The following is a 144,179-nucleotide window of genomic DNA, read 5'->3' as shown; positions in this document are numbered from 1 at the left end:
AAGCTCCTCCTCCGACCCCGCCCCCTGCCGCCCAGGGTTCTGCTTCTCCTGAGGTACAAGAGTTAAGAGATATGTGCTTACAACCTAAACGCCCTAAGTGATTTGCAGTCAGCACCCAAACTTCTGTCCCTGCAGACACGTGTTCAGTTCCTTCTGTGGCAGACACGTGTTCAGTTCCTTCTGCTTCTCTGGCCCCACCCCCTGCTGATATGTCATCATTAAGAGACCTAGTGGCTGAGGTATGGGAGTTAAAGGCAGCATTTAAGGACTTTAAACCATGTGCAGTATAACCCAAGAGCTCCGTCCCCATAGATATGTGTGCAGTTTCCCCTGAGGCCACTACAGCAGTTTCCACGGCACCTTCCACTTCTGTAGCTCCGTCTCCCGTGCCATCGGACCAAATACACACCTTCCCAGTAAACGTAGCCCCTTCTAAACAAAACCCTCAGCCATGGCAGCCATACTCCTCTACAGATTTTGGAGCACTGAGGTAAGTGGTCAGAGAGGACGATTTGAACGTTCCATGGACCAAGTCCGTTTTAAGGAGTTTTTACCACCATCTTAACATGCCCCAAGATTGGAAAGATCTGGCTCGTGCTGCAGTCCCAGACCCCCTCTACCTACAGTGCAAGGCATGCTTCCGCCATGAGTGCTCTAGATAGTCGCAGGAAAATAGTAGCAAACAGGTAGAATGGGATTCTGATGCTTTGTTTGGAGAAGGAGCTTATGAATCTGGAGCTCAGCAGGCAGAAGCCAGGTTTCCAACTGGTTATTTTGAACAGGTACGCATCTGTGCAACACAAGCATGGGAAAGGGTGACCCCACCCGATGTAGATTCGTCAGTTCCCATTAACTCTCTTCACCAAGGCACTGATGAATCATTAACGAGCTTCATCTCAAGGGTGAAGACAAGTTTAGAGAGAAAGGTTTATAATCCTGACGTCCGCTCACTACTCCTGCGCTCTATTGTCTGGGAAGGCATGATACCACAATTCCATCAGGCATGCCTTAATCTTAAATACCTACACCCAGATAATTGGATTTTAGAGACACAGGAACTTACATCAGGCAATTATGGGGCATCCGCTATGACACAGGTTTATGCAGTTACCCTATGTAATCAAAACAGGGCCTGCTTTCAATGTGGTCGCCAAGGACATTGGCATAACCAATGTCCGGATAAGCTGCGACCATGCCTCCAGTCAGGGAAACCCCGCCTCCAGTTAGAGCGACCACGCCTCCAGTCAGAGCAACCCCGCTTTCAGTCAGGGAGCCAGAGGCCACGTACTGTTTGTCCAAGATGTCGTAAAAGGTTTCACTGGAAGAGAGATTGTTGGTCCCAAATTCATAAAGATGGCACACCCCTGAATGGTACAAATTTGGGGCCTGAGATTTTGTGGACCACTCCTGTTTTAGAACGAGGTCACCCTTCTATGACAGTAAAGATTGGCAATATTCCTTTTAAATTTTTTATTGACACGGGGGCAGAAAAGACGATTTTAAGGCAAGAAGAGGTTCCCCAATATTGGGAACTCATCCCTGGACCCAGATTACATAGAGTAGGAGGGGTGACCCAATCATTTTGCACACGAGATTTGCTCATGTGGGAAGACCCAGAAGGTTCTACTGGACACTTCTGCCCTTTGGTAGCTAATATTAGCACCAACCTATTGGGCAGGGATATTCTGGAATGTCTTGATGTTAGGATATCCACAGATGCCTCTGCAGAGCTTAACACTCGTTCCCACGAGACCAAGTCTAATCAGCACCCCCAATACTAAATGCCACTGTTCGTAGCCAAACACCCCACTTAAGCTTGCTTTCTAATGAGCCTGTCTGGGTGGAACAGTGGCCTTTACCTAGGGATAAGCTAGAAATTTTAAAAGAGCTCATCTGAGAGCAGTTGTCCTTGGGACACATTCGTCATTCTTGAAGCCCATGGAATACTCCTGTCTTTGTGATTAAAAAGCACTCGGGAAAATGGTGCCTCCTCCAAGATCTCCATGCAGTTAATAAAACCATGCAGGTCTGGGGCTCCCCCCAAAGGGGTTTGCCTCTTGCTTCTGCAATTCCCACAGGAATTCCAATCATATCTATTGATATACAATATTGTTTTTCCTCTATTCCCTTGCATCCGCAAGATTGTAAACGTTTTGCCTTCTCTGTTCCTTCTATTAATAACGCCAGCCCTGCTGACAGATTTGAATGGGTGGTGCTGCCCCAGGGTATGGCCAATAGTCCTACAATTTGTCAAGAGGCTGTTAAATCTGCCCTTGTCCCATATATTCATAAGGACCTTAATGTTTTTCATTATACAGATGATATTTTAATATGGGGAAAATCAAATACAGATCTCTATGCCTTACGTGATTTTCTCATTCCTGCATTAAAGAAAAGCGACCTTAATGTAGCCCCTGAGAAGATACAGCTAATCCCTCCAATATCTTTCTTAGGTTCAGAGATTTCGTTAACGCAAATCCGTCCCTTAAAACCTAATGTCACCTTTCCTTCTAACCTTACTCTTGCTTCTTTAAAAAGTTTTCTAGGAAATTTAAATTGGCTTAGGCAGTATCTTTATCTGCCTACAAGCTGCCTCCAACCACTGTTTGACCTGTTAAAAGGAAACAAACAGAATTCCTCAAAACGTAAGTTAACTCCCAAGGCCTCCTCGGCACTGGAAAGGGTTAACCAGGCCCTCCAGGACATGCACCTTGTTTGATTCTCCCCCTCCTCTCTGGTAAACCTTCTAATCTTCAACTCCACCCCCACAGTAGTAGGGGCATTGTGGCAAGACCATGGGGTTCTTGAGTGGCTTCACACGCCAGTAGGAGGAATTCCAAGACTCCTCAATGAGATAGACGCGTTAGCATTCATGGTTTGCCAAGGAAGAAACAGGTCTGTGCAGGTCTTAGGGAAAGAACCGGATTTAATTATTCTGCCCTTTTCTCTCACAGATACAGAGTGGCTCATACGCCATCATTCCCGCTTTGCCATAAGCTTCATGGGATTTCCAGGACAAATAGATAACCATTTTCCTTCTAATAAATTGATAGCTTCTTTACCTCTTCTGCCTTTACTAGCACCTAAACTTTCTCTTGAGATCCAATTCCTTCTGCTCCTACAGTCTTCACTGATGGTGGAAAAAAGGGAACTGCTGCTCTTATATATTACCCAGACAAACAATCTCCTAAACCTCTCTTTACTGAGCTTCCTGAGAATTCCCCTCAGTACAAAGAACTTTATGCTGTTTTCCTTGCATTAAAAGCTGTACCAGAATCCTTCAACCTTTTTTCTGACAGTGTGTATACTGTCAACTTACTCCCATGGCTTGCTCGTTCTTATGTGCAAATTGATGGCAACCCACTTTCCCCTCTCTTGATTCAAATCACCTCTATGCTCTCTTCTCGAACCTAGCCACTATATATTCAGCACCTTCGTTCCCACAGCCCTCTTCCTGGTTCCCTGTCCGAAGGGAATGCTGCAGCTGACCGCCTTGCCTCCACAGGAGCTCTCCTAGTCTCTGTCTCTGATCCTGTTGACTTTCATTCCCTAACCTATGTTAATCTTAAAGGCCTTCGAGCTCGATTTCCTGATGTTCCGTTACCACAATTAAAACATATCCTAGCTACATGCTCTTCATGTGCAAGTCTCATAAAAACACCTGCTATTCAGACTCTTGGTGTTAACCTCCGAGGCTTAAAAGCTAATGCTATTTGGCAAATTGATGTCACCCACATACCAAACTTTGGCAAACAAAAATATGTGTTTGTCTCAATTGATACTTTTTCTAAATTTATGTGGGCTACAGCTCAGACAGGAGAAAGCGCTAAAAAGCTTATAAGCCATATGCTCTCCTGTTTTGCTGTGATGGGCTTACCTCTTCAACTGAAAACTGACCGTGGACCAGCGTTTACCAGCAAACAATTTAAAGATTTTTGTTCTCTCTGGAACATTACTCATACCACAGGCATTCCCTATAATCCACAGGGACAAGGCATTGTCGAGAGGGTCCATCAAACCCTTAAGGCTCAATTAAATAAAGATAAAGGAGGAATGTACCCCCCCCAACATCCAGCTAGCAAAAGCCTTAACTACGTTAAATCTCTTTAATATTTACAATAACTCGGACTTACCTCCTATTATTCTTCACTGGCAAACACCGTCTACTCTCCCATCTATTAAGGTCAAATGGAGAGACCCACTCGATAAAATTTGGAAAGGGCCTGACCCTCTATTGACCATGGGAAGAGGTTTTGCATGCATTTTCCCTCATAATTACTCTAAACCTGTCTGGGTTCCTGCCCGCCATGTCTGACAATACCCTCATGATGGCACTGTTATCCCTGAAGAACAAGAAATACAAGAGGACTAGACGCAGCATACATCCCAGGATCCATAATATGACATAATATGACATGGCAGAACCTACAAAAGTTGGCTCACAGAGACAGAGCCCTCTCTCCTACCCCTTCCCTGAATGTCTTATATTATGACTGGCCAGTTGTGTTTTGTGAGTGAGTGTGTTGAATGACCAAAAATTTTTGTATGGCCCATCTGCTCAGAGTACTCTAAATGTTAAAACCATTGTCACTAACATGCGTTAACTCTCTAAGTAACCTGAGTCTGTTCTGTTTATAGTCCAAAGTCAATTATAGTAAACCTCTAACTTGTTACAAGTGTTATTTTTTTTTCACAAGTGATTACAGCTATCAAGCCTTCATATGAGGAATCATCTGTTCATATGGTAAGGCAGTAAACTGTAAGAAGTTCCTCCATATCCAACCTATGTGAATTAACAACATTCACATATTGTCTTAAACTTAACTGGGGTATCTTGTCTTGCCACCATAATCCATACCTTTGTCAGCCAACAATTTAAAGATGTTTCCCTTTATAACATCACCCATGCCACAGACATCCTTTACTACCCCCAAAGACAAATGGCTGTTCCCCTAGACATCACATACACTGACTGCTTCCCTTAGACTTAAGATGTGATCCTACCTTTTCATACCAATAGATACATTCCCCCTTCCTTACCTGTCTACCTTTAGTTGTAGGACCCTAGTTTGTTTTACTTCTTCTGCTCACAATAGGTCCTATAATTTTTTTTAACATTCTAATTTATTAATGAGAAAGAGAGGAGGAGAAAGAAAGAACCAGATATCTTTCTGGTACACATGCAGCCAGGGATCGAACTTGGGATCTCTCTCTTTCTGGGACACATGCAGCCAGGGATCTCACACTTGAGAGTCTAACACCTTATCCACTGTGACACCTCCCAGACCACGGTCCTATAATTCTTAACAAGCTCATGTCCTTTTTGTGGCAACAAATTGATGCCATAAAGATGCAACCTATACAAACTCACTATCATAGGCTGGACATGGCAGAATATTGAGTTGCTGTGGAGGATTTGCCCCCCTCCATCAGAACGTCCACCATGTAGAGGGCTGGCTAGCCAATGACGGGTAAGAGGAAACTAGTGCTATCTAGTCAACCTAAGACAGGGCACCTGGTACTACTGGGCAAAAATGACCAGGTGTTCCAATGACGGGTAAGATGGAAGGCTGATCCCCAACCTATGACAGGCACAGTCCACCCTGCCACAAAACAAAGTCCGCCAAACACCAAAACATGATATAAGACAGGGGGACATGTGGGGAGCCACATGTGCCCTCAAGGTTGCTATTGGCATGGCCATAGAGTTTATGTTAAAAGATAATTCCTGGGAATTGGGCAGTGGCGCAGCGGGTTTAGCGCAGGTGGTGCTAAGTGCAAGAACTGGCTTGAGGATCCCAGTTTGAGCCCCCGGCTCCTCACCTGCAGGGGAATCACTTCACGGGCGGTGAATCAGGTCTACAGGTGTCTTTCTCTCCCCCGTCTTCCCCTCCTCTCTCTCTGTTCTATCCAATGACCACAATATCAGTAATAACAACAATATAATTACATACAATAAAACAACTAGGGCAACAAAAGGCAAGATACGAAAAAAAAGGGGGGGATAGGATAGTTCCCGCTTCCCTACACCTTAGAGTCTTTGTTAAAAGATAAGTTCTTTTTCCCCATGAATCACCCAGGACCTTCCAGATAACAGCTGACTACCATGACAAATAATATAAAATATAATCATAAATGAATAGGAAAGATACACCCCCCAAAACTCAGTTGGTCAAGGCACCAAACCTCTTTTTCTATAAAGCATTCAAATCAGATGCCCTGCTAACCATGAGAAGCAGATTGTGTTTCTTCCACAGGAATCCCAGAAAAAAACATCTGGACCCCTGCACACCCTGACATCACCCACTAGATGGCACGACTACAGTGGCACACACCCCCGAAACCCTAGATGTCACCTGACGCGATCTGAAGAACCTGATTCACAGACTCCAAGGGCAGAACTTTTTTTACGGCCTGTCTGCCTTTCCTGCTTCTGCTTTGACCTGTCATGTTTTGGCAGTTCCAGCTCACTCTCTACAGAAAATCAGAATTCCAGAGGCTGACCTTCCTCATGCAGCATTTCATCCCCTGCCATTTCTATCCCTAGTCGCCTACTTTGGACTGACACTTTTATCGGACTTGCTGTTATACCCTTTGGACACTTTAGACAATTTTACAGCAGCTTTCTTCCCTTCCCGTTGCTGGTTTTTCATAGACTGACCCTGAGTAGTTCACAGACTTTACACACTGTTGCCCTGGGCATTAGATAAAAGGAAAGGTGGAGATGCTGGGAAATTATGCTGATGCAGTCACATCTGCCATGTTGTCTCCTCAGGCTGCTGCTAGTTCCCGTGAGAGTTGGGACATTCTCGGAGTGCCTGTTCTGCCATGTTATGCCCTCAGGGCATTGTCTATATCCCCGCAATATCCGGAGTGCTTTGGTCACTCCTCCCCCCTCCCATTCTCACGAGAGTTATTATCCTATCCTGGAGTGCTATGGTTACTCCTCCCCCTTCCCATTCTCGAGAAAGCTACTCCTATAAAAGCCTTTCTTCTTCCGCACCTCTCTTGCCAGCGCTTCACTCTGGTGTTCAGACGCAGGAAAGGTTACTGCATGAGGCGGCCATTTTCGCTACCTCCACGTGGCCCAACCTGCTTCTCTAGCACCCAACTCTGAGGTGCCACTGCAAATAAATATTTGTGTTTCCTCTTCGCTCCAGACCTCCTCTGTTCATCTCCGTGGCCAGCGCACAACAACATCTGGCTCAACAACAGCCATCTAAAATTCTTTTCTGGGAAACTAGAAAAATAAAGACATATAAAATACTAAGTAAACAAAAATAAAACAATAATAAAAACTAGAGCAAAAGTCAAATAATTTTTAAAGAAAAGATTCCAAGACTTTATTTTTACTACTTAGGCCTTGATAACCTCCTTTCATATATATATCTTACCTCCCTAAAACACTGTATCAACTCAACTAACTACACAAAAGGAAGTAAGTAAATTATATCTCCTAATCTCTTCTGACAGTGTCAACATTGTTGTTAGCCCTTGATAATCCTTTGAAGAAAAAAATATATACAGTTGTCCAAGAGATGTACTGGCAAAACTATACAAATCAACTGAAGGACGGAAATTGTCCCTGTGACAACTTTTATTATAATTATTAAACAAGTAGGGAGTCGGGTGGTAGCATAGAGGGTTAAGCACATGTGGTGAAAGCACAAGGACCAATGTAAGGATCCTGGTTGGAGCCCCCGGTTCCCCACCTGCAGGCAGTGAAACAGATCTGCAGGTGTCTATCTCTCCCATTCTCTGTCTTCCCCTCCTCTCTTCATTTATCTCTGTCCTATCTAACAACAACAGCATCAGTAGCAACAACAATAATGACTACAACAACAATAAAAAACAAGGACAACAAAAGGGAAAATAAGTAAATATTTTAAAAAAATCATTAAACAAGTAAATGCAGTAAAACTTAGGTTAACTTAGACCACACTAAGACCCTAGGCCTATTTCCTCCCTAACTTGAGGCCAGACCCCATCTCATAAACCATTTAATACCAATTTGGATATAACTTACACTCAATAATTTAACAACTGGGAGAAAGTCTAAGCTCGTCAGATAGAGAAAAGACTAAAAAAAAACTGGGTATGGGCAGGAGACTGGCTCACCTAGTGATGACCTTTTTGGTCAGTACCAGATGACTTCATCTGCACCCTAGTAAGGGAATCCTTGTATTCCCTGCATAGACAATATGGGCCAAGGCCTCTAATATAGCCATCTCTTTTTATTAAATTTCTATTAGTGATTCAGTATTGATTTACAAAATTACATGTCAATAGGGGTATAATCCCACACCATTCCCACCACCCGAGTTCTGAATCCCAATGTCAGTAACTCTGTCAGATAGCAGTGAAACTGGAGGTGATATGGGTGAAGGTGAAAGGAGCTTTATTAAGCACAGACCCTGAGTTCAGTTTGTACCAAGTACTCAAGGCCCCATTTTAAGGCATAGCCACAGCTTTTATACTCTTTTGCAAACAGGCAAGCTCAGGTATAGAAGCAGATGTGCATTAGCATTAGCAGTATGGTACTCTAGCTTTTCTCCATCCAGATGTAGCCATCCTGATTTGAGGGGCAGCAGGGCTGTTCTCAGGGTCACTTTAAACCAGAGTAACCACCCAAGTGTGTTAGTCTAGATAGTAGAGGAGTAGACTTGGTGCCTCTCCTGATAACCTGGGTTACGAGGCCATTTCCTTATCTATGGGGCTCACACATCTTAACATATTTCACAGACCACACTTAAAACTTCTTAGCAACACACATATTAGAACTATATTATTAATAAACATATTTTCTTAGGGCTCTATAACCAACTCAACCTTGCTCTAAGTATAAACACTGTAATACTGTAATAGTTACTCTTATAGCCACACATTACAATTTCAGCAAACCCACACTGAAACAGAACACTCTCTAGGCAAGACATACTCTAACACTTTATATGATCACACAAACACACTTTTTATTTCTAATTTAATTAATCAGGAACCTAAAGGCAAGAATATAACAGATGAGATTTGGCATCTCCATTTTTGGAAAAAAGCGAGTAGGTCTACTTTAGGTATATTCCAAGGGGCCCGTGACTTTATTAATTTCAGCTTGAGCCCTGCAGCTAACATGCAGGTAGACCAAAGGTTTTGTCTGGAGAAATGGTGACAGGGTTTGAAACGGGAATAGAAAGCTGAATCAGAGAAGAAATTAGCTCCCAAATATAGGAAAAACATATAAATATTATAAACTGTAAACCGCATTGATTTGATATGGGGCTTATATTCAGTGCAGGAACCTGTGTAACCTTTGCATCATTGTAGGTCTGAGCTGGCATTCTGTGGTCATAGCCAAGAACATTCTAGTTTGCAATTATCGCAGGACCTGTTTTCCTGTGGTGGTAGTCCCTACCAGTGTTGACCCACATTGAGGGAAAGGCCCTGTAGAGACCCACAAGAGGGTCCACTGTGTTGTTCCTGATGGAGATAACTACTGACAGTGGAAAGAGGGATCTGTTAGATATCTAGGCCCAACATGTCTGTGGGAATCCCAGGGTTCCCTGAGTAGGGCCCTAGGTGATGGGGTGGCCTGGTAGTGACCAAAAGAGCCATCATAGAAGTATGCCGGTCTCTTGCATGTATCCAACATTTGTTGTCCTTACTTTATCTGACAAGATTAGATTTAAAGTCATTGAGGGAAGTGAAATAGGAAGTAGGTGAGGAAGGTATCTAGGTCTAAGTTTAAACTATTGGATTAAGTACTTTATGGTGCCTTTTTTAGGTCTTTCTACTTGCTTGCTGCATTTATTGAGTCACTGAAAACTATTGTGCACTTTCACTTTAAGGTATGTATTTTCTCGTAACTTATGTATGCATGTGCCCATGTGCTCTATCTCATAGGCTTTGGTCTATAACTAGGTTCTGTCAATTTGTTAGGAAGTGCACCACCCAGAATGGAATTAAGGAGTCTTATGAGCTAGGATAGGTCTCACTAGAGTAATGGAGCTGAAGGGTTGAAATCCCACACCTGGTATATCTGGAAACAATCCAAAGTGAAACATGTTGAGGTAGTACTGGTTGCACTGATTTGGTTGAGATCAGCAGATGTAGTATCAAATGGTATAGATCTAGAGAAGCATGAAGGAAAAGGAGCTATACCCTAGAGGTTCTAGGACTGGAAGAAATATGGGATTTTTAAATTAAATTAATTTATTTATAAAATGCAAACACTGACAAGACCATAGGATAAGAGAAATACAATTCCTACCACCAAAGATCGGTATCCCCTCCCCTCCCCTGATAGCTTTCCTATTCTATAACTCCCTGGGAGTATGGACCCAGGGTCATTATGGAGTGCAGAAGGTGGAAGGTCTGGCTTCTGTAATTGCTTCCCCACTGAACATGGGCATTGACAGATGGATCCATATTCCCAGCCTGTCTCTCTCTTTCCCTAGTGGGGCTTTATAGAGAATGAGGAAGGCTTCTGCTGTCTTGGAGTTTAAGAAGGCAATAGATAGTTATTGTTATAACCAGGTTACTAAGGAATCTGGGTTACTTTGAAAATAAATAAAATATTTAAAAAGTAAAATTGAAAGCTTATCTATCCCTCTACACCTTATCCTGAAATTTACATATTCTAGCATTACATAATTAGTATATACTTTGATTCTGTTGGTCTAAAATATTGAAATATTGCAAGTTCTCTGAATTCCAATTAGAATTATTATATGTTGTTGCTTTCCTCTACATCCTCTATGTCTTGTTTGTGGACATACATCTTCAGAAAACTAAATATGAATAGATATTATTTTTTTCAAAACAAACATAGATGAAACTAAACATTTAAGTACAATGCAGTGCCTTTCTTGTCATTCCTTAATCATATTTATAGTTTCATCTACTGAAATTCTGCACCAGTCTTAAATGAGATTTAGAATCTATCCTGAGTCCTATATTCAAACTATTTCACATGAAAGATAGAACACCAATACTAGGTTGTTGTAAGGATTGAGTTTTGAAGTGTGAAGACATGTTCAGCAGTAATGCACAGGAGTTGCACACTTGAGGCCCCAGATGTCCCATATTCAATTCCTGGCTACACTATTTGCCAGAGTTGAATAGTGCTCTAGTTTCACTTTCTCTTCTCATAATATGTACATAGATATGTTTTTTAAATAACTGATTTCCAAAAACTATTTTAAAGTTTCTCATTTGCCAATGAGAGTATTTATACTTGAGTTATTATCCAACATGGTGCCAAACATATTCCCTGCGTGTTTCACCTCTTACTTCTCACCTCTCTGTGGGCTAAAGAAGGCAACATGAGGGAGAAACTCCTTAGTGTTACTCTGAAAACCATCAAGACCTATATTTTTCAAGAAGCTGTTCTTTTTTCTTTTTTCTTTTGATCTGGGGTGCATAGTCAGCACAGGAGCCTGTAAAACCTTTGCATCCCTGTAGGTTTGAGCTCACATTCTGTGGTCATGGCTAGGAACACTCCAGGTTGCACTAATTTCAGGACCCATCTTCCTTGGGTAATAGGTAGAGTATGTTGTCCATCCTCCCTTCAGAGGATGGAACATTTTCTACCATTGTTGATCTACATTGAGGGCAAGGTCCTATGGGGGCCTACAAAAGGGTACACTATGTTGTTCCTAATGGAGATGACCAGTGACAGTGGAGAGCAGGATCTGTTAGAGGTCTAAGCCCACCATGTCTGTGTGGGAATCATAGGACTGCCTGACTAGGACCCCAGGTGATGTGGTGGCCTGGTAGTGACTAAGTAGTCATCATGAAAGTATGCCAATCTCTTGCCCTTATTCAGCTTTTGTAGTCCTTACTTTGACAAGGTTGGCTTTGGAGTGATTGAGGGAAATGTAATAGGAAGTAGGGTAAGAAGGTATCTAGGTCTAAGTAGAAACAATTTGATTAGGTACTTTATGATTTCTTTTTAGGTCTTTCTACTTGCTTGCTGCATTTATTGTGTCACTGCAAACTACTGTGCACTTTTGCTTTCAGGTATATATTTTGCCCTAATTTATAGATACAGTGCACATATGTCCTATCTCATGGGCCCCAGCCTATATCTAGGTTTTTCTTGAGACGTTGTTAGGAAGTGCACCAGTCAAAATGGAATTAAGGAGTTATGTACTAGGGAAGGTCTCACCAGAGTAATGAATCTGAAAGTTTAACATCCCATGCCTTATCTCTCTGGCTGGACACAGTCTGAAGTGAAACATGCCAAGGTGGTATTGGTTGCATTGATAAGGTTGTGATCAGCAGATGCAGTATCAGTTGATATGAATTGAGAGAGGCATGCAGGAAAGTAAGTTCCACCCTAGAGGTTCCAGGACCGGGAGAAATATGGGCTTTTAGAGAAAGGGAAATGTTCCTGATGTCTTAGGGTTTAAGAAGGCAAGAGAAGGGGCCTGGGCAGTAGTGCAGAAGGGGCCTGGGCAGTAGTGCAGTGGTCTACTTTTTTTTTCTTGGGTTATCTTTGCTTCTTCTGTAGATCTGTACTAATTCTATATGACTGTCTGATATCAGCCATTTGTCTGATGTGTGATGTGCTAGTGTCTTCTCCCATTTACTGTGATGCCTGACTATCTCTGTGTAGTTTCCTTTTATCGAAGCTCTTTAATTTCATGTAATCACATTTATTTACTCTTATTTTCATTTCTCATGCTCAAAAGTTGACTCTTCAAATACATCTTAGATGTGAAGGTCCTGCAAGGTTTCACCAACATTTTATTCCCTAAATTTTAGAGTTTCTGGTCTTTAGACTAGATCTTTAACCCATTTTGATTTGGCTTTGGTGTATTGTGTTAGGTAGTGGTTTAATTTCACTTTTCCACAAGTGGCTACCCAATTTTTTCAGAAACATTTGTTGAGGAGAACTTCTTTACTCCACTGAATGGTTTTGGACACTTTGTCATCTATTAGGTGGTTGTATATGTGTAGGATCACTTATGCACTTTCAATTCTGTTCCATTGATCCAAGTGTCCATTTTTATTCTAGTACTATGCTGTTTGATTACTATGACTTTGCAGTATAAACAAAAGTTGGGGAGTGTAATACCTCCATATTTATCATTTTTTCTCAGAAGTGCTTTGGTGATTCATAGCATTTTATGGTTAAAAAAATCCAATCTTATGTTACTTTTTTATCAATATCATTTTTCCATGTGTAAACTATGACTTGACACAGTAAAGCTCTTTTGATAAACAACTTTTGTAATTGGTTTCTAGAGGATACTTTTTATGAATATTGAATTTTCTAATTAAAGGTTATTATGAGGCCAGGCAGTGATGCACTTGGTTTAGTATATAAACATTACCATGCAGACCTGTTTTGAGCTCCAACTCGCTACCAGCAGAGGGGAGCAGGGCTTTACAAAATGTAAAATAGATTTGCAGGTATCTCTCTATTTCTGTTCTTATATTCTCCTTCCCTCTCAATTTCTCCCTGCCTTATCTAATAAAAAAGAAGTTATGTGAAAAATGTCTGCTGAGAGTGGTGACTGTCCTGCGGGCACTAAGCCCCAGCAAGAATTTTTGTAGCAATAAAAACAAACCAGAAACAAAAAAGAAAATAAAGATATTCTTATTTTCTGTTTATAGAAGAGAGCTTTATAAAGTGATTTTATATAGTTATATCACAGAAACTATTAATGTATGGCTAATACAATCAACCTAATTTAAACAGTAATAAAATACATTTATTTCACTTTGAATCAAACTTGAACAAATAAAGTTTTTTTTTTTAGGGTTACAAATCATGATCCAGTGCGACAGCTATTCCACTAGTAGTGTCTAGGAAATCTTTATTTTTCATTTTTCTCATTATTTTCATTATTTTCATTAGTATATCAGGTTTTGGTATGGATGGTGCAGGTGTACCTGTACCATTTACATGACTGGCTAAAAAAAAGGATAAAATCTACCAGATATATTTTTCCATTTGAGAAGTCATTATTCTTCTACATTTTCCCATTAAGAAGAGGTTAAAATTTTTGTTTGACATCATTAGTGATACAATTTGCTTTTGAACCTTCTGTGCATGTTTTCAACAACATTGTATTTTCTATCTTGATTAAAATGAAATAGTCCTTTAGTAAAAGTAATATATGGGAGAAGGTAAATCTTGACAAATATGACTTACACACAAAGTTATTAGGAGATCTTTATTACAGTTAATTACAATTAGCTATATCTCAAATTCATGGTTCAGTCAATCACTTTGGCCATTTATAATAGACAAAATTGATAAATATAGTTTAACAAAAAATTTCTACTGATATTTTGTTTTCTTCATTTTTTTTCAGTATATTCTGCTCTAGAGTATCCTAAGGAAATAGTTTCATCTCCAAAGGTGAGGATAATTTATTACTATTATTGTCATGCCAGGGAAAGGAGATGAATTTATTTAGCAGTATCTGAAAATAGAATTGCCTCAGCTTTGACTCCTGCTGCTGATGCTAAATGTTGAACACTAAGCACCTGGCACACACTTCACACTTCTTCATTTATCTCTTCTTCATATTTTATTATGTTAAGATTCATGGAGCACATTTTCACTGTGTTCTACTCTTGGTTGGAAGTCAGGTAGTAGATGTCATTGATTGTTTATTGAACATCCATACCATATGGGGGAACTGCACAAAGCAGTTTGGATTTTTTTCCCTTTTTTTGCCTCCAGGTTTATTGCTGGGTGCCTACACTATGAATCCACTGCTCCTGGAAGCCCTTTTACCCATTTTGTTGCCCTTGTTGTTATTGTTGCATTTGCTATTGTTGTTGCTGGACAGGACAGAGAGAAATTAAGAGAGAAGAGGAAGACAGAGAGAGGGAGAGAAAGATAGAAACCTGCAGACCTGCTTTAGGTGACTCCCCTGCAGGTGGGGAGGTGGGGGCTCGAACCAGGATCCTTATGCTGGTCCTTGCGCTTTGTGCCATGTGCGCTTAACTCGCTGCTACCACCCAGCCACCTAGCCTGGATTTTTGTATGGAAAACGAATGTGAATAATATAGCCTAAGATGATGAATTTAATGTTGGCTCTGCAAATTTCCCAGATTTGTGACCTTAGAAAATTGCTCACCTTTCCTGAGACTCACTACATTTTACCCTATAAAATGGTTATAATATTAGCTATCTTATATGACCGAAAGTACTGATATGCACCCCAATGTACTATTGATTGGGCCAGAATTCTGAAAGCTGGAATGGATAGTGAGTAATATTCTCCTTGTTTCACAAAAATTCTACCCACAAAAACTTTAAGGTCTATATATCTGCATATGAAATGTGACCACCCCTTGAATCAGAATCTGTGGTTCTTGTGATAAAATGCATTATCTTCATCTAAGTAAAAAAGTATGTGTTTGAACTTTGGAATCAGATCTATTTAAATCCTATGTGATCTTAAAAATCTCATAACTTTTTGGAGAACCGATTCCCTCAATTGTAGAGTAGCCTAATGTTTTTTTTTTTAATTTCATATATTTGTTAGAAAGTTTGGATGAAATGATGTATGTGAATTACTCAGCAGAGTAGACTTCTGCTAAATAATGGTTCCTTTGAAAAGAGGGGGTTGATGTCATTGTTCACAATGCTCTCTCATTTATATGTTTTAATCTACTAAGATTGGCAGGAATTTCCTGAACTTCTGGGAATAGGGAAAACAGTTGTCTGTTTTAGCAATAATGAGGAAATATCTTGGAGAAGGATAAAAATATAACATCTATCTTTTCAAAATTTCTGCTATCTCATCAGTGATTATTTTATAGTTTAGTACACTCAGGTAAATAGTGGGGGCAGTCCCTTGTTTATGACAAATTTATTAGTAAGTAGTAGCACTGAGATTAAACTCCAGAAGTTTAACCCTCAAGCTTGTGTGATTTCCAATATGTCCAAACAGCCTAGAGTTTGAGCTTATATGAGGCCTTTGATTAATGTCAAGTAAGGGGGTTAATGACGTAAAAATTTTAAATGTACATATAGCTATAATATAAAGCTTCTATATATGGAGATAAAACTAGAAAACATCCATGAATATGGAATCTCTAGATAGAAAACATCCAAATATAATGAGATCTTCAAAGTTAAGGGTCAATGGTGCTTTCAAATTTGCATATTTTTATTAATAATTTAATAATAATTAACAAGAGTTTTAAATATTATTTTATTAGTAATTTAATAAAGATCAACAAGATTGTGGAATGTGAGGGGTACAGTTCTGCAACAACAAATACTGGAGAGGATGTAGAGACAAATGATTCCTCCTGCACTGCTGGTGGCAATTTAAATTGGTCCAATGCCTGTGGAGAGAAGTCTGAAGAACCCTCACAAGGCTAGAAATGGACCTAGATTATGACACAATAATTTCTATCCTAGGAATATAGTCTTTTTTTAGATCCTCTTATTTTTAAATATTTTTTTATAAAATGGAGATATTGACAAGACCATAGTATAAGAGGGGTATAATTCCACATAATTTCTTCCAATAGAACTCCCTATCTCATCCACCTCCATCCTTGAAAGCTCTCCTATTCATTATCCCTCTGGGAGTTTGGAGTATGGCACCAAAGTAAGGAATTTCTGGGGAGAGGGTGAAGGCACATGTTAAACTTCACTGTGGGGGGCAGGGGGAGGGACACAGACATTTGGTGGTGGAATTGATATTACTATACACTCCTATTAATTCATAATCTCACAAATAACTATTTAATTAATATGAGGGGGGAAATGGATTAAATGCCTCAAAATTTCTGATGTATAGACCATAGCTCTAAGCATGTAAGACTTCAAATGGGTAATCAGATTGTATTTTAATGGTGGGCTCAAATTGTTAATACATTTCTAATAATGACTTGTTCTTTGAAATATTAAATATCCTAAAAGCTTAGAGCAGGGAGAACAGAAGCAACTAGTAGTGTTACTTTATAAGATACAGCTATACATAAATAACATGAAAGGGCATAAATTTTGGTGAGGTCTTGTATGCTTTAGTCTTGCTTTTATTGATGTGGTGGATCACATTGATTGATTTACATATATTAAACCAACCTTGCATTCCTGGGATAAACCCATCTTGGTCATGATGAATGATCTTTTTAATATACTGCTGTATCCGACTGGATATAATTTTTTTCAATATTTTAGCATCTATGTTCATCAGAAATATCAGTCTGTAGTTTTCTTTTTTGATTGCATCCTAGTCTGCTTTTGCTATCAGAGTAATGTTGGCTTGGCTTCACAGAATCTGAAAGGGAGTATTCTTATGTCTTCAATCTTTTGGAAGAGTTTTAAAAGTAGAGTTATCAATTCTTCCTTGAAGGTTTTGTTGAATTTATTTATAAAACCATCTGGTCCAGGACTTTTATTCTTGGCAAGGTTTTTTTTTTTTTTTATAACTGCTTCAATTTCTTTAGCTATGATTGTTCTGTCTATATTTGCTAGTTCCTCTTTATTTAATTTTGGAAGTTTGTAGGTATCCACTTCTTTCAGGTTCTCTAGTTTGGTGACATAGAGTTGTTCATAGAAGCCTCTCACGATATGTTGAATATCTGTGGCGTATGTTGTGATATCTCCTCTTTCATTTCCAATCATATTTATTTTAATCTTCTCCTCTTTTTGTTTTGTGAGTCTGGCTAAGGGCTTGTCAATATTGTTTACTCTTTCAAAGAACCAAAATTAAGCTTCATTGATTTTTTGAATGGTTTTCTTATTCTCAATGTTATTTATTTCTGCCATAACTTTAGTTATTTCTGTTCTTCTAGTTGCTTTAGGGTTCCTTTGTCCTTCTTCTAATTCTTTAAGGTGTGAAATCAGGTTGTTTATTTACTTATTATTGGTTAGAGACAGAGAGACTGAGAGGGGAGGCAAAGGTAGAGAAGGAGAGAAATAGGGAGACACCTGAAGCCCTGCTTCACCACTTGTAATGTTTTCCCCTGCAGGTGGGGACCAAGGCCTTGAATTCTTGTCCTTTTGCACTGTAGTGTGTACACCTAGCCAGGTGTGCCACTGCCTGGCCCCACAATCAGGTTGTTTATTTGAGCTTTTTCTCATTTCTGAATGTATGCTTGTATGGCTATGAACTTCTCTCTTGATACTGCCTTAGCTGTTTCCCAAATATTTTGACAGCTCATGTCATAGTTTTCACTGAATTCATCAAAATATTTTGATTTCCTCCTTAATTTTATCTTTGGCCCAGTAGTTGTTAAGTAGTGTACTGTTGAGTTTTCATATTTTGGGGCTTTTACTAATTTTTGGTTTATTGTTAAGTGTTAATTTAATTCCACGGTGGTATGAGAAGATGCTTGGGATGATTTTAATGCTCTTGAATTTGTTGACACTATCTTTGTAGCCTAACATATGGTCTATCCTTGAGAATGATCCATGTAGACTTGAAAAGAGAAACTTTTGACAGAATGCAACATGCCTTCATGATCAAAACACTACAAAAATGGGAGTAGATGGGAAATTCCTTAACCTAATGGAGTCCATATACAGCTAACCTACAGCCAACATAGGAATCAGTGGTGAGAACTTAAAGCATTATGACCTAGATTATGTAATAGACAGTGCCTTTACTCTCACTATTACTATTTTACTATCACCATTACTATTTAACATAGTGTTGGAGGTTCTTATCATATCAATCAGGAAAGATAAATGAATTAAAGGGATACAGATTGAAATAGAAGAAGTCAAACTGTCACTATTTGCAAATTATATGTATCAGCCACCACAGTAAGCTGAAGTAAGTTTCAAGGAGGTTAGAACCCCCCCCCCCACTGAAGGAAATCAAACGAATATGACATTGGTGGAGCAGGCAAGAGTAGTTTATTGTTTCAGCAGTCTTTTATCATGTCAGTTCATTCTGTCAGCTTAGCCATATCCAGTGATCAGCAGTTTGCTGCACCAGCATATTTACATAAGATATGTAGTCTCAGCAGCATATTATATATTAGGGTTGCATTCAGAGTTTGGCATCAGAATTTAGTTCTTGGCACATAATTTGCTGAGTGAAGCCCCTGGGTTCAGAATCAAGGCTAAACTTCTGTGCTTTGAGCAAGCAAAACATGGGCCAAGAGTCAAGGTAAACCTCTAGGCTCTAAGCCATAGTAAGGTCCAGTCTACACTTGGCAGTTCAGCCCACAATATGATAGTATTCATAGAAAAGCATATAGAATACAGCAGGAAGCTCTTGGAAATTATCAAACGATATCATAAGGTGTCAAGTTACAAAATTAACAAACAAAAGTCAGTGGCATTGTTTTCTGCAAACACTAGATCAGAAGAAAACATCCAGAAATCAGTCCCATTGACTATAGAAGCAAAAAGTAAATAATTATACAAAATAATAAAATAAATTTTAAAAGTCTACAGGAGTTTGGGACTATTAGCATATGAATGACGTCAGTCTGAGGCAGGACACACAGAGAAGGAAATGTATAAAGCCCGGACTTGGAGCAGGTCACTCTCTCTGGCTGTTGCTATTTCTCCTGGTCAGAAGCATCTTGGCAGATGCCAGGAACCATTTCTCTGCTTGATAAGCTTTGAAACAATGGAAGCCCTCGAGACAAGTTTTCTTTTCCCCCTGGGCAGACCATTTCCCCTCAGGTAGACCATTTATCAGAAATCAAGTGACACAACACATAGTTGTGGTAACAAACATGATTTCGGCCATTGTATGTTGCAAGGAACATTCCACTTTGATGATTGCTCTCCCCCTCCTCCAGCACTTCTCTCCCTTCCCCAAAACATCTAATGCCTGTGAACACAATAAAATTTTGCAGCTTGATCAGAATCCTGTCTTGCTGTTGTTCTTTTGCGTCTCTTATCCCTGTCATTCCAGGTCCCTAGGTTCCTATCCCCTGTTCACCGCCCCACTGGCCGGGGCATCTGGCGCCCGAACGTGGGGCGAAGAAGCCTTCTGGACCTAGGAACACCGCTGATCGAGAGGATAGGCCTATCCGAATTCACTGAGCCACCACCGCCGAAGGGGTAATGCAAAGGCTCGCATAGATCGCCACGGAACTGCCTGGCCGTGAGTCGCATCTGGACGAGTGTCACAGCGGCGAGGTAAGCACTACCCTGGGACATGAATTTGGTAAACAAGACTTGTTTATTAAAGGACTCAAGGAGTCCCTCAAGACACTAGGAGAAAGGGTTAAGAAAAAGGATTTCAAGACTTTTTTTTTATTTTGTGAGTGATATGTTTGTCCGTGTTTTCCCTTAGAGGGGACTATTGATGAAAAAAGATAGGCTAGAGTAGGAAACTGTTTAAGAGATTTTTATGAGACCTTTGGTCCAGAAAAGATTCCAGTCCAGGCTTTTTCTTATTGGAATTTAGTAAATGATATACTCAAAGTCTATAAACATTGTCCTGATGTACAGTGAGTCATGAGAGAGGGATAAAAAGTCTTACAGGCACACTCCTGGCCACCTTCTGTTTGTGAGTCTGTCTCTATTCCCATGCCTGATTCAGGAGGTCCCGCCCCTGAGGCGCCTGCTAAGTGCCCTCTGGTTAAGATTTAGCCCTCTTTGACAACCACAGCTTCCCTTAGAAAATTAGTAGAAAAAAAAAACGAGAGCATTTACAGTTAGTTAAAGAACTGTGGGCTCTTGATTTGGCATTATCTTAAAATTAGCCAGCCAAAAAGATCCAGCTTTTTTCCCTCTACTCTTAGAAAGCGTTAAACCAGTTCTGAGTGAGATCTTATCTGTCTAGCAAATTATTCTTTAGAAAAAGAATGAAATCAATCAAACAAGACGTTCTCTTTAACTTAAAAGCTATTAATCAGAGAACCAGTACACACTTTTGATAGAAATTTAATGATTTGTTTCTTTAAAACTGTAAAATGTACCTTCTTTTTCTTAGAAAAAGAACTTTCAAAGATTTTTCTCTGAGCTTCTCCACGCATGGCAGTAAACTAAGCCCGCCTGTTCCATCCGCACAGCCAATCACAGCACAGAGCTCCTGCTCCACAGATTGGCAAACACTTCAGTCAATCATTCTTAGCCACAAATTCCCCTCCTGGGAGGCTGTGAGTTAGAAATCCAAAAGCTGCTTTTCAAAGGGAAAATTTTTCTTTTCACCAAGAATGTCTGTTTTAAGTCTGTACCTTGTTTTCATTAATGTGTGTTAACCCCTAAGTAACTAAAGTTTGTTTTAAGTTTCAAATAAGATTTAGTTAAGCTAAATGTGGTTTTAAAGATCCCGACTCATAGAGTTGGCACACCTTTACCAGAGTAAAATATAGGACAGTTTCGTCCTTCTGATAGCTAATATCAACATCAATTCATTAGTTAAAAGATTTTCTGAGATATCTAGGCTTGGTAAAATGCCTCTACAGTCTCTCTCACTCTTGTGAGAATTGTAAATCTTACCAGCACCCCAATACCAACTGCCACTGTTTGTAACAAATTCCATGTTTGACTGGTTTTCTAATAACCCAGTCTGGGTAAAGCAGTGGCCTTGCCAAGAAAAAAGGGTTAAATGTGGTATTCCTGGCCTGATAAAAAATTTTATTCAGCAGATATGATTCAAAAAAATTATTTAGTGTAAAATGGTCATCTAAAAGAAATGTTAACATTAAAAATTTATTTTAAACATTTCAGCTATAAGGTTTATTTTAGCTTTTTAAGTTACCTATCCAAATCAAAGTGAAAGATCAATTAAGTTGTGTACCCACCCTTGTTCATAGCTGCCCTAAGGGTGTGATAGCTTTGTGATAAACAAAGATCCTAACAAACAAGGTTTAACATTTTACTTAAAATTGTTTAAGACTGGCTTGCGTTAGTGAAAGATAACACAATGGTTATGCTAATTATTCATATGCCAGAGGCTTTTGCTCTGGTTTTCCTCTTTATATCTTTCTGCTTTTAAAAATTATCTGGTTTGTTTTAAGACACTGCCAGAGGTTTATTCTTGATAAATTAAGCTAATACATGGTGCTTCTGGTCTGATAGATTTGTTTTGACAAATCCTGATTTAACAAAATTAATATTTTGAACATTTAAGCTATGAGGTTTTATTTTAGCCTTTTAAGTTGCCATATTAGAGTTCCAAGGAGCAAAATCTATTAAGAGTTTTATATCTATGCTTACTCATGATAGCCTTGTGATGAGTAAAGATCTTAGTAAACTAAAGTTATAATAGTGTGCTTAAACTGTCTAATCAGTTTAAAATAATGCTAAAAATGGTAAACATTTTATCATGTCAACACATTAGGTATTGAATTTCTATAACATATTGGTATATTTTAATAAAGAGCCTTCTAAAATCATAAAACTCAAGCCAATTCTAATCATTAGATCATCAATTAAGTTGGTACAAGTTCTCTCCCTAAGTAAATAATTATAGGTACATCTGCACATGAAGAACTGACTGCTCATATGGTAAGATATAAAACTAAACATTTTTCATTTTTTATTTATGGGTGTATGATGACTCCTAAAGTCACTCATACCCTAAAATTTTTCTCTCATTTTTTTACAAACCTCTTAAAATTTTAACGCTTGACCTGCCATAATGATAGCACTTTACTGGCTCCTGCATTGTTTAATTAAGATCTTGCTATTCAGACTTTTAAGATTAATCTCCATTGATAAAAGCCAATGCTCTCTGGCAGATTGATGTAATTCACCTGCCCATGTTTAGTAAACAAAAACATTTTTTTCTCAGTTGATATTTTTTCCAAATTTATGTGTGTTACAGCTCAAACAAGAAAAACTAAAACCCTTAAGGTCAATTAATAAAAAAAGAAGAGGAATGCACCCCCGCAGTATTCAGTTGGATAAAGTGTCAATGAAGTAACTATACTAAACCTTTTTAATATTTACAAAAATTCAAATTGTCCATTTATTGTATCTCATTGACAAAGCCACCCACCTTTCCAGCCATAGAGACATATTCTTTTTCCTTTTTCAACACTGGATGTCCATGTTTGTTTTCCTTTTATTATGGTGGATGACATTATTGCTCTTGCAAAATCCACAGTCCCTGTTGGCAAGTCCTTACCACAGAGGACGCCATGGCAGTATATACTCCAGCTAACCACACCAGCCTATCCAAGTCTTCTCTTTCTGCTGACCTACCACTGCTGACTTCATCTTTTCATGTTTATTGACTGCTCACTTTTCTCAAAATATTCTTCATGTTCAAAGACCCTCACCTAATGTGTATGTACCTCCTCTGTGTTTTGGTACGACACCATCCTATATTTTCATGTCAATTCTTCTCTACCTGGTCCTTGCCTCCTAGTTTTGCTTGTTCCACAGCTGACCCTCTATGAAGAAGAAACTATTTCATCAGTTGGCGCTGACAACCACCAGAGGACCAGACGTGCTATGTTTCTTCCCCTGGACATCACATCCACTGATTTATTCCCTTAGACTTGCTGGTGGCACGCTAGGACACTCTATATATTCCTCCCATGAATTTTCTGACAAATTACAACAGGTTATAGACTCCACCACAAATAGTCTTGAGTCACTACAGAGCCCCTTATGGGACCCTTGATTAGTCTTTTGTTAATGATTACCTTAGGACCTTTTATTTTCAATAAGATTACTGATTTTATAAAATGACAGATTGACTCCTTGGCATCAAAACCCTTACAAATACATTATCATAGACTTGATTTGGCTCACAGAGGTTTGGCTGAACCTGAGGGTGACAGACCTCCCTTTCGGATGGCATAAAACTCAGAATTATGCATTGAGACATCCAACCTTGGCAGGGAAAGGACACCAGTAAGGGGTGCGAGGCAAAGCACTGCAGGGGGAGGACCCTATAGTCTGCCTCTGAGTCCCCCGTGAAGCAAATCTGATTTGCATGGAGGTTGGTGTCAGCAACAAAATTGTTTCCCTGGAAACTGTGGCTCTGCCTCCCCTCCCCCAAAAGACACCAAGAGCCTTATAAGATGCGGGAAGATTGGTTTTACATTCACCCCGCAGGAGGAATCGGGTCAATACTTCTCCCCTCTGGTTAATGCCCACCAAAACTGCTGTTAAGGTCTCTACCCCTCACCCCTGATTTCCTTCCTCAGTTAAATTATAATGAAAGGAGGAGATGCCAGGAGCCATTTCTCTGCTTGATAAGCTTTGAAACAATGGAAGCCCTCGAGATAAGTTTTCATTTCCCCCTGGGCAGACCATTTCCCCTCAGGTAGACCATTTATCAGAAATCAAGTGACACAACACATAGTTGTGGTGACAAACATGGTTTCGGCCATTGTATGTTGCAAGGAACATTCCACTTTGATGATTGCTCCCCCCCCCTCCTCCTCCAACACTTCCCCCCTTCCCCAAAGCCTTATAATGCCTGTGAACACAATAAAATTTTGCAGCTTGATCAGAATCCTGTTTTGCTGTTGTTCTTTCACATCTCTTGTCCCTGTCATTCCAGGTCCCTAGGTTCCTAGCCCCTGTTCACCAACCCACTGGCTGGGGCAGGCAGAGGTGCTCCAGGTGTCCGCCATGGTACTTGTCCTGGAACTGAACATGTGTGACTCTACTGGCTGGTAAACTTTTATACCCCTCTATAGCCATGATCAAACTTTAACAAAGCTGATAATTGTTTATATTATGGGACTAAACTTTTGATAACTATGGACCTAGTGTACTCTTTTTAAAATTTTTTAATATTTATTTATTTTCCCTTTTGTTGCCTTGTTCTTTTATTGATGTAGTTAATGATGTCGTTGTTGGATAGGACAGAGATAAATGGAGAGAGACGGGGAAGACAGAGAGGGGGAAAGACAGACACCTGCAGACCTGCTTCACCACCTGTGAAGTGACTCCCCTGCAGGTGGGGAGCTGGGGGCTTGAACCGGGATCCTTAAGCCGGCCCTTGTGCTTTGCACCACCCGCGCTTAACCCGCTGTGCTACCACCCAACTCCCGGACCTAGCGTGCTCTTAACCTTTGATGATAATTGCTTATTTTGCCTTTTACCTGTTTCACCCTAATAAACCTCATGTTGTTTAAACCCGTTCCCAGCTCCCCATTGTGAATCCTTTTACGTGCTCCAGCAGACCTCACAAACTCCTTTTAAGTTAAATAACAACACTATAGCAGCAAAAAAGTCAATAATTATTCAAAATAATAAAATAAATTTTAAAAGTCTACAAACAGTGGTGAGAGGGATCTGTTAGAGGTCTAGACCAATCATGTCTGTGTGGGAACCTCAGGGATCCCTGAATAGTGTCTCTGGTGGCCTGGTTGTGACTAGAAAGTCATAATTATAGTATTCCAATCTCTTGCCCTTATTAAGCTTTTGTAGTCCTTACTTTGTCTGACACTGTTAGCTTTGGAGTGATTGGGGGATGTGTAAAAGGAGATATGTGAGGAGGATATCTAGGTCTAAGTGGAAACTATTTAGGTACTTTAAGGTGTCCTTTTAGTCCATTGTACTTTTTTGCTTCATTTTTTGACTCACTGCAAATTATTGTGCAATTTTCTTTAAGGTATGTATTGTCCCCTAACTTATGGATACATGTACATATACCCTATCTCATGGGCCCTGGTCTATATCTAGGTTTTGTTAAGAAGTGTGCCATTCAAAATGGAGTCAAGGAGTCCTATGAGCTAGGAACATTCTCACCAGAGTGATAAAACTGAAGAGTTGACATTCCATGGCTGGTGTCTCTGGACACAGTATGAAGTTAAGCGTGCTGAGGTGGTACTGGTTGCATTGGTTAGGTTGGGATCAGCAGGTGCAACGTCACTTGGTATGAATTGGGAGATGCGTGTAGGAAAGTGAGCCTCACCCTTGAGGTTTTATGACTGGGAGAAATATGAGCTTTATAGAGAAAGTGGAAGGTTCCTGATGTCTTAGGGTTTAAGAAAGAAATAGATAGTTATACCTATACCCAAATCATTTGGCAAATGGGTTAACTTTGAAAATACCATTGTTAGGATTTGCTGTATCATACAAGACTTCACCATAATTTGTGACCTTTTATGCTATTTATATATAGCTGTATCTTATAAAGTAATGTCACCAGTTGCTTCTGTTCTCCCTGGTCTACGATTTTAGGAGAGTCAACATTTCATTTCTATCAGGAACAAAAAAACGAACCATTTTGTGGGCCCCTATAGTACCTTACCCTTAGTGTGGATCAATAATGGTAGGGAATGTCCCACTCTCCAAAGGGAGATTGGACAACATACTCTACCTACTACTCGAGGAAGATAAGTCCTGAAATTAGTACATCCTGGAATATTCCTAGCCATGACCACAGAATGTGAGCCTAGACCTACAGGGATGCAGAGATTACATAGGCTCCTGTGCTGAATATGGGCCCCAGATCAAACCAGTGGGGTTTATAGTTAACAATATTTATATACTTCCCCCATATGTGGCAGCTACTCTCTTCCCAGATCCAACATTCTAGTCCTTTTTCCAACTATGACACCATCTCCCCAGATAGTAACCTAGGTCCACCTGAATAGTAGATGTCAGGCTCAGGCAAAAACTAATGAAGTCATGGGCCCTATGGAATATATCTAAAACAGACTTACTAGCTTTTTCCAAAACAGAGACCCCAATCTTCATCTGCAATATTCATGCCTTTATGTTCATGGTTAGTCAACAATTTTTTCTGCTTTGTATCTTAACTCATTCATCCACCAAGTTCCAGATGCTATCATGATGTCAACCTGACTTCTCTGGGGAGATGGCCCCATCTTGTGTCTTGGAGCCCTGCCTTTCCAGATGCCTGCCCCACTAGGAAAAGAAAGACAGGCAGGGAGTATGGACTGACTTACCAAAGACCATGTTCAGTGGTTTAGCAGTTACAGAAGCCAGACCTTTTATATTCTGCACCCCATAATGATCCTGGGTCCATACTCCCAGAATGATAAAGAATAGGGAATCTATGAAGGGAGGGGATTGGATATAGAGCTCTGGGAGTAGGCAATGTGTGGAAATGTACCCCTCTTATCCTATGGTATTGCCAATGTTTCCATTTTATAAATAATTATAACAGAATAATAATAATAATAATAATGTCTAGAAACAAACATCATAGAGAAGTGAAAGACTTGTATATTGAAAACAAAGAAGTGGAAAGGTAGTTTATGTTTAGGATAGGAAGAATTAACACCATCAAAATAAATATTCTACCCAGAGCCGTATACAAATTTAATGCAATCTCCACAAAAGTTCCACCAATGTTTTAAGATAATAGAATAAATGATACAAATGCTTGTGTTTAACAAGAAAATACTTAGACTCATCAAACCAATTTTGAGGAAAAAAGAACATCACTGCAGGCATCACACTCCCAGATCTCACACTATATTATAGGACAATTCTAATCAAAATTTCCTTGTACTGGAATAAAAAATAGAAATAGTGACCAGTAGAATAAAATTGGGAACCCATAAATAAGCCCCCATGGACATCCCCCTGTGGGAGTCTATTTTTTTTACAAGGGGCCCCAAAATATTAAATGGAGAAATGAAAGTCTCTTCAACAAATGGTGTTGCAAAAACTGGGTTGAAACATGCAAAAAAAGTGAAACTGAGCCACTACATTTCAAAAAAACTAGACACCAAACAGATCAAGGACTTAGACCTGATACTATTCTATACTTAGATGAAAATATTGGCAGAACTCTTTTCCATTTAAATTTTATAGGCATCATCAATGATATATAGCCAATTTCATAAAAAACTAAATAGGTGGCTGGGTGGTGGCCATAAGGTTAAGCACACAGAGTACGTAGTGCAAGGACTAGTGCAAGTATCCTGGTTCGAGCCCCAGCTCTCCATCTGGAAGGTGAGAATCACTTCACAATTTGTGAAGCAGGTATTAGGTATCGGTCTGTTCCCTCCCTCTATGTATCCCTCTGCCTCTCAATTTCTCTCTGTCCTGTCCAATAAAAAAGAAGACTACTGGGTACTGTACAGCAAACCCTAACAAAAGGACTTTTCAAAGTTAACCCAATTACCAAGTAACGTGATGACAACATTAACTATCCATTGTCTTTTTGTACCCTAAGACAGCAGGAATCTCACAACTCTACTATAGAGCCTCTACTTCCCCCAGTCCTTGAACGTTTGGATAGGGCCCACTTACCCATATGCCTCTCCCAATCCATATCAAATAATATTGCATCTGCCGATCGCAACCTAATCAACACAATGATTGCCACCTCAACATGCTTCAGCTTAGACTGTGTCCAGAGACTTCACGTGTGGAATGACAATCCTTCAGCTTCATTACTCGGGTGAGACCTTTCCTTACATAGTATTCTCTAATTACATCCCAGGTGGTTCACTTTCTAACAAAGACCCAAAACCTAGATATACACCAGTTTCTGTGAGAGAGAGCATATGTTCACGTGTCCATAAACTACTGCAAAATATATACCTGAAAGCAGAAGTATACTAGAGTTTGCAGCAAGTACCCCCCTAACACTTCATCTCCACTATTCCAAGCTTTGGGTTCACGACTGCTCAACAATTTGTTTGGCTTTGTATGTTAACTCTCTTTTCAGCCACCAGGTTCCAGATGCCATCAGGATGCCGGCCAGGCTTCCCTGGACTGAAGACCCCACCAATGTGCCCTGGAGCTCCGCTTCCCCAGAGACCCACCCTACTAGGGAAAGAGAGAGGCAGACTTGGAGTATGGACCGACCAGTCAATGTCCATGTTCAGTGGGGAAGCAATTACAGAAGCCAGACCTTCTACCTTCTGCAACCCACAATGACCCTGGGTCCATGCTCCCAGAGGGATAGAGAATGGGAAAGCTATCAGGGGAGGGGGTGGGATATGGAGATTGGGTGGTGGGAATTGTGTGGAACTGTACCCCTCCTACCCTATGGATTTGTTAATTTATCCTTTCTTAAATAAAAAATAAATAAAAAAGAAGACTAAAACAAAAATATGCCAATGGGACTTCATTAAATTGAAAAGTTTCTGCACTACAAAAGAAACCACCAATAGCAGCAACATATGCTGGAGAGGTTGAGGGGGAAAAGAACCCTCCTACACTGCTGGTGGGAATGTAAATTGGTCCAACCTCTGTGGAGAACAGTCTGGAAAACTCTCACAAGGCTAGACATGGACCTTCCATATGACTCAGTAATTCTTCTCCTAGGGATATACCCCAAGGACTCTATAACACCCAACCAAAAAATATGTATACATCTACATTTATAGCAGCACATTTCATAATAGCTAAAAGCTGGAAGCAAACCAGGTGCCCAACAACAGATGAATGGGTGAGAAAGCTGTGGTATATATACAATTGTATAATACACAACTATTAAGAACAATGAACTCACCTTCTCTGACCCATCTTGGTTGCAGCTAGAAGGAATTATGTTATGTGATCTCAGTCAGAAAAACAAAGATGAGTATGGGTTGATCCCACTCATAAACAGAAGTTGAGAAAGAACAACAGAATGGGAAAGTCAAAGCAGAATCTGAATTTGGAGTATTGCACCAAATTAAAGATCTCTGGGTGGAGAGTGAGGATAAATGTTCAGTTTCACTTGGGGGGTGTGGGTGGGGGAGGGGGGAGGAACAAAGACTTTTGGTGATGGGAATGGTGTTGATGTACAGTTCTATTAACTTATAGTCTCATAAATCATTAATTAATATGAGAGGGAAAAATTGATTGAATGTCTCAAACTTTTTGAGGCAGAGACTATAGCCCTGAGTATATGTTCCTTCAGCCTCAGCATTTAAGACTTTAAAATTGGTAATCAGATTGAGTTTTAACAGTGGGCTCGAATTGTTAACATATTTCTAATAATGACTTGTTCTTTGAAATATTGACTCTCCTAAAAATTTGTCTTCATTTCTGAGATTATTAGGTCTATTATGATTTGCATACTTTTCTTATCTATGGTTACTTCTGACTGAGTTAGAGTTTGTTCTAGGCTCCTGTCCTGATTCATTGTAGTAGCATTTTTATTTGCTCTTGATTTAAACGTTTTTTTAATTGATGTGGTTTGTATTCTTCTGTCCTGTCGTTCTTTAGTTGTTGTTTTTTGAGTACAAGGCATGTGAAACTAAAGTCTTTTCAGAAATGCAGTCACAACCTCAGAAAGTACAATAGCAACTGAAGCAAAGACTGATGAAGTTCAACCAAAACCAGTTAGCCAAACAACACCTCCAGCCCAAGAACAAAAACAAACAAAACCAAAAGAAAAAGAAAAAGAAGAGAAAGGCAAAAAGACAAAGCAAGAATAGACAATTATGCAAATCAACTGTCTGCTATAAATTCTAGTGATAGCAAGAGGAGAAAGGAAAGGAGAAAAGACACAGAGAGAGAGGGAGAGAGAGACCACTTTGAGTCAGACTTCTTCCACAAGATAATTCACAAATTAGTGCCAGTGAATTCAGAAAGAAAAAGAAGATAAAAAAGCAGTGAAGGGAAAGAGATTTTTTTATTAGCTTGGAGAAGAGAAAAAGGAGGGTGGAGAAAAGAGAGAGAGAGAGAGAAGAAAGTTCCTCCCACAATGAATAGCACACCTAGTCACCTATCAATGGAAAAAACAACAACAGTTAATTTTGGTCAACCTGAAGAGGAGGTAAAAAGGACACGTGTATATAATAATAATGATGATGATAATAATAATAATAATAAATCCTAACAGTCAATCTGTAGCTTGGACCACACCAGATTGGCTGCATACAACCTGGTCCCCTTCCTAAACCAATCAAAAACAAACAATTACTAGAAAGTATCAAAGAAACTCCAGAGGTAAATAGTCTTTCCCAGGCAGGGCTGAGTCCCTGATTGGTCAGGTATTCTATCACTCAAAGAGAGCCCCACCCCCTTCAAAAAGAAAAAAAAAGGCTTAGAATGGCCTCTGCTGAGCCAGGAATTTTGGTAAAGAAATTAGCTCCACAGGAAGCCTGCTAGGAGCAGCTGGCCCCAGGTGGGGGCTGGTTTTGGGATTTGGGGTAGGGTGAGTTCAGAAACAGGCAAGCCAAAGATCCTCCTTTCCTTTGTCCTTCACGGCCTCTGTTTGCCAGCCCAAGAGTGGGTTATAGGACTCTTCTTTGGTGTCACCCTGACCACCCCTTGCTCTCCTCCTCCACTGCTAGGCCAAAAATCCTACCCACTCCCAAGAATCCCAGGTTGAAAGCTGCTTCCTTTTGGAGCTCACACCAGGTGTTGTCTCCAAGCTGCTATCTTGACTCCTTCCTTTTTCCATATTTTGGAGCTACCCACTTCCCTTATCTAGCTTTCTATCCCTCTTTCCAGTCTTGACATCATCTCCCCAGACAATAACTTGGGTCCACCTGCATATCAGATGTCAGGTTCAGATGAAAACTGTAAAGTCATGGCCCCTTGCAACATACCTAAAATAGACCTATTAGCTTTTTCCAAAACAGAGACCCCCAAATCTTCATCATTCACCCTTTACGTTCATGATTAGTCAGCAATTTGCTCTGTTTTACATCTTAACTCCTTTTCAGCTACCAGGTTCCAGATGCTACCATGATTCCAATCTGATGTCCCTGGGCAGACAACCCCACCAATTTGTCCTGGAGCCCTGCTTCCGCAGAGCTCTGCCCCATTTGGGAAAGAGAGAGATAGTCTGGGAGTATGAATCGACCTGTCAATGCCCATGTTCAGTGATGAAGCAGTTACAGAAGCCAGACCTTTTATACCCCATAATGACCTTGGGTCCATACTCCCAGTGGCATAAAGAATAGGAAAGTTATCAAGGGAAGGGATTGGATACGAATTTCTGGTGGTGGGAATTGTGTGGAACTGTACCCCTCTTATCCTATGGTTTTGTTGGTATTTCCTTTTTATAAATAAAAATTATATATATATATATATATATATATATATATATATATATATCCCACACAAGTAGGCTTCTTACAGAATGGGAGATCTTTTTATCAGACAAAAACTAATATATTCTTAAACTCAGAAATGAACAAAACAAATGACTCCATCCAAAAATGGGGAGAGGATATAAACAAAATATTCACCAAAGAAGAGATCCTAAATGTTAATATGCATACAAAAAATGCTCCAATCTTTGGTGATCAGCAAAACACAAATAAAGACAACAATAAGAAAGCACTTCAGTTCTGTGATAATGTCATATTGGAAAGGACAGCAATAACAAATTCTGGAGAGGTTCCAGGGGTAAAGAAACCCTCCTGTACTACAAGCTGGAATATAAATTGGCCCAACCCCTTTAGAGAGCAGGCTGCAGAAATCTCAGAAGGCTAGAACTGGACCTACTCTATGACCCTGCAGTTCTTTTTTGGGGATATATCCCGAGGAACCCAATACAACCATCCAAAATATCTGTGTGTACTTAGGTTTATAGAAGCAATATTTGTAATAGCCCAAACTTGGAAGCTATATAAGCATTGAACAACAGATGAGTAGCTAAGAAAATTGCAATATATATATATATATATATATATATATATATATATATATATATATATATATCCCAGCTATTAAGAAAGATGAATTCACATTATTCATGTCACCTTTTATGATACTTGAAATAATGATGTTAACTGAGATAAACCAGAAAGAGACAACAAATGCTAGAAAATGTGGGGGCAGAGGACCTCTCCTTCACTGTTAGTGAGAATGTAAATTTGTCCAAACCCTATGGATAGCAGTCTGGAGAACTCTCACAAGGCTAGAAATGGACCTACCCCATGACCTGGAAGTTTCGCTCCTGAGGTTATATCCTAAGTAACCAAACACTCCCATAAAAAAATCTGTATCCTATGGGGGCCATAGGACAAAGGGGTCCATTATGTTGTTCCTGATGAAGATGACCAGTGATAGTGGAGAGAGAGTTCTAGGCCCGTCATGTCTGTTGGGACTCCCAGGACTCCTCTGGGGTCCATACTCTCAGAGAGCTAGAAAATAGGAAAGCTATAAAGGGAGAGGATTCAATACAGAGTTCTGGTGGTGGGAATTGTGTGGAATTGTACTCCTCTAATCCTATGGATTTGTCAGTGTTCCCATTTTATAAATAATAAAAAAATTAATTAACTAAAAATTTGTTTATATCTATGTTCATAGTAGAACAATTTTCAATACCCAAATCCTGGAAGCAGCCTGTGTAAAACAACTGATGAGTTTCTGAGAAATGTGTGGTATATGTACACAATGAAATATTACTCAGATATTAAAAATGATGAATTCAACTTCCCCACATCTTGGACAAGCTTGAAGGAATCATGTTAAGTGTGATAAGCCAGAAAGAGAAGGATGAATATAGTATGTTCTCACTCATAGGCAGAAGTTTAGAAATAAGAACAGAAAGGGAAATACAAAGCAGAACTTAGACTGGTTTGGTGTATTAACGTAAAGTAAAGGACTCTGGGTGGTGGATGGATACTTCATGTCCTGGTACACAATGGTGAACAAATAGCTAAGCTAGGGTTGAATCAGTTTTACAGAAAATTGAGAAATTTTGCACATGCATCAATAACTGTATTTACTGTAAGATATTTATCCTAAAAATTAAAAAACAACATTTTTATTTTGCTATATAAGTCAAAAAGTCACTTTATCACATTATGCAATGCAGACTAACCAGGACTTCCACTCAGAAAGAGAGTCCTAAACAGTTATTTTTTCCTCTATGGAACTTGTTGAAGGATTGGCCAGCTGATCAGGTTTTCTTAGGCTGTAGCAGTATGTATCTGCTACATGAAATGTGTTATCATGTACTAGGCCCTTAAATAGTAAAAGAACATTACTGGAAATGGTAGTAAAACCCATCAGTATAAGCAATAGGAATGCACTAATATTAATTTATTACTTTTGGCAAATATACCATGATTTATACTAGATGTCAACATTTGGGGAAACTGAATGGTGGATATTTAAGAACCTCTCTATATACAGGCTGGTTGTATGGATCAACCTTTCAATGCCCATGTTCAGTGGGGAAGCAATTGCAGAAGCCAGACCTTCCACCTTCTGCACCCCATGACCCTGAGTTGATACTCCCCAAAGATTAAAGAATAGGAAAGCTATCAGGGGAGGGGTGGAATACAGAGCTCTGGTGGTAGGAATTGTACCACTCTTATCCTATAGTCTTGTCAGTGTTTCCACTTTATAAATAAATTAATTAAATAAAAAAGAACCTCTCGATACTATGAAACTTTTCTACAACTAAACTTTTTCCAAAATAATAGAGCTTTCAGAGAATGTAATGGCTCTCCTCTTTATTTATCCTTACTTAAATTTGATAAAGTTGCACCTACTCTCCTGTACCAACTATTTTGCTAAATAAGTCTATTTAAATAGGTAATATTGATAAACAGAAGATACGTCACCACATTTAGCTTCTTTTATCACAGTCTGTGCTGCCATATAATTGTATTCTGTTTACATGGTACTTAGCTATCTCTGTGTGACATTTCAAAACTAAATCAGATAGTTTGTTTGAAACTTTTAAGTTAACTCACCTGGATAATGCACTTGTGCTTCACTTTTGTATATTTTACTAGAGAAATAATGTTATACAAGACAATTTTTATCGTAGGTATGATTTTTAGCTCTCTGTGATGGCTTCAGTGTACCTCCCACCACCAATTTAAATCCTTTTCTACAATTCCATTGTGTAAAGATAGCTTGAAGTACTGAATCCCTGATACGGAAAAAAAGAAAAGAAAAGCAGATAGTTTGATGGCTAATCTTTTTCTCTCTATCTCTCTCTTAGATTTATTTCAAAATTTCTCTCCCACATTCACTAACCATTTAACTTTGGATAACCTGCTTCTCTCCTTCTTCTGTTAGTCTTAATATGCTAATCTTTAAATTAATTATTGGTTGTAAACTCAGCAATTACTTTCCTGGGGCTTTATCCTAATGAAGCAAACATCCATACAAAAAGACCTGTGTATACCTATGTTCATTTTAGAATGGTTTGTAATTGCCAAAACTTAGAAGCAACCTAAGTTTCCAACAACAGATGAGTGGTGAAAAATGTTGTAGTATATATATTCAGTGGAATTCAGTTCAACTATTTAGAGTGGAGAAGCCAATTTCTTCAGACCATCTTGGATAGAGCTTGAAGGAATTATGTTAAGTGAAATAAGCCAGAAAGAATGAATATGTGACTCACTCATGGGCAGAATTTAAGAAACAAAAACAGAAAGAGTAAACCCAACATAAAATTTCTACTGTTCATGTATTGCACCAAAACAAAGAACTGTGGGGAAAAAGAATAAAAAAGAGGGTTGGGAAATGGAGGCTGTCCATTCCTGGTACATGATGATGGACCTAATTTTGGAGTAAGAGTGTCTTACAGGCATCTGTCTTAGTGAGGTGTTAAAGTGTACACATGTGCTAACAATTGTATTGTAACAATTTCTCAATTAAAATAAGATTTGACTATGAGTTAGGTAGTATGAAATTGTGGTGGATACATAGTTTCCATAAGACTCATTTTAGTATTCATTGCTAAAACTGAAATCAGTGGAAGACATGTGGATGAATGAAAACTAATTAGAGCCTAGTGGGAAAAATGGATTCTATGAAGACCATCTGTGAACTGTAAACCGTCATTTATTATTCCAGTCTTGACTATGTATGTGACCTGCAGGAATACTGGGAAACTTTCATCATATAGATGCATTTGTACATGGTTCGGGATGCAGAAAAGTTTAAAGGAGAAGTCCTGAGGAAACTGGAAGAGCTATTATTTGACGCCTGTTTCATGCCTTTAAAATATTTAAATAGGAGCTGGGCATGGTGCACCTGGTTTAGCACACACATTACTTATTATGTGAAAATGCCTCTGTTCAAGCACCAGGTTCCCACCTATGGTGGGAAAGCTTTGAAAGAAAAGATGAGGTGCTGCAGGTATCTCTCTCCCTCGCTATCTTCCCCTTCCTCTTGATTTCTCTCTGTCACTATCCAATAAATAAAATAGTTCTTAAATTTTTATTAGTGATTTAATAATGATTAAAAAGATTGTAAGATAACAGTGGCACTATTCCATACAGTTCCCACTATCAGAGTTCCGTATCTCATCCCTTCAATTGGGAAGTTCCCTATCTATTCCTTTGAGAGTATAGACCAAAATACTTTATGGATTGTAGAAAGTAGAAGAGAAGGTCTGGTTTCTGTGCTTTGCTTCTATGCTGAACGTGGACATTGGCATATTCCTGTCCTGCTTCTATCTTTCCCTAGTGGGGTAGGGTTCTGGAGAGGTTAGGTTCCAGGACACACTGGTGAGGTTGTCTGCTCAGGGAAGTCAGGATGGTGTCATGGTAGCATTTGCAACTTGGTGGATGAATAGATAAAATATGTTTAAAAGAGAAGTGAATATGTCATCAACTCTTAAGATGAACTCAAGGGAGTCGGGCTGTAGTGCAGTGGGTTAAGCGCAGGTGGCGCAAAGCACAAAGACCGGCATAAGGATCCCGGTTCAAACCCCAGCTCCTCACCTGCAGGGGAGTTGCTTCACAGGCGGTGAAGCAGGTCTGCAGGTGTCTATCTTTCTCTCCTCCTCTCTGTCTTCCCCTCCTCTCTCCATTTCTCTCTGTCCTATCCAACAACGACAATAACAATAATAACTACAACAATAAAACAACAAGGGCAACAAAAGGGAATAAATAAATAAAATAAATATTAAAAAAAAGATGAACTCAACACATTCCTTCACAGTTACCTTCAGAGAGTTAAAAATGTATGCTCCTTGACTTTCATCCTTCAAATATTTTTTAAGTATTTATTTACTTAGTTAGCTGGTTAGTTCATTTTTACCAGAGCCCTGCTCAGTTCTGACTTCAAATTTTGTCTAAATTGATCTTGTGACCAATCTTAATTTAAAATCACACAATAAAAAGAATTCTGGAAAACATTACTTGATAGTACAGCTAATTTACTGTGTTTGGTCCTTACATTCTGCATTCTTTGTGATCCAGGATCTTTCACCATTATGGATATATCAGCTTGGTCACTTCTTACTTTTGACTACTCAGTTGGGTACAACCAGTAGAATACATCAATAGAAAATAGAAGGAAATAGACATAAGAATATTTATTCCCCCAGGAAGATATTGGACATAAATTGTTGTATTTGCTTTTCAAAAGTCACATGCTGTTGAAGTTTTCTAGTATTTTAAAGTCATGATTATAGGTCTGTCTCAGAGTCCTAAAATTTATTTATTAATTATTTAGCAGTGTTTTTGTTTTATGAACTTAAAAGATTCAGGGTTATAATTTCACACCCACTTACGTGTAGGTAACCACAATCAACCAAAGTTCTGTGCCACCTCCCACTCCCAATAGCCATTATAGTTCACACAATGTCCAAAAGACAGTTGGGTTACCAAATTTTTTGCAAGTTAATTTGTTTTAGTCATCTATATTCCACAAATGAACAAAACCACCTGGAAGTTGTCCTTGTGTGCTTATATTATTTTTGGCAAAATATAACCATTACCCATTCCATTGTCTTCTTAACTTAACTCTGCCTATGACTTTTTCTTGATTAAAAGAGAGAAGCTGAATACTTTGAAGCTGTCTTTAGAGTTGCCCTCTACATTTCCCTAGAGGTGATTATAGAATGAATCACCAACTTTGCTCATGGTGTTTATTGATCCATGAAGAGGAAATGCTATATAGCCCTAGCATTGAAACACCATGGCTCTCAGGTTTTAGAGAAACTAATGTTTGGGGAGGATACCCTATCACTATAAATAGAAAATAAACTTATTTTCAAAAAATTTAGATACTTACTATCATGAAATATTCAATTATACCCTGATTACTGTCATATATCCCCTTATTCAAATAATTTCTAAGATAGAGCCCCCATAAAGAAATCAGAATTCAGTCTTGCAGAACAGAAAGGTGGTCACATAGTAATTTGGCCTCATTGTCAGTTGTCGTCTCCTAATTCTTATTGCTACTCATTGTTTATAATTTTTTCACTGGTATATAAGGACTTGAAGATAGTCACTATTCCATATTTTGGCTGTCTGCCTGTGACATGCTTAAAAATATTTGGTATGCAGTGGACTCCCTATTTATGTTTATTCACTGATTTTATGATCTGATTGATCATAGTTGATGTGAGCACTTAACCAGGTGCACCACCATCTGGCCCCTCATAGTTGAAACAAAAAAGGTATCTTTCAGGTTTGGGGTGTTGACTAAAAGTGAACCATCTTTCTCATTTCAACCTCATCTTGACCAATTGGAAAGTTAGTTGAATATTTTCACTTAGTAAAAGGGATATAAAAGACATCCGACTTTCCAAAAGATATTCTAATTCTTAGAAAAAGTCATCAGGGAGACTCCCAGAGGCAGGGCCATGGAGTAACAATTGCCTCACATAGCTCCCCTGATCAACTAGTTAAGCAACAATAACAACAATAAAATCACCTGAAAACAAAATGTATTACAACTGGGATTTCCCTGGAAACATACTTAGCCTCAGATAGATGCAGGTATGCCTGGTCAATGAATGAAAAAGGGACTAGGGAGAGACTCTCAGTACTTAAGAAACCAGACTTAGTGACAGCTGGTGTCATCTTGGTTGTTACACAGCAGAGCACATTGTCAGTAGCAGAGAGGCAGATAATTTCTGGTCATGTGACCTGTAAACTTAGGGGCAACAAGACATTGAATTTCCCCAAAGATTCAGCAGTGACTAAGGAAAAAATGTGACCAAGAACTAAAGCCCTGAGTCTTCTCAGGACCCAGAAGCCACCTAGAAAAAAAAATCCTCACCAACTTCTAGTGATGTGGTCAGAGAGGAATTTGCCACTATCTTTACTGCCTTGCAAGTATTACTGAGAAAAGACTTATGTGGGGAAAAAAAAAAAGATATTTCAACTTTAAATGAGATGATCGGGGGGCCAAGTGGTGGTACACCTGGTTAAGCGCACACATTACAGTGCACAAAGATCCAGTTTCAAACTCTTGTTCCCCACCTGCAGGGAAAAAGCTTTACAAGTGTTGGAGCAGGGCTGCAGGTATCTCTCTGTCTCTTTCCTTCTGTATCTCCCCTCTGCTCTAAATTTCTCACTGCCTCCATCCGATAATAAGTAAATAGATTAAACATTTTAAATATAAAATAAAATAAATAAACGAGATGATCAATAGTAGTATAGAACCAAGAACACAACGGGGAAAAACAGAAACAGGGAAGGGGAGGGCAAAATGGACATAGGAATGCAATCAAATGTCAGTGAGCTAAATCAATGAAGAAAGACTGTTATAGATATATTAAGTTAGGCACAATACTCATTGTAACCATAAAACAAAATATAGTAAAAGGCAAACAGGAAACATACATAGTAAGCAGGAATACCATGAAAACTATTCAGACAAAGGAATAGGCAGAACAAAATAGGAAAATAATAAAAAATATTATAAAATAAGCTCAAAACATAAATCAGAATGGCCATAGTAAACCACATTTATGAATAATAGTCTTAAATGTGAATGGCTTAAATTAAACTATCAATAGATTCAGAGCTGCTGAACAGATTTTTTAAAAAAGTCCATCTTTTCTGTCTCAGGGAACATGCATCTGAAAAAAGACAAAAAAAAATTCAACTGATAGTTTGAAAAGGTTTTTCAAGCTGATAATGCAGACAAAAGAACAGGAATATCTATTCTGCTGTCAGATAAAGTAGACTTTAAGGCAAAAGAAGTAATAAGAGATGGATGAACAGTAAATATTGGTGAGAGAATCAATTCAATAAGAAGACATAATCATTGCCATTGTATATGTTCTGTAGGAGTTCCCCCAAATATATACAATAAGTATTTATTGATCTAAAGGGAGACATTGATAGCAACACAACAGTAGTATGAGATCTTAACATACTATTCACAAGAAGCAACAAATCACCCAGAAAGCAAATCAACATGGCAATAAAGGCCTTACATAATGTTATAGATGAGAGTAATTTAAAAAATATATTCAGAATCTATCATCACAAAAGAAGAATATACGTTTATTTCAAGTGTTTTTGGAGTATTCTCAAGGATTGACCATGTGTTGAGCCACAAAGAAAACCTTGATAAATATTTAAACATTGCATTCATTAAAAGTATCTCTTCAGGGAGTTGGGTGGTAGTGCAGCGGGTTAAGCTCACATGGCGTAAAGCACAAGGACTGGCGTAAGGATCCTGGTTCAAGCCCCCTGCTCCCCACCAGCAGGGGAGTTGCTTCATAGGTGGTAGAGCAGGTCTGCATGTGTCTATCTTTCTCGCTCCCTCTCTGTCTTCCCCTCCTCTCTTCATTTTACTCTCCTACCCAACAACAACAACATCAATAACAACTACAACAATAAAACAACAAGGGCAACAAAAGGGAATAAATAAATATTTTTTCACAGAGGAATATACATACGTTTAGTTATTTTTTAATTTATTTAAAAAAGGAGACATTAACAAAACATAGGATAAGAGGGGTACAGTTCCACACAATTGCCACCACCAGATTTCTGTATCCCATACCCTCCCCTGATAGCTTTCCCATTCTTTATCCCTCTGGGAGCATGGACTCAAGGTCATTGTGTGATACAGAAGGTGGAAGGTCTGGCTTCTGTAATTGCTTCCCCACTGAACATGGGCTTGACTGGTCAATCCATATTCCCAACCTGCCTCTCTCTTTCCCTAGTAGGGTGGGGCTCTGGGGAAGCGGCGCTCCAGGACACATTGGTCCATGGACATCTGGTCTGCATCATGCTGGCATCTGGAACCTGGTGGCTGAAAAGAGAGTTAACATACAAAGCCAAACAAATTGTTGAACAGTCATGGACCTAAAGGCTGGGATCATGCCGATGAAGTGTTAGGGGAAACTCACTACAGACTATTGTGTACTTTTGCTTTCAGGTATATAATTTTGCCCTAGTTTATGGATACGCGTGAACATATGCTCTATCTCATGGGACCTAGTCTATATCTAGGTTTTGGGACTTTGTTAGGAAGTGAACTGTCTGGAATGGAACTAGAGAATACTATTAAAGGAAAGGTCTCACCGGAGTAATGAAGCTGAGGGGTTGTCATTTCACACCTGAAGTCTCTCGACACAGTCTGAAGTGAAGCATGCTGAGGTGGCACTCATTGCGTTGATTAGGTAGGGATCGGTGAATGCAATATTATTTGATATGAATTGAGAGAAGCATGCAGGAAAGTGCACCCCACCCTAAGGTTCCAGTAATGGGGGTAATATAGGCTTTATAGTGGAAGTGTGATGTTCCTGCTATCTTATGGTTCAAGAAGACAATGTATAGTTATTGTTATCATCACATTATTTGGTAACTAGGTTAACTTTGAGAAACCCCTTTGTTAAGATTTGCTGTATAATTTCCAGAATCTTGTATATAGCTGTGTTACCGGTTGCTTCTATTCTCCCTGGTCTAGGCTTTTGAGAGAGTCAACATATCAAAGACTCAGCCTATTTATTAAAAAGAATCAGTCTGTGCTTTAAAAATTAGAGACATACAATTATTTTCCCCTCTCATATTCATTAAATAGTGATTTATATGACTACAAATTAATAGGAGTGTACATAAACACCATTCCCACCACCAAAAGACTGTGCCCCATCCTACCCACCCATGCCTACCTCTCCACCGCCCCAGGAAGCTGAATATCCATTCTCACCATCACCTCAGGGTTTTTACTTTGGTGCCCTACTCCAGATTTAGTCAAATCCTGCTTTTAGTTTCCCTTTCTGTTCCTCTTTCTTAACTTCTGTTGATGAGTGGGATTGTCCCATACTAATCTTTATCTTTCTGACTTAGCTCACTTAACATAATTCCTTCTAGCTCTTTCCAAGATGGGTCAGAGAAGGTGGGTTCATTGTTCTTAATAGCTGTATAGTATTCCAATTCCATTGTGTATCTATACCACAGCTTTCTCAGCCACTCATCTGTTGTTGGGGACCTGGGTTGTTTCCAGGTTTTAGCTATTACGAATTGTGCTGCTATGAACATAAGTATACAAATATCTTTTTGGTTGGGTGTCATGGAGTCCTTGGGCTATATCCCCAGGAGAGGAATTACTGGGTCATATGGAAGGTCCATGTCTAGTCTTGTGAGAGTTCTCCAGACAGCTCTCCACAGAGGCTGAACCAGTTTACATTCCCACCAGCAGTGCAGAAGGGTTCCTTTGTCCCCACAGCCTATCCAGCATTGTTGCTGCTGTCCTTTTGATGTATGCCATTCTCACAGGAGTGAGATAGTATGTCAATGTTGTCTTTATTTGCATTTCTCTGACAATCAGCGACTTTGAGCAATTTTTCATGTGTTTGTTAGCCTTTTAGATATCTTCTGTAGTGAATGTTCTGTTCATATCCTCTGCCCATTTTTGGATGGGGTCATTTGCTTTTTTGGTGCTATTTTTGTTGATCTCTTTATATACTTTGGTTATTAGTCTCTTCTCTGATGTATGGCATGTGAAGATATGATCCCATTTTGTGATGGGTTTCCTTGTTTGTGTGATAGTTTCTGTGGCTGTGTAGAAGCTTTTCATGATGTAGTCCCACTGATTTGTTTCTGCTTTAGTCTTCCTTGCTATTGGGTTTGTATCATCAGTAATGTCCTTGAGGTTTAGGTGGGAAGGTGTTCTACCAATTTTTTCCTCTAAGTATTTTATAGTTTCTGCTCTAATATCCAGGTCGTTGATCCATTTGGAGTTGACTTTTGTTTCTGGTGAGATAAGGTGTTTCAATTTCATTCTTCTGCATGTTTCAACCCAGTTTCCCCAGCATAACTTATTGAAGAGAGCCTCCTTCCTCCATTTAATACTTTGGGCCCCCTTATCAAAGATTAGGTGTTCATAGGTGTGGGGGCTTAGGTCTGGCCTTTCAATTCTGTTCCGCTGGTCTGTGTGCCTATTTTTGTTCCAGTACCAGGCTGTTTTATGATGATGGCCTTATAATATAGTTTGAGATCTGGGAGTGTGATGCCTCCATTTCTGTTTCTTTTCCTCAAGATTGTTTTGGCACTTCTGGGTGTTTTCTGGTTCCAGATAAATGATTGCAGTTTATGTTCTATTCTCTTAAAGAAGCTTGGTGGAACTTTGATGGATATTGCGTTAAATTTGTATATGGCTCTAGGGAGAATATTCATTTGATGATATTTATTCTTCCAATCCATGAGCATGGGATGTCTTTCCATTTCTTGATATCAGTTTCTATTTCCTTGAATAGTGACTCATAGTTTTTAGTATACAAGTCTTTCACTTCTTTGTTCAGCTTTATTCCTAGGTATTTTATTGATTTTTCTGCAACAGTGAATGGGAGTGATTTCTGGATGTCTTCTTCTTCAGCTTTAGTGTTTGCATAAAGAAATGCCACTGATTTTTGTACATTGATTTTATAGCCTGATACCTTGCTATATTGCCTAATAACTTCCAGTAGTTTTCTGCTGGATTCTTTATGTTTTTGTATGTATACTATCATATGATCTGTAACAAAAAGAATGAATAGTCTAGGAGTAAACCTAAAAAAATTCTTAATTATATCTGTGTTATATAATTTTGTTAGGAGGTGTGCCACCTGAAATGGGACTTAGGAGTCCTATGATCTAGGAAGGTTTTCACCAGAGTATTGGAGCTGGAGGGTTAACATCCCAGGCCTGGCATCTCTGGACATAGTTACAAGTGAAACATGTCGAGGTGACACTGGCTGCACTGATTTGGTTGAGATCTGCAGATGCAGTATCAAAAGAAGCATGAAGGAAAAAAGAGAAAAGACCCAGAGGTACCATAGAAGACTTTACCATGATTTGTGTCATTGAATCCTATTTACAAATAACTATATCTTATATACTGCCAAGACTGGTTGCATCTGTTCTCCCTGGTCTAAGATTGTAAGTGATTTAATACATTTTTAAAAGAAGATATTATGAATAATGTGTTAACAACTTAAGCCCAGAGTTGAAATTCACTCAGTTAACTAATTTGAAACCATAACTGCTTAGATTGAAAGAATGTATACTCAGAACTAGAATATATTCATCAAAAAGTTCGAGGCATTCAATCTATTTTCCTTAATCAATATTTTCTCATATTAATTAAGTATTGATTTATAAGACTACGGTTAATAGGAATATTTATTAACACCATTCCCACCACCAAATGTCTGTGTCCCTACCCCCAAGCCCTATAGTGAAGCTGAAAATCTATCCTTCCCCCAAAGTTTTTTTTTACGTTAGAGAATACTCTAAACTGAGTCAAATTCTGCTTTTGGTTTCCCTTTCTGTTCTTTCTCAATTTTTGTATATGAGTGGGATCATTCTATACTTATCATGCCCTTTCTGGCTTATATAAATTAACATAATTTCTTCTAGCCCCATCCAAGATGTGCTGTAGAAGGTGGGTTCATTTTAATAGCTTAGTAGTATTATTTTGTGTATATGTACCACAACTTTCTCAGTCATTAATCTGTTGTTGGGCACCTGGGCCCATGAGATAGGGCACATTTATTTGCACATGCATCCATAAGTTAGGTAAAAATATATACCTTAAAGTAAAAGTGTGCAGTAGTCTACTGTGACTCAATAAGTGCAGCAAGCAAGTAGAAAAAGACACCAGAAAGTACTTAATCAAATATTTTCTACTTAGATCTAGATACCCACCTCACGTACTTCCTATTTCACTTCCTTCAATCACTCTAAGCCTAACCCTGTAAGACAAAGTAAGGGTTACAAAAACTGGACAGGGGCAAGAGATTGGCACACTCTATTATGGCCCTTTTGATCACTACCTGGTCACCCATTATCCAGGGCCCTCATTAGGGAATCCTGGGATTCCCACATAGATATGATTGGCCTACACCTCTAACAGATCCCTCTCACCATTACTGGTCATCTCCTACAGGAACAACATCATAAATCCTCTTGTGGCCCTCTGCAGAACCTTACCTTCAGTTGTAGAACAACAGTGGTAGAAACTTCCTTACTCTCTGAAAGGAGACTGGATCAACATACTCTGCCACTTGAGAAAGACTGGTCTTGAAATGAGTGCAACTTAGAATGTTCCTAGATATGACCATGGAATATCAGACCAACAGGGATGCAGAGGTTACACAGGCTTCTGTGCTAAATATGAAAAGACATGAGCCCTGGGTCAAAAACTGGGGTTTATAGTTAATTATATATATATTTTTTCCACATTTGGGGGCTACTCTCTGCCCTGGTCCTATTTCCAACTCTGAAAAAAAATCTTCCCAAACAATACTTTTAGCCCACATGCATGTTAGCTGTCTGTCTCAGGTAGTAATTAGTAAAGTCACAGGCCCATCAGAATTTAGCTAAAATAGGCTCCCTAGTTTCTTCCAAAATGAAGACCCCAAATCTCATGTACTATATACTTACCTTTAGGTTCCTAATTATTAAACAATTTGTTCTGCTTTATATCTTAAAGCTTTTTCACTCACCAAGTTGAAAATGTTACCATGACACCAACCTGACTTTCCTGGGCAGATGACCTCACCAATGTGTCCTGAAACCTCAACTCCCCGGAATCCTACCCAACTAGGGAAAGATAGACAAAGGCTCGGGGTATGGATCAACTATCAATGTCCATGTCCAGCAGAGAAGCAATTCCTGAATTCAGACCTCCACCTCCACACCCCATAAAGATCTTTTTCCATACTCCCAAAGGGATAAAGAATAGGGAAACTTCCAATGGAGGAGCAGGGATACAGAACTCTGGTGGTGAAAATTGTATGGGATTGTAGCCCTCTTATCCCACAATCTTGTCAATTATTATTAAATCACTAATAAAACAAAGTTAAAAAATACTCTGAAGATTTGTATACTGAAAATGATATGTCACTATCAAGGCAATAGAAGAACATACAAAGAAATGGAAGGATAATCCCATATTTTTTAATTGAAGGAATTAACATAATCAAAATGTCTATTGTATCAGGAACCATAGACAGATCTAATGAAATTCCCACTACACTTAAATCAAATTTCTTTAAGAGAATAGAACAAAATGCTGCTAAAGTTTGAATGCAATCCTGAGAAAAAAAAGAACCAGAATGGAGACATCACACTGCAAGTTACCAAACTATCTTTTTAAAAAATTTATTTATAAAAAGGAAACACTGACAAAACCATAGGATAAGAGGGGTACAACTCCACACAATTCCCACCACCAGAACTCCATATCCCATCCCCTCCCATGATAGCTTTCCTATTCTTTAACCCTCTGCGAGTATGGACCCAAGGTCATTGTGGAATGCAGAAGGTGGAAGGTCCGACTTCTGTAATTGCTTCCCGCGGAACATGGGCATTGACAGGTTGACCCACACTCCCAGCCTGCCTCTCTTTTTCCCTAGTGGGGCAGGGTTCTGGGGAATCAGAGCTCCAGGACACATTGGTGGGGTTGTCTGTTCAGGGAAGTCTGGTTGGCATCATGGTATCATCTGGAACCTGGTGGCTGAAAAGAGAGTTAACATATAAAGCCAAACAAGTTGTTGACTAATAATGAACCTAAAGTCTGGAGTAGTGCAGATGAAGAGTTGGGAGCGAGTATCTGTTTTGTAGATAGATAGTAGGCATATTTCAGTTATATTCCAAAGGGCCTGTGGCTATACTATTTTTTTTCCCTGAGCCTGAAATCTGCTATGCAGGTGGATCCAAGTTATTGTCTGGGAGACGATATCATGGCAGGGAAAAGGACCAGAAAGCTGGATCAAGGAAGAGAGTAGCTCCCAAATATGGGAAAGGCTTACAAATATTGTTGACTCTAAACCCTATCGATTTGATGTGATCTGGGGCCCATATTCAGCTTAGGAGCCTGTGTGACCTCTGTATCTCTGCATTGGAGCTCACATTCTGTGGTCATGAGTAGGAATGTTCCAAGCTGCCCCTATATCAGGACCCATTTTCCTCAGGTGTAGCATGGAGTATGTTGTCCAGCCTCCCTTTGCAGGATGGAACATTCACTACCGTTGTTGATCCAAGTTGAAGGCAAGGTCCTATGAGGACCCACAAATGGGTCTATTTTGTTGTTCCTGATAGAGATGACCAGTAACAGTGGAGAGAGGTATTAAGTCAAGGTCTAGGTATTTATTAATGTGTAATTCCAAACTATCTTATAAAGGTATTGTAATCAAAATGATCTGGTAGTAGATTAAAAATATACACACTGAAGAATGGAATAGAATTGAGAGCCCAGAAATACATACTAACACCTTCGAATATGTAATATTTGATAAAGATAAAGGAGTATTTCTTCAACAAATCATTTTGTGAATATTGAGTTGAAACATGAAGAAGAGTGAAACCGAAGTACTTCATCTCATCACAGACAAAAGTAATCTCTGAAGGTATCATGGATTTGAATGTTAAACAACAAATCATAACATAGAGGAAAACCTAGGCAGAACTTTTATTTATTTATTTATTTTCCCTTTTGTTGCCCTTGTTTCTCATTGTTGTTGTAGTTATTATTGTTGTTATTGATGTTGTTGTTGTTGGATAGGACAGAGAGAAATGGAGAGAGGAGGAGAAGACAGAGAGGGGGAGAGAAAGACAGACACCAGCAGACCTGATTCACCACCTGTGAAGCTACGGAGCTGGGGTTTGAACTGGGATTCTTCCTCCTGTCCTTGCACTTTGCGCCACCTGAGCTTAACCAGCTGCACTACCGCCGGACTCTCAAGGCAGGACTTTTTGCAGTCTAAGTTTTAAAGTTATCTTCAGTGATTCAAATTAATTTTCAAGGAAAACAAAAACAAAAGTATACTAATAGGGGTATATAAAATTGAAAATCTTTGGCACAGTGAAAGAAAACACCACCCAAATAGAGAGATTCCTTATGGACTTGGAGAAGACATTTTTATGCCATATATCACACAAAAGTTTTTTTTTAAGTTTCTTTTTTCCCTTTAGCTGCCCTTGTTTATCATCATTGTTGTAGTTATTATTGTTGTCTGTCTTCGTTGTTGGATAGGACAGAGAGAAATGGAGATAGGATGGGAAGACAGAGAGGAGGAGAGAAAAATAGACACCTGCAGACCTGCTTCTCCTCTTGTGAAGCGACTCCCTTGCAGGTGGGGAGCTGGGGCTCAAACCGGGATCCTTATGCCAGTCCTTGCGCTTTCTGCCATGTTCGCTTAACCCGCTGCACCATCGCCCAGCTCCCACAAAAGTTTTACTTAAGTAATTAATTCCCTTTTCTTGTCCTTGTTGTATTATTGTTGTTGTTATTGATGTTGTTGAATAGGACATAATGAAATGGAGAGAGGAGTGGAGGACAGAAAGGGGGTGAGAAAGATAGATACCCACAGACCTACTTCACCACCTGTGAAGCGACTCCCCTGCAGGTTTGGAGCCTGAGGCTCCAACTGGTATCCTTCTGCTGGTCCTTGAGCTTTGCACCACATGTGCTTATCAGCTGCTACAGCAGACTCCCTGCACAAAAGTTTAATTGCCAAAATAAACAAAAAACTCATGATACTCACCACCACCACTAACAACAACAGACAGACGAGACTATCCAAAAATGGGAAGAGGATATGGACAGAATATTTACAAAAGAAAAGATCCTATGAGGCAATAGAAATATGAATAAATTTTGAAAGTTATTGGGTAAATATCAAATAAATGCAAATTAAACCCAGTGAGATACTATTTTACTCCTGTGAGAATGTTATACACCAGAGAGGACAATAACATCAAATGTTGGAGAGGTTTCTCTGGTAAAGTAACATTTTTACACTGCTATTGGGAGTATAAATTGGTTCAACTCTGGATATCAGTCTGAAGAATAGTTTTTTTTTTAAATTTTTTATTTAAGAAAGGATTAATGAACAAAAACATAAGGTAGGAGGGGTACAAATCCACACAATTCCCACCACCCAATCTCCATAACCCACCCCCTCCCATGATAGCTTTCCCATTCTCTAGCCCTCTGGGAGCATGGACCCAGGGTCGTTGAGGGTTGCAGAAGGTAGAAGGTCTGGCTTCTGTAATTGCTTCCCCGCTGAACATGGGCGTTGACTGGTCAGTCCATACTCCCAGTCTGCCTCTCCCTTTCCCTAGTAAGGTGTGTCTCTGGGGAACCTGAGCTCCAGGACACATTGGAGGGGTCTTCAATCCAGGGAAGCCTGGCCAGCATCCTGGTGGCATCTGGAACCTGGTGATTGAAAAGAGAGTTAACATACGAAGCCAAACAATTTGTTGAGCAATCATGGATCCCAAGCTTGGAATAGTGGAGAGGAAGTGTTAGGGAGGTACTCACTGCAAACTCTAGTGTACTTCTGCTTTCAGGTATATATTTTGCAGTAGTTTATGGGTACGTGTGAACATAAGCTCTCTCTCACAGAAACTGGTGTATATCTAGGTTATGGGACTTTGTTAGAAAGTGAACTGCCTGAGATGAAATTAGAGTGTACTATAAAAGGAAAGGTCTAACCCGAGTAATGAAGCTGAAGGGTTGTCAGACCACACGTGAAGTCTCTGGACACAGTCTGAGGTGAAGCATGTTGAGGTGGCAATCATTGCATTGGTTAGGTTGTGATTGGTGGATGCAATATTATTTGGTTTGGATTGGGAGATGCATACGGGAAAGTGGGCCCTATCCAAGGGTTCCAGGACTAGGGGAAGTAGGGGCTCTATAGTGGAGATGTGAGGCTCCTGCTGTCTTAGGGTTCAAAAAGACAATCGATAGTTAATTTTACCATCACATTATTTGGTAATTGGGTTAACTTTGAAAAGTCCTTTTGTTACGGTTTCCTGTACAGTATCCAGTATCTTGTATATAGCTGTGCTATTGGATGCTTCTATTCTACTTGGTCTAGGCTTTTGAGAGAGTCCGCATAAAAAATACACAGCCTATATATTAAAAGGATTCAGTCTGTGTTTTGAGAAACTTTGAGACATACAATTGATTTTCCCCCTCTCATATTAATTAACTACTGATTTATATGTCTACATTTTGCTAGGAGTGTACATAAACACCATTCCCACCACCAAAGGACTGTGACCCATCCCTCCCACCCACTCCCACCCCCCACTGGCCCAGGAAGCTGCATGTCTAACCCTCACCACTGGGTTTTTACTTTGGTGCCCTACTTAAAATTTGATCAGGTCCTGCTTTTAGTTTCCCTTTCAGATCTTCTTAGTCAACTTCTGTTGATGAGTGGGATCATCCCATACTCATCTTTATCTTTCTGACTTATTTCACTTAACATAATTCCTTCTAGCTCTATCCAAGATGGGTCAGAGAAGGTGGGTTCATTGTTCTTGATAACTGCATAGTATTCCATTGTGTATATATACCACAGCTTTCTCAGCCACTCATCTGTTGTTGGGCACCTGGGTTGCTTCCAGGTTTTAGCTATTATGAATTGTGCTGCTATGAATATAGGAGTACACACCTCTTTTTGGTTGGGTGATATGGAGTCCTTGGGGTATAACCCCAGGAGAGGAATTACTGGATCATATGGAAGGTCGATGTCTAGTCTTCTGAGAGTTTTCCAGACTGCTCTCCACAGAGGCTGTACCAATTTACATTCCCACCAGCAATGCAAAAGGGTTCCTCTGTCCCCACATCCTCTCCAGCATTTGTTGCTGCTGTCCTTTTTGATGTATGCGATTCTTACAGGAGTGAGGTGGTATCTTAGTGTTGTCTTAATTTGCATTTCTCTGACAATCATTGACCTAGAGCAGTTTTTCATATGTTTGTTAGCCTTTTGGATCTCCTCTGAGGTGAATGTTTTCTTCATATCCTCTGCCCATTTTTGGATGGGGTAATTTGCTTTTTTTGGTGCTAAGTTTGCTGAGCTCCTTATATATTTTGGTGATTAGTTTCTTGTCTGATGTATGGCATGTGAAGATCTTCTCCCATTCTGTGAGGGGTCTCTCTGTTTGTTTAATAGTTTCTTTGGATGTGCAGAAGCTTTTCAATTTGATGTAGTCCCATTGGTTTGTTTCTGCTTTAGTCTTCCTTGCAATTGGGTTTGATTCATCAAAGATGTCCTTGAGGTGTATGTGGGAAAGTGTTTTACCAATGTTTTCCTCTAAGTATTTGATTGTTTCTGGTCTGACATCTAGGTCTTTGATCCATTTGGAGTTGATTTTTGTTTCTGGTGAGATAAATTGGTTCAATTTCATTCTTCTGTATGTTACAACCCAGTTTTCCCAGCACCATTTATTGAAGAGAGCCTCCTTCTTCCATTTAATACTTTGGGCCCCCTTATCAAAGATTAGATGCCCATAGGTGTTGGGATTTACTTCTGGGCTTTCAATTCTGTTCCACTGGTCTGTGTGCCTATTTTTGTTCCAGTACCATGCTGTTTTGATGATGATGGCTTTATAATATAGTTTAACGTCTGGGAGTGTGATGCCTCCATTTCTGTTTCTTTTCCTTAAGATGGTTTTGGCAATTCTAGGTGTTTTCATGTTCCAGATAAATGATTGTAATGTTTGTTCTATTCTCTTAAAGAAGCTTGCTGGAACTTTGATGGGTATTGCATTAAATTTGTATATGGCTCTGGGGAGAATATTCATTTTGATGATATTTATTCTTCCAATCCATGAACATGGGATATCTTTCCATTTTTTGCTGTCAGTTTCTATTTCCTTGAGTAGCGACTCATAGTTTTCAGCATACAAGTCTTTCACTTCTTTGGTCAACTTTATTCCTAGGTATTTGATTGATTTTGCTGAAACAGTAAATGGGAATGATTTCTGGATGTCTTCTTCTTCAGATTTAGTGTTTGCATAAAGAAATGCCACTGATTTTTGTACATTGATTTTGTAGCCTGATACCTTGCTATATTGCCTAATAACTTCCAGTAATGAACAATAGTTATAAAGCTAGAAAAGGACCTATCCTATGGCATGGCAATTCTTCTTTTGAGTATTTATTCTAAGAAATCAAACACATCCATCTAAAGAGATTTATGTTTATAGCAGCAGAAACTTGGAAGCAACCTAGGTGTGCAAAAACAAATGAGTGGTTAAGAAAGTTGTGGTATACATGTACAATGCAATACTACTCAGCCTTTAAGAATGATTAAATCACTTCTTTACCTTATCTAGTATGAAGCCTGAAGGAATCATGTTAAGTGAGACAAGCCAGAAAAAGAGGATGGCTATAGGATGATCTAACTCATAAGAAAAATTTGAGGAATAAGAGCAGAAAGAGGAAACATAAAATAAAACATGAATTGGCTTGGTTTATTACACGAAAGCAAAGGGTTCTGGATAAGGAGGACATTGTGAGCATTGGAGGGCGGTGGGGTGGCTTTCAGGTTCTGGTACTTGATGACATAACTAATTGGAGGGTGAGAGTGTTTTGCAGATACCTATCACACTGAGATGAGAAATTTTACCCATGTTCCAACAACTGGTATATAAACTAGTAACCTCCCTGTAAAAAACAAGAATAAATAAATAAAACATATTATAGTAATATAGTGATTCTTATGATCTGGCATAATAACTTACTATATTTCTCTGAGTTTTGACATTTTGTTGTAGTTATTTTTCCTTGACATAATATTTTTGAAGGCTGTCTTTAGGGGTATCATTGTACATCTTTTCAAAATATTTGTTAGTTCACTTCACCCAGATCCAAAATGCCAATCTTCTTCCAATACATATCTCTGGGTCTCATTTCTCCTTTTACATGATAAGATAGTTAAAATCACCTCAGATGTTATATAGTCCCCTTGTCTTTCCAGGTGTTTCTCTGTCTCTCTCCCTATCTTCCCCTTCTTAATTTCTGGCTGTCTCTATCCAGTCAATAAATAAATATAATAAGAATTTTTAAAAAGGTGAAATTTAGAATGGGTAAGATATATTACACCAAATCAAAGGACTCTGGGCAAGTAAGGGAAAGGAGGGAGTAGAGATAGCATTGGGGTCTTGCTGCAGAATTGTGTAAAAAGACCCAAGTTGGGGATGAGTGTGATTTGTAAACACTACAGAGAGATAAGAAATTGTACCCATGGTTTACCAACTAAACTATAAACCACTAAACCCTTCCCGTGACAAAATTTTATTTAAAAAGGAGGGAATAAAAGAATACAGGAAATACTAAATATTAAAATACAATTATCTTATGGTGACAGAATTCTAAACACATGAAAAAATTACTCATATTGTCTAATTGTAGTATTTAGTGTTTAGTGTGATGGATTGTTTCATTTATATGAGGCCAAAGAGACTTCTAATTCAAATTCACATTTGGCTCACCAATCTCCTTTGAAATGCTTCTGAATGGAACTGTTTGTTTGTAAGGTGGCTCACTATGAAGCAGGTGTTTCTAATTCAGTACAGATCAACTCTTATGAAAATCAGATCCTCTGGTCTTAGAATTGCCTTTTATAGTGATAACCTGGAGTTTAAGCCAGTAATACTTTCTCACAAGTCCTTAACATAAAAGAAAACAGTGTTGCTAGACATGAAAATTCCTGACTTTTATGCAGTGACAACTAATTTGAAAGTTTACACTTAAAAATAACCTAAATTTAAATAGATTCAGTACTGAGAAATTGGAGGTCTCATGTCTTACTAGTAGTGATGTAATAGGTTATGGGTTAGGTGTTAAACAGTATGGTAGCTTCTGACAAAAGTAAGCATAAATTTTCCATATGATTAAGTAATTATTCCTCTGAGTGTTTTATTATGCCATCTCCCCAATAATTCAGGGACTCAAACAGATTCTTTTTTTAATTTATTTTATTTTATTTATTCCCTTTTGTTGCCCTTGTTGTTTTATTGTTGTAGTTATTATTGATGTCGTTGTGGGATAGGACAGAGAGAAATGGAGAGAGGAGGGGAAGACAGAGAGGGGGAGAGAAAGACAGACACCTGCAGACCTGCTTCACCGCCTCTGAAGGGACCTGCCTGCAGGTGGGGAGCCGGGGGCTCGAACTGGGATCCTGACGCCGGTCCTTGAGCTTAGCGCCACCTGCGCTTAACCCGCTGTGCTACAGCCCGACTCCCTCAAACAGATTCTTTATACCTTTCTTAGTAGCAGCACTATTCACAATAGCACCAAAGTGGGAAAACACTCCCAAATATCCATCAATAGATGAAAACATTAACAAAATGTAGTGTGTGCATACAATATAATTTTATTTATTTATTTATTTATTCCTTTTTGTTGCCCTTGCTGTTGTATTGTTGTAGTTATTATTGTTGTTATTGATGTCATCATTGTTGGATAGGACAGAGAGAAATGGAGAGAGGAGGGGAAGGCAGAGAGGAGAGAAAGACACCTGCAAACATGCTTCACTGCTAGTGTGGCGACTCTCCTCCAAGTGGGGAGCTGGGGTGCTGGAACCCGGATCCTTACATGGGTCCTTGCACTTCGTGCCACGTGTGCTTAACCCACTGTGCTACCACCTGTCTCTCTACAATAGAATTTTAATCAATCTTTAAAAGGAAGAAAATTTTGACTCCTGGTGAACTTTACATTGTTTTGTTATACAAAATACTGCAGGTGAAAAATGACATTTTATAATCCCATTTATGTTGTACCTAGAGTAATTAAATTGATAGAGACAGGTATTAGAATGATGGTCCCCAGAGGAATTATAGGTTATTATTTAGAGGATGCAAAGTTTCAGTTTGGGAAATCAAGGAAGTTCTGGAAATGGATGATAGTTATGGTTATACAACAATGTGAACATGCTTAATGTTACTTAAATTATATTTTAAATAGTTAAAGTGCTAATATGTTGGTTATGCATATCTTATCACAGTACAGTCAAAATTGGAATAATGTCTGGAACTTTAATTAATGGTAAAATAGAAAAGCAAGGCAGTGCAACAAAACATTGCTGCATGCCAAGAAATGCTGGACTTGATTGTTATCTGATTTGTCAGAACTAATTGCAACAAACTTTGCCACTTCTCTTGATCTGAATCAAAGATTTCAACAATCACAGATTTAATCTCTTACTAAGATAATAATATACTTTGAATGCTTATAATTTGAAAGGCATTACTCCCAAACATCACTCTCAATAATTCATATAATCCTACCTCAATATATGAAGTAAATAATGCTTCCTCATATTTTACTGAGGAAGATATTGAAGCATACCAAAAATATTATATGGTGGTCCACTACAAACCTCCAGAGAGCTCTCTTTCTTTTACAGACACTGCTGCTCAGTCAGTTCTTCCCCCTCATTATTATTTATTTTTATTGACTATGTCTCTCATTTTGAAATAATGGTATAAAAGTGAGCTTATCAGTTGTTTCCATAGGATAGGCACATTTAAAAAAATATGACATACTAGTACATCCACTATAATTTTGTAATGTGCCTAAATAGAATAGTGTGTCCTTTGGGACAAAATATATGGGACTAGAGGTGATTAAACTTAGTGAAGTAAGAAGTGAAGGACAACTACTTCATAATTTCACTCATATGTGGAATGCAGATAAGTGAAACAAGAAAATCAACCCATATATAAAACCTTGGGGGCACTAGGATGTTTATTGTTGGAGGCAGGGGAAGGTAGGAGCACAGAACTTTGGTGGCAGTACTGGTGTGAAACTATATCCCTATTATCTTATAGTCCTGTAAATCATTAAGTCACAGTGTCATGAAAAAATAAAAGAAAATAAATAAAAGGTGCTAAAAAAGAAACATTCTAACATCTAATTCTGCTTCTAAAAAACCCCTTCTGTTTCATTTGGTTTAATACCCCCTGCTTAACACTGCATTCTATTTGCATAACCACTGTATTCTATTTAAATAACCACTGCATGGCATTGGTTTAATCCCCACTGGTTCATGATGTCTTTTTGCTCCACCCCCTCTCCTTGTCACACCCTGATTTTCACCAGTGACTTTTCTCTCCAAGCTCTCTACGTCACATCCTGTTCACACCCTACTTGGGAAGTATATATAAGGACAGCATTGTTCGTTTTAGTTAGTTGTTAGTTTAGTTTAGCTCGGCTTAGACTGTGCTGCGTTCTGCATGAATAAAGAGATACTGCGTACAGCTCAACCATGAATCCTGGGTCGTCTGTCTCGGCCCGCGAAGCCATCCCGACAACCACTAGTTTATAATACAGATTATTTTCATCTGAGAGAGGGTATATTTGCACAACATGTAGGTAGTAAATCCATACTACTCAACTGACACATTTCTCATTCACCCCTATCACCAGTCACTGTTTATTTCTTCTATAATGATTCCAGCACTCTGACACCAAGTTGCAGATGCTACCATGATGCCAACCCGACTTCCCTGGGCAGATGAGCTCACCAATGTACCCTGGAAACCCACCTATCTGGAACCATGCCCCATTAAGGGAAGATAGAAGCAGTTTGGGAGTATGGGTAGTTCTGCCACCACCCATGTCCATCATAGAATCAATTACAAAAGCCAAACCTTCCACCTTCGGCATCCCATAATGATCCTGGGTCCATGCTCCCAGAGGGAAAATGAATAGGAAAGCTTTCAGGGAAGGGATAGGATACAGAACTCTAGTAGTGGGAATTGTGTGAAATTGTACCCCTCTTATCCTATGGACTTGTGGATATTTTTTATTTTATAAATAAATTATTAAAAGTTGCAAAAAACCTTTAGTATTTGTTATATTATTATTTTTGTTGATTCTGCAAATAGACTACAAATTCTAATGACTCAAGAACCCTATATAATTTTGTTCTACATTGTAAACTTCACTGCCAAGTATGTTGCCTATATATTACTTATCATTCAGTAACGACTTCTGGGAGTGAGAGAAGAAGACGAGAGAGTCAGGCAGTAGCTCAGCAGTTTAAGCGCAGGTGTTGCAAAGCTCAAGCACCAGCATAAGGATCCTGGTTCCAGCCTTGGCACCCTACCTGCAGGGGAGTAGCTTCACAGGCTGTGAAACAGGTCTGCAGGTGTCTTTCTCTCTCCCTCTCTGTCTTACCCTCCTCTATCCATTTTTCTCTGTCCATTCCAACAATGACGTCAATAACTACAACAATAACAACAAAAGGGAATAAATAAATAAATTTAAAAAAGAAAGAAGATGAGAGACAATAAAATCAGCTATGTCCATAGTATGTCCTTTTAACCACTAAATCACAGTGCAGAATTGTATTTTATCAAATACCAATTTTGTTATCATTTTGGTTCAATAATTTGCAAGTACAGAATCATATATTTCATCAAAGCAGACAAATCACCAGCAGGCGATTATCTCCTAAGAAAGCCTATTAAATGATACCTTCTTCTATTAGTCATCCCCATGGTCCAACTCTAGACACCAGTTTTGCAACTAGAACACATTGTAACAGACTATCCTACCATGGAGGATTTGTCTGGGTTGTAGTTCACACAATCAGATCCAAAGATTTCTTGCAAAACAAATATGTCAATGTACTTTACTGGCATTCCAGCAATCCTGAAAAAAAAAGCAAACAGATCAATTTCAACTTCTGTCCCTCTGTTTTTTTTTTTTTTAAGTTTTTATTTATAAACTGGAAACACTGACAAGACCATAGCATAGGAGGGGTACAAGTCCACACAATTCCCGCCACCTAAACTCCATATACCATTCCCTCCCCTGATAGCTTTCTTATTCTTTAACCCTCTGGGAATATGGACCCAGCTGTCCCTGTTTTAATTTAATTTCAAATATTGTCAGTGACTGCAATGAGAAACTATTAAAATTAAATGAATGTTTCCTATTACAACTCCCTGCACTTCCAGACCTTCAGCTACTTATGACTGTGAGTTTAATTTTACTAAGTTCTATTTCTAGGCCACTAATATCATCTCCTGCAGAGAAAGATACATTCGGCATTCTATATGGTGTCATATTCTATAGGGGATAAATTTTCATTCTAATGCCTTACTATTCTTTTTTTTGTTCTTTTTTCCTCCAGGTTTATTGCCAGGGCTCGGTGCCTGCACCATGAATCCACTGCTCCTGGAGACCATTTTTCCCCTTTTGCTGCCCTTGCTGTTTTTATCATTATTGTGGTTATTATTATTGTTGTTGTTGCTGCTGTTGTTGGATAGGACAGAGAGAAATCAAGAGAGGAGGGGAGACAGTGAGGGGGAGAGAAAGATAGATACTTGCAATCCTGCTTCACCACTTGTGAAGTGACTCCCCTGCAGGTAGGGAGACGAGGGCTGGAACTCGGATCCCTATGCTGGTCCTTGCGCTTCATGCCATGTGTGCTTACCCTGTTGGGCTACCACCCGAATCCTGCCTTACAATTCTTAATAGAGATTTTAGAACATGTAAACCATATGGTTTTGAAGGAATAGGTGTTTTATGTGTTTGACATTTCTATTAATGGATTTTAATAATGAAGTATGGGTACAATTATTATGACACAGAGGAAACGGTTCTTAAGGAAAGAAAAAAAAGCTCTGCATCACGGAAAATTGATGTTCACTAGGACTTGGTGAAATTCAAACTGAAATGCAAGCAGTTTTCCTCAACAGCTCACAAGAATTGAAAAATCCTACTTCTAAGGCTCTTGTTTTTCTCCTTGGATGTGCTGCCTTCAAGTCTATTAGAAATTTAAATTAAGAGGTTCCCGGAAGATGGTGGACTGAGAAGCTGCTAGTGGCTTGAGCTCTGACCACATCTTCTGGAACAGTACGATTTTCTGCCTTTAGTAGGCCAGTCAATAAGGGGTCCTAGTGGTGACACCAAGGAGGTGACTATAACTTAATTTGGGTTAAAAAATAGAGTAGAAAAAAAGGGAAAAAATTTTTTTCTTTTAAATTATTATTCCCAAAGCACACCTTCTCCCCCTTAACCCCCCCATAACCAGTCCCTGGGGACCAACTCCTAGCAGGCTCCCCTGCTGAGCTGCTTTCCTTACCAAGATTCCTGTCCCACCAGGGAGTATCATTCATTCTAAGTCTATTCCCTTCTGAAACCTCTGGTCTTTTTTCTTTCTAAATAGCCAACCCCCCCACCCCACCCCCGCATAGCTAATTAAATAATAAAAAATAAATACATTAAAAACTCTTTCCTTTCACTGCTCTTTGATTACTGTTCTTTTTCTTATCTTTTTCTTTTTTCTCTCTCTCTCTTTTTTTTCTTTTTCTCGTTCTTGTCATCCTTTCTTCCTTAATCCTACAGCTTCCAAAGCCACAGGCCCCATCCCCTATACCACCAAACAGTGTGCTTTCACTGAATTCACTGATACACGTTTGGGTATTATTTTGGGGAAGAATTCTGACTCAGAGTGGACTCTCACTGCGAGTATCTCTGCTCAACTTCCCTTCCTCCTTTAGCTACCCCTAGAAGATACAGTGGATAGAAGATTTGCATAACTGTCTATTTCAGCTATCCTTGTCTAGTCTTGAGGGTTTTTTTAATTTTTTTTTTCTTTCTTAACAATCAGCTGCTTCTACTCACGAGGTTTGAGGTAATCTGGGACAGGGTATTTTTTTACCCTGCTCTATATTATAATTAGTATTATATAAAGGCATATATCTCCCCCCCTTTAGGTTGATCAGAATTAACTCTCAGGGTATCTTTCATTGCTAGGGTAATGGGCATCTTATCTATTGTGGGAGGAACTTGTCTCATTACTCCTACCTCCTCTACAGACTCTCCCATCCCTCCTACTCCGGGCTAATTAAAATAATTAAATTAAATTGAATTAAATTAAAAATAAAGTAATAAAAAACTTTCCTTTCACTGCTATTTAATTACATCTCTTTTCCTTATCTTTTCTCTTTTCTCTCTCTTGTTTCTTTTTTTATCTTGTCATACACTTCTTCTTTCCTTCTTCTTTGCCTTTCTGAATTTGTGAATTATTTTGGTGAAGAAATATGACTCAGAGTGGACTCTCTATGTGTGTATCTCTGCTCTAGTTCCCTTTCTCCTCTTGTTACCCCTAGAATATACAGTGGATAGTAGATTTGCATAACTGTCTATCCTTCTTTATTTTCTCTTTATTCTTCACTGGGATTTGGTTACTATTCTTTCACGGACTGGAGAAATTGTTTGGCTATCTGGTAGTGATTAAACTGCTTCAATACTTACTTCAGTTGCCATTGCAATTCCTGAGGTTTGTGAGTACAATTGTCATAAAGGTATTTAGTACAGTGTTGCTTGTACTAAAGACACAACAACTGAGGAATAACAAAGCATAAACAAAGAAACACATAAATCAAAAAAATGGGTAGATCAAAAACAAATAAAACTGCTACTCCAATGAATGAAGACAAGAGCCCAGAAGAAACTACAAATCAGCCAGAAGTAACCATAGATAAGAAAAGTATGCAAGCAATAATAAACTTATTAATCACAGAAATGAAAACAACTTTGGAGGCAAGGAATGGCACTATTAGGGAAACAACAGTTGAGACCCCCAAGGAAAATACTGATTATCTTGTGGCAATTAGAGAACTGAAAGCTGAAATAGCTGTAATGAAGAAAGAAGCTGAGGGAAGGGAAAGCAGACTAACAGAGGCAGAAAACAGAATTAGTCAGACAGAGGATGAGTTAGAGAAAACTAAGAAAGAGGTGAAAGAGCTCAAAAAGTGATTTAGAGACACTGAAAACAACAACAGAGACATATGGGATGATATCAAAAGAAGTAACATTCGTATAATTGGCCTGCCAGAGGAAGAAAGAGAAGAAAGGGAAGCAAACATTCTAGAGGAAATAATAGAATAAATCTTCCCAGACCTGAATAACAGAAAGGATATCAAGATTCAAGAGGCTCAGAAAGTTCCAAAAAAAATCAACCCAGACCTGAAGACACCAAGACATATCATAGTCACAATGAGAAGGAGTAAGGATAATGAAAGGATCCTAAAGGCTGCAAGACAGAAACAAAAAGTCACATACAGGGGAAAACCAATAAGATTATCTGCAGACTTCTCCACTCAAACTCTAAAAGCCAGAAGAGAATGGCAAGATATCTATCGAGCCCTGAATGAAAAAGGGTTTCAACCAAGGATAATATATCTTGCTAGACTTTCATACAAACTAGATGGAGAGGTCAAAACCTTCTTAGACAAACAACAGTTAAAGGAGGCAACAATCGCCAAACCTGCCCTGAAAGAGAATCTAAAAGACCTCTTATAAACAAGAACATCAATATAATACTTGCCATATATCAGAGCAAAGAAAAATTTTTTTTGATCAATGGCACTACAATACATTAAATCCATAATATCAATAAATGTCAATGGCTTAAATTCACCCATCAAAAGGCACAGAGGGGGGAATGGATCAGAAAACATAACCCAACCATATTCTGCTTGCCAGAATCCCATCTGTCACAACAAGATAAACACAGACTTAAAGTGAAAGGATGGAAAACTATCATACAGGCTAACAGACCACAAAAAAGGGCAGGAACAGCCATTCTCATCTCAGACACAATAGATTTTTAATTAAATAAAGTAATAAAAGATAGGCAAGGACATTACATAATGATTAGCGGATCAATCAGCCAAGAAGACTTAACAATTGTTAACATCTATGCATCCAATGAGGGACCATCTAAATACATTAAGCACGTACTGAAAGAATTTCAAAAATACATCAATAGTAATACAATAATAGTGGGAGACTTCAATACCCCACTCTCACACTTAGACCAACCAAAACAGAAAACCAACAAAGATATAAGAGAATTGGCAGAAGAGATTGACAGACTAGACCTCTTGGACATTTTCAGAGTCCTCCACCCAAAAAAACTGGAATACAACTTCTTTTCAAATCCACATGACACATACTCAAGGATACACCACATGTTAGGCCACAAAGACAGCATCAATAAATTCAAGAACATTGAAATCATCCCAAGTATCTTCTCAGACCACAATGGAGTAAAACTAACATTTAACAACAAACAAAAAATTATTAAAAGTCACAGAATTTGGAAACTGAACAACATACTCCTTAAGAACAACTGGGTCAGAGATTCACTCAAGCAGGAAATTCAAATATTCCTGGAAACAAATGAAAATAAAGACACAACCTATCAAAATATTTGGGACACAGCTAAAGCAGTACAGAGAGGGAAACTTATAGACATACAATCACATATTAAACACTAAGAAAAAGCTCAAATGAATGAGCTTACTGCACACCTCAAGAACTTATTGGAAGAGGAAAAAAGGAACCCTAAAGCATCCAGAAGGACAGAAATCACTAAAATTAGAGAAGAAATAAACAATATCGAAAATGAAAGAATCATACAAAAGATCAATGAAGCCAAATGTTGGCTCTTTGAAAGATTAAACAAAATTAAGAAACCCTTAGCCAGACTCACCAAACAAAAAAGAGAGAAGACTCAAATTAATAGAATTGTAAACGATGGATGAGATATCACAACTGACACCACAGAAATCCAGAGAATCCTGTGAAACTTCTATGAAGAACTATATGCCACCAAGCTAGAGAATCTGGAAGAAATGGAACAACTCCTAGAAGCATATGCCCTTCTGAAACTGAACCAAGAGAGAAATACAAAATCTAAATGCAACAATCACAGACAAAGAAGTTGAAACCGTTATTAAGAATCTCCCCAACACCAAAAGTCCTGGACCAGATGGCTTCACAAACGAATTCTTTTTTATTTATTTATTTTTTTAAATTTTATTTATTTATTCCCTTTTGTTGCCCTTGTTGTTTCATTGTTGTAGTTATTATTGATGTCGTTGTTGTTGCATACGACAGAGAGAAATGGAGAGAGGAGGGGAAAACAGAGAGGGGGAGAGAAAGACAGACACCTGCAGACCTGCTTCACCGCCTGTGAAGGGACCTGCCTGCAGGTGGGGAGCTAGGGGCTCGAACCGGGATCCTGACGCAGGTCCTTGAGCTTAGCACCACCTGCTCTTAACCCGCTGCACTACAGCCCGACTCCCCACAAACGAATTCTTCAAAACTTTCAGGAAAGTGTTAGTACCCATACTTCTAAATGCTGGGAAATTGTGCAGTCACATCTGCCATGTTGTCCCCTCGGGCTATTGCTAGTTCCCACAAGAGTTGGGACATTCTCGGAGCACCTGTTCCACCATGTTGTGCCCTCAGGGCATTGTCTATTTCCCCGCCATAGTTGAAGTGCTTTGGTTACTCCTCCCCCTTCCCATTATCACGAAAGCTACTCCTATAAAAGTCCTTCTTCTGCACTTCACTCTCTTGCCAGTGCTTCACTTCAGTGTTCAGATGAAGGAAAGGTTACTACATGAGGCGGCCATTTTTGCTACCTCCACATGGCCCAACCTGCTTCTCTAGCACCCAAATCTGAGGCACCAGCTCAAATAAAGATTTGTGTTCCCTCTTTGCTACGGACCTCCTCCCTCTCTTCTCTGCAGCACACAACAACATCCTAAGTTTTCAGTAAGATTGAAGAAACAGGAATACTCCCTTCCACCTTTTATGAAGCCAATATCACCCTGATACCAAAAGCTTATAGGGACAGAACAAAAAAGAAAAACTACAGACCAATATCTCTGATGAACATAGATGCCAAAATATTAAACAAGATCTTAGCCAACCGGATACAGCAACATATCAAAAAGATTGTTCATCACGACCAAGTGGGATTCATCCCAGGAATACAAGGCTGGTTCAACATCTATAAGTCAATTAATGTCATTCACCACATCAATAAAAGCAAAGCCAAAAACCACATGATTATCTCAATAGATGCAGAGAAAGCCTTTGACAAAATCCAACACCCGTTCATGCTCAAAACTCTACAAAAAATGGGAATAGATGGGAAATTCCTCAAGATTGTGGAGTCTATATATAGCAAACCTACAGCCAACATCATACTCAATGGATAGAAGCTGAAAGCATTCCTCCTCAGATCGGGGACTAGACAGGGCTGTCCACTGTCACCGTTACTCTTCAAAATAATATTGGAAGTTCTTGCTATAGCAATCAGGCAAGAGAAAGAAATCAAAGGAATACAGATTGGAAGGGAAGAAGTCAAGCTCTCACTATTTGCAGATGATATGATAGTATACATAGAAAAACCTAAGGAATCCAGCAGAAAACTACTGGAAGTTATTAGGCAATATAGCAAGGTATCAGGCTACAAAATCAGCGGCATTTCTTTATAAAAAAAACACTAAATCTGAAGAAGACATCCAGAAATCACTCCCATTTACTGTTTCAGCAAAATCAATCAAATACCTAGGAATAAAGTTGACCAAAGAATCGAAAGATTTGTATATGGAAAACTATGAGTCGCTACTCAAGGAAATAGAAACTGATACCAAGAAATGGAAAGATATCCCATGATCATGGATTGGAAGAATAAATATCATCAAAATGAATATTCTCCCCAGAGCCATATACAAATTTAATTCAATACCCATCAAAGTTCCACCAAGCTTCGTTAAGAGAATAGAACAAACATTACAATCATTTATCTGGAACATGAAAACACCTAGAATTGCCAAAACCATCTTGAGTAAAAGAAACAGAAATGGAGGCATCACACTCCCAGACCTTAAACTATATTATAAAGCCATCATCATCAAAACGGCATGGTCCTGAACAAAAATAGGCACACAGACCAGTGGAACAGAATTAAAAGCCCAGAAATAAATCCCCACACCTATGGACATCTAATCTTTGATAAGGGGGCCCAAAGTATTAAATGGAAGAAGGAGGCTCTCTTCAATAAATGGTGCTGGGAAAACTGGGTTGTAACATGCAGAAGAATGAAATTGAACCACTTTATCTCACCTGAAACAAAAATCAACTCCAAATGGATCAAATACCTAGATGTCAGACCAGAAACAATTAATACTTAGAGGAAAACATTGGTAAAACACTTTCCCACATACACCTCAAGGACATCTTTGATGAACTAAACCCAATTGCAATGAAGACTAACCAAACCAATGGGACTCCTTCAAACTGAAAAGCTTCTGCACATCCAAAGAAACTATTAAACAAACAAAGATACCCCTCACAGAATGGGAGAAGATCTTCACATGCCATACATCAGACAAGAAACTAATCACCAAAATATATAAAGAGCTCAGCACACTTAGCACCAAAAAAGCAAATGACCCCATCCAAAAATGGGCAGAGGATATGAACAAATCATTCACCTCAAAGGAGATCCAAAAGGCTAACAAACATATGAAAAACTGCTCTAGGTCACTGATTGTCAGAGAAAAGCAAATTAAGACAACAATAAGATACCACCTCACTCCTGTAAGAATGGCATACATCAAAAAGGACAGCAGCATCAAATGCTGGAGAGGATGTGGGGACAGGGGAACCCTTTTACATTGCTGGTGGGAATGTAAGTTGGTACAGCCTCTGTGGAGAGCAGTCTGGAAAACTCTCAGAAGGCTAGACATGGAGCTTCCATATGATCCAGTAATTCCTCTCCTGGGCTTATACCCCAAGGACTCCATAACACCCAACCAAAAAGAGGTGTGTACTCCTATGTTCATAGCAGCACATTTCATGATAGCTGAAACCTGGAAGCAACCCAGGTGCCTAACGACAGATGCGTGGCTGAGAAATCTGTGGCATATATACACAATGGAATACTATTCAGCTATCAAGAACAATGAACCCACCTTCTCTGACCCATCTTGGACAGAGCTAGAAGGAATTATGTTAAGTGAGCTAAGTCAGAAAGATAAAGATGAGTATGGAATGATCCCACTCATCAACAGAAGTTAAGTAAGAAGATCTGAAAGGGAAACTAAAAGCAGGACCTGACTAAATTGTAAGTAGGACACCAAAGTAAAATCCCTGTGGAGAGGGGTAGACATGCAGCTTCCTGGGACAGTGGGGGGTGGGAGTGTGTGGGAGGGATGGCTTACAGTCTTTTGGTGGGAATGATGTTTATGTACACTCCTAGTAAAATGTAGTTATATAAATTACTAGTTAATAAATATGAGAGGGGGAAAATTAATTGTATGTCTCAAAGTATTTAAAACACAGACTAAATCTTTTTTAAATTAAAAAATATATATTTCTTTATTGGGGAATTAATGTTTTACATTCAACAGTAAATACAACAGTTGTACATGCATAACATTCCCCAGTTTCCCATTTAACAATACAACCCCCAGTATGTCATTTATCATCCTTCATGGACCTGTATATGCCAATTCCATTTCAGGTTCTACTTGTGTTTTCTTTTCTGATCTTGTTTTTCAACTTCTGCCTGAGAGTCAGATCATCCCATATTCATCCTTCTGTTTCTGACTTATTTCACTCAACATGATTTTTTCAAGGTCCATCCAAGATCGGCTGAAAATGGTGAAGTCACCATTTTTTATAGCTGAGTAGTATTGCATTGTGTATATATACCACAACTTGCTCAGCCACTCATCTGTTGTTGGACACCTGGGTTGCTTCCAGGTTTTGGCTATTACAAATTGTGCTGCCAAGAACATATGTGTACACAGATCTTTTTGGATGGACCTGTTGAGTTCCTTAGGATATATCCCCAGGAGAGGAATTGCTGGGTCATAGAGTAGGTCCATTCCTAGCTTTCTGAGAGTTCTCTAGACTGTTCTCCACAGAGGTTGGACCAATTGACATTCCCACCAGCAGTGCATGAGGGTTCCTTTGACCCCACACCCTCTCCAGCATTTGCTGCTGTTACCTTTTCTGATGCATGACATTCTCACAGGAGTGAAGTGATATCTCATTGTTGTCTTTATTTGCATTTCTCTGACAATCAGAGACTTGGAGCATTTTTTCATGTGTTTCTCGGCCTTTTGGATCTCTTCTGTGGTGAATATTCTGTCCAAGTTAGTTTAATTCCAATGTGGTCTGAGAAGATGCTTGGGATGATTTCAATGCTCTTGAATTGGTTGATGCTGTGTTTGTGGCCTAATATATGGTCTATCCTTGAGAATGACCCATGTGGATTTGAGTAAAATGTGTATTCCAGTTTCTTGGGATGAATGACTCTGAAAATGTCCAATAGTTCTAGTTTATCTATCTCTTCATTTAGCTCTCTTATGTCTTTATTGATTTTCTGCCTGGATGATCTGTCAAGTTGATAGAGTGGGGTGTTGATGTCCCCTACTATGATTGTGTTATTGTTAATATATTGCTGTAGCTCTTTCAGTAGAAGTTTGATGTATTTAGATGGCTTCTCATTGGGTGCATAGATGTTAATAATTGTTAAACCTCTTGATTGACTGATCCTCTGAGCATTAAGTTGTGTCCATTCCTATCTTTTTTAATCTCATCTATTTTAAAGTCTATCATGTCAGATATGAGAATAGCTGTTCCTGCCCTTTTTTGTGGGCCATTGGCTTGTATGGTAGCTTTCCATCCTTTCACTTTAAGTCTGTGTTTGTCTTGTTGAGTTAGGTGGGTTTCCTGTAGACAGCATATTGTTGGGTTGTGTTTTCTGATCCATCTTCCTACTCTGTGTCTTTTAATAGGTGAATTCAGGCCATTGACATTTATTGATATCAAAGATTGAAGATATTTTAACGCCATTCTTGTAGAGTTTTAGAGTTTGTTGATATATGTCCTATTTGTGGTGGTCTGGTTGTTTATAGGTTGTTTCAGAACTTCTTTCAGGGCAGGCTTGGTGATGGTTGATTCCTTCAACTGTTGTTTGTCTGAGAAGGTTTTGATGCCTCCATCTAGTCTGAATGATAGTCTAGCAGGATATAGTATTCTTGGCTGAAAGTCTTTCTCATTGAGCACTCGATAGATATCTTGCCATTCTCTTCTGCCCTGTAGTGTTTGTATGGAGAAGTCTGCTGCTAATCATGGGTTTTCCTTTGTAGGTGACTCTTTGTTTTTCTCTTACAGCCTTCAGGATCCTTTCTTTATCCTTATTCCTTTCCATTCTAAGTATGATATGTCTTGGTGTCTTTAGGTCTGTGTTAATTCTGTTTGGGACCCTCTGGGCTTCTTAAATTTTTATGTGTTTGATGTTGTCTAGACTAGAGAAGTTTTCAGCTACTATGGCCTAGAAAATGCTTTCTTCCTCTCCTTCTCTTTCTTCCTCTGGTATGCCAATAATGCGTATATTGTTTCTTTTGAAGTCATCCCATAGGATTCTGCTGTTGTTTTCAGTATCTCTTAATCTATTTTTGAGATCTCTTACTTCTTTTTTAGTTGTCTCTAATTCATCCGCAATCTTGCTAATTCTGTCTTCAGCCTCATAGATTCTATTCTCTCTGCCCTCTACTGTTTTCTGTAGCAGTCAGTATCTCCTTAGGCCCCTCTCTCTTCTCTGTCACCAGACACACGTGTTTGTACTCACCGGTGATTTACTGGGTTCCTGTGGTCATTCTAGTCCTGTCTTGTTTCTTCTTTGGTATTCCTAGTTGATCCGGGAGAGGAGAGGAGAGAAAGCGATCTGCTGCTTACAGCTCCACCTCCGGAAGTCGAATCCATCTGAATCTTTTTAATATATAGGCTGTGTATTTGATATGCGGACTCTCTCAAAAGCCTAGACCAAGTAAATCAGAAGCAACCAATAGCACAGCTATATACAAGATACTGGGTTATGTACAGCAAACCCTAACAAAAGGACTTTTCAAAGTTAACCCAATTACCAGATAATGTGATGATAACATTAACTATCGATTGTCTTTTTGAACCCTAAGACAGCAGGAACCTCACATCTCCACTATAGAGCCTCTACTTCCCCCAGTCCTGGAAGCCTTGGATAGGGCCCACTTTCCCATATGCCTCTCCCAATCCATATCAAATAATATTGCATCTGCCGATCACAACCTAATCAATGCAATGATTGCCACCTCTACATGCTTCACTTCAGACTGTGTCCAGAGACTTCACATGTGGAATGACAACCCTTCAGCTTCATTACTTGGGTGAGACCTTTCCTTTCATAGTATACTCTAATTCCATCTCAGGTGGTTCACTTTCTAACAAAGTTCCCAAACCTAGATATACACCAGTTTCTGTGAGAGAGAGCATATGTTCACACGTATCCATAAACTACTGCAAAATATATACCTGAAAGCAGAAGTACACTGAAGTTTGCAGTCAGTATCCCCCTAACACTTCCTCTCCACTATTCCAAGCTTTGGGTCCATGATTGCTCAACAATTTGTTTCTACCACCATAGTTATGTGTCCCCTTCATTGGACTATTCCCTATTTTTTATCCCTCTGGGAGTACGGACCAAAGATATTAATGGGGTGCATAATGTTGGAGGTCTGACTTCTGTAATTGCTTCTCCACTAGATATGGGTTTTGACATATCAATCTATACCCACAGTCTGTTTCTATCTATCCCCAGTAGGGGAGGGTTCTGGAGAGGTAGGATTCCAGGACACATTAGTGAAGTCATTTGCCCAGGGAAGTTAGACTGGAGTCTTGGTAAAATCTACAATTTTGTGGCTGAAAAAGCCTTAAGATATAAATCAGAGTTCAGCAGGGAAGCAATTACAGAAGCCCAATAGTGATCCTGGATCTATACTCCCAGAGGGATAAAGAACAGGAAAGATATCAAGGTGGGGGAGGGGATATTGGATAGAGAGTTCGGTGGTTGGAATTGTATGCAAGTGTATCCCTCTTATCCTCTGGTCTTGTCAATATTTCCATTTTATAAATAAAAAATTAAAAATATGTAAAGCAAAACAAATTCTTTAATAATCATGAATCAAAAGGTAAGAATATGGCAGATGAAAGTTGGGGTCTTTATGCTGGAAGAAGCTAGAAAATCTATTTTAGCCACATCCCAAGGGGCCCATGATTTTACAAATTTTTGCTGAGCCAGACAGCTGACATGCAGGTGGGGAATAAGTATTGTCTGAGAAGATGGTGCCAAACTTGTGGATAGAACTAGAAAGCTGGATCAGGGCAGAAACTATCTCCCAAATATGGGGAAAGTATATAAATACTGTTAACTATAAATTCCATCGATCTGACCTAGTGCCCATGTCTATTCATATTTAGTACAGGAGCTTGTTTAATCTCTTCACTCCTATATGTCTGAACTCACATTCCATGCCCATAGTTAGGAAAATTCTAGGGTGCAATAATTTGCTGTATAATACAAAACTTCACCATAATTTATGTGCTTTTATGCTATTTACATATAGCTGTATTTTATAAAATAATTCCACCAGCTGTTTTTGTACTCCCTGGTCCAATTTTTTAGAAGATTTAATATTTCAAAGAACATGCCATTATTAGAAATGTACTAAATTTTGAATCCACTGTTAAAATTCAATCTGATTAACAATTTAAAGTCTTAAGTGCTTATATTGAAGGAATATATACCTAGAGCTATGGTCTATGCTTCAGAAAGTTTGAGACATTTGATTCATTTTCTACTCTCATAAATTAAATAGTGATTTGTGAGACTATAAATTAATAGGAGTGAATATTAATACCATTCCCACTACCAAAGATCTATCCCTCCCCTCCGCCACCTTTGAATCTAAACATCTACCCTCACCCACTCCCAAGAGATTTTTACTTTAGTGCCCTATTCCAAACTCAGTCAGATTCTGCTTTGAGTTTCCCTTCCTGCTCTTCTTTCTCAACTTCTGTTTATATGTGGGATCACCTCATACTCATCTTTGCCTTTTGAATTATCTCATGTAACATAATTCCTTCTAGCTCCATTCAAGATGGGTCAGAGCATGTGGGTTCATTGTTCTTAATAGCTGCGTAGTATTCCATTGTGTAAATATATCACAGCTTTCTCAGCCACTAATCTTTTGTTGGGCAATTGGTTTGCTTTTAGTTTTTAGCTACTACAAATTGTGCTGCTCTGAATGTAGGTGTACACATATCTTTTTCATTGGGTGTTATGGAGTCCTTAGGATATATCCCTAGGAGCAGAATTACTGGGTCATATGGGAGGTCTATTGCTAGCCTTGTGATAGTTCTCCAGACTGCTCTCCAAAGAGGTTGGACTAATTTATATTCCCACCAGCAGTGCAGAAGTGTTCCTTTGTCCCCACAACCTCTCCAGCATTTGTTTCTGCTGTCCTTTTTGATGTTTGCCATTCTCACAGGGGTGAGGTGGTATCTCAGTGTTGTCTTTATTTGCATTTCTCTGACAATTAGTGACCTGGAGAAATTTTTCATATATTTTTTAGCCTTTTGGATCTCTTCTGTAGTGAATATTCTGTTCATATCCTCTGCCCATTTTTGGATGGGATCGGTTCCTTTTTTGTTGCTAAGTTTGCTCAGCTCTTTATATATTTTGGTTATTAGTCTCTTGTCTGATGTATGGCATGTGAAGATCTTCTCCCATTCTGTTATGGGTCTCTCTGTTTGGGAGATGGTTTATTTTGTTATGCAGAAGCTCTTTAAGTTGATATAGCCCCATTTATTTGCATTTGTTTTAGTCTTCCTTGCAATTGGGTTTGTATCATCAAAGATATCCTTGAGGTTTAGGTGGTAAATTGTTCCACCAATGTTTTCCTCTAAGTATTTGATAGTTTCTGGTCTAACATCCAGGTCTAGTATAGTCATAGGCCCTTTGGAATATAACTAATATAGGCCTACTATCTACAAAATGGAGACCCCCCCCAAATCTTCATCTGCAATATTCTAGCCTTCAGGTTCATGATTAATCAACTGTTTGTATGGCTTTACATGTTAATTCTACTTTCAGCCACCAGGTACCAGATGCTATCATGATACCAATGTACTTTGACATTTTGTAGCCTGTTCCAGCCTATAAGGGATCTGTGGATCTCTTCTTTGTCTCCACTCTGGTATCTCAGTGTACTTCCTACACCACTGGCCGGGAAATCTTGCCTTCACTAAGAATTTCTTAGTTTCAAGCAGCTGCTGTGCAGAGAGAAAGTCAGGGCATGTTGTCACTCCTCCATCTTGGCTCAGCCCCCTCCCTGCCACACACACACACATAAACATTTGTATCTTTTGCTCTATTCCCAAAATATTTGGTTGAGATCTTGATGTGGATTGTATTAAATTTCTATATGGGTCTGGATAGTATATTCATTTTTCTATTTTTTTTTTAAAAATTTATAAAATGGAAACACTGACAAAAACCATAGGATAAGAGAGGTACAACTCCACACAGTTCTCACCACCAGAACACTGTATCCCATTCCCTCCCCTGATAGCTTTCCTATTCTTTATCCCTCTGGGAGTATGGAACATGGGACATTATAAAGTGCAGAAGTTGGAAGGTCTGCCTTTTATAATTGCTTCCCCACTGAACATGGGTGTTGACAGGTTGGTCCATACTCCCATCCTGTCTTTTTGTTTCTCTAGTGTGGTGGGGGCTCTGGGGAAGAAGTGCTCCAGGACACATTAGTGTGGTCATCTGTCCAAGGAAGTCCAGTTGGTATCATGATAGCATCTGGTACCTGGTGGCTGAAAGTATAATTAACATATAAAGCCATACAAATTGTTGATTAGTCATGAACCTGAAGGCTAGAATATTGCAGATGAAGATTTGGGGGTCTCCATTTGGTAGATAGTAGGCCTATATTAGTTATATCCCAAAGGGCCTATGACTATACTAGTTTTTTTTTTGTCCCTGAGCCTGACATCTGATATGCAGGTGGATCCAAGTTATTGTGTTGGGAGATGATGTCATGACTGGTAAAAGGACTAGATGACCTTATCAATGTGGCTTCACTTCAGATTGTATCCAGAGACATCAGTTGTAGAATGCCAACCCTTCAGCCTCATTTCTTGGGTGAGACCTCTCCTTTCATAGGATTCTCTAATTCCATTTCAGGTGGTCCAGTTCCTAACAAAGTCCCAAAACCTAGATTTAGACCAGGTCCCATGAGATAGGGCATATGTTCACATGTATCCATAAATTAGGGCAAAATATATACCTGAAAGCAAAATTGCACATTACAATGCAGTATATTCATTTTTATGAAGTTAATTCTTCCAACCTATGAACAAGAATATCTTCCCATTTCTTTGTATCCTTTTCTATTTTCTTGAATAGTGACTAAGAATTTTTTTAAGATTTTATTTATTTATGAGAAAGATAGGAGGAGAGATAAAGAACCAGACATCACTCTGGCACATGTGCTGCCAAGGATCGAACATGGGACCTCATGCTTGAGCGTTCAAAGCTTTATCATTGTGCAACCTCCTGGACCATATGTCAGAAAATTTAGAATACAAGATTTCATTTCTTTTGTTAGGTTTATTCCTAGGTATTTTATTGTTTTTGTTGCTATAGTAAAGAGATTGATTTCTGGATTTCTTCTGCTACCTTGCATTTGCATAGAGAAATGCCTCTGAATTTTGTATGCTAATTTTTTTATTTTCCCTTTTGTTGCCCTCGTTGTGTTTTATTGTTGCTGTAGTTATTGTTGTTGTTGATGTCGTCGTTGTTGGATAGGACAGAGAGAAATGGAGAGAGGAGGGGAAGACAGAGGGGAGAGAAAAAGATAGACACCTACAGACCTGCTTCACCACCTGTGAAGCAACTCCCCTGCAGGTGGGGAGCTGGGGGCTGGAATCGGGATCCTTAAACTGGTCCTTGCGTTTTTGTGCCATGTGCGCTTAACCTGCTGAGCTACTGTCCAACTCCCTGTATGTTAATTTTGTAGCCTGACACTAATTTTGTATTGCCTGATAATTTTAATTTTTTTGTGAGTCTGGTTAAGGGTTTGCCAATTTTATTTACTCTTTTGAAGAATCAGCTGTTAGCTTCATTGATATTTTTTATTTATTTATTTTTTTGGTTTTCTTATTTTCAGTGCTATCTATTTCACTCCTAATTTTAGTTATTTAAGTTCTTCTGGTTGTTTTCTATAAGAATGAATTTTTTCCTGTAGATAAGGTCTTGTTTTTCTTATTTCCTTTGTACATTATACAATAGAATCATTATATGTGAACATATAAAGCATCATAAACTCATCTTGGGTTCAATCTGTCATTCTTAACAAGATAAAATTAAAAATATTAAAGATGTTTCATTTCTCAGAATGAATTAAAAGACATCGTTTTGGTGACTTTATAGTATCCTAAAGAGTCAAAGTCATAATTGTTTTCATTGAGCATACGGAGAGTTGTTGAATGGGGGCTCCAGCAGGCCGGGCTAGCATCAAGTTGGTAGACAGAGACTCACGGACACATGGCTGGGCTGAGAAGCTGCAGTTTAATCTCTATTCATGAACGGGCAAATCACCACACCATGTGCTTCTCCATCATTTTCCCTCTCCCACTGATGCTGGGACTCTGGACGTCCTTAGCATACAGGGCAGGGAGAAAGAGGGGCATGAAACTAGCAAGGGCCAATCCATTTCTCTCAGAGGTAGGGGGACGGGGGCCAAACCAACACAAAGAATACCAACATATTCCCCCTTTTCTTTTTAACTAAATGACCACAGTATCAGGGGTGTGGGGTGAACAGAAACCTATATTGTACAGGCATTTTCAAAAAAGAAACTGGCACAAACATGGAGAAACATGTAAGCGAGTAACAAGAACCAGTGTGCTGCCAAGGGAAGGCCTGAGGGGGGCATTTTTTGCCTCTGGGCAAAATTTTATCAGCTTAAAAAAACATTTCCTGCCTCTGGGGGGCGTACTTGCCTTGACGGGCATTTTCTAGCATGGGGGGAGGGTGAGACCTAGAGTCCCAAGGCATGGCTGCAGTCAGTCTTTGAGAAACCCAGCAGCATAAGGGAAGCTGCTAGTTTTGTGCAAAGTGTCCAAGGTGTACCAGTGAGTCCGATAGAAGTCCAAAGCAGATGTCCACCAAAGAATTGCCAAGGGGTGAATTGTTGTACGTCTGTCTCGATGGGGAATGTCAGCCATTGGAATTCTGCTTTTCTGTAGAGAACGTGACAGCTGCAATTCAATTACTTATGGAACAAAACTTGTAGCAGGTTAGAAGTTTACCACAATTGATAACTCTATCACAATTGGAAGTCTCTTCCAGCACTATTCTAAGGCTATTTAAAGTTTAAACAGTAAAATGTGGAAAGGTAAACATGAAACACAGAAAGAAAAAAGGCCTCAGGCATGAGAATTATTAGCATAACCATAGCACAATTTAACGTTTCTAATTGAGAAGGAATTTGAGACTTTTACATATCAACAATGTCTTTTTAACCTTTTGTTACACCCATTCAAGATAGAAACACACCATAGGTGTGCACAGGTTTCTTTTTTTTAAGACCAACTTAGTTAAAATATATTGATTGTTAACTAATTTTTACCTCAGACTTTAAATGTAAGTTAATTTTATCTTTATGACAATTACGTTGAAAACCTTTTTCATTTAACTTTGTCTGGTAAGAATTTAGCCTTAAAGTTACATTTTTAACCTTAAAGTTAATGTTACCAAACTTTAAACACACACGTAAACATGGTCTTTAATACACAAGGAGAGAAACTTTTGTTACGAAGACATGTAATTTCAAACACAAATTCAGATCTGTACTGTCTTGGCCGTTTGGGGAGTGCGTTGTCCAGCGGTGGCCTCTTGGGCAGCTCCACTTCTAGGAATTGTAGGTTGTGATCTCTGCATGAATATCTGCATTTTCTAGCTCATCTGCCTTCAGACCCGAGCTGGAGATCTCGGCCAGGGGGCCCAGTTTCGGCAGGGAGCCCGAGGTCTCCAGGTGGTCCGGAATCTGTCCAGACTTCATAGCACAAGGGCGGGCAGGCCAGCTGTGCAGAAGGCGCGGGCCGAGGTGCCCCGCCCGGGGTGGCGTCCATGATAGGCCGCCACAGCCCTGCACCATGGCCCTTCCATGTCTGCTGCTCTGCTCCCAGCAGCTGAGCAGCATGGAGGGAGCCCACGCGCCACGTGGCAGAAAGCTGGCTCATGCGGGCTGGCGTTGGGCTCCTGCGAGCTGGCGTTGGGCAGACACCACAGAGTGGTCCAGAGATAAATGTTCCAGAAACAGTGAAACAGTCTTGTGAAGAAAGGGAAGAGGTCTTTGGAGATATCTTCACAAGCAGAAGAGAAGGCCATAGTACATAGGTAGCCAAATTGTCGTCACTTATCTGAGAGATGCGCAGGTCAGGTCCACGTGGGCGCCATTTGTTGTTAAAGTTCGGAGGCTCCAACAGGCCAGGCTAGCATCACGGCGGTAGACAGAGACAGACTCGAGGACACATGGCTGGGCTGAGAAGCTGCAGTTTAATCTTTATTCACAAACGGGCAAATCACCACACCATGTGCTTCTCCATCATTTTCCCCACGTTGGGCACCAGATGTTGTTATTGTGGTCAGGTGTCAGGCTGCACCGCGGAGAAGAGAGAGGAGGTCCAGAGCAAGTGGGGTACACAAATCTTTATTATAGATCAGGGGGGTGGCTCAGGCCACGTGGAGTCAGCCAACAATGGCCGTCCCCACTACCTCACCACGGGGCGAGAGAAGGAAGAGAGTGCTGAGAGAGAGCCAAAGGAGCCCAGAGAGAGAGAGGGTTGAGTGACCTTTTATTGGCCAACAATCAGGGGTGACGTGTGGGAGCAGGATTGGTTGAAGGGAGCACTGCTAGGATTTCGCGGGGCATGGTAAAACCTGGGGGCGGAGATTGCATCAGAATAATTCCTCAGCATCAATATGTGAACATAAACTCATCTTGGATTAAATCTGTCATTCTTAATAAGATAAAATTAAAAATATTAAAGATGTTTCATTTCTCAGAATGAATTAAAAGACATAATTTTGGTAACTTTATAGTATCCTAAAGAGTCAAAGTCATAATTGTTTTCATCGAGCATATGGAGAGTTGTTGAACAAACAAGACCTATAGCCATAACCATGAGAAACATTGAAGAGATTACTATATTCATATTTTGTTCTTATAGATAAGAAAGTAAGACTTTCATATCTCTCCTGAAATTCACTGTTTCTTTCATTTCCCCAATCACGGTGTGTCTATACTTTTACAACTGGGAATGAGAAATAAATTCTAAAATAGTGAAGATCAATGAGACAATGGACTTTGAGTATTGGGAATAGATCCAATTTCAATAACTACAGCTAACAAAACATGCTAATGTATCATTTCTAATATTAAAATTATTCCTTTTTATTTGTTAAGATCCAGTCAGAGAAATGCTGTCATCCTGAAATCACTGGAAACATACACAAGGAAAATAGATACCTATCTTATTTTTTCCAGATTGAACATATTATGATTCAAATGTTATAGCATCATGAAAACAGAATTACTGATAATTATTTTTTTTAAAAAGACTTTATTTATTTATGAGAAAGATAGGAGAGAGAGAACCAGACATCATTTTGTCACATGTACTGCTGGGGATCGAACTCAGGGCCTCATGCTTGAGAATCCAAAGCCTTATCACTGCACCACCTCCTGGACCACTTATTGATAATTCTTATCAGTGACTGAAGCAAGCACAAGGTGATGGATACTGTTCCTTTAGTTGACATTGTGCAAATAGTCTGAACTGGGTGTAGGTAAGAGGAAGAAATGTGACGAAATTAGATTATTGTAACAAGGACTTTTTTTTGCCCGTTCAAGCTGTCACTTGCTAATTATATTCATCTATTATCACTGTGGTAAAGTAGGGTGACTGAAATTATGAATATTAAACCTTTCTGTTTTAAAATTCATGTGTAATCAATGAATAGTTGACTCACACAACTGGGTTTGCATTTTAAAAAATTTGGCATTCTTCCACCAACTAATACAATAAAGATAATTCCCTGACATCATGCCAGAGATAACATAATTATCACTGAATTTCCTTAGACATGTGTTATATTATCCACTTAAAAAATCCTATTCTCTTGCTGTAATCTAATGTAACTTGAAGTTGACTGTCTTAAATGAAACAGATAGTTTAAAGACAAAAGGTTGAACTGATTCCTGCCTCACTTAATAGACATCATCTTCAGTGTGATCTATGTCAACAAAGAGACCAAAGACCATAGCTCTCACCTTCATATACATATCTGTGATTATTTCAATATATTTCCATAGATATTTTCCTCTTCTTATGCTCATGGGAAGCAATACTGAGAAGACATTTTGTTCATGCAGTTTTGTTGTCACTAATCCAATTACCTTTTAGAGTACTCCGAGCAGATGGGTCATGCAAAAAAATTTTTTTTGTCATTCAACACACTCACTCACAAAACACAACTGGCCAGTTATAACATAAGACATTCAGGGAAAGGGTAGGAGAGAGGTCTCTGCGAGCCAGATTTTGTAGGTTCTGCCATGTAGTATTATGGGTCCTGAGATGTATCCTGCATCTGGTCCTCTTGTAGTATTTCTTGTTCTTCAGGGATAACAGCACCATCCTGCGGGTATTGTCGGACATGGCGGGCAGGAACCCAGACAGGTTTAGAGAGATTTTGAGGGAAACCGCATGTGAAACCCCTTCCCATGGTCAATAGGAGGCCAGGCCCTTTCCAAATTTTATCGAGTGGGTCTCTCCATTTGACCTTAATGGATGGGAGGGTAGATGGTGTTTGCCAGTGAAGAATAATAGGAAGTAGGTCCGAATTATTGTAAATATTAAAGAGATTTAATGTAGTTAAGGCTTTTGCTAGCTGGATATTGGGGGGATATGTTCCTCCTTTAACTTTATCTAATTGAGACTTAAGGGTTTGCTGGGCCCTCTCAACAATGCTTTGTCCCTGTGGATTATAGGGAATGCCTGTGGTATGAGTAATATTCCAGAGGGAACAAAAATCTTTAAATTGTTTGCTGGTAAACGCCGGTCCACGGTCAGTTTTCTGTTGAGGAGGTAAGCCCATCACAGCAAAACAGGAGAGCATGTGGCTTACAAGCTTTTTAGTGCTTTCTCCTGTCTGAGCTGTAGCCCACATAAATTTAGAAAAGGTATCAATTGAGACAAACACATATTTTTGTTTACCAAAGTTTGGTATGTGGGTGACATCAATTTGCCAAATAGCATTAGCTTTTAAACCTCGGGGGTTAACCCCAAGGGTCTGGATAGCAGGTGTCTTTATGAGACTTGCACAAGAAGAGCATGTAGTGAGAATATGTTTTAACTGTGGTACAGGAACATTAGGAAATCGAGCTCGAAGGCCTTTAAGATTAACATGGGTTACAGAATGAAAATTAGCAGGATCAGAGACAGAGACTTGGAAAGTTCCTGTGGAGGCAAAGCGGTCAACTGCAGCATTCCCTTCGGACAGGGAACCAGGAAGAGGGCTGTGGGAATGAAGGTGTTGAATATACAGTGGTTGGGTTCGAGAACAGAGCATAGAGACGATTTGAATCAAGAGAGGGGAAAGTGGGTTGTCATCAATTTTCACATATGAATGAGCAAGCCATGGGAGTAAGTTAACAGTAAACACACTGTCAGAAAAAAAGGTTGAAGGATTCTGGTACAGCTTTTAATGCAAGGAAAACAGCATAAAGTTCTTTGTATTGAGGGGAATTCTCAGGAAGCTCAGTAAAGAAAGGTTTAGGAGATTGTTTGGGTAATATATAAGGGCAGCAGCTCCCCTTTTTCTGCCATCAGTCAAGATAGTAGGGGCAGAGGGGATGGGATCCTGAGAGAAAAGTTTAGGTGCTAGTAGAGGCAGAAGAGGGAAAGAAGCTATCAATTTATTAGAAGGAAAATGTTTATCTATTTGTCCTGGAAACCCCATGAAGCTTATGGCAAAGTGGGAATGATGGCGTATAAGCCACTGTGTATCTGTGAGAGAAAAGGGCAGAATAATTAAATCCAGTTCTTTCCCTAGGACCTGCACAGACCTATTTCTCCCTTGGTGAACCATGAATGCTAATGCATCTATCTCAGTGAGGAGTCTTCGAGCTCCTCCTACTGGCATGTGAAGCCACTCGAGAACCCCATGGTCTTGCCACAATGCTCCTACTACTGTGGGGGTGGAGTTGAAGATTAGAAGGTTTACCAGAGAGGTGGGGGAGAATCGAACAAGGTGCATGTCCTGGACCGGGTTTATAGAAACGGAAACCGGAACTACGGGGTCAACAGAAGGCAGGTTTAGAGAACCAGAAACCAGAACTACGGGGTCAACAGAAGGCGGGTTTAGAGAAACGGAAACAGGAACTATGCCAGAAGGATCAGCTGGGGGCGGGGTCAAAGGAGGAGCCTCCGAACACGTGTGTGTGTTGGTGGGAACGGAAGCTTTGGATCTAGCTGCTGATCGCTTAGGGCATCTAAGTCTTAAGCACATTTGCTTTAACTCTTGTATCTCAGCCTCAAGGTCGCGTATCCTCAAGGCAGACCATGTGGTACATATCTTGTAAGTCACGATTATAGCTATGAGAACCCATGGTGTAGCGAAAATTAAAGCATCTCTGAGAGTGTGAATCTGTCCCAGGAGAGAAGGAGATAATGTTTGGGACACCTCATAAAACGAAAAAATTCCCATGGTGGAGGGAAACACAGGGCCACAGAGGTAGGCGGATACCACTTACCTGTGTCTGGGTGGCTTTTATGGACCTCAGGCCAGGCCACCCAGTGGGGCATGGGTGCGGAACACAATGGGTGCTAGATGTTGTTGTTGTGGCCAGGTGTCGGTCTGCACTGTGGAGAAGAGAGAGAGAGGAGGTCTGGAACAAGTGGGGTACACAAATCTTTATTATAGGATGGGAGGGTGGCTCAGGCCATGTGGAGTCATCCAACAATGGCCATCCCCACTACCTTACCACGCAGAGAGAGAGAGAGCGCGACCCAAAGGAGTCCAGAGGGGGGGGGTGAATGAGGGGGATTTTATTGGGCAATAACCAGGGGTGACGTGAGGGGGCAGGATTGGTTGAAGGGGGAACTGCGGGGCGTGGTAAAACCTGGGGGCAGAGACTGCATCAGAATAATTCCTCAGCATCATCGCATCACAAATGCATGTGGTTCATGGACAGAGAGGAGCCTAGGGAGAGTTTAAGTGGCTGGTAACAGTCTGCCAGTTTACCAGTTGAATCACCACCTCCAGTCTGTTTTACCAACAAAAAGATGTCTGAAAGGAGGAGAGAACTCCCCTAAGACCCACCAAATGCAACTGTGAATCTTCATTACTACTGCCCTCAGAGGCTGGAGCAGCAGGGGTGAGGCCCTGTGCTGAAACTGGGGGACAGAGAACTAACCAGGAAACTCAGGAGAGGATATACACCTTGGTAGCCTAGCACTGGGGTTGTGTGGTGGGAGCCTCTCCATGTTGTTCTCCTGATGAGAACAAAGGGAATGGTTGCCTCAGAACCTACAGAATATATGGGACTTGTTTAGAAACCCACAGGGCCCAACAGTGCTGCCTGGCTTGTCAGAGTAGCTGAACTGAGCCCTTAGCTTTGGATCCTTGGGGTGTGAGAGTCTCTTTGCATAACCACTGGATTATCTCTCCCCCACCCTTCTTTATCTCTTGGTCAGGAGTGAGGGATTAAGGTAAGAATCTTATTTATAGTTTAAAAGCACTCAAACTCCCATAGCCTACAGGGAAGAAAAAAAATTTAAAAAGGCTTTAAAAGCCACACTGCTACAACTCAGGGATTAAAATAATATTGAAACAACTGTTAATTTCCACCACTGTGAACCCTTTAATTGTCTTACTTTGACACAAGGAAATCCCTGTAAGAGTGATCAGTAATTTGAATAGTACTGAGAGAGGAACCTCATAAGATACTATATAAAATGTTTAAACCAACAAGAAGAAATATTGGAGAAATGAACCAGGAAAAGAGTCTAGCTAAAAGCCTCCTAAAGGTTGAAGCACAAAATATTGAGGTCAACATCCAAACACTAGTTAAGGAAATAATCACAGGAGTAAGTAAAGAGTTTTAAAGATTTGTCATCAGAAATGCAGAAACAACAAATGAGACTCTGGAAGAAAACACTAATTATTTCAAGGTAATTAGAGAGCTGAAAGCTGAAATAGCTGAGCTAAGATCAGAACTAGCTGAACGTGCTAAAACAGTATCAGAACAGGGTAACAAAATAGATGAACTCCAGAAAACAAAATAGATGAACTCCAGAAAACAAATAGAAAACTCCAGAAAACAGTAGAGGGGAGAGAGAACAGAATTAGCAAGATGGAGGACAAATTAAAGACAACTAAAAAAGTAGTAAGAAGTCAAATGAATTCTACAAAACCTTCAAAAAAGAATTAATACCTCTACTTTTTAAAGTCTTCCAAAAGATTGAAAACACTGGAATTCTCCCTTCCAGCTTCTATGAAGCCAACATCACTCTGATACCAAAACCAGGGACAAAATCAAAAAATAAAACTACAGACCAATAACTCTGATGAACATAGATGCTAAAATATTGAACAAAAATTTAGCCAACTGGATACAGCAGTATATTAAAAATATTGTTCATCATGACCAAGTGGGGTTTACCCCAGGGATGCAAGGTTGGTTTATTATAAGTAAATTAATCAATGTGATACACCACAGCAATAAAAGCAAGACCAAAAACCACATGTTCATATCAATAGATGCAGAGAAAGCCTTTGACAAAATACAACATCCCTTTATGATCAAAATGCTACAAAAATGAGAATAGATGAAAAATTTCTGAAGATAGTGGAGTCTATAGTTAGCAAACCTACATTCAACCTCATACTCAATGGTGAAAAACTGGAAGCATTTTCCCTCAGATCAAGTTCTAGACAGAGCTGCCCACTATCACCATTACTATTCAACACAGTGTTGGAAGTTCTTGCCATAGAAATCAGGCAGTAGCAAGGAATTAAGGGCATACAGATTGGAAGAGAAGAAGTCAAACTCTCCCTATTTGCAGATAACATGATTCTATACATAGAAAAACCTAAGGAATCCAGCAAGAAGCTTTTGCAAATTATCAGGCAATACAGTAAGGTGTCAGCCTATAAAATTAACATATAAACATCAGTGGCATTCCTCTATGCAAACACTAAGGCAGAAGAAGATAAAATGCAGAAATCAATTCCTTTTACCATAGCAACAAAAACAACAACAACAAAAAAATCTATGAATAAACCTAACCAAAGAAATGAAATACTTGTATACTGAAAATTATGAGTCAATACTCAAGGAAATTGAAAAAGATACAAAGCAGTGGAAAGATACTCCATGTTCATGGGTTAGAAGAATTAATATCATCAAAATGAACATACTACCCAGAGCCATATACAAATTTAATGCTATCCCCATCAAGATCCCAAATACATTTTTAGGAGAATAGAACAAATGCTATAAATGTTTATCTGGAACCAGAAAAGACCTAGAATTGCCAAAACAATCTTGAGAAGAAAGAACAGAACTGGAGGCATCACACTCCTAGATCTCAAATTGTTTTATAGGGACATTGTAATCAAAACTGCTTGGTACTGGGACAAGAATTGACACACTGACCAGTGGAATAGAATTAAAAGCTCAGAGGTAAGCCTCCAAACCTATGGACATCTAATCTTTGACAAAGGTGCTCAGACTTTTAAATGGGGGAAAGATGAGTCTCTTCAACAAATACTGTTAGAAAAAAAATGGGTTAAAACATGCAGAAGAATGAATCTGAACCACTATATTTCACCAAATACAAAAGTAAATTCCAAGTGGATCAAGGACTTGAATGTTAGACCAGAAACTATCAGATACTTAGAGGAAAATATTGGCAGAAATCTTTTCTGCATAAATTTTAAAGACATCTTCAGTGAAATGAATCCATTTACAAAGAAGACCAAGGCAAGCATAAACCTATAGGACTACATCAAATTAAAACCTTCTGAAAGTTAAAGAAACTACTACCCAAACCAAGAGACCCCTCATAGAATGGGAGAAGATCTTTACATGCCATATACCAGACAAGACTTTAATAACTAAAATATATAAAGAGCTTGCCAAACTCAACCACAAGAAAACCAATGACCCCATCCAAAAACGAGGAGAGGTCATGGATAGAATATTCACCACAGAAGAGATTCAAAATGCTGAGAAACACATGAAAAAATGCTCCAAGTCTCTGATTGTCAGAAAAATGCAAATAAAGACAACAATGAGATATCACTTCACTCCTGTGAGAATGTCATATATCAGAAAAGGTAACAACAACAAACGCTGAGAGGTTGTAGGGTCAAAGGAACCCTCCTGCACTGTTGGTGAGAATGTAAATTGGACCACCCTCTGTGGAGAACAATCTGGAGAACTCTCAGAAGGCTAGAAATGGACCTATCCTATGATCCTGCAATTCCTTTCCTGGGGATATATCCTAAGGAACACAACACACCCATCCAAAATGATCTTTGTACACTGATGTTCTTATTAGCACAATTTGTAATAGCCCAAACCTGTAAGCAACCCAGATGTACAACAACAGATGAGTGGCTGAACAAGTTGTGGCATATATACACACAATGGAATACTACTCAACTATTAAAAACAGTGACTTCACCGTTTTCAGCAGATCTTGTACAGAACTTGAATAAAACCATGTTAAGTGAAATAAGTCAGAAACAGAAGGATGAATATGGGATGATCTCACTCTCAAGCAGAAGTTGAAAAACAAGATCAGAAAGGGGAGTCGGGTGGTAGTGCAGTGGGTTAAGTGCACGTGGAGCAAAGCGCAAGGACTGGCATAAGGATCCCGGTTTGAGCCCCTGCCTCCCCACCTGCAGGGGAGTTGCTTCACAGGTGGTGAAGCAGGTCTGCAGGTGTCTGTCTTTCTCTTCCTCTCTCTGTCTTCCCGTCCTCTCTCTTTTTCTCTCTGTCCTATCCAAAAACAATGTCAGTAATAACAACAATGATAAACAACAAGGGCAAAAAAGGGAATAAATATATAAAAAAAGAAAGAAAAACAAGATCAGAAGAGAAAACAGAAGTAGAACCTGAACTGGAGTTGGTATATTGTACCAACGTAAAAGACTCTGGTCGGTGGGGGAAAGAATACAAGTCCAAAAAGGATGACAGAGGACCTAGAAGTGGTTGCATTGTTATATGGAAAACTGGGAAATTTTATGCACGTACAAACTATTTTATTTATTGTTGAATGTAAAACATTAATTCCCGAACAAAGAAATAAAAAAAGAAATTAACTTTTATATGTTCTGTAGTGCCAAATTACCTACTCACACACTCACACATGTTCATACCAGAGTTTATACATTTTCAGTTTTAAATTCCTGAGCAAGTTCTGATCAAACTAGTACTCCAGCAAAATGTGTGTGGGGGGTCCAGCCTCACAAGCACTCTGCCAGCCTGTTCTGCTGTGAGTTAGTATGAAGTTCCTAATGAAATAGTATCTAATTAGACTTAGATACCCTCCTCACCTACTTCCTATTACAGTTCTCTCACTCACTCCAAAGCTAACCTCAGCAAAGAAAGGAGTGCAAAAGCTGAATAAGGGCAAGAGACTGGCATACTTTAACAATGACTCTTTAGTCACTATCAGGCCACCCCATCAGCTGGGGCCCTATTCGGGGAGTCCTGAGATTCCCAGACATGTTGGACCTAGACCTCAAATCCCTCTCTCCATTGTTACTGGTCAACTCTATCAGAAACTGTTGTCCCCATCTCACACAAGGAAGACCAGCATCACATGCAATAGCAAGAGCCTTTATTAGCAAGCTTAAGCTTGGGCCACTGACACCCTTCCACACAAGGGGAGAGTCTGTTGCTGATGACCCCGCAACATTGTTGCTCTCAGCTTTTTATAATACACAGAACAAGAGCGGTTGGTTTTAGTTTAATGGCTTTAACTGCTTTAATGGCTTTAATAGCTGTAACAAGGAACTGTTGGTTTCAGTGTAAAAGTCTCTAACAAGTAACAGTTGGTTTCAGTGTAACAGTCTCTAAGAAGTAACAGTTTCTAATCTCTACATTCTAATCTCCACACCCCCCCCTGGTCTTTTGTAACTTCTAGGGCCCAATCTTGGGCCAATCTCTGTTTCTGACTACTGTCCCGGTATCTAGGTGAGGTTCAATGGGGTGTGAGGAATAGTAGTAGCAGGAATGAAGATTAGAGTAACTCTTCTGTCTCTGCTGAACGAATGTGGGAGTGGTGGATCCACAAGCCAATACTGCCCACCTTCAGAACCGTGGGAGTGGCTAGAATGACAGTACAAGGTCCTTTCCACTGGGGCTCAAGTGTCTCTTTTTGGTGGCGTCTCACCAAGACCGAGTCTCCGGGATGACGGTCTGGAGGAAGTGCAGCTTCATATATTGCTCTCAGTCTTGGCCACACATGCTTTTGGACCTGAGATATTGTCTGTAAAGAGGCAAACATGTCCTGATCATTAATATCAGCGAGCAAGTCTGATCTCAAGGCTGGGATTATGGGAGGGGGATGACCGAACATGATATCAAATGGGGTCAGCCTCGCAGCATAGGGAGTATTTCTTACTCTATAAAGGGCAAAGGGAAGGAGAGTTACCCAGTCTATGCCAGTCTCCATAGTTCATTTTATTAAGATCTCTTTTAGAGTTCTATTCATCATTTCTACCTGTCCTGAGGTTTGGGGCCTATAGGCGCAATGTAATTTCCATTTTGCCCCAAGGACACCTACCAAGTTCTAGATTACCTGGGAAGCAAAGGCTGGACCATTATCCGAGTTTAATTGAAAGGCATACCAAACCTGGGAAAAATCTCTTCGAGTAGTTTCTTCGCCACTGTCTGGGCCATCTCTCTCTTAGTTGGGAATGCTTCAGTCCATCCTGAAAAGGTATCTACAAACACTAACATATATTTATACCCGTATTTTCCCGGTTTTACCTCAGCGAAGTCTATCTCCCAGTAGGCAACTGGTCTGGTTCCTTTTTCATGCATCCTGGAAGTTCTAGGCTGATTGCTAGCATTTGCAAGTCTGCAGGCTTTGCATTCTGCAACTATTTCCTTAATCAGTTGGCTCTTGTTGTGGATTTTTCAGACTGGTTTCTTGCAAAAGTTCAGCAATTTTCCTTTTCCCCAGGTGGGTGGTTCTGTGTATATGCTGTAGCAGGTGTTTGGCCACGGCTTGGGGTTAGATGAGTTTACCATCAACTGTCACCCACCAGTTACCGCTTGTCAGCAAGAGGTAACTTTTTTATCTGGAGCTCATCATCTGGTGTATATTCTGGCTTATCAGGCAGGGTGGGCTCTCCAGGGTTCGGCAGACAAAGAGCTAATTCATCAGTTCTTTCTAATGCTACTTGTCTGGCTGTGGTATCTGCTAGGTGGTTGCCCAATGCCACAGGACTTTCACCTTTTTGGTGTCCAGGGCAGTGTATTATGACCACCTCATCTCGCATCCAGATAGCCTCTAATAGGTCTAATATTTCTTGTTGGTTTTTGATAGCTTTACCTTCAGCTGTGAACAGTCCCCTTTCTCGATATATAGCCCCATGGACGTGGGCTGTGGCAAAGGCATAGCGGCTATCAATGTGATGTTAAGTCTTTTCCCTTTTCCTAGGTTGAGGGCTTTTGTGTGGGCAATTAACTCAGATTTTTGGGCTGAAGTCCCTGCGGGCAGGGCGGCTGCCCACACAGTCTCATATTTAGTAGTTACCAAGGCCCCAGCATACCTTACCCCATCTTTGATGAAGCTGCTTCTGTCAGTATGCCAGTTCACTTCTGTTCCTTTTAAAGGCTGGTATTTCAGGTCTTCCCAGAGGCTAGATGTGCAGCTCAGAATATCAGATTAGTAGTCTAGCTTTTTTGAGAAATAAGCTACTGGCCGCATCCAGGGTCCTACTGTTTGTGTTAGGACCCCTTTTGCTATCCCTTGCTTTTCATCTATGAAAAGGTGAAAAGGTTTAGTCACATCAGGCAGTCCCAAGGCCAGAGCCAACAACAGGGCATACTTTAGTTGTTTAAAAGTGCTCTCATGAGCCTCAGTCTATTTAAAAGGCTTCCCTTCTCAGATCACCTCATAAAGGGGTTTTGCTATTTCGGCAAAACTGGGGATCCACAGCTGGAAAAATCCCACCAACCCCAAGAATTCTCTTACCACCTGTCGGGTCGTGGGAGTAGGTATCAAGTATACCTCTGCTCTTTTCAAACCCTCAGGGAGGATGGGCCTCTCGGCCTTTCCAATGAGGGCATTCTGCAGTAGCTGCCAACAATACCTTAGTGAGATTGTGAGTCTGTCACTCCCTAGCTGCTGTCATTGTCCATAATTGGCATTCTTCAGGGATCTCTCGGTTGTTAAAAGACTTTCTCTGCTACTGCCAGTAGGTTTTTCCAGATATCAGGGGAAGCTTAGTTTACAAAGGCCATAATTACTGCTAACTTATTCTCTGGAGCTTCTGGATTTAGGGGAGTGAACATTTGATATGTCTCTAATTTTTTCTAAGAAGGCAGCTGGGGTTTCTGTCTTTTCTTGTTGCACACTACTAACCAAATTGGTGGGTTGGCATGCAGCCACATGCAGACCTCCCATTAGAGTCTGGCGATAGACCCGGAGCTTCTCCTTACCTTCAGGTGAGTTAAAATCCCAGGTGGGTCTTATCAGAGGAAAACCTGCATCTATCAGGACTGAGTTTAAGGTGGGGTTCCCATCTACCCCAGGTATGAGTTTCCTGGCTTCTGAGAGGATCCTTTCTCTTTCTTCTGCAGTAAAAAGAATCTGTAAAAGCTGCTGGCAGTCATCCCAGGTTGGCTGATGGGTAAAATAACAGAATATAACAGGTCAATGAGTGCTGCTGGTTTTTCTGAAAACTTAGGGTTCTGCATTTTCCAATTATAAAGGTCACTAGTGAAAAATGGCCAATATTACATCAACTGTTTGCACCATCTGTGCTTACCCCACTGCGCTACCACCTGACTCCCAGGTTTTTTAATCTTTAATGGAAAAGGTACTTTTACGAAGATGCAACATCATTAATCTTTACTTAGGTCATGAATTGTCTTATGCACTCTTATTCATTCTTTTAAGGGATGATGTTTTATTTTTGTTGTTTCTGTCATTGCAGGTGCTAACAGTTCAGTTCTACTTTATAAATATTTACTGAATATCAGATACATGACAGACATCATGCCAGATATTGAAGCTAAAAATGTAAAGAAAAAAAAATGCCTGTTACCTTTTATTGAGTACTGAATATATGCCAGATACCACAGATGCATTTTTCTCTTGTGTTCCCAAAACGTTTCTGTAGATAGGTACTATTATTTTCCACATCTTACAGATAATCAATCTAATATAAATAAGACAAACTTGATCATGATCACATTGGATGAAGTAGGGCTTTAAACCTCTTTAAACTTAGTATTTCTGATTAAAAAGCAAAAACTCATCTAACTATGTATATTAATGTGGTAAGGATTTTGTCTTGCCTCATATGATACTCATAAAGCACTAAAATGTAACTATTATTATTATTCTCATTTTATAGATGAAGAGACTGATATTGAGAGGACCTGTCTGACTTGCCTGTGGTCTTGTGAAGAATAAATGGTAGTGACTAGACTTAAACCTTCAAGATAGATTCACAAGTATAGGTTCTTGCCTCTGTGGTGAGTTTCTGATTACTACAGAGAAGATTTTTAAAAAAAATTAAATTAATTTATTTATAAAATTGAAACACTGACAAGACCATAGGATAAGAGGGGTACAACTCCCACCACCAGAGCTCCATATCCCATCCCATCCCCTGAAAGCTTTCCTATTCTTTAGCCCTCTGGGAATATAGATCCAGGGTAATTATGGGGTGCAGAAGGTGAAAGGTCTAACTTCTGTAATTGCTTCCTCACTGAACATGGGCATTGACAGGTCAATCCATGCTCCCAGCCTATCTCTCTCTTTCCTTAATGGGATAGGGCTCTGAGGAAGCAGAGCTCCAGGTCATATTGGTAGGGTCATCTGTCCAGGGAAGTCTGGTTGGCATCATGTTAGCATCTGGAACCTGGTGTCCCAGGCAAGACTGAGGCCCTCTCAAGAAGGTATAAGAGTGCAATAAAACTAGAAAACTAGGAGAACTTTTCCAGTTATCACTAGAGAACTAGAGGCATAAAATTGTCTGGTACTGTGATTTAGATAGGTGGAGTGAACTCCAGAAAATCTATAAGAGGTAGAAAGCAGTTGTAAGTATAAGAGATAGATTCTAGAAATGTTTACCAAGGCAAGTAGTAACAGATGTAGTCATCTGGCAACTTCACAGAAGTCATGGCATATTAACTTCTAGTCATAGTTATACCCCCACCTCCCTAGGTCTCTAGAAATCTCAGTTTTTAGTATTAATAAAATCCAAATTAGAATTCCTGTTCCATATGTGTTAAAAGAGTACTGTGAAAATAATATACATCAATGTGCTGTTTAGAAAGTTTTATTTCTTTCCTTGCGAGAAAGTATGTTTATGAAAAAATAATTCATGCCTGGGGTTCTGAGATCCCAACTTCAATCTGGAGCACTACCAAAACCCATAGATGAGCAGTTCTCTGGTCTCTTTCTATCTCCTACTAAAAATATAAATAAAATATATAATTTTATTTTTCTTTGTATTAAGTTCATATTATAATAAATGGACACATTTTAAAAATTTTGCATAGTGTATATGCATGACTTGAATGTATTTGACTGTTACAGATTAACAAATCCAGATGAACCTACTAGCTGCCTTTTGATTTATATAAAAATGAGTTAGTATATGTTTAATAGGTGTGTCCTTGGGACCTCATGATGAGTGACATGGGCATGAAACTGAGATGTTTTATAATCACTTTCATATCAACTTTAGGTTTTCACAATGCTCATTTGATTAAAACAAGACACTTGGGAAGTTTTTATAAGTTTGACATAAAATTTCACTTTTCTTTCTCAAACTGTTAGCTGTTCTTTATGCATTCTCATCTAGTTTATACTTCTCAATAGACTGGGGATATGCTTCAATGACTTGGTCCTCCACAACAATTTCTATCACCCCAGATCCTTGAAGGGAATCAAACTAAAGCCTAAAATCCTTATCCTATTTATTTATTTATTTTTAATATTTATTTATCTATACACTTTTGTTGTCCTTGTTGTTTTATTGTTGTATTTTTTATTGTTGTTGTTATTGATATCCTTGTTTTTGGATAGGACAGAGAGAAATGGAGAGAGGAGGGGAAGACAGAGAGGGGAGAGAAAGATAGACACCTGCAGACCTGCTTCACCACTTGTGAAGCGACTCTCCGGCAGGTGGGGAGCTGGGGGGTTCAAACCGGAATCCTTGAGCTGGTTCTTGTGCTTTGCGCCATCTGCGCTTAACCCGCTGCACTACCGACCGACACCCCCTTATCCTATTTTTAACCAAATTCTCATGAAATGGGGATATAGATGGTTTTCCAGACATAATAATTAGTATCCATAAGGTAGTAAGGATGGTTATCTTAGTCACATAATCCTAAACCTCTTTATCACCATGAAGTAGTAACAGTGCAGAAGGACTGAATCATCTCTTGGACTCAGAAGAAAATTAATGTGCCTCAGTGACAACAGAGAGGAAAATAAGCTTCATTCCTTTCCTGTATTCTAAGGTGGATATTTTCTAACCCCAAACCTTGAATACATCATGCCAGTACATTCTAGATTTCAGAATTTCTGTTGACAAAACAGATAGTAGATTTATCGGTTTTCCCATGTTGTAACTCTTCTTTTTTTGCTGCTTTCCAAATTTTCACTTTGATTCTTGTCATTACTTACATTATGTCTTCCTGTGCATCTGTTTATGGTTGTTTTATGTGGAACCCAAAGTTCTTTGGATGTGAACATATACTTCCTTATTTTGGAGAAATTTTCAGTTATTATTCCATCAAATAAGAACTGTATATTACTAGTTACTTAACTATGCTTTACAAAACCATAAGAGTACCAGAGAATAGTGTTTTGAATATAATTTCTGTTCCTTTCTTGCTTTACTTTCCTTCTGATACTACTATATTTATGTTATTTGCTTTTCTTTTTAATTTTTTTCATTGATAGAATTATAATAAGCAAGTTCATTAGATAAGAGGGGTACAATTCCACACAATTCCCACCACTAGAGTGCCACATCCCATCCCCTCTATTGAAAGCTTTCCTGTTCTTTATCTCTGGGAATATGGGACCAGGATTGTTATGAGGTGCAGAAGATGGAAGTTCTGGCTTCTATTATAATTGCTTCTCCACTGGACTTGGGCATTGGTAAGTTGATCCATACTCCCAGCCTGTCTCTGTCTTTCATAGTGGGGAAGGACTCTGGAGAGGCAGGGTTTTAGGACACATTGTTGATGTCCACTGCACAGGGAATTCACATCGGTGTCATGGTAGCATCTGTAAATTGATGGCTGAAAAGCAGTAAGATATATAGAAGAAAAAATGTTTAATAATCAGGAACATAAAGCTAAGGATAAAGAAGATGAGATTTGGGGTCTCCATTTTAGAAAATTCTAGGAAGTCTATTTTAAGTATATTCCAAAAAGTCCATGATTTTATAAGTTTTCCTGAGCAACAGCTAACATGCATGTGGGCTAAAGGTATTGTCTGGGGAGATGGTGTCAGAGTTGGGAATAGGGCTAGAAAGTTGGGACAGGGCAGAGAGCAGCTGTAAACTATGAGAAAAAATATATAAATACCATTAACTGTAGGCCCAACTGATCTGACATGGGGCACAGATTTAGCAGAGGAGCCTGTTAAACTTTTGTAGGTCTGAGCTCTAATTATGTTGTCATAGCCAGGAACACTCTAGGCTGCACTCATTACAGGACCAGTCTTCTTCGAGTGGCAGAGTATGTTGACCCAGTTTCCCTTCAGAGAGTGAGTGAGGTAGTCCCTACCATTGTTATTTCACATTGAGGGCAAGGTCCTGAAGAGGCCCACAAGTGGGTCCATGATACTGTTCCTGATGGAGATGACCATCGATGGTGGAGAGAGGGATCTTCCAGAGGTATAGGCTTATCATATCTATGTGGGAATCCCAGGATTTCCTGACTTGGGTCCCAATGACAGGGTGGCCTGATAGTGACCAAAAGAGCCGTCATTGAAATATGCTGGTCTCTTGCACTTATCCAGCTTTTGTAGTCCTTACTTTATCTAACAAGGGTAGCCTTAGAGTTGTTGAGGGAAGTGAAATAGAAGGTGAGTGAGGAGGGTACCTAGGTCTAAATAGAAACTATTTATGTTCTATTTTTTTAAGTCTTTCTACTTAGGTCTGAGCATACATTCCATAGTCATAGCTAGGACCATTTTAGGCTGCACTCATTTCAGACCCTGTCTTCCTTGAGTGGCAGAGTATGTTGACCAAGTCTCCGTTCGGAGACTGGGGCAGTACTTCCAAACATTATTGTTTCACCTTGAAGGCAAGGACCTATAGAGGCTGACAAAAGGGTCAAAGATACTGTCCCTGATGGAGATGACAAACAATGGAGAAGAGAGTGATCTTGCTAAAGGATTCCCTGACTAGGTCCCCAGATGTCAGGGTGGCCTGGTCATAACCAGAAGAGCTATCATTAAACTATGCCAGTCTCTTGACCTTATCCAGCTGTTTTACTCCCTAGTGTGTCTGACAAGGTTAGCCTTAGAGTGTTTGAGGGAAGTGAAAGTCAAAGTAGATGAGGAGGGTATCTAGGTTTAGGTAAAAAAAAATATTTGATTACATAACTATGGTGTCTATTTTTTTTAGGTCTTTCTATTTGCTTGCTGTACATATTGAGTCACTACAAACCATTGTGTATTTTTACATTAAGCTATTTATTTTCCCCTAACTTAGGGATACATGTCCACATGTGCCCTATCTTATGGGCCTGGTCTATATCTAGGTTCTATGGCCTTGTCAGGAATTGGCCACCTAAAATGGAATTAAGAAGTCCTGTGAGCTAAGAAAGGTCTCAGCAGAATAATGGAGTTGAAGGGCTGACATCCCACGCCTGTCAACTCTGAACATAATCTGAAATGAAACTTGTTGAGGTGGTACTGGTTGCATTGATTTGCTTCAGATCAGCAGATGAAGTATCAAATGGTATGGTTTAAGAGAAGCATGGAGGTAATGTAGCCATGCCCCAGAGGTTCTAGGATTGGGAGAATTATGTATTTTATAGGGAACAGTGAAGGCTCCTGCTGTCTTAGAGTTTAAGAAAGCAATGGATAATTATTGTTACAACCAAGTTTCTTAGGAATTTGGTTTACTTTGAACATATCATTGTTAGTATTTGGTGTATAATACAAGACTTTGACATGGTTTATGTTATTTAATGATATTTCCAAATAGCTCTATCTTATAAACTGACAAGATCTGTTGCTTCTGATCTCCCTAGTCTAAGATTATATGTGACTCAATATTTCAAAGAAATTTTATTATTAGAAATGTAGTAACAATCAAAAAGCCCACTGTTAAAATTCAATCAGGTTTTCAATTTGAAACTTTAAGTGCTTAGATTGAAGGAATATATACCGCGGTTTATGCATAAAGAAATTCGAGATATTCAATCTGTTTTACCCTCTCATATTGATTAAATAGTGATTTATAAGGCCATAAAATAAAAATAATGCATATTGACACCATGCCTGCCACTGAAGGTTTGTGTCATTCTCCCACCCAGCCCACTATAGTGGAGCTGAAAATCTACCCTCACCTCCACCCAGAGTTTTTTACTTTGGTGCAATATTCCAAACTCAGTCAATTTCTGCTTTGCATCTCCCTTTCTGTTGTTCTTTCTCAACTTCTGTTTATAAGTGGGATAATACCATACTAGTATTTCTATTTCTGGCTTATCTCACTTAATAGAATTCCTTTTACCTCCATCTGGGATGGGTTGAAAAAGGTGAGTTCATTATTCTTAATAGCTAAATGGTATTCCATTGTGTATACATACCAGAATATTCTCAGCTATTTACCTGTTGTTGGGTGCCTAGATTGTTTCTAGGTTTGGGTTATTACAAATTGTGCTGCTATGAACATAGGTGTACATATGTATTTTTGGATGGCTGTGCTTGACTCCTTAGGATATATCCATAGGAGACGTATTACTGGGTCATAAGGAAGGTCCATTTCTAGCCTTATGTGGGTTCTCCAGACTCCAGGACTCATAATGTGACATAGCGGGATTTGAAAAATCTGGCTCACAGAGCTCCCCCCTTTTCTGAATATCTTATGCTATGATTGGACAGTTGTGTTTTGTCAGTGAATTTTTTGTACTACACATTTTACTTAGAGTACTCTGAAACTTAATTAACTTTATATAAAAATGCTGGGTGCAGCCATGATTTCTGGAGACATCCAGAAACAGTCCAAAAAAATCTGTTTTTTCCTCTTTTGTTTTTTTTAAGTCTTGGAATAAGTGTGAAATGTTTAGTCTTAAACTGTGTGAATGGAAATGGTTCAAATAAGACAGTACAGATCTAAATTTGTGTTTGACATGATATGTCTTTGTAACAAAAGTTTTTCTCCTCCTGTGTGTTAAAGACTACATGTTTATGTGTGTTTGAAGTTTGGTAAACATTAACTTTAAGGTTAAAAGTGTAAGTTTGAAGCTACATTCTTACCAGGCAAAGTTAAATGAAGGCATTTTCAACACGATTCTTATAAATGTAAAATTAATTTGCTAAATTAATTGAGTATTTAAGGTAAAAGTCTAAATATTTAACGTGGCAATTCATCATCTCCAAAATTAAAATACAAATGATCTATACAGGACATTTTTGGTGGCCCCCCCAAAGTGCCCTGTGAACTATCTTGTGGAAATTAATCCATAACAAATCTGGCATCAATCTGACATTGTGAATGTTCTAAAAAAAAAAAAAAAACAACAACACACATTGCCACTAACATGTGTTAACTCTCTAAGTAACCTGAGTTTGTTTAAAGTCTAAGATAAAAATTAGTTAAAGATCAATATATTTTAACTAAGTCTGGTCTGAAGATCCTGCACTCACCTAGGGTGTGTCTCCATATTAAATGTGTGTAACAAAAGGTAGAAAAGACGCTATTGATATGTAAATCTCTCATATACATTCTCAATTAAAGAGGTAGAACCAGCCTGGGTAAGTGATAGATCACTCAATGGTTATGCTAATGATTCTCATGCTTGAGGCTTCTAACAATGGTTCTTGTCTTTAACAGACCACATTTTTATTGAGCTTAAATTGTTTAAACAGCCTTAAAATCATACTAGAAGGCCTTCCAAAATTATAAAGATACTTAAACCAATTATAATCATCCAGTTATCAATTATAGTAAACTTCTAACTTGTTACAAGATTTTTTTCCACAAGTAAGTGAATTACAGCTGTCAAGTCTTCACATGAAAAGGCATCTGCTCATATGGTAAGATATTAAACTATATAAGAAGTTCCCCTATATGTAAATTAACAACAACATTCACATATTTTTCTACACTAAACTAGTGTATCTCGTTTTGCCACTATAAGCCTGCCTTTTTCAGCCAACAATTTAAAGACTTTTTTCCTTTATAACATTACTCATGCCACAGATATCCCTTACAATCCCCAAAGACAAACGGTTGTGGAGAAGACCCGCCAAACATCTAGGCCCAATTAAGTAAAGAAAAAAGGGGGATACATCCCCCCAATATTCAGTTGGATAATACACTAACTACATTAAACCTTCTTTAATATCTCTTAAATTCAAACCAGACACCCTGCTAACCATGGGAAACAGATTTGTATGTTTCTTTCACAGGAATCCCCGGAAATCCATTTGGACCCCTGTCCTCTGACATCACCCACAAGATGGCACGACTACAGCAACCCCCTGAAATCCATGATGTGACCTGACACGATCTGAAAAACCTGCTTCACAGACCCCAAGGACAGAACTTTCTTACTGCCTTTCTCTCACCCAACGCTGTCTGCCCTTCTTGCTTCTGCTTCACCTGTCATGTTTTGATGGTTTCAGCTCACTCTCTACAGAAAAGCAAAATTCCAGTGGCTATCCTTCCCCACTGAGATAGACGTGCAGCCTTTCATCCCCTGGCATTTCTTCCCCTGGTCATTTACATTGGACTGACGCTTCTATTTGACTTGCTGGTACACCTCTTGGACACTTTACACAACTTTACAGCAGCTTCACTTTACACTGCTGGGTTTTTAAAAGACTGAATGCAGCAGTCCATGGACTTTGCATCCAGATGTCTTAGGACTCTACAGCACTGAATAGCTCCTTCACCTGGCAGGCCACAAGCCCCTTCGTTTGGCAGAACATTCCCTGTCACCTGTAGGCTCTGCCCCCAGAGGCAGGAAAAGCCCCTTTGCCTAATAGGCCCTACTCCCAGAGGCAGGAAACGCCCCTTCGTCCCACTGTCTCTGCCCATGAAACAGCCCCTCTCTGCCTACCAGGCCTCTCTTCAGCCTCACCCTGTCCCTTGCTACTCTCACTTATTGCTCCCTGTCTTATTCTCGTTCTTTTAAAAACACCTGCATGATATAGGTTTCTGTTCACCCCTACACTGCCATTCCTCTGACAGAAATGGAGTCTTTTGCAGACATTGACCCATTTATATATGGCCATAAAGAAAAAGGGAGATGTTGGGAAATTGTAAGGATGTGGTTGAACTTGGCAGGGCTTGAACCTGAGGAGTGTGTCAATCTTGTTAGTCTCTCTCTCTACCGAGAGGTTAAGCAAGAAGGAACAGTAGTAACCCCAAAGGTGTTCCTCGTCCTATCAGACTCCCTGCCTCACAAAGCACCCCACATCCCTAATACTATGGCCATTAGATAAAAAGAAAGCGGGAGATGTTGGGAAATTGTGCAGATGTGGTTGAACATTGGCAGGTCCCACAAACCACCATACTTCCATGCAAGAATTACCATTTGCATACCAATCTTCTGCTTTGTCTTAGAAATGACTAAAGGTCTCTCCACCATGTTATCCCCTCAGGGTATTGTTAATTAATTCCACCAGTTAAAACCATTGCAACAGTTGCCAAGGCTGCTTCCACCTTCCCAGCATGCCTTTTGCCTCTCTCCACCCCCTTTCCTAGCCATCTTCATTCCCGACTTGCCACTTCTGGTTTTACCCTATAAAGCCACTTGTTTCTGGTTTCTCTCTCTTCCTCACTCTCTTCTTCTCTCTTTTCTCTCCCATGTCCCAACCTGGAGAAGAGTTGGTGTGCAGAGCAGGAGGCAGCCATTGTGGTCTGGTGCCACGTGGCCTAACCTGCTGTGCTCATACCTGACTGTGGGGTGTTCCCACATCAATAAAGAATTGTGTTCACGCTCCAACACAAGTTCCTGTTCTCTCACGTTGCTGAGTAAGCAGCAGCCCAGGTTGGTTCTGGTCGAGTTCTCTACAACCCAGAGAGCACGTTCCCAGAAAGAAACACCTTCACGCTAGCCCAGTAGTGCAGAAGGTGGAAGATGTGACTTCTGTAATTGTTTCCCAGCTGAACATGGGCATTGGCAGGTCGATCCATACTTGCAACCTGTTGCTCTCTTTCCCTAGTGGGGCAGAGCTCTGAGGAAGCAGACCTCCAGGACACATAGGTGGGGTCATCTATCCAGGGAAGTCCAGTTGGCTTCATGGTAGCATCTGGAACCTGGTGGCTTGAAAAGAGTTAACATATAAAGCCATACAAATTGTTGATTAATCATGAACATAAAGGCTGAAATATTGCAGATTATGATTTGGTATCTCCATTTTGGAAATAGCTAGTAGATGTATTTTAGGTATATTCCAAAGGTCCCATGACTTTATTAGTTTTTGCCTGAGCCTGACATCTGATATGCAGGTGGATCCAGGTTATTGTCTGGGGAGATAATGTCATGGCTGGAAGTAGGGCTAGAAAGATTGATCAGGGAAGAAAGTGTCTCCCAAATATGGGAACTGTGTATAAATGTTGTTGACTGTAAGCAGCATCAATTTGATCTGGGGCCCATATTCAGCATAGGAGTAACCTTTATATCCCTGTAGGTCCAAACTTGCCTTTTGTGGTCTTCAGTAGGAACATTCCAAGTTGCACCACTTTCAGGACCTATCTTCTTCAGGTGGTAGATAGAGTATGTTATCCATCCGCCTTCGCAGGATGGAACATTCTTTACCATTGTTGATCCACACTGAGGGCAAGGTCCTGTGGGGACCCCCAAAAGGGTCCATTATGTCATTTCTGATGGAGGTGACCAGTGATTATGGAAAGAGGGATCTATTCAAGCTCAAAGCTCATTGTGTTTATGTGGGAATCCCAGGACTCCCTGACTAGGGCCCCAGCTGATGGGGTGTCCTGATAGTGACTAAGGAGCTATCATTAAAGTGTGCCAGTCTCTTGCCCTTATCCTGCTTTAGTAGTCCTTACTTGATAAGGTTAGCTTTGGAGTGACTGAGGGAAGTGTAATAGGAAATATGTGAGGAGGGTATCTAGGTCTAAATAGAAACTATTTCATTAAGTACTTTATGGTGTCTTTTTAGGTCTTTTTACTTGCTTCGTTTATTGACTCACTGCAAACTATTGTACACCTTTGCTTTAATATATATTTCCCCCTAATTTATGGATACATGTGTACATCAGCCCTGTCTTATGGGACCTATTCTATATCTAGGCTTTGAGGCTTTATTAGGAAGTGGACTACCCAAAATGGAATTAATGAGTCCTATGAGAAAGGAAAGGTCTCACCCAAGTAATGATGTGGAAAGGTTTATATTCCATGCCTGACATCTCTGGACACATTCTGAAATGAAGCATGGCGAGGTGGTACTCATTGTATTGAATAGTTTTGGATTAGAAGATACAGTATCAGTTGTAATGAATTGAGAGAATCATGGAAAGTGAGCCCCACCCTAGATTTTCCAGGACTGGGGGGAAATATGGGCTTTATAGAGGAAGTGGGAGGTTCCTTTAATCTTAGGGTTTAAGAAAGCAACAGATAGTTATTGATATAATCAAATTACTTGGCAATTGGATTGACTTTGAAAATCCCATAGTTAGGATTGGCTGTATCATATTCAATGTCACCATAATTTGCCCTTTAGTGTTATTTATATATATTTGTATTTTATAAAGTAATGCCACCTGTTGCTTCTGCTCGCCTGTTCTAAGATTTTAAGAGTCAAAATTTCAAATACTAAGCCTATGGTCTGTGCATTGAAAATTATGAGACATTCAATCAATTTCCTCTCTCATTTTAATTAAATAGTGTTTTATATGACTACAAGTTAATAGGAGTGTACATAAACACCATTCCCTTCACCAAAAGACTATGTCCTATTCTCCACCCCCACAGTGAAGCTGAGTACCCACCCTCAACCTCCACCCAGAGATTTTTACTTTGGTGCCCTACTCCAAACTCAGTCAGATTCTTCTTTGAGTTTTCCTTTTTGTTCTTCTTTCTCAACTTCTGTTTATGAGTGGGATCATCCCATACTCAACTTTGTCTTTCTGAATTAGCTCACTTAATATAATTCCTACTATCTCCATCCAAGATGGGTCAGAGAAGGTGGGTTTATTGTTCTAATAGCTGCATAATATATGTGTGTGTGTGTGTTTGTGTGTGTATGTATGTGTGTATATATACATATATATTGCATATATATACAAGTGATATATATATATATATATATATATATATATATCACTGTTTTCTCAGCCATTCATCTGTTGTTTGGCACCTGGGTTGCTTCTAGGTTTTAGTTATTATAAATTGTGCTGCTATGAGCATAGGTGTACACATATCCTTTTGGTTGGGTGTTAATGTAGTACTTGGGGTATATCCCTAGGAGAAGAATTTTGGGTCATATGGAAGGTCCTTGTTTAGCCTTGTGAGAGTTCTCCAGACTACTCTACACAGAGATTGGACAAAATTACATTCCCACCAGTAGTGCAGGAGTGTCCCTTTGTTCCCACTACCTCTCCAGCATTTGTTGCTGCCATCTGTCAGTTTAAGAGTGTTGGGCCTTGAAATCCCCTACTATTGCTATATTGCAGTAAATATATTGCTGTAGCTCTTTCAGTAAATATGTGGTGTACTTAGGTGGCATCTAATTGTGTGAATAGATGTTAATAATTGTTAAGTCCTCTTGATTGACTGATTTTTTTGAGCATTAACTAATGTCCATCACTATCTTTTTTATTTTATTTATTCTAAGGTCTATAGTGTCAGATATGTAAATAGTTGTTCTTGCTATTTTTTGTGTTCCATTGGCTTATATGATATTTTTCCATCCTTTCACTTTAAGTCTATGTTTGTTTTATTGAGTTATGTGGGATTCCTGCAGATAACATATGGCTGTGTTGTGTTTTCTCACCCATTTTCCTATTCTGTGTCTTTTAATAGGTGAATTCAGGCCATTGAGATTTATTAATATTATGCATTGAAGCTATTTTAAGGCTATTATTCTGAACTTTTTGAGTGTTCTGACATATAGCATGTTTATGATGATGTTGTGATTGTTTATAGTAGACTTTTTGAAACTTCTTGCAGAGAAGACTTGTTGATAGTTTATTCTTTCAACTGTTGCTTCTCTGAGAAGTTTTTTTATCCCTCCGTCTAGTCTGAGTGACAGTCTAGGAGGATACACTAGTCTTCGTTGAATGATTTTATCATTGAGTGCTTGATATATATATTACCATTCTCTTCTGGCCTTTAGTGTTTGTGTGGAGAAATTTGTTACTAATCTTATGGGTTTTACTCTGTAATGACTATTTGTTTTCTCTTGCAGCCTTCAGAATCATTTCTTTATCCTTATTCTTTTTATTGTAACTATGATGTTTCTTTGGTTTATTCAGACTTTGGCTAATTCTGTTTGTAGCTCTCTAGGATTCTAGAACCTTTATGTTTCTTTTTTCCTATAGTAAAGAATTTCTCAGTTATTATGTCCTGTAGAATGCTTTCTTCCCCTTCCTCTCTGTCTTCTGGTAAGCAAATAATGTGTATATTACTTTTTTTTGAAGTCATCCCTTATGCCTCCGTTGTTTTCAGTATCTCGTAATCTCTTTTTGAGATCTCTTACTTCATTTTTTTCTTTACTTTATCCAAGATCTTGTTAAATCTGTTTTCTGCCTCAGTTATTCTGTTTTCTCTCCCGTCTGTTGTTTTCTGTAGTTCAACTATTTTTTTTTTCCCTCCAGGGTTATTGCTGGGCTCAGTGCCTGCACCATGAATCCACCGCTCCTGGAGGCCATTTTTACCCCTTTTTTGTTGCCCTAGTTGTTGCAGCCTCGTTGCGGTTATTATTGCCATTGTTGACATTGCTTTGTTGTTGGATAGGACAGAGAGAAATGGAGAGAGGAGGGGAAGACAGAGAGAGAAGGGGAGAGAAAGATAGACACCTTCAGACCTGCTTCACCACCTGTAAAGCGACTCCCCTGCAGGTGGGGAGCCGGGGGCTCGAACTGGGATCCTTACGCCAGTCCCTGCACTTTGTGCCACGTGCGCTTAACCCACTGCGCCACCACCCGACCCCCAGTTCAACTATTTTGTTATCCTGTTCTAATACTGTATTATCTTTTTCAGATACTTGTGCATTTAACTCAGCTATTTCAGCTCTCTAATTACATTGAGATTATTAGTGTTTTCTTTCAGAGTCTCATTTGTTATTTTCCCAGTTCTGATATTACTTTCAAATTTTTTCTTCACTCCTGTTACATTGGTTATTGTTCGTATGTTGTCCTCATTCTTATGTGCTTCTACCTTTTAGGGGCTTTTTTCTTAGCTTTTATCCTGGTTCATTTCTCCAGTGTTTCCTCTCAATTTAACCATTATATATTGTATGTTACAAAGCCCCTCTCTCACTACTTTTCAGTCTACTAACCCCATCTGCCTATATTGACTCGTGTCTAAGTAAGGTACTTAAATAGTTGACAGCTGTGGAAATTAACAGTTTTTTCAATGTTATCTCAATTCCTGTGGTGAAGTACAGTGACTGTTAAACCCTATATTATTTGTCTTCCCTTCAGGCTATGGGAACTTGTGGGCTTTTTAACTATAAGCAGATATTTTAGCTTAATCACTAACTTCTGGTGGGGGATAGATATCACAGTGTTTATTCAAAGAAACTCCCATGCTCTGAGCATCCAAAGTCCTGTGCCAAATTTTTGCTCCACCACCATACAGAGCCAGGCCAAGCAGCACTCTGTGGCCCTGTGTTTCAGAATAAATCCAAGTGTCTGAGGTAATTATTCACTCCTTTCCCTAATTTCTTAGGAGAACTATTTGAAAAAGCTTCTACTGCTCCTGGTCTCAGTATAGGCCTTCTTTGTTAATGTTCCAGTCCTGTAGGGCCAACAACAATGGAGATATCAGCCATAAATTGGTGAGGTTTACACAATATTCTCTTCTATTCAGCAATATTTTTGTTGATAAAACTCTGACAGAAGGTGGTGTGCCAATTTTCAAACTGAAGGACTAATACCAGCCATTCCCAAGTATGTATAGGCTTTTAGCCCCAGGAATATCTCCTTAAGTCCCTATCTGTCTATGAGCCACATAAGTTTGTACTCACCTCTGGCTTGGTGGGTTTCTGTAGTGATCCAAGTCTTATCTTGTTGCATTCTCAGATGATTCTCTTTGCCATTCCGAGTTGAGTAAAACCCAGCTACTGGAAGTCATTTATAGCCTTCTGAGAGCTCTCCAGAGTGCTCATCACAGGGATTGGACTATATTAAATTCCCAGCAATAGTGCAGGGGGGTTCATTTATCCCAAGATTTATTGTTACTATCCTTTCTGATTTGTGACATTCTAACAGGAGTGAAGTAATATACATCATTGTTGTCTTTATTTGCATTTCTCTAAATAAATGACTTGGAGCATTTTTTTACTCAAATGTCTGTTGGCCTTTAGGATTTTTGCCTTTAGGAATTTTTCTTTAATGAATATTCTGTTCATATCCTCTTCCCACATTTGGATGGAATTATGTTTTTTTTTTTGTTGTTGTTTATGTTGCTTAGTTTGATGACCTCTTCATGTATTTTGGTCATTAGCCTTTTGTCTGACATATGGTTTGTAAAGATCTCTCCTATTTGGTTAGAAGTCTCTTTGTTTAGGTGGTGCTTTCTTTTGCTGTGCAGAATCTTTTCAATATTTTCTTTGCTCATTTCTCACTTATGTCATTACTGCCCACCCTCTTTTAGAAGTTAAGCTAATCTGTTTTTATGCAATTAAATATGTGCAGATGATTAAATATAAGTTAAAACTATGTTTGTGAGAATATTCACTTTATTCAATACTAGGCAAAGGGGTAAGTGAGAAAAATGAAATTTTAGATAATTTTATTCATTTGAGCCTGAGGCCATAAAATAAGCCTTCTAGGTTAATAGCTTATTGGTTGTAGTTAATGTCAAGAAGACATTTACTTTGAACTCCAATTCCAGATACCTAGCTCAATTAACAGTAATGAGTAGCTTTTACTCTTATAATCACCTTAGTGTTTCTTTTTTTCAGCTTAAACCATTAATCATATCTGCTCTGTTGTCTTTCAAATATGTCATTTTGTGGTTCTCAAAGTAAATCACTTAATGCATTTTCTAAAAATTTGCTGCTTGACCTTTCTATGGTCTCTCTGAGATATCATTTTGTTCCTTTCAAAGTAAATTACTTAATGTTTCTCCAAAGTTTTCTGTGTGACCTATCACTCTGGAGAGTACTCTGCAATAAGAAATGTGCATAGTGCAATATTGGCATTAGTATTATCTGTACTGTTATAATTTTAAATGGTTTTTTCAACATAAAAGAAAAATTAAAACAAGTAAAGAAAAATGGGGGCTCCGTCATGTGTGTAAATAACAGGTGTAGCATCATGTGTGATGAAAGTAGAAAGCTAAATTTTGCAAAGTCTGGGACTTTTAGTATTCCTTACTATGCATGAGAACAGAGAGACATTCAAAAATTAGGTATTATGAAATATTTTTTTCATTTTCAAATGTTGAAGCTAGATGAAAAACTGATTTTAGAACACACACACACACACACACACACACACACACATCACCCTATTTGTTCTTAGTTTATACCGAAGTTCATTACTTATCTTCTAAGAAGGAGATTTCATTATTGATCTATAATGCTGACCCTTTGAGGAACCAGGAACATTTTAGAATATTTTCTAATATCCTTCACCCTTTGCTCTTTAACTGACTACAATTACATTAAGTTCATATGTTCCCTATTAATAGGTGATTATGAAATCCAGCTGTCAGTGATAGATAACTCAGGGTTTGAACGTTTCTGAAAGAAAAGTTTCTATTGTAGATGTTTTTAAAAACAGTGTTTTATAAAGAGCAGTTAAGGCAATATTGTCTGAATGGGGGGTTATTTCAAGGACATCCCATTATATATAAGTACACAGTTTAATTCAAGTGTCTTACTTAGAGTAGCTGGTAAATTAGAAGATGTATAAAGAGAAAAAAGAAGCAGAAGAATCCATACAGATAGATAAGTAAGGAAAAATAAAATTCTATCTGAAGCTATATGATGTTATTATTATCAATTTTATATAATGAATCAATCTTACATATTTTTTACTCATCAGAATGATGTTGGCATAATGAACATAAACATTTGTAATCTCCTTCAACTGTGAAAAGTATTTATTTATTCACTCAGCAAATATTGTGCACTTATAGTCTGTTAGGAATTGTTTCAAATACCTGGGATATATGTGGAACAACAAAGACAATGTACAAACCTGACTGCAATAAGTTAAACAGAGAAAAAATAAGGAGAGTAGGAACAGGGAAGAACAAGAAGTGCTATATTGGATCAATGGCTAAGAAAGATCTCTGTGAGGGATGAAAGATAAGTGATATGAGGGGAAGGATGTTTCAGGTATAAGAGAAACCATTTACATTTAGGTTCTGAATTACTGGCAGAAACTCACCTGGGTGGTGTTAGGCAGAAAAAATGAAACACTAACACTAATTATAATATACTTTTATATTGGAACTATTTGTAGGACATTTTTCTTTTGTTTTCTTGCTTTATTTCTTCCTCTCTTCATTTTGCTTGACATAGAGCTGTTCAATAGATATTTGTAGATTGAGTATTTGTGTAATTGCAATGGAAACCAATGATTACATAATTAAGACCTAAGAGAAGTAGAATAAAACATTGGGAAAAAACCCCACAAATTTTGAAGTCAAACACATGTGAGTTTCAGTCCTAGTTCTACCACCTACTAGTTATGTGACTTTTACAAAAGCATTTGACCTGTGTTTTGAAACCCCCTATTTCATGAAATGGATATAAAAAATCACTTACAGTTTTGAAGACTATCATAAATAGTGTTTAAAATACTGAGCACCATGTCTGACACATTAATAAACAATATTTCCTCCCCATCTCTTGAACATGTGCGTTGATTTATAGGGAATTCCTATTTGACTTCCCAATTTATGTGAAAATAGAATGTTGCTATGAAAGCTTTTCTAGGTTGAAATGGCACAAATCAATGAAATAATTACTATTCATTTTTATGAAAAAAGAGCATTCCAAGACCTTAAGAATAATCTACTAAATCATACCAAAGGACGCAAAGGTCTAAAATCATGTTGACACATACTAAAAGCAGTAATTATATAAAATATGCACCCTTTTAAAGTAGCTCTCTAGGGAGTAAATAACGGAATACAACTCTAACAGGTGCTACAAAAAAAGCACTGAATACTGCTTTTAATGTTTACCTTTTACTCTACATGTGCAAATATACTTCAAAGGTATTTTCATTAGAAAAAATAAAGAGCACTAATGAAGCCTTTTACAAAGTGAAGTTGTATAAAATGACTTTTGAAAAGTGTGGAGAATGGTGAATTCACCTTCTTTACCCCATCTTGGCTATAGTTTGAAAATGTCATGTTAAGTGAGATTAGTAAGAAATGAAAGGATGAATATGGGATGACCTCACTCATAGACAAAAATTGAAAAACAAGATCAGGAGGGAAGTTGGACAGGACTTGGTGTATTGCACCAAAGTAAAAGACTTTGGTGGTGGTGGTGGGGGGGGTCCAGGTCCTGGAACATGATGGCAGAAGAGAACCTAGTGAAGGTTTAATTATTATGTGGAACCCTGGGAAATATTTCACAGGTAAAAACTATTGTCTTTTACTTTCTACTGTTAACCATTAATCCCCCAATAAAGAAAATTTAAAAAGAAAAGTACAGAGTATGGGGGTACCTATTAACTTATTTATAGAAATCATCACATTTGATTCATACAGCATCCCTGATGGTAGACAGGGTCATAATGATCCTCATGGACTGTATGTAGCCGTGAAAACATTCAATAATTAGGTAAGTCTGTGGCCAAAATTATTGAATGGAATATACTTGTCCTTCTATACTATAATTATTCAACACCAAGAGAACACCAGTCTCCTCTGTTTAAATACTGTATACCAAGGAAATACTATACATAAGCCTTATTTGGAAAGGGTTAAGGGTACTAGAAATGAAGTCACTGTTAATGATCTCACTGAGATTTTTAAGGACTTTGTGACTATACCACATTTACTATGTTGAATCATGATAACTTGATGATATTTATTTTACTGATTTTATTTATAATCTAGTTTCAAATGGCACAACCTAATACATCATTAATCAAATTTAAAGGACATTGTTTATTTATATATATTCTTAAATTTCTTTCCATAAAAGTTGAGGCAGGGAAAATTTAGAACTTATTACTGCCTCACCACACCATAAAATTTGAATCATAAATACAATTTATTTGGAGCCAAGAATGATGAGTACTATGTGATTGTCAGACTATAATATTATATTATTATCCCATTTGTATTTCATATTTACAGTGACATTTTGATGAGTTCAAGATTCCTTTTTATATGTCTGCTTGTTCTGACAAGAGACAGCCAAGATTGATAGGTCTATAATTTGGACAAATGTTGTGCTGGGTACTAAAGAACAGCATGAACAAACTGGTGTCATTCCATTCATATGTAAAGAGAGTGAGGGGGCTTCCAGAGGTGTGGCCATGAATTAACAGTGACCAGATCAGACTTTTCCTCCCAAAAAACAAATATCAACAACCAATGGATTTAAGAAAAATTTGCCAACTACAGCTGAGGCAGTCACAGAAACACCATAGCCTCAGGTGGGTACATGGTTTGGGTGAGAAGAGTTATGGGAGTGAAGCCAAAGACAAAGAACTTAGAGCTCCAGCAGAGAATGCCGACATTTTCCCTCTACACAGAGCAGTAGTCAAGGCAACATATAGTGCTGGTGGTGATAGAAGAGAACTTATGACTTTTTAATCCATGACCTCAGTGGAATTAGCCTACTGAATTACAGGCAAGGGCACACCAAAAGAGAAGAGAGCATTTGTGACTAAAAGAAGTATGTTCTGTCACTGAAACATAAACATAATTTTGTGGCAGCTGGTGGCAGCTAAATGGTAAAGTGAGTCTTGCTTTTGTGAACATAGCTGCTGCCCAGCAGAAAACTCCCAAGGCTTGGTTTCAGATGAAAACCATACAAATAAACAATATACATGCACCACATAGAACACAAAACAGCTCAAAGAAAAAACAACAACAAATGAATACCAGCCCCCACCACTTCTCCCCACAAAATATAAACAAAACACAGAGACCATAACAATATCATCTGCTGGCTAGCAATAATCAGCACAACAAACGAATAAACACAAAGACTACAGAAACAAAATACCAAACAAACCATATCAGACAGATTGAAATGAAACAGAAGGACTCCAAAAAATACAGACCTAGAGGGACTGAGAAAGACTTCAGAAAGCTGATTAGGAGGATTCTAATGAAAAAGAATATTCAAAAGTTCAAAGACTATCTCATTGAGGAGTTAAGAAACATTGAAGAAGAGCTTTGAATAGTTATCTAAGAAACTAGAAAACACAAAAGAGAACTTAGAGTTCAATAAGCAGTAAGGAAGCATGGAAGAAAAACTGTAAACAAAACTATAGGAAATGAAAGAGACTTTGAATGAAGTACAAGGTCAGGTAGAAGGGTAAGGAAGAAGACTCACTCATACAGAAGAAAAAATATCTAATCTAGAAGATACAATTAGCCCTTTCTTTCAATTTAAATGTGAGGAAGAGGAAACATTTAGAAGGAATAAAGCAACTCTGTGAAATTGCAATCTCCATTAAAGAGTTGAATGTAAGAGTGATAGGAATTCCTGAGCAAAAATGACATGGTAAAAGGAACAGAAACCATATTTAGGGGAATTTTTCATGACAAATTTCCTGACTTAGGTAGTCATCAGAATATGTTCATTGAAGAGGCTGATCATTCACCCAGATACATGAATACAAAATAAACAACTATCAAAATTCAATGACAAGGAAAAAATCAGGTTACTGAAGAAAGGAAAGCATTTGCATACAGGAATTCTGGAGTCATGGCTATGGAAGATGTGTCATTTTAGTTTTAATACCCTATAAACTAGAAAAAAAGACCTAGATTCAAGCCCTCAGTCACAACTGCAGGAGGAAAGCTTCACAAGTGGGGAAGCAGGGCTGCAGGTGTCTGTCTCCTCCCATCCCTATCTCTCCCTCCACTCTCAATTTATTTCTGTTTCTATTTAATAAATAAGTAAAATATTTACAATATATCTAAAAACTGTGCTTAAAATAAAAATCATTTGAAAACTCAACAAAACACAACCAGAATCTCTATAGAAACTCACTAATCCACAGCCACCAAGTTGTAGATACTACTATGATTTAATCCTATACTCCCTGGTCAGATGACCTCATCAGTGTGCCCTGAAACCTCTCATTCAAAGAGCTCCACCCCACTAGGGAAAGATAGAAATAGGCTGATGGGAGCTCAGTGGTGGAACACCTAGGTAAACACACATACTACATTGTGCAAGGATCTGGGTTCAAGCTACTGGTCCCTACTTGTAGAGGGGAAGCTTCAGGAATTTTGTAGAGCTGCAGGTGTCTCTCTCTCTCTCTTATATAACTCCCCCACACTCTCAATTTCTATCTGTCTCTACCCAATAATAAATAAAATTAAAGAAAAGAAATAGGTTAGTGGTATGGAATGACCTACCAACACTCATGTCCAGCAGAGAAGCAATTACAGAATCAAGACATTCCACATTCTGCAGCCCGCAAAGACTTTTGATCCATAGTTCCAGAGGGGTAAATATTAGAGGAATAAAAGTAAAGGGCTCTGAAGTCCAATTCCATCATGACCCAAAGAGAAAAGAGGAGGAGAAAAATGAATTTACCTGTTAAAGCTTATAAATTAGAAACTATTATGTTGACATTAATAAAATTAGATTTATCTACAAATTAAAAAAAGATATCTCCTTTACCTTATTTTGGACAAAGATTAAATAAATCATGTAAGATAAATCATAAAAATGGTTTATATCATTTATAGGTGGAAGTTAAGAAAAAGAAATGGGATGGAGCCAAGATGACAGCTTGAAGACAACACCTTGCATATGCTCTGCAAGAGGGTACTTTAGGCCTGGGAATTTCAGGTGACGGCAGGATTTCTATGCCAATGGTGGGGGGAATTATGCAGGAGAGGTCAAGGTGGAACCAAGAGAAAGCCATATAACCCACCCTTAGGTTGACAAGCAGAGGTTGAAAAGGACAAAAGAGGTATGGAGTTACAGATACTACTATGATGCCAACCTGGCTTCACTGGATGGATGAATTCACAGATGTTCCCTGAAACACCACTTCCCCAGACCTCTGTCTCACTAGGGAAATATAGAAACAGGCTGGGAGCATGGATCAATCTGCCAACACACATGTCCAGAGGAGAAGCAGTTACAGAAGCCAGACCTTCCACCTTCTGCACCCCATAAAGATCCTGAATTCATACTCCCAGAGAGATAAGGAACAGGAAAGCTGGAAGTCTGGCGGTAGTGCAGTGGGTTAAGCGCACATGGCGCAAAGCATAAGGACTGGCATACGGATCCCAGCTTGAGCCCCCAGCTCCCCACCTGCAGGGGAGTCACTTCACAAGCGGTGAAGCAGGTCTGCAGGTGTCTGTCTTTCTCTCCCTCTCTCTGTCTTCCCCTCCTCTCTCTATTTCTCTCTGTCCTATGCAACAAGGATAGCATCAATAACAACAATAATACAAAACAACAAGAGAAACAAAATGGCAAATAAATAAATATAATAAAAATTTTTTAAAAAGAACAGGAAAGCTTCCAGTGGAAGGGATGGGATATGCCAAATCCCAAATTAAACATTAGTTCTTGAGTTCAGTCCCTAGCAGTACATGTCCCAGAGAGATATTTGGTCCTTTCTCTCTATCCTTCTCTTTATCATTAATAAATAAATAAAATCTTTTTTTTAAATGTTATGGGAAATATTTTCAATGGTGAATTAGTCAGTGATTGCAGGCTCGCTCTGTGTCCACCTGTCTCCCTGGCTGTTGGGAGATGGAAGTCAAAAGCGGCCTCAGTGCGACAATTTGTTTATTGAAAGAAAAAGCAGTCAAATATAGGCCATAACTCAGGGGGAAGGTTTGGGGTATCCATTAACCCAAACAGAACAACACAATGCATAGTTACATTTTGACCAACAGACAGTTTGATGATAAGCTTTACAATGTACGTTTTTCCTGGGGTAAATTGCAGGCACTTTAGAGCAGCAGGAGAGAGGGAAAAGGAGACAGATTGAATAATCAAGATGTTTGCTGGTGGTTTTAAAGTGAACACAGTAATCCATGGCTTTTAGTTAAAGAAGGAAAGGGGGTGGTGGTATGTGTAGAAAGGGGCCCATGTCTGGGGGTCCAGCCACCATAAATTCCAGAGAATGGAGGAACCAGCCCTTGTCTCGACCTGAAGGGAGAGTTGGGGGTCAACTCGTTCAGATCTCATGGAAACAATGGCCTGTACTTTTCATGACAGTGGGCCCATTCTCCAACATGTCCTCCTTTTTCTTTTTCTTTTTCTTTTTCTTTTTCTTTTTCTTTTCTTTCTTCTTTTTTTAATGAAGGGGTAGATATGATAGCAGAAATATTTAGAGCTCGGAGTAAAAATACGGTTCCTGGGGGTTGGTGGGTAAAGGCTTATAGGGGTAAACGAGAGCCTGTTTAACAATTACTTTAGTCATATCACGAATGTGAAGCTGAATGACCTTAAGCAGAAACGGGGCAAGGAGAAAGAACAAATGAATCAAAACCAGGGGTGCCACAAGGAGGAGGACCTAAGTGGTCAATGGGCCTTGCAACCATTAAGAGAAAGACTCAAGTGTGTAGTGGCTGTGAAGGTCATCACTCAGTTTGGTCAAAGTCTGTATATTCTGTTCAACCAGTCCATATTTATAATGTAAAAAGAGCACTATTCCTGCAGGAAGCCCCGGGTATCTTCTTTCTTGACTGTCAGCAGGTCCAGTGGAGGGTCACTTTGGCAAGCTTGGGCTTTTGACTTATGAAGAGGTTGTCCATCTTGTCTGTAGGTCTGACATTTCGAGCTGGTATCTACAGAGGCTTTGGTTGGTCCTGTGGAAAAACACAAGCAAACTCTCTTCCTGTGGTTAGGAGGGGGTCTGGTCCTTTTTACAAGCCATATAGGAGGTCCTTCCATTAGACTCATATGGGGGGGTCATTTAAAATTTTAAATTTTTGTTAAGGCTATATCCAATAGTATGTTAGGAGAATATCCCAACTTTTATTTCTTTTATAAAAACTAGGGATATGAGTGACTTTAGGGGTCAGTTCTCACCCATGAGCAAAATATAATAATATATTGTTAATTCACATAAGTTGAAATTGGACTACATATAGGGGAATAAGAAAGGTCTCACCATATGATCGGTTGATTCTTTATGTGAACGCTTGTCACAGCTCTAGTCATTCACTTGTGATCATAAAGTCATACACAAGTCAAGGAGGAATAAAATTTTGTAACAAGTTAAGAGTTTACTAGAATTGAAAACTCAATGATTAGAATTGGCTTAAATATTTTTGTATAATTTTGAAAGGACTTCTTTAACAACAAAATGATTATAATCTCTTTAGTATGATTTTAAAAACGTTTAAGCAATTTAAACACAATATTAGAACTTAATTCACTGTTAAGATCCTAGTAATTTATTATAAATTTATCACAAGTTTATTTAATTACTTGTTCACACTCTTATACTTAGCTTTTTTTTTTTTTATTTAACATCCTTACGAATGGATATGAGTAAGGGTGGATATAAAACTTTACTAGATTTTATACTTTAAAAATTCTGATATGCCCCACACCTATGGATATCTAATCTTTGATTCGGGGGCCCAAAGCATTAAATGGAAGAAGAAGGCTCTCTTCAATAAATGGTGCTGGGAAAACTGGGTTGTAACACGCAGAAGAATGAAATTGAACCACTTTATCTCACCAGAAACAAAAATCAACTCCAAATGGATCAAAGACCTGGATGTTAGACAAGAAACAATCAAATACTTAGAAGAAAACATTGGTAAAACACTTTCCCACATACACCTCAAGGACATCTTTGATGAATCAAACCCAATTGCAAGGAAGACTAAAGCAGAAACAAACCAATGGGACTACATCAAATTGAAAAGCTTCTGCACATCCAAAGAAACTATTAAACAAAGAGACCCCTCACAGAATGGGAGAAGATGTTCACATGCCATACATCAGACAAGAAACTAATCACCAAAATATATAAAGAGCTCAGCAAACTTAGCACCAAAAAAACAAATGACCCCATCCAAAAATGGGCAGAGGATATGAAGAAAACATTCACCTCAGAGGAGATCCAAAAGGCTAACAAACATATGAAAAACTGCCCTAGGTCACTGATTGTCAGAGAAATGCAAATTAAGACAACATTAAGATACCACCTCGCTCCTGTAAGAATGGCATACATCAAAAAGGACAGCAGCAACAAATGCTGGAGAGGCTGTGGGAACAGAGGAAGCCTTTTGCATTGCTGGTGGGAATGTAAATTGGTACAGCCTCTGTGGAGAGCAGTCTGGAAAACTCTCAGAAGGCTAGACATGGACCTTCCATATGATCCAGTAATTCCTCTCCTGGGGTTAGACCCCAAGGACTCCATAACACCCAACCAAAAAGAGGTGCGTGCTCCTATGTTTATAGCAGCATAATAGCTAAAACCTGGAAGCAACCCAGGTGCCCAACAACAGATGAGTGGCTAAGAAAGCTGTGGTATATATATACACAGTGGAATACTATGCAGCTATCAAGAACAATGAACCCACCTTCTCTGACCCATCTGGAAAGAGCTAGAAGGAATTATGTTAAATGAGCTAAGTCAGAAAGATAAAGATGAGTATGGGATGATCCCACTCATCAACAGAAGTTGATTAAGAAGATCTGAAAGGGAAATTAAAAGCAGGACCTGACTAAATTGTAAGGAGGGCACCAAAGTAAAAACCCTGTGGTGAGGGGTAGACATGCAGCTTCCTGGGCCAGTGGGGGGTGGGAGTGGGTGGGAGGGATGGGTCACTGTCTTTTGGTGGTGGGAATGGTGTTTATGTACACTCCTAGTAAAGTGTAGTCATATAAATAACTAGATAATTAATACGAGGGGGGGAAATTAATTGTATGTCTTGAAGTTTTTAAATCACAGACTGAGTCTTTTAAATATATAGTATGTATATTTGATGTGCAGACTCTCTCAAAAGCCTAGACCAAGTAGATCAGAAGCAACCAATAACACAGCTATATACAAGATACTGGGTACTGTACAGCAAACCCTAACAAAAGGACTTTTCAAAGTTAACCCAATTATCAAATAATGTGATGATAACATTAACTATCGATTGTCTTTTTGAACCCTAAGACAGCAGGAATCTTACATCTCCACTATAGAGCCTCTACTTCCCCCAGTCCTTGAACGTTTGGATAGAGCCCACTTTCCCATATGCCTCTCCCAATCCATATCAAATAATATTGCATGTGCCAATTGCAACCTAATCAACACAATGATTGCCACCTCAACATGCTTCACCTCAGAATGTGTCCAGAGAATTCAGGTGTGGAATGACAACCCTTCAGCTTCATTACTTTGGTGAGACCTTTCCTTACATAGTATTCTCTAACTACATCCCAGGTGGATCACTTTCTAAGAAAGACCCAAAACCTAGATATACACCAGTTTCTGTGAGAGAGAGCATATGTTCACACGTATCCATAAACTAGTGCAAAATATATACCTGAAAGCAGAAGTACACTAGAGTCTGCAGCGAGTACCCCCCTAACACTTCCTCTCCACTATTCCAAGCTTTGGGTCCATGATTGCTCAACAATTTGTTTGGCTTTGTATGTTAACTCTCTTTTCAGTCACCAGGTTCCCGATGTCATCAGGATGCTGGCCAGGCTTCCCTGGACTGAAGAAACCACCAATGTGCCCTGGAGACCCACCCTACTAGGGAAAGAGAGAGGCACACTGGGCGTATGGATCGACCAGTCAACATCCATGTTCAGCGGGAAGCAATTACAGAAGCCAGAACTTCCACCTTCTGCAACCCACAACGACCCTGGGTCCATGCTCCCAGAGGGATAGAGAATGGGAAAGCTATCAGTGGAGGGTGTGGGATATGGATATTGGGTGGTGGGAATTGTGTGGAGTTGTACCCCTCCTACCCTATGGATTTGTTAATTTATCCTTTCTTAAATAAAAAATAAATTTAAAAAATTCTGATATGGTAATTTAAAATGGTTCGATAAACCTTATAGCTTAAATATTTAAAAATAATCTTTTACTTGTATATTGCTTTAAAATAACAATTTTAGACTAAATACTTAATTTTTGTGTAATGAAGATTTGCAAAGCATTAAATCTTTTATCAGATCACAAACATGTACCAACTTAATTTATCAAGAATGAATCTCTTACAATGTCTTAAAGCAAACCAGATATTTAAATATAGACAAATGTAAAGAGGGAAACCTGAGCAATAGCCTTAAGCAGAAATTCATTAGCATAACTGTTGTGTTACCTCTTTCTCACTCAAGCTTGTTTTATCTCTTTAGTTGAGAAGTTATTGGAAAACTTCATGTATCATTATCATTATTATTGTTATTGTATTTTGTCACACTCATTTAAGATTTAGACTCATCTTAAGTGTGTGATACCTATTTTAAGAGTCTCTGTTTGAAGTTTAAAGAAAACAACTTTAGAGATTAGCATATTTAACCTCCTGTAGCAATCTCTTTATGCTAGGATCTTTAAACCAAATTTAAAGTATATTAACTTTTGACTAATTTTACTTTAAACTTTAGACAAACTCAAGTTATTTAGAGAGTTAACACACATTAGTGACAATGTTTTTTTTAGAAGATTTACAGGGCCAAACAAACGCCAAATTTGTTGTGGTCCAATTTCTATAAAAACAGTTTTGTAGGGCATTTCTGGGGGCCCTCCATACTGTCCTGTAACTTCTTTTAGCCAAGTACATACATATATAATTTGTATTTTAATTTGGAGATGGAGAATTGTCACATTAAACACTTTAAGTAGTTAATTTAAACATTTCAAGGGCACACCATTTGTAATAGCAGAGGCAGGCAGCAAACCTTGTATGCCTTAGATATTGGTAGTTTTATTTAAAAGCCCTAGATCTTGAAGGGGCAAAACCTAAGCCTTGAAGGCCAGAAAAGCGGCTGAGATTTTAAAATCGGCAAATTTTCCTTTGACCTGGCAGCCTGCTCTCCTGCCCAGGGAGAAGGTAGAGTCAGGGAAGTTGCTAAGGGAGGGCTAGGAAGTTTGAATCTGACGTTTTACTGTACAGAGTTGGGAATGGAAGCTCTTGACTTAGCCAATGTTACAAGTGGAAAGGAATGAAAGAGGGTGGGCATAACTGTGGCATTGGTAGCATGATGGCAGAAACAAAAATACTTTTTTTTTTTTCTGAAGGTTTTTGGCTCTGGGAACTACAGTTGAGAGGCTGTCTGAGCCTAGGGGTTTATGCCCCCTCCATGCTGATGGTGGGCGTGGCGGCAGCATGGTGATGAAGCAACCGCTGTGGGCGGGGGCTCTGGGTTTGACTGGGGCATATCTCCAGAAGGTAGACCCAGCACTGTGACTCTGCCCTGCTCTCTGGTCCACCTGTGAAAAGGGGGCGGGCCTGACACTTTGGGCCAGTTCCCTGGCTGTGGAGCTGAGCTCTGTAAACACTTGTTCTTCCCCACCCCAGGGCTGCTCTTGGTCCCTCCAGGGGGATGGGCAGATTTGAGGCTGAAGTTCGTGGGAGCTAACAGAGTGAGGGTTGAGGGAGGTGGCTTAATCTTAAGGTCTTCTTATCCTTAATTTAGGATAATTCTTATCCTTAATTTAGCTGCTCAAAGGTTAATTGCTGTCTGAGTTTCCCACCCCTTCTGACACGGGCAGTCCCTGCTTCTCTGGTTTCTGACTGAGCTATGCATTTTCCTCCTACCTCTCCCATTGTCTCAGGTACTCCTACATTTAACCATGGCTGACGACCGCCCTAACAGCTTTTATTTGGTCCTAGGAGTACCCAGCATTAAATGATAGATATTAAGAAAATTAATCAGATGTCCCTGACACCATTTGGGCGGTTGAGAACTTGAGCAGAGAATGTGAAGCCTTTGAGTCACACCAGAGTGTCGCCCTCACCAGAAAACCTGCAATTACTTCACATACTCAATTCCATGCGACAGGTTGGCCTGAAGAATATAAAAATAAAGTGGACAGTTTAGAAAATAAACACGATTCCCCAGCTTCTCAGGGGACATTATACATAGTACAGGATACCCCAACCTCCCAGGGGACATTATACACACTGGCATTACTCCTATACGGATATCACTCACCCGTATTTCTTGATCATGACACTTCAGAAGCCCAGGTCCCTGTTCAGGCACCAAATATGCAGGCTCCCCCTAGGTCTACCCATTTCCCCTGTGGTTTGGAGATGGAAGTCAAAAGCCACCTCTGGGTATCCTGGGGCAGCTCAGCCTGTCAAGGGCAAAGTGCCCAGGGAGACAAGCAGTCAGCCCTGGGAAAGCCTCAGTGGGACAATTCGTTTATTAAAAGAAAAATCAGGTAAATATAGGCCATAACTCGGGGGGAAGGTTTGGGGTATGCATTAACCCAAACAGAGCAACACAATGCATAGTTTCATTTTGATCAACAGACAGTTTGATCATAAACACAGTAATCCACGGCTTTTAATTCAAGAAGGAAAGGGGGGTGGTGGCATGTGTGAAAAGGTGACCATGTTCGGGGGTCCAGCCACCATAAATTCCAGAGAATGGAGGAACCAGCCCTTGTCTTGTCCTGAAGGGAGAGTTGGGGGTCAACACGCTCAGACCTCAGGGAAACAATGGCCTGGACTTTCCAGGACAGTAGGCCCATTCTCCAAGTGATAAAAAAGATAATATTGTGTCCTGTGTGATAAAATGGATTTAATTGGAAATTATGCTTAGTGAAGTAAGTAAAGAGGTAAAGGACCACTACAGGATGGTTTCAGTCATATGTGGAATTTGGATAACTGAATGTTAAAGTAAGCAAGTACATGAAAAGTCAGCCCATGGGTGGGGGAGACATAATGGTTATGCAAACAGACTCTTATGCCTGAGGCTCCAAAGTCCCAGGTTCAATCCTCCATACCACCATAAGCCAGAGCTGAGCAGTGCTCTGGTGTTTCTCTCTGTCTGCATCTCTCTCTCAAAAAAAAAAAAGTCAGCCCATATTCAAGACTGTGGAAATCTATAGTGATTATCGAGAGGGGTAAGGGATACAGACACTTGTTGGTAGAAATGGTGTGATACGATACTACTATTAATTTATAATCTGATAAATCACTGTTAATTTGGCATGTCTGGAGAGATGGTGTTATAGTTGGAAGAAGGACTAAAATGCTGGATCAGGGAAGAAAGTAGCTCTCAAATATGGGAAAAGTATATAGTATTGTTAAATGTAAACCCCATCTTTTTGATCTGAGGCACATATTCATCACAGAAGCTTATGTAACCTCTGCATCCTTTTGATCTGAGCTCACATTCTATGGTCATGTCTAGGAAGATCCTAGGCTGCACTAATTTCAGGACCCCTCTTCCTCAAGTGGTAGAGTATGTTGCCCAACCACTCTTCAGAGACTAGGGCTTTCCCTACCACTGTTGATCCACATTGAGGGCAAGGATCTATAGGGCCCACAAAGGGGTCCATTTTGTTGTTCCTCATGAAGATGACCAGTGACAGTGAAGAGAGAGATCTTTTAGAAGTCTAGGCCCATCATGTCTGTGTAGGAATTCTGGAACTCCCTGACTAGGTCCTCAGGTGATGGGGTGGCCTGATAGTGACCAAAAGAGCCATCACTAAAATATGCCAGTCTCTTGCCCTTATACAGCTTTTGTAGTCCTTAATTTGTCTGACAAGTTTAAACTTGGAGTGATTGATGGAAGTGAAATAGGAAGTAGGTAATGAGAGTATCTAATCCTAAGTAGAAACTATTTCATTAGGTACTATATGGTGTCTTTTTTTTTAGGTCTTTTTACTTGCTTGCTGCATTTATTGACTCACTTCAAACTATTGTGCACTTTTGCTTTAAGGTGTGCATTTTGCCCTAACTTATTGATACATGTGTACATATGCCCTATCTTATGGGCCCTTATCTATATATAGGTTTGGAGGCTGTTTTAGGAAGTGCACCACCCAAAATGGAATTAAGGAGTCCTATGAACTAGTGAAGGTCTTACCAGAGTAATGAAGCTGGAGGGTTGACATTCCATGCCTTATGTCTCTCGACAAGTCTTAAGTGAAATACACCAAGGTAATCCTAGCTATGTTGATTAGGCTGAGATTATAAATGGTGCTGGGAAAACTAGGCTGAAACATGCAGAAGAATGAAACTAAACCACTTTATCTCACCAGAAACAAATGTCAACTCCAAATGGATCAAGGACCTGGATGTTAGACCGGAAACTATCAAATACCTAGAGGACAACATTAGTGGAACATTTTCCCACCTAAACCTCAGAGACATCTTTGATGATACAAACCCAGATGCAAAGAAGACTAAAACAAAAAAAAAATCAATGGGATTACATCAAATTGAAAAGCTTCTGTACAGCAAAAGAAACTATCATCCAAATAAGGAGACACCTCACAGAATGGGAGAAGAACTTCACATTCCATACATAAAACAAGAGGCTAATAACTAAAATAGATAAAGAGCTCAGCAAACTTAGGGAAAAAAAAGCAAAGGTCAAATTGATGGGGTTTACAGCTAACAATATTTGTATACTTTTCCTATATTTGGGAGCTACTTTCTTCCTTGATCCAGCTTTTTAGTCCTTTTTCCAAATCTGACACCGTCTCCCTAGAGAATAATCTCGGTCCACCTGCATACTAGATGTCAGGCACAATAAAAAAACAGTAGGGTCATAGGGCCCTTGGAATAGATAGATCTAAAATAGATCTACTTGCTTTTTCAAAAATGGAGACCCCAAATCTCCATCCACAATATTCTTGCCTTTAGGTTCATGATTAGTCAATAATTTGTTCTGCTTTGTATCTTAGCTCTTTTTCAGCCACTGGGTTCCAGATGCTATCATGATACCAACCTGAGTTCACTGGGCAGACGACCCCACCAGTGTGTCCTGGAGCCCCACCTCCCACGTTCCTTACCCCACTAAGGAAAGAGAGACAGGCTTGGAGTATGGATTGACCTGAAACTGTCTATGTTCAGCTGGGAAGCAATTACAGAAGGCAGACCACCCACATTCTGCACCTCATAATGGCCCTAGGTCAATACTCCTTGAGGGATAAAGAGTCAGAAAGCTATCAGGGAAGAGTATTAGATACAGAGTTCTGGTGGTGTGAATTGTGTGGAGTAGTGCCCCTCTTATACTATGATCATGTCAGTATTTCCATTTTATTAATAAAAATTTTAAAAGAAAATGATCCCACTGTCAATACTCAATCAGATTGCCAATTTGAAGTCTTAAATGCTTAGATTGAAGGAATATATACTCAGAACTATGATGTATGCAGCCAAATATTTGAGACATTCAATGCATTTCCCCTTCATATTGAATAGAGATTCGTAAGACTATAAGCTAAGAAGAGTGTATATTAACACTTTCCATCATCAAATGTCTTTGTCCCTCCCCCTTGGCCCCACAATGAAGCTGAACATCTACCCTCACCCTCCACCCAGAGATTTTTTTTACTTTGGTGCCCTACTCCAAACTTAGTCAGATTCTGCTTTGAGTTTCCTTTTCTGTTCTTCAACTTCTGTTTATGAGTGGTATCATCCCATACTTGTCTTTGTCTTTCTGAGTTATCTCACTTATCATAATTCCTTCTAGTCCCATCCAGATGGGTCAGCGAAGGTATGTTTATTATCCTTAATAGTTGAACAGTATTCCATTGTTTATATATACCACAGCTTTCTCAGTCATTCGTCTGTTCAGTTACTGGTTTGTTTCCGGGTTTTGGCTATTATGAATTGTGCTGCTATGAGCATAGGTATACACATATCTTTTCAATTGAGTGTTATGAAATCCTTAGGATATATCAATAGGAGAGGAGTTACTGGGTCATATATTAGATCCATTTCTATCCTTGTGAGGGTTTTTCAGACTGCACTCCACAGAGGCTGGACTGATTTACACCCACCAGCAGTGTAGGAGGGTTTCTTTGTCCCTACAACATCTCTAGCATTTGTTGCTTCTGTCATTTTTGATGTTTGACATTCTCACAGGGTGAGGTGGTAATGTGAGAAGATTTTTTTTACCTCTCCATGTAGACTGAAAGACAATCTAGGAGGATATACTATCCTTGGTTGAAACCCCTTTTAACTGAGAGCTTGATAGATATCTTGCCATTCTTTCTAGGTTTTAGAGTTTGTGTGGAGAAGTCTGCTGATAGTATTATGGGTTTTGCTCTGTATGTGAGGTTTTTATTTATTTATTTATTTATTTATTTATTTATTTATTTATTTTTACTCTTGCATCCTTCTGGATCCTTTAATTATCCTTACTTCTTTCCATTGTAAATATGATGTATTTTGGTGTCTTCAGGTCTGTGTTAATTCTGTTTTAGGTCTCTCTGGGCCTCTTAAATCTTAATGTCCTTTCCATTGTTTAGGGATGGGAAGTTTTGTCTCTTATTTTCTCTAGGATGCTTTCTTTCTCTTACACTCTTTTTTCCACTTATGTATATGCTACTTCTTTTAAGATCATCTCATACGTCTCTGTTGTTGTTTTTAGTGTCTCTCAGTCTTTCTTTTAGCTCTTTTACCTCCTTCTTAGTTTGCTTTAGCTCATCCTCTGTCTGGGTAATTCTATTTTCTTCTTATATTATTCTGTTCTCCCTTCCCTCAGTTTCCTTCTTCAGTTTGGCTACTTTTTTTCCTTGTTCAATTTACATTATTTTATGCTAGCTGGCCTTTTAGCACATCTATTTCAGTGTTCAGTTCACTAATTACCTCAAGATATCTCGTATTTTCTTTCATGTACTCATTGGTTGTCTCCCTATTTGTGACATTATTCTCCTTAAAAGCTTCCTTCACATCTGTGATTAGTGCATCAATTAATGTTTGGATATTTTTCCTCATTTTTAGTTGCTTCTGGCTTACTTGAAATTTCTTCTGGGTTTCTGTCCTAATTCATTGTTGTAGCTGATTTAACTGTTTTATATTTGAATATTTTTTATTGTTGTGTTTTGTGGTTTTGTACTTTGGCTATTTTTATTCAGTTCTTGTTTTGAATAAGGAAAAGTACCACCAAACCAAAAACTCCTTATTATTTTTAAAACTTTTAATGTTTATTTATTTGTTATTGGATAGACAGAGAGAAATTGAGAAGGAAGGAGAGGACAGAGAGGAAGTGAGACAGAGAGGCACCTGCAGCCCTGCTTCACTATTAGTGAAGTTTTACTCCTGCAGGTGGGGACCAGGGACGTCAACCTGGGTCCTTGTTCATTGTATTGTGTATGCTTAACCAGGTGTGTTATCATCTGGCCCCCCCATAGAGCCCTTATAACTGAGATCACAAACCTCAGCAAATAAAACAACAGCAATAAAAATGATGATTAATGTTTTTCAACCAAAATCAGTTAGCTATGAAAACTCTCCCGACCAAAAACAAAACAAAACAAAAAGAAAAATAAAACCAAACCAAAATAACAACAACAAAAAGAAAGCAAAACCAAATAATTATAAAAATTAACTATCAAACATAAATTCAAGAGCTAGTGGGAAAGGGAAGAAAAGAAAGGAAAGAGAGAGAGGGAGAGTTAAATAAAAACCTTACCATATCAGACTACTTACACAAGATAGATCTCATATAAACACAAATGTATACAGCAAAAACAGAGGCAAAAGCTAAGATTTTTCAAATTATAGAGGATGAAAGAAAAAGAAACTAAGAGAAAAGAGAGGGAGGAAACAAAACAAAACAAAACAAAAATCACCACCAACAAAAAGACACTACTACCACAATAGAGAGCACAACCAATCAGTGTAAATTCAATGCAACAACAACAAAGACTAATTTTGGTCAAAGCAGGAAGAAGGAAAAATAAACTAACAACAAAAAAGCAAGCAAGCAAGCAAGCAAACAAACACACACGCACACGTACAGACCCAAACAAACAAACAAGCAAAACAAAGGGAAAAATATAATGATCAGTCTGAAGTTTAAACTATTCCAAATTGGATATTCAAAACTTCTTCCCCTTCCTAAACAATGCAAAAACAACTACAAAAAGCAATATAAATGAAAGAACTAGAGGGAATAAATAAAGAAAACTAAGGGAAAGTACTCCTACAGTCCCAGAAGAGGGTGATTGATCAAGAATAAGAAAGAGCTTCATTCACAGAGAGAGAGAGAGAAAGAGAGAGAGAGAGAGAGAGAGAGAGAGAGAGAGAGAGAGAGAGAATGAGAATTCCCGATTACCCCCTGTTAATCTTGGAATCTTGATAAAGAGACTGACTACACAGGACTTCCTCCTTGTTTGTAGCTGGTTCCCTTACCCCTCTGGAGTGAGGAGGTGTGGGGGGAGGCAGTGAAGAGGGAGAAACTGAAACTGACAGCAGCTCCACTCAGTATCTGGTACCTGCATTGTCCCTTTTCCAGCCCATTGCCAGCCTATATGTGGCTTGTGAGTCTCTTTGGTTCCAGTTTGACCCTTCCTGTATACTTCCTCTACCACTGGCCTGGCCTGGAAATCTAGCCCTCACTCGGAATTCCCAGGTTTCATCAGCTGCCTTGCAGAGAGAAAGTTAGATGTTGTCTTCAAGCCACCATCTTGGCTCCACACCTTGTAATCCGACATTCTAGCTTTATTTTCAAGTCTGAAACTATCTTTCCAGACAGTATTTGTATTCAACTTCATATTAACTATAAAACTCAAGTAAAATCTATGAAAGTCACAAGCCCCTAAAAATATACCCAAAATAGACTTATTTCCACTGTGAGATCCCTCCTCACCTACTCTATTTATACATTTTTGTTCTTGATTATTAATGTTTTTTCTTGATTTATAACTTACTTCCTTTTAGTCACCAAGTAGCAGGTCCTACTAGGTTTCCATTGTGACATCCCTGCACATAGAACTTGACCAATGTGTTCCCGAAAATCACCTCTCCAGAGCCCTACCCAACTAGGGAAATATGGAAACAGACTGGGGATATTGGTCAAACTGCCAATGTCCATGTCCCGTGGAGAAGCAATTATGAAAGCCAGAACTCTCATTTTCTCCACCTCAAAAGGAATCTTGGTCCAAACTCCTTGAGGGCAATAGGGGAAGATGAGCAGCATGCTCTAAACTTCAACCCTATCAGGATCCAGAGAGAAAAGAGAAAAAAGGACATTCAGAACTACATATATATGGAGAGAGAGAGAGAGAGAGGGAGGATAGTTAGTTATATAATAATAGTTAACCTACATCTACAACCTTGGCAAAACTACCGTAGCCTCCAATGGAGGGAATGGGGATACAGAACTCAGGTGGAAGATGGTACAGAATTATACCTCTGTTATCTTATAATTTTGTAAATAATTATTAAGTCACTAATAAAATTTAAAAATAAAAAATTAAAATTAAAATGAGTGATATGGTAATTGGATCATTAAATAAAGAAAGCTTACAGTAATCAACATCTGTGTTTCAAGTGAAAGGAGGGTGAACTATGTAAAGCAGTTACTGGGACAAATAAGAAAGTATATTGATAGAAACATAATAATAGTAGGATATTTTAACTCCTCATTCTCACGAGCAGATAGATAACCGGGAAGAAAATCAATAAGGAAACAAGAGAACTAAATGACAAGATGGATAGGTCAGACCTACTAGACATGTACAGAGTTCTTCATCCTAAAAGAGTGGGAATACATTCTTAAATTGACATAGGTCATTCTCAAGCTTAGGCGATATGCTAAGCCAGAAGGACAGAATCAATAAATTAAAACCATCCCAAGCATTTTCTCAGACCACAGTAAAGTTGAACTATCATCCAGCAACAAACATAATGCTAGAAAGAACCCCAAAGTATGAAATCTCAACAGTACAATACTAAAGAATTACTGGGTGAAAGATAAAATTAAAGTATTTCTGGAAAGAAATGAAAATAAATACACAAGCTATCAGAATATTTGGGACACAGCAAAAGCAGTACTAAGAGGGAAAGTCATACACTGAGAAACAAGAAAACACACAAATAAACAGTATGACATTATACCAGGAAGAATCAGAAAAATATCAGTAGAAACTCAAAGCAAGTAGATGGGGTGAAATAAGAAAAATAGAGCAGAAATTAACAATATTGAAAACAAAAGAATTAGACAAAATATCAGTGAAACTAGAAACTAGTTTTTTTGAAAGCATAAACAAAATTGACAAATCTTTGTCCAGAGTCACTAAAATACAAAGGAAGATGACTCAAATAAATTATATTATGAATTAATAGATTAAGATCTTAACAGACACCACAGAAATCCAAAGCATCATATGAAGCTTCTATGAACAACTATATACCACGAAACTAGAAAATTCTGGGGGAGATGGATACATTTTTAGAAACAATCACCCTTCCAAGATTAAACTAAGAGGCAATGCAAAAAAATGAATAGACCTTTACAATCTATGTAAAAATAACACATTAGTAAAACCATCTCTAATAGTAAGAGTCCAGGTCCAGATGGGCTTACAAACGAATTATAAAATATCTTTAAAAAACAACTCCTATCAATGCTCCTCAAGCTCTTCCAAACTTCTGAAGACAAAAGGATTCTCATAAACACATTTTATAAATTCATCACACTAATACCTAAAGCAGACAGAGTTGCCACCAAAAAAAAAAACAAACTACACACTAATATCCCAGATGAATATGCATGCTAAGATATTCAACAAAATTTTAGCTAACCACATACAGAAAAACATCAAGAAGACTGGGTACCAGATCTACTGTAATAAAAACTTCCTGGTACTTCAACAAAAATAGACACACAGTCTAGTGGTATAAAATTGAAGTTCCAGAAATAAGCCTGTATATCTACAGCCAGCTAATTTTTGACAATAGGGCTCAAACCATTAAATGGTGAAAGGAGACTTTCTTCATCAAATGGTGCTGGGAAAATTGGACCGGAATATGCAATCAGATGAAATTGAACCATCACTTATCACCATGTACAGAAATAAACTCCAAGTGGATCAAGGGCATGGACATTAGGCCAAAACCCCAAATACGTAGAAAAAAACTTTGGCAGGACATGTCATGACTTATGCTTTTAAAAAGACTTCAAGGATTCAAATCTAATAGCAAAGAAAACAAAACCAAAAATAAACCAATAGGATGACATCAAACTTAAAAGGTTCTCCAAAGTAAAGGATAACAACATTCAAATAGAAAGACACCTAATAACATGGGAGAAGATCTTTGCCCAACATACATCAGACAAAGGACTAATAACCAAAATACATAAAGAGCTTAGTAATCTAAGCACCAAAAGCAAAAACAACAACAAAAGCAACCCCATTAGAAAATGAGGTGAGGATATTAACAGAAATTTCACCAAGGAAGAAATCCAGGGGCCCAACAGATATATGAGCATGTGCTCAAAGTCAGTGATTATCAGATAATTGAAAATACAGAAAACAGTGAAATACAGCTTTACATGTGCAAGAATGTCATTCATCAGAAAAGACAGAAATGACAAATGTTGGAGAGGATGTGAGAAAAAAGAGGGACACTTCTTCACTGCTGGTGGGAGTGAAAAATGGTATAACCATTATGGAAAGCAGTTTGGAGATTTATCAATACACTAGGAATGGACTTTCCCTACAGCCCAACAATTCCTTTTTTGAGGATTTACTCAACAGAAACAGAAACACATATGAAGAGAGACCTGTTTTTTACTTATGTTCATAGCAGCACAGTTTGTAATCACCAGAACCTGGAAACAATACAGATTTTAAACATCAAATGAGTGCCTAAAAACTGGAGATATATATATATATATATATATATATATATATATATATATATATATATATATATATATATATGATAGAATACTACTCAGCTTGTGGGACTATGTGAAAGCTTGGTAGAGCTTAGGGGAGCTCGCCCATCCTTGTGATGGAGGTCTGGAAAGACACCCCACTTGTTAGACTCTCCCTTCTAGGGATGGAGCTAAGAGGGAAACACTTTCCATGATTCAGTTTCCTCTTGTTAGTCTCTCAAAGCTTCACAAAAGCCTGCATCCTCTCACTCTTAGTTCATTCCCCTGCTAGCAGACCAAATGGCTGCCTGCTTGTAAGTTCACTCAAAGTTCACTATATTCACCCAGAATTCACCATCCTTTCATCCTTTGATCACATACATAAGCATACTCCATCACAAGCCTTGCCAGTACCCTGGCAGTGAGACCCCCACACCTTTGACATCTATTATTTACATCAAGATTTAGCCTTCTCTGCTTTATCTCACCTTACTGGTTTAACCACTATGCTTTTCTTAATACTTTTAGATAATTAGCATGTCTTGCATCATGGAAACTAATTGCTTTGACCTTTCTGTATCTCATTAATTCTTTTCATTCCTACCCCTCCCCACCATAGAGGTAGTTGACATTTAAGAAACCCGTAATTTCTGACATATTTGAAAAATGTCCTTTGTTCTGTTTGCTATAAAACCCTGTGCTCACCCCAAATAAAGTGGAAGTTCATATCTGAGTTTACCCTGGCAGTTTTCTTTCTGCATCATGCAGTCCCTAGAACTGGTGACAGGAAAGTCAGTGGCTTACCTTGGGTTGTGAGGCAACCCATGTGAACTCCAGCACAGTTGTTAAAAATGATGCAGTTGTATCCTTTTGAATGAAACTTGAGGACATAATGTTGAGTGAGGTAAGTCAAAAAGATAAGTATTAATATCAAGTGATCTTATTTATTAGTGGGATGTAATTATAAGGAGAGGAAAAACATAAAGTGAAACACGGACTGAACATGGTATATTCACCATAGCAAATGACTCTGGGGAAGGAAGGGGAGAGAGAAGAGGGGAAAAATTATGTGAATGTTGTACATAATGAAATTGTGTGTATATTTCAATTACTTCATTGTAAAGCAATAATTCTCTCAAAAATTTCATAGCCATATCAACTGATACTTAAAATACATTTTCAAGATCCAAAGACTATTTATGACAAAGAAACTCTAGATATTGGGAATAGAAGTACAACAGTCAATATGATAAAGGTCATATATGTCGACCCATAACTAATATTCTCAATCTGGAAAAGTAGAAAAATTTTGCCCCTAAAATTGGGAACTAGAAGATGTCAAATATCAGCATTATTCAACATAGTCATTGAGTTCCTAGTCACTGCAATCAGAAAAGAAAGATTTATCAACAGTATACACATTGGAAAATAATAAAACAGACCATCACAATTTGCCAATGACAACAATATTTATACACATTTCCCACATTTGGGAGCTACTCTATTCTGTGATTCAGCTTTCTGGTCCTTTTTATAGCCATGATATAATCCCTACAGACAATAATTTAGATCCATTTGCATGTCAGATGTCAAGCTCAGGAAAAAACAGCATAGTCATGGGCTCTTTGGAATATAACTAAAATAGGGCTACTAACTATCTACAAAATAGAGACCCCCCTCAACTCTTCATCTGAACTTTTCCAGCCTTTAGGTTCATTATTAGTCAACATTTTTTTTGGCTATATATGATAACTCTTTTGTTTTCAACCACCAGGTTCCAGATGCCAACCAGACTTCCCTGGATAGACAACCCCACCAGTGTCCTAGAGCCCTGCTTCCTCAGAACCCTCCCCACTAGGGAATGAAAGAGACTAGCTGGGAGTATGGATCAAACTGCCAACACCCATGTTCAGTGGGGAAGCAGTTACAGAAGCCAGACCTTACACTTTCTTCACCACCTAATGACCTTGGGTCCATACTCTCAGAGGGAAAAAGAACAGGAAAGCTATCAGGGGTGTGAATGGGATACAGAGTTCTGGTGGTGGGAACTGTGTGGTGTTGTACTCCTCTTATCCTATGGTTTTTGTCAGTGTTTCCTTTTTATAAATAAAAATAAAATATTTGTTCTAAAAAAAAAAAAACTCTAATACTGGAATAGCAGCAACCAAAAGATCCTGCCTGGAAACAACCAGATAAAGTAATGGAATAACACCTGGAATCTCACAACATTGCAATTACAACTTTTGAAGACATTCACTGTGTCACAGGTGGATGAAAACATACTAATGGAAGGTGACACAGGAGAAACAAAAAGACAAAAATAGTTTTATCTAGCAGTGAGCAGAGTGCAATCTCAGATAATCACACAGTGTAGCTCATAGGATCACCTGGGTGGGTGGGAAACTAAAACTGGGTGGCCTGCTTTGATAATAGCAGTGTGCTTCCAGAGGCCAGAGTACAGTCTTAAATAAGCAGCAATAATATAATATTGTTATATTATATATTATTATAAATTACTAAATTTGTTCAATATCATATGGAACACTCTCATCCCACCACAAGCAACTTATATGGTTTGCCTGACCATAATTAAGGCATGTTTAATTTATTTAAAAATATTTATTTTATGAAAAATAGATAAAAGATGAGAATAAGAAAGAGATAAAGAGTCTAGAATACAATTAAGCACTGGTATATGGTGGTGTGAGCATTGAGTCTGGGATATCTGAAATCTCAGGCTGTAGATCCTATACTGTAATGCCAAACTCTATTCCTGGACATGATGCACATTTTAAAATCTCTTATTTTCAAATGAGAACAACAATTTAATAAAGAGAATGATATACTTGTGGGGACATGGAAACACCTAGAGGCTTTTACTTAATGCACCACTTAATGCAAAATAGTCATAATAGTAATTGCAACAAAAATATTTATGTAAGCCTCTTGCTTTAATCCTTTTTTCACATGAATTTTATAAATTAGTCCTGCTCTGTGTATGCCTCCTAGTATAAACCAAATTATGTCATTTTATTTTAAAATAATTTACTTAATTAGTGACTTGACAGTTTTAAAATCATATAGGTTCAAAGTGGTACATTCAGCAAACTCTCCACAAAGATTTTGTGCTTTCCTTCCCTGTAACCACCACCACTGGATTGTAGGATAAGAGAGATACAATTCTATACAATACCTGCCATCATAGTCCCATATCCCATCTCCTCCATTGGAAATTCCCTATTCTTTATTCCTCTGGGAGTATAGACTCAGGGTCATTATGAGGTGCAAAAGGTGGAAGATCTGGCTTCGGTAATTTCTTCTCCACTGAACATGGGCATTGGCAGGTCCAGAGGTCAGAGTACAGTCAGAAATAAGGCAGCAAGAATATATTTTTTCAAATATGCCCACTGCCATATGGAACACTCTACCCCACCACAAGCAACTTAAATGGTAAGTAGTATAAAGCTGTGGAGAAGTGGGGTTCTAGGACACATTGCTGAAGTTGTCTGCCCAGGGATGTTAGGTTTGTATCATCATAACAACTGGACTTGGTGGCTGAAAACCATTAAGACATAAAGCAAAAAAAAACTGTATAATAATCAGGAAGCCTTACCCTAGACCTCGAATAAATCCCTCTCTCCATTGTTACTGGTCAGGAACAACACAATAGACCCCTTTGTGGGCCACTATAGGACCTTGACCTCAACCTGGATCAACAATGGTAGAGAATATTACATCCTCTGAAGGGAAGCTGGACAACATACCATTTCTTCCACCTGAGGAAGATGGGTTCTGAAATTGGGGTAGCTTGGTATGTTCCTACTCATGACTACATAATGTGAGCTTAGATATACAGGGATGCAGAGGTCACATAGGCTCCTTAGCTGAATATAGGCCCCAGATCAGATCAAATTGATGGGGATTACAGTCAACAATATTTGTACACCTTTCCTGTATTTGGCAGCTACCCTCTTTCATGATCCAGTTATCTGGTCCTTTTTCCAGCCATCAGATCATCTCCCCAGATAATAACTTGGATCCACCTGCATATCAGATGTCAGGCTCAGAAAAAAAGGTAGTATAGTCATGGGCCCTTTGGAATATAACTAAAATAGGCCTACTAACTATCTACAAAATGGAGACCCCCCTCAACTCTTCATCTGAACTTTTCCATCCTTTAGGTTCGTGATTAGTCAACAATTTGTTGTGCTTTATATGCTAATTCTTTTTTTAGCCACCAGGTTCCAGATACAACCACGATGCCAACTGGACTTCCATGGGCAGATGACCCCACCAATGTGTCCTGGATCCCCACTTCCCTGGAGCCCCGCCTCACTAGGGAAAGAGAGAGACAGGCTGGGAGTATGGATCAACCTGTCAACACCCATGTTCAGCGGGGAAGCATGTGCAGAAGCCGAACCTTCCACCATCTGTGCCCCATAATGATCCTTGGTCGATACTCCCAGAGGGACAAAGAATAGAAAAGCTATCAGTGTAGGGAGTGGCATGCAGAGTTCTGGTGGTGGGAATTGTGTGGAGTCGTACCCCTCTTATACTATGGTTTTTGTTAGTGTTTCCCTTTTATAAATAAAAATTAAAATAATAATAATAATAATATAAAGCTTTTGATCAGCAAAAGCAACCATCACCCAAACAAAGATACTCATCACAGAATGGGATAACATATTTATATGCCATACATTAGACAAAAGACTATTAACCTAAATATATAAAGAGCTCACTGACTTCCAGGAAGCATGGTTCATGGAATAGCAGTAATTGGATAAGTATTCCCCAAAGAAAAAATAAATCCATCAAGAGACCCAACTGGATACAGAATGTACAGCTGAAAAATATATAGCCTTGGGTGGGTGCTTGCAAATAGTTGGGGCAAAAAAGGGTACAGGTTGGAAGATCAACATATTCAAGCCAGAGCTCTGGGTGATACGGTGCCAACCTTCACCATTTTGAACAGTGAGCATATTTCCTATAACCAAAAGAAAATGAAAGGGAGACTATCAATCTTTGGCTCAGAGGTATTTTTAGATTTCTGAATTTAAGGCAAGGATACAACAACAACAACAAAAACAACAATTTTTGTGACCACAAGATAGCCCAAAACACTCCCCTCTACTCCCCTCTGCTAACCATAAAAACAAGAGAACAGCACTACCTCCTAGCCAAAGGTAACCAATGCTATAAATGCATAAATAAAGAAATAAGGGCAAGCAACTGAGTATGTCAATACAAATAGTCACAAAACAATGGAAGTCCAAGGAATCCCAAATACACAGATACTATCAGAGACAGACTATAGAAAGTTCGTTATGAGAACTCTCCAAGACTCTAAGCAAGAAGTGAAATAACATTTAACTTGGAATTAAGACACACAAACTAGTAATTCAGAACAGGATTTGATATGAAACTACTAAACTTGAAAGAAGAACTTCAAGCAGAGTTCACTAAGAAGTTAGGTTGTATGAAAGAAGGACTAGCAACAGAATTGCAGAGAGTAAAAGACATGTTTAATGCAGTTCAAGCTCAGGTATAAGGTTTAGGGAATATTCACACACAGAGAAGAAAGAATTACCAATCTAGAAGATGCAGTTAGTCCATTCTTTCAATTCAAAGATGAGGGAGAGAAATGGTTTAGAAAGAATGAAGTGTAGTTGAGGTTGTATTGTTATATGGAAAACTGGGAAACATTATGCATGTACATACTATTGTATTTACTGTGGAATGTAAAACATTAATTCTCCAATAAAGAAATTAAAAAAAAAGAAAGAATGAAGTGACTATCAGTGAAATTACAGATTCCAATAAAAGGCTGAATGTAAGTGATAGGAATATCTGAGGTTGAAGATCCCATAAAAGTACCATAGATAATTGTCAGAGACATTTTAGCTGAGAATTTCCTTCATCTAGGCAATTCTCAGAACATACTTATTAAATAGCTGGGATTCCAGGACACATTGGTGAAGTTATCTGCCAGGGAAGTCAGAATGGCATCATGGCAGCATTTGAAACTTGATGAAAATAATTAAAATATTAAGTAGAACACATTGTTTAATAATCAGGAAACTAAAGGTAATTATATAACAGATGATGTCTTGGTGTCTTCATGTAGGAAGAATCTAGAAATCTATTTTAGCTATATTCCATGAGTCCCATGATTTTACTAATTTTTGCATGACCCAGACAGCTAATATGCAGGTGGCCAAAAAGCATTGTCTGGGAAGATAGTATCAGAGTTGAGAATAGGACTAGAAATCTGGATCAGGGCAGAGAGCAGCTCACAAATATGGGAAAATTACATTCTTCTTCTTCTAGCATTTGCCAGAAAATTACATAATTACCATTAACTGTAAATCCCATTGATTTGATCTAGGATCCATGTCTATTAATATTTAGCATAGGAGCCTGTGTAAGCTCCAAATCCCTGTAATTCTGAGATCATTCCATGGTCACAGCTAGGAACATTCTAGGCTGCACTCATTTCAGGACCAGTCTTCCTCAAGTGGCAGAGTACATTAACCCAACCTCCCTTTGGAGAATGGGGCAGTTTCTACCATTTGCTGTTCTACATTGAGGGCAGTCCTAAAGAGACCCATAGAAGTGTTCATGATGTTATTCCTGATGGATATGACCAGTGACTGTAGAGGGAGGTAAGTTCACCATGCAAAATGAAAATCAGGAGTCCTGTGAGCTAGGATAGTTTCATACCAGATTATTGGAGCAGTAGAGTTGACATCCCAGGCCTGGCATTTCTTGATGTTCCAAAGTGAAACATGTAAAGGTGGCATTAGTTGCATTGATTTGGTTGAGATCAGGAGATGCATTATCAAATGGTATAAATAAGAAAATCATGAAGGAACTCAAGCGAAGCTAAAGAGGTTCCAGAACTGGGAGAAATACAGATTTTAGACAGAATGAGAAGGATCCTTCCCACCTTAGAGTTTAAGAAAACAATAAATAATCATTTCATAACCAAGTTATTTAGGAACTTGGTTTGTTTTGAAAATCCCATGGTTAGGATTTACTGTACCATAGCAGAACTTACCATGAAAAATGGCATTTAATGCTATTTACAAATAGCTATGTCTTATAAACTGACAGTACTGGTTGCTTCTGATGATCCTGATATAAAATTATAGGAAATATAATATTTCAAAAATTATTATTAGAAATTTATTAGAAATTTAAGCCCCATATTAGAATTCAATAAGTTTACAAATTTTAAACCTTAAATTCTTAGATTAAAGGAATATATAATCAGAAGTGAAGTCTATGGATTAAAAAGTTTGAGACATTCAATTTCTTTCTCTTATATTGATTAAATTATGAATTATAAGAGTATAAGTAAATAGGAGTATATATTAACATCATGACTATCACCCAAGGACTGTATCATTAACCCCAAGTGGAGCTGAAAATGTACCCTATCCACTCAGAGTTTTTTTTTTTACTTTGGTGTAATACTCTAAATTCAGTCAAATTCTGCTTTACATTTCTGTTCTTCTTTCTAAACTTCTGTTTGTTAGTAGGATCATCCCATACTCATCTATTTCTGGTTTATTTCTCAAAGTAATTTCTTCAAGCTCCATTGAAGTTGGGTAGAAGGAGGTGAATCCTCCATTATGTTTCATAGATGAGTAGTATTACATTGTGTTTTAATACCACAACTTTCTCATCCCTCATTTGTTCTGGGAGACCTCAGTTGGTTCCAGGTTTTGGCTATTACAAATTGTGCTGCTATGAACATAGGTGTACACATATCTTTCTGAATGATTTGTTCTACTCCTTAGCATATATCCCTAGGAGAGGAATTATTGGGTCCTAAGGAATGTCCATTTTTAGTCTTGTGAGGGTTCTCCAGACTGCTTTTCAACAGATTAGAACCAATTTACATTCTCACCAGCAGTGCAGGAGAAATCCTTTGTTCGCAGAACCTCTTCAGTATTTGTTGTTGCTGGTGATTCTGATGTATGACATTAGAATGAGATGGTATCTCATTGTTGTCTTTATTTGCATTTTTCTGACAATCAGTGATCAATTTTTTCACATATCAGTTGGTCTCTTCTCTTCTGTAGTGAATATTTTGTTCATAACCTGTCCCCATATTTTAATTGTGCCATTTGCTTTTTTGTTGCTAGGTTTGCTGAGCTCTTTATATGTTTTGGTTATTAGTCTCTTGTCTAATGCATGGCATGTAAAGTTCTCCTCCAATTCTATTAAGAGTCACTTTGTTTAGGTAGTGGTTTCTTTTGCTATGCGGAACCCTTTCAATTTGATGTAGTCCCATTTATTTATTTTTGTTTTAGACTTCCTTGCAATTGGGTTTGTATCATTAAAGATGTCCCTGAGGTTTAGATGGGAAAGTGTTCCACCAATATTTCCCTCTAAGTATTCAATAGTTTCTGGTCTAACATCGAGGTCCTTAATCCATTTGGAGTTGACTTTTGTTTCTGTTGAGATCTAATGGTTCAGGTTCATTCGGCACGTTTCAACCCATTTTTCCCAGCACCATTTATTGAAGAGACCCTCCTTTCTCCATTTAATAATTTGGGCCCCCTTATCAAAAAACAGACTTCAATAGGTGAGGGGGGTTATTTCTGGGCTTATAATTATGTTCTACTGATCTGTGTGTCTATATTTGTTCCAATACCAGGCAATTTTTATTACAGTGGTCTTAATATATTGCTTGAGATCTGGGAGTGTGATGCTTGCAGTTTTGGTTCTTTTTCTCAAGATGTTTATTTATTTATTTAGGTTCTGATTCCAGATAAATGTTTGTAAATTTTGTTCTGTCCTTTTAAAGAAAATTGGTGGGACCTTAATGGTTATCACATTAAATTTGTATATGGCTCTGGGTAGAATAATCCTTTTTCTGATGTTAATTCTTCTAATTCATTAGCATGGAATATCTTACAGTGTTTTAGTACCATTTTCTATTTCCTTTAGTAGCGACTCATAGTTTCCAAAATACAAAATGTTAACATCTTTAGTTAGGCTTATTCCTAGATACTTCATTTATTATGCCATTATAGTGAATGGGAGTGATTTCTGAATATCTTCTTCTGATTAGAATTTACATAAAGGAATGGCACTGATTTTTCTATGTTGATTTTTAGCCTGATAATCTGCTATAATGCTTAATAATTTCCAGAAGTTTTCTGCTAAATTCATTTTGTTTTTCTATATATACTATTATATCATCTGAAAATAGTGAGAGTTTGATGTTTTCCCTTCTAATCTGTATTCCTTGAACTTCTTTCTTTTGGTGATTACTATAGCAAGAACTTCCAATACTACATTGAAGAGTAATGCTGATAGTGGGCAGCCCTGTCTACTATCTGATCTGAGTGAGAGTTTCAGTTTTTCACCATTGAGTGGCTATAGTTGGCTGTAGTTTCAATGTATATGGACTCCACTATCTTAAGGATTTTTTTTCTACTGACATCTTTTTGCAGTGTTCTGATCATGATGACATGCTAGATTTTGTCAAAAGCTTTCTCTGCATCTATTGAAATAATCATGCGGTTTTGGGTTTTGCTTTATTGATGTAGTGAATCACATTGATTGATTTATGTATTTTGAACCAGCCTTGCATTCCTGGGATAAATCCAATTTGGCCATGGTGAACAACTGGTGGCATAGCTATATGCAAATAATTTCAAAGGACATAAAATATGGTGATTGTGTGTATGATACAGCAAATCTTTCTTTCTTCCTTTTTTTCTTTCTTCTCTTTTTGTTTTTTGTTGTGTCCTTATCTGCTTTTGGCATCAGGGCGAGGCTAGCTTTGTAGAAGGTGAGCAACCTAATCAACACAACAAGTGCCACCCCAGCATGCTTCACTTCAGACTTTGACCAGAGACTTCATGTGTGGAATGACAAGCCTTCAACTTCATCACTCGTGTGAGACCTTTCCTTTCATAGTATTCTCTAACTCCATTCCAGGTGTTCCACTCCTCAATAAAGTCCCCAAACTTAGATATAGTCCAGGTCCCCTGAGATAGAGCATAGGTTCACTCATGCCCATAAACTAGGGGAAAAATAAATACCTGAAAGCAGAAGTACACAAGAGCATGCAGGGAATATCCCCCAACACTTCATCTGCACTATATTCCAGTCTTTAGGTCCATGATTGTTCAATTTGTTTGGCTTTGTATGTCAACTCCGTTTTCAGCCACCAGGTTTCGGATGTCAGCAATATGCTGACCAGACTTCCCTGGACAGACAACCCCATCAATGTGTACTGGAGCTCCACTTCCTCAGAGCCCCACCCTACTGGGGAAAGAGAGAGGCTGACTGGGAGTATGGCCGGACCAGTCAACACCCATGTTCAGCGGGGAAGCAATTAAAGAAGCCAGACCTTCCACCCTCTGCAACCCACAATGACCCTGGATCCATACTCCCAGAGAGACAGAGAGTGGGAAGGCTATCAGGGGATGGAGATCAGGTTATGGGAATTGTGTAGAATTGTACCCCTCTTATTCTATGGTTTTGTTAATGTCTCCTTTCTTAAGTATAAATAAATAAATAAAAATAAATAAATAAATAAATAAAAGAAAAAAAAGGTGGAAGGCAGTAGTCCTATGTCTTCAATATTTTGGAAGATCTTTAAAAGTAGAGGTATTAGCTATTCTTGAAGGTTTTGTAGAATTCATATGTGATGCCATCTGGTCATGGACTTTTATTCCTGGGAAGGTTTTTAATAACTGTTTTCATGTCTTTGTATGTGTCGACACATTTAGGTTTTGAAGTTCTTCCTGGTTAAGTTTTGGAAAGTTGTACGTTTCTAGGAATTCTTCCCTTTCTTCCAGATTCTCTAGCTTGGTGGCATATAGTTGTTCATAGAAACTTCACATGATTTTTGGAGTTCTGTTGTGTCTTTTGTGATATTTCTCCTATCATTGATGATTCTATTTATTTGAGTCTTCTTCTTTTTTATTTAGTGAGTTTGGCTAAGGATTTGTCAATTTGGTCTATTTTTCAAAGAATCAACATTTTGCTTCACAGATCTTTTGTATGTTTCTCTTATAGTCAATGTTGTTTATTGCTGTGCTAATTTTAGTAATTTAAGTCCTTCTGGTTGTTTTAGGGTTCCTTTGTTCCTCTCCCTCTGTGTCTTTAAGGAGTTCAGTCAGGTTGTTTACTTGAGGTTTTTCTTATTCCCTAATGTGTGCTTGTTTGGCTATGAATTTCCGTCTTAGTACTGCTTTGACTATGTCTCAAATATTTTGATTGCTGATGTCTTCATTTTCATTTGATTCTAGAAACAGTTGAATTTCTTGCTTTATCTCCTCTTTGACTCAGTGATTGTTAATCAGTGTCTTGTTGAATTTCCATATTTTGGGAGTTTTGCTAATTTTCTGTTTTTTGTTAAGTGTTAGCTTAATTCCACTGTGGTCTGAGAATATGCTTGACATGATATCAATGATTTTGAATTTGTTGAGACAATTTATCCTTGATAATGTTCTATGTTGATTCAAATAGAATATGTACTGCAGTTTCTTGGTGTTCAGAACTCTGATAAGTCCAGAAGAACTATCTATTTGTCTGATTCTATGGTTTCTTTATTGATTCTCTGCTTAGATAATTTAAGTTTTGAGAGAGAGGTATTGAAGTCTCCTGATATTACTGTGATACTATTGATGTATTTTATTGCTTTTTGGGTAGGTATTTGTCATGTTTAGATGGGCCTTCAATGGGTATGTATATGTTATTAATTGTTAAGTCCTTTTGTATGACTGATCCTCTGAGAACTATGTAATGTCCATGCCTATATTTTAGTTCTTAATTTTCAGGTCTATTTTGTCATAAATGAGGATAACTGTTCCTGCCTTTATTGTGATTCATTAGCTTATATGATAGTTTCCCATCCTGTCACATTGAGTCTATTTGTCTTCTTGAGTTAGGTGGGATTCCTGTAAACAACATATGTTTGAGTTATGTTTCTTGACCTGTCTTAGTACTCTGTGCCTTTTAATGGGTGAATTTAGGCCATTGAAATTTATTGATACTATGAATTAAAGGTATCATAGTGTATTATTCAATACTTTTTGAGTGTTCTGATATATGGCAAGTGTTCTGGTATTGTTGATAATGTTTATAGGAGGCATTTCTTTGTATACTCTATTTTATATTTTTTAATTTATTGATTAATAAAGATCAACAAGACCATAGGGCAAGATCAGGACAATTCCACACAAGTCCCACTACTAGAGTTGCAAATCACATCCCCAGCATTGGATAATTTCCTGTTCTTTATCTCTCTTGGGAGCATGGACCCAGGATCATTATGTGGTGCAAAAGGTGGAAGGTATGGTTTCTGTAAATGCTTCTCCACTGGACGTGGGCATGGCTTTTTGGTCACTATTAGGGCACCCCATCACTTGAGGCCCTATTCATGGAGCCCTGTAATTCTCACACAGACATGGTGAGTCCACATTTCTAACAGATTCCTCTCACCACTGTCACTGGTCATCTCCATCAATATAAGGGACCCTTGGTGGGCCCCTATAGGACCTTGCCCTCAATGCAGATCAACAATGGTAGGAAATGTTCCATTCTCCAGAAGTTGGCCAACATACTCTACTATTCAAAGAAGATTAGTCCTGAAGTTCATGCAGATTAGAACGTTTCTAGTTGTGACCACAGAATATGAGCTCAGATCTACAGAGATGCAGAGGTTACAAAGGCTCCTGTGCTGACTATGGGTCCCAGATTAAATTGATGGGGTTTATAGTTAACAATATTTATATACTTTCCCTGTATTTGGGAGCTACTTTCTTCCCTGATCCAGTTTTCTAGTTATTCTTCCAAGTATGACACCATCTCCAGAGACAATATCATGGGTCTGCCTGCATGTTAGCAGTCAGGCTCAGGCAAATATAGTAATGTCATGGGCCCCTTGGAATATATCTAAAATAGGCCTACTAGCTTTTCCCAAAACTGAGACCCCCAAACCTTCATCTGTAATACTCCAGCCTTTTGGTTCATAATTAATCAACAATTTGCTCTTCTTTATATCTTAGTTCTTTTTCAGATGATACCATGATGCCAACCTAACTTCCTTGGGCAGATGATCCCATCAGTGTGTCCTGGAACCTTTCCCGACTAGAGAAAGAGAGAGACAGGCTGGGAATATGGACTGATCTGCCAATGCTTATGTTCAGTGGAGAAGCAGATACAGAAGCCAGATTTTCCACCTTCTGTACCCTATAATGATCCTGAGTCCATACTCCCAGAGGGATAAAGAATTGAAAAGCTTTCAAGGGAGAAGATGGGATATAGAATTTTGGTGGTGGGAATTGTGTGGAATTGTATCCCTCTTACCTATAGTCTTGTCAATATTTCCATTTTTTTAGCTCTTTGAGAAATTTATTTTTGGCATATTTTTTAAACATAATTTCCAGGTCATGTATCTCTAATATATATATATATATATATATATATATATATATATATATATATATATATCTTTTTTATTTAAGAAAGGATTAATTAAAAAAGCCCTAGGGTAGAAGGGGTACAATTCCACACAATTCCCATCACCCAATCTCCATATCCCACACCCTCCCCTGATAGCTTTCCCATTCTCTATCCCTCTGGGAGCATGGACCCAGGGTCATTGTGGGTTGCAGAAGATAGAAGGTCTGGCTTCTGTAATTGCTTCCCCGCTGAACATGGGCATTGACTGGTCAGTCCATACTCCCAGTCTGCCTCTCTCTTTCCCTAGCAGGGTGGGTCTCTGGGGAGTTCCATCTCAGGTGGTTCACTTTCTAACAAAGTCCCAAAACCTAGATATACACCAGTTTCTGTGAGAGAGAGCATATGTTCACACGTATCCGTAAACTACTGCAAAATATATACCTGAAAGCAGAAGTGCACTAGAGTTTGCAGTGAGTACCCCCCTAACATTTCCTCTCCACTATTCCAGGCTTTGGGCCCATGATTGCGCAACAATTTGTTTGGCTTCATATGTTAACTCTCTTTTCAGTCACCAGGTTCCAGATGTCATCAGGATGCCAGCCAGGCTTCCCTAGACTGAAGACCCCACTAATGTGTCCTGGAACTCCACTTCCCCAATATTTCCATTTTATAAATAAAAATAAATTTAAAAATTATGTCGTAAATATTAACCTATTAGTTTCACAGACATTCCCTGCAATGTATTTATCTTTGTACAGCATTTGTGTAGCCCATTTCCTATGCAACTATAACTGTGTCTCAGGATCAATTCTTGTAGAAAACCCACAAATAGCCTTACTGGGTCTATGTTTTACTTGAATTAATGTATGTTAAATGAACATCTGAACTAGATCACGCAAAAAGAACAACTCAAGTAACAAAACATTGAACCCTAGTTCACAGACTATTCTGACAGCTCTGTTCCAGTCCAGTGGCAGTTACCACTGGCTTCTGAGTCAGGTTTTAGATTCTGTGTTTCAGGTGTAGCTTTAATAGTTGATGTGATTCCATTAAATATCTGTCATGTTATGATGTTGATGTTAGTTGTGGGTGAAATTTCTGGCAAATATGGAGAAAGTTTGTCCCTTGTCTGCAGGACTACTGAAGTGAGTTACCTTGTGATGTCATTAAGGAGGGATTGGAGCCATCTATGAGTACCTATGATGAATAAGAGATAGAGTAGGAGTATCTGGCCCACCTTGGCAGAGAAAGCCCAACCATGTCCATAATAGATTTTTATAAACTTCCAAACCTCATCTTCACTTTCCTTCTAAGCCACACCTATACATGTTACCAGTCCACTTTCTCCATGCAATACCTATTTCCTTTCCAACAGAGCATAGGAAACATGAGTGCTTGGGGAACAAGTGTTCTGGCCTAGTGCAAGAGTGATTGTGTCCCTGAGGCTCTTCCTGTAATTTCCTGACTTCAACACTAGTGTGTAGAGGCTTTGTGGTATGCAAGCATTGAACTAGTTCCCTTATATTATTTGAGAAAATGCTGGTAGAATGAAGATTCTCCAGTTTCCCCAAGTACCTACATTTGCAAGTATCTGCTGCAGTGATGAGTGGGTGGGGCTACAAGCACAAGTTGATGAGGCGGCTTCTGGTTGTTTACATCTGCCCTGTTCTTCAGTTCAGACTCACCAGTAAGACTAGCTTGAAGGCAAGATGTCCCTTCAGAAAATACCTGTTCAGGGTCATGACCCACTTCACCACTGTGAGTTTCTAATCCCACCTGAGGACTCAGTTTAGGCTCAATACTGTTAGACAGGAATTCCTGCTGGGATCTGAGTTGCAGTTTACTTCTGGAATGTAACCAGGCAGGTTCTCAGTCAGGGGATGCAATGCAGTTTACCTCTGTAATACAGATGCCTAGAGACTCTTCCTCCTTGAATTGGCCCTTGTTCTGGGCTTGAAATCAAGGGGTAGGAAAAAAAACCCTTCACATTTCCTCTTTAGTAATCTTTGCAGTCTCTCTGCTGGTCATACATATTTTTATGTGTTTCCTTCATTATATCTTCCTATACCCTCTGCAGTTCCCCTCCCACTGGCTTGGAAATCTTGTTCCCATTCAGCGATGCCAGGATGTGAATTTTCTTTTGGAAAATCAGCCTTCAGTTGCCTTTATGCAGCTAACTTTCTGACTCCCAGAATGATCTTCTAGACTGTTGAGGTCAGAAATGACAAGGAAGTTCCTAGGGACACACAAACATTGCTGCACCACACCAGAACACATGCTCTTCTGGGGGAAAGAATTTGTTGCACAGAAAATGGAGGTTGTAACAGGTGTGACATAGAAAGGTAAAGATAGGGCTAGGATGTTTATAAGCTAGACCTGTGAAAGTGGCTGGCTCTCTCTCTGCCTAGGTGAACATATGAGTAAAGAGGCTTCTCTCTGCCTAATGTGAATGTTTTCAGTTTTACTGAATAAAGTTTAAAATTCCTGAAAATCATTATTTCTCCTCAATTCTGTGTTGGGATTATATGTAATGAACTTTTAAACTTGTGAGGAACAAACTCAGCCTGAAATTTATCAACCTTTCACTTTGAGCCTACAAATGAACTTCTTAAACATCAAACTGCACCTGAGACTTCTAGAGGAGCATATTTAGATTCTGGTTGTTGCTCATATATGGAATCAGAGGATGAAAGAAGCATGGGAAAGCAGTCTGGCACTGAAGAAACCACAAATACAGAAAGCTGGTGCCATATTGCAGCTATACAGGGGAGCACAGTATGGCTATGGGTGAGCAAAGAATCTCTCGGCTCTTAATCCATGACTTCAGGGACTTCAAGGCACTAAACTGCCAGCAAAGACTTACAACAGTAGCAAGGAAATTATCTGGTGGAAAAACTGTGTAATCTGTGATTGCATTAAGGTAGACTTACAGAGAGTAACCAGATCCTTGTGGCTAGCTGAAAAAAAAAATAATACATATGCTGCTTTTTATTTTTTTTAACATTTTGAAGAAAGTAGCTTTATCAAATATAGATTCCTGAGGTCTATATATAGGTCAAAAGTCTACAAAGAGGCTCTATAGCATGTGAAATTTAAAAACAACTTAAGGGAATTACTGGAAACATGCACAGCCAGATTCCATATATTAACAAGGAGAAACCCAGCACCATAGCAACATAACCACCTGCTGGTTTAACAATAAGAAGCATGCTTAATTCACTAAATATTTTCATTCACTAAATATTTATGCAGCACAAATGTTGTATTAAATATTTATTCAGTGCATATAATATGTTATGAAGCATATTGAAGATGTAGTAAATTTCTGTACCTGACATTCTTTTTTTACTTTATCTTCTCACATATTGAATAACACTGCTATTTCTTTACCTTATAAACAAATAAAGTATGAGGGGACTCAGAATGATACAACATTGCATATAAGACAACAAATGCTTATTCAAATATGTAAATCAGTAACCCAGAGTCAGTTGATAAACTATAAAAGAAAGGTTGAAAGGATTGAAATTGTTGTAACTTGAGAGGATCTTGGGGTTGATTTTTAGTTTTAGATCCATTATTATTATTATTATTATTTGAACAGCCTAGAGGATAGTGAAGCCTGTCGCAATCAGAACAGATGCAGCCTTAACTACCATATGGAACTAAAGAAAAATAATTTCTGGCAAAGAAAAATCATAAAACCAATGTCTTTACCCTATTACAGAATGGAAAATGTCAG

This window comes from Erinaceus europaeus, chromosome X (assembly GCF_950295315.1).
Source record: "Erinaceus europaeus chromosome X, mEriEur2.1, whole genome shotgun sequence".
In the NCBI taxonomy this organism is placed as follows: domain Eukaryota; kingdom Metazoa; phylum Chordata; class Mammalia; order Eulipotyphla; family Erinaceidae; genus Erinaceus; species Erinaceus europaeus.
Note: the sequence above shows the minus strand (reverse complement) of the source record.